We start from the raw sequence: 133,118 nt of genomic DNA on the forward strand, positions 1-133,118 counted from the left end.
ACTGGTCCGGGAAGGGGGGGACTCCTCTTCTGACCCCCTGGAGCCTGGCTTACAGGTACAGCACAAGCCGCACTTGTAACGCAGGAGAGGCCAGGCCGGGGCTCCTGGGGAGCAGAGCCCGCACACCCCAGCCCCCGGTGCTCACTGCCCCACCAGCCATAGAAAACAGGATGGTGCTGGTGCCCATCTGGGCCTCGGCAGCGTCATCCCCCCCCCCGGTATTGCCCTTGCGGGCAATGAACTCTAGACATGGAGGGAGCAAGGGGCCCTGAGTGGCAGGACAAGGCGGGTCCAGGCCCAGCTCTGCCCTCCTCTCCTATGTGGTGTCTGGAGCCACAGGGGTCAGAGGCGGCACAGGATCCCCGCCATCCCCCCCACGATTCCCTCCGGGCTGCTGCTGGCTTGGAGGCCAGAAAGATTTGCCCCCCTGCACAACACCAGCCCATACTAGGAACCAGCGCCTGGGAGTGGTGGGGCGGGGGCTGGGCCCAGTCAAGGTGCCACAGGGCAGGGTCAGGTTGGCGCATGTGTTTTGGGGGGTCATGGTTGGCCTTGCAGGGGGTATGTGATGGGGGTTGGGTCATGGTTGGCCTCTGTGTGTGGGGGGGGAGTGGGGGGGAAGGGTCCCAGGGCAGGGTCACGGTTGGCCCGTGTGTGTGTGTGTGTGTGGGCAGGGGGGGGGTTCCCAGGGCAGGACGCTTGGCTCGGGGGCGCGGCGGGGGGGGCGGTCCCAGGGCAGGAGGCGGTTGGCCGGGGGGGGGGCGGTCCCAGGGCAGGATGGGGTTGGCCCGTGGGGGGGGGGCGGTCCCAGGGCAGGAGGCGGTTGGCCGGGGGGGGGGCGGTCCCAGGGCAGGAGGTGGTTGGCCGGGGGGGGGCGGTCCCAGGGCAGGACGGTCCCAGGGCAGGAGGCGGTTGGCCGGGGGGGGGGCGGTCCCAGGGCAGGACGGGGTTGGCCCGTGGGGGGGTCGGTCCCAGGGCAGGACGGGGTTGGCCCGTGGGGGGGGGCGGTCCCAGGGCAGGACGGGGTTGGCCCGTGGGGGAGGGGGCGGTCCCAGGGCAGGAGGCGGTTGGCCGGGGGGGGGGCGGTCCCAGGGCAGGATGGGGTTGGCCCGTGGGGGGGGCGGTCCCAGGGCAGGAGGCGGTTGGCCGGGGGGGGGCGGTCCCAGGGCAGGAGGTGGTTGGCCGGGGGGGCGCGGTCCCAGGGCAGGACGGTCCCAGGGCAGGAGGCGGTTGGCCGGGGGGGGGGCGGTCCCAGGGCAGGACGGGGTTGGCCCGTGGGGGGGTCGGTCCCAGGGCAGGACGGGGTTGGCCCGTGGGGGGGGGGCGGTCCCAGGGCAGGACGGGGTTGGCCCGTGGGGGAGGGGGCGGTCCCAGGGCAGGAGGTGGTTGGCCGGGGGGGGCGGTCCCAGGGCAGGACGGGGTTGGCCCGTGGGGGGGGGCGGTCCCAGGGCAGGAGCCGGTTGGCGGGGGGGGGAGGGGCGGTCCCAGGGCAGGACGGGGTTGGCCCGTGGGGGGGGGGCGGTCCCAGGGCAGGAGGCGGTTGGCGGGGGGGGGAGGGGCGGTCCCAGGGCAGGACGGGGTTGGCCCGTGGGGGGGGGGCGGTCCCAGGGCAGGAGGGGGTTGGCCCGTGGGGGGGGGCGGTCCCAGGGCAGGAGGCGGTTGGCCGGGGGGGGGGCATAGGGAGGGGGCGGGGTTGCCGTGTCTCCTTTGCTTGTCCTGCTGCAGAGCGCGGGGCGGGGGATGGAGTCCGGGGGCCCCCAGGCGGGGCTGAGAGGTGGGGGGGGGAGTCTCTGGTGCCCCCCCCCCGCCCTGCAAAGCGCTAGTGAGGAGCCGAGCTCAGATCATGGCGTTTGCACTGGTGCTAGTGCCGGGCATGGGGTGTGATGTGCCCCCCGGCACGGAGAGGGCGGGGGTGGGGTGGGGTGTGTGCCCCCCACACTGATAGGGGCTGGTGATGGCTCCCACGCAGCGAAGGGGGCTGAGGGAGGTGGTGGGGGGATGCTCCCTGCACAGGGTGGGGTGGGGTGTGATGTGTGCCCCCCACACTGATAGGGGCTGGTGATGGCTCCCACGCAGCGAAGGGGGCTGAGGGAGGTGGTGGGGGGATGCTCCCTGCACAGGGTGGGGTGGGGTGTGATGTGTGCCCCCCACACTGATAGGGGCTGGTGATGGCTCCCACGCAGCGAAGGGGGCTGAGGGAGGTGGTGGGGGGATGCTCCCTGCACAGGGTGGGGTGGGGTGTGATGTGTGCCCCCCACACTGATAGGGGCTGGTGATGGCTCCCACGCAGCGAAGGGGGCTGAGGGAGGTGGTGGGGGGATGCTCCCTGCACAGGGTGGGGTGGGGTGTGATGTGTGCCCCCCACACTGATAGGGGCTGGTGATGGCTCCCACGCAGCGAAGGGGGCTGAGGGAGGTGGTGGGGGGTTCCCTTCTCGCTCCGAAGCAATTCTGACCTGTCTCTTGCAGGCTTTGAAGAGGCCGTGGCCGAGCTGTCCCAGGAGCTGGGAAGACTGGCCCAGAACCTGCAGGCGCTGACCCATTACCAGGCCACCCTCCTCAGCGTCAACAAGAGCCTGGTGAGGAGCTTCCTGCTGCTTCCCTTCCCTTCCCTTCCCTCAGATGAGGGTAGCCTGTGCAAACCCCACCTCCTCAGATCAGCTGTGGGCCCACTAAGTATCCCATGTAGTTTAACTTCCTAACATGAGCCTCCCAAGAGCAGGCTCTGCACAGGTGCCCTGGTCCGGGGCACGACGCCAGCAGGCACCCACCCAGTGCAGGGATGGAATTATCTGTCCTGCTGCCCACCCCGACCCTGGTGGGTGAATGGTGAATCGCTCCATTTGTTAAACTAAGGGCATAGCTACACTTGCAGCTGTAGAGCGCTTTCCGTTAAACCCGCATTCCGAGAGCGCAGCCGTGAAAGCCCTGGAGTCTGTCCACACGGGTGCTGCGGCGCTCCGGCGGGGGTGCACAAACGTTATTCCACTCGCCCAGGTGGAGTACCAGGAGCACTCTAGCTGCAGAGCCAGAGCACTCTACGTGCCTTGCCAGTGTGGACGGGGAGTGAGCTAGGGCGCCCGGGGCTCCTTTAATGGGCTGTAACTCGCAAGTGTAGCCAAGCCCTGAGTACCTTGCTAGGTAGCATTTTTATCTCCAAAGAACCCTACCAACTAATTCCAGAGTCCCCTTGCTGGCAGGGCAGGATCAGTGACGTAGGCTGAGTCTGTATGGGTACTGGAGTGTTCACATCGGTTTGTGAGCCTTTGTGGTACAAATGGGTTGTTCTCGCAGTGTTAGCTTAGCATTTTGTTAGGCAGACTAAGCTCTGTGTCTCTAACCTCCTTCCTTTCCCACCATAGTGCTCATGGATGGAGAACATCAATGAATTATCCAAGCATCGGAAACGTCTTCCCACATTTGCAGCTCCTGGAAAGTGAGCTAGGAATTGTCTGGTAGATTGCACAGTGCCCATAGCAGAGAATGTCTGAACTTATTTTGGTCCCTGTGATAAGGGAAGGGAGCAAATCCCTCTCTGAGTCTTCAGTGAGCCCCCTGGAAACTGTGTTATTGGCTGAGGAATAAACAGAATACCCCATTAAACTAGATTGGTTCCTTTTTTAAAAAAACAGTAATGTGAGAATTCCCAGCTGTGGCTGAATGCTGACTATAGCGGGTGAGCTGGGCCTTGTTTCCTCTGACTCAAAGTCCCTGTAGCTTCCACTGTTTCTAAGGAATCTCAGCTATTAACCTGGCTGGCTCAGAATGGTGCCCGGTGCCCCCTCCACAGGCAGAAGCAGCCACTGTGGGAAGGTGACAGCCCTGAATGCTCTTCCTCCCCCTTTGTCTTTATTTACAATCTGGTTTGCTTCTTCCCTCAAAGAGGGCGGGTTCCTGAGGGAGAAGCTCAGTCGGGGAGGACTCAATGGCAATACCTGGCTCTCCTTGCTTTTCGATGGGAAGTCTATGCTCATTTCTCATCATTTGGATTAGTTTTTTTTCTGTCTGGATACCAGTGTAGGCCACGTCTCAATATCAATTCTGTTGTACAGATTTCTTACTGGCTCCTTGTGGGGCTTCTTCTGGGCCCCAGCTCTGGATTGTGAACTGCAGGTATTTGGGGGGGGGGGTGTCAGTGTAGGGGATATAAGTAGAAGAGAGACTGGAGTCGGGGGGGGGCTGGAAGAGTAGTGTACATGTGAAGAACTTGGAACAGGAGAGAGAGTAGAAGCTGTGTGGAGTGTAGGGGCTCTAGTGGGGTGGGGGATTTGGGGGAAGTAGCAGTGGGGAGCTGGCTCTGGGGGACCATGAGGAGGGTAGATGTGAGAGTAGAGGGGCTGTAGTGATGGTAGGTGGAGGGACTGTACCTGGGGAGGCAGTATGTACGGAGGTGGGGGAGGTCTGTAGGGAGGAAGATAGAGGGAGGTGGAGTTGGAACTGGGACTGTCTGTAGGGAGGGGGGCTGTAGGGACACAGGGAAGTAGGGGTGGAGGGACACATGGGGGTGGGGTGGGGGACTGAAGGAACAGGGAAGTGAGGGTGGGGGTTATTGGGGGCTGTAGGGACACAGGGAAGTGGGCCTGGGGCCATAGAGGCAGGGGGCTGCAGGGACACAGGGAAGTGGGGGAGGGGTTACAGGGGTGGGGGCTGCAGGGACACAGGGAAGTGGGGGGGATATAGGGGTGGGGGGCTGCAGGGACACAGGGAAGTGGGGGAAGGATTATAGGGGTGGGGGGCTGTAGGGGACACACGGAAGTGTGGGTGAGGGCTGTAGGGGACACGGGGTGTGGGGCTATAGAGGTGGGGGGCTGCAGGTAAGTGGGGGACGAATTATAGTGGGGTGCTGCAGGGGACACACAAGTGTGGGTGAGGGCTGTAGGGGACGCAGGGAAGTGTGGGAGGGCTTATAGGGGTGGGGAGCTGCAGAGAACTGGGGGAAGGGTTATGGGGTGGGGGGCTGCAGGGGACACACGGAAGTGTGGGGGAGGGCTGCAGGGGACACAGGGAAGTGGGGGAGGGGTTATAGGGGTGGGGGGCTGCAGGGGACACAGAAGTGTGGGGGAGGGCTGTAGGGGACACAGGGAAGTGTGGGAGGGGTTATAGGGGTGGGGGACTGTAGGGGACACAGGGAAGTGGGGGAGGGGTTATAGGGGTGGGGGGCTGCAGGGGACACACGGAAGTGTGGGGGAGGGCTGCAGGGGACACAGGGAAGTGGGGGAGGGGCTATGGGGTGGGGAGGCTGCAGGGGACACAGGGAAGTGGGGGAGGGGTTATAGGGGTGGGGGGCTGTAGGGGACACAGGGAAGTGGGGGAGGGGTTATAGGGGTGGGGGGCTGCAGGGGACACACGGAAGTGTGGGGGAGGGCTGCAGGGGACACAGGGAAGTGGGGGAGGGGTTATAGGGGTGGGGAGCTGCAGGGGACACACGGAAGTGTGGGGGAGGGCTGCAGGGGACACAGGGAAGTGGGGGAGGGGCTATGGGGTGGGGAGGCTGCAGGGGACACAGGGAAGTGGGGGAGGGGTTATAGGGGTGGGGGGCTGTAGGGGACACAGGGAAGTGGGGGAGGGGTTATAGGGGTGGGGGGCTGCAGGGGACACACGGAAGTGTGGGGGAGGGCTGCAGGGGACACAGGGAAGTGGGGGAGGGGTTATAGGGGTGGGGGGCTGCAGGGGACACAGGGAAGTGGGGGAGGGGTTATAGGGGTGGGGGGCTGCAGGGGACACACGGAAGTGTGGGGGAGGGCTGCAGGGGACACAGGGAAGTGGGGGAGGGGTTATAGGGGTGGGGGGCTGCAGGGGACACAGGGAAGTGGGGAAGGGTTATGGGGTGGGGGGCTGCAGGGGACACACGGAAGTGTGGGGGAGGGCTGCAGGGGACACAGGGAAGTGGGGGAGGGGTTATAGGGGTGGGGGGCTGCAGGGGACACAGGGAAGTGGGGGAGGGGTTATAGGGGTGGGGGGCTGCAGGGGACACACGGAAGTGTGGGGGAGGGCTGCAGGGGACACAGGGAAGTGGGGGAAGGGCCATGGGGGGGCTGTAGGGGACACAGGGAAGTGAGGGAGGGGTTATAGAAGTGGGGGGCTCTAGAGCGGGGGGGGCGCCGCAGGGCGAGCCATAGGCCCAGCGCAGCCTCCCGCAGGAACGCAGATCAAGCCGATCACGTGTGCCATGGGCGGGGCCACCTGTGTGACGTACTGAGGCCGTGCCACGTAGGGGCGGGGCTCCGTGTCTGTCGCCGTGCGCGCGCACCCCTCCCCGCGGACTCGGGAGCGCGCGCGGCCTGCTCGGAGGGGCCCCGAGCTGGAGGGAGCGGAGGCGGGCGCGGGCCCAGCGCGGGGCCCGGCGGGGAGCGCAGCCCGAGGAGCCGGAGCGGGGCCCGGATCCCCGGGGGCCCACGGCCGCCAACACGGACTTCCTGTGGGACAAGCGCACCGGGCTGGCGGCGAGGAGGGTGCGGGCCGGGCCTGGGCTCGCTGTGGGGGAGGGGCCGGGCGGGATATGGGGGGGCTGGGGTCTGATGGTTGGGGGCTCTGGCAGTTGGGGGGGTGTCAGGCCGGCGCGGGTCTGAGAGCTGAGGGGGGGCTGGCAGTTAAGGGGGTGCGGGAAGGAGGGTGGCTGGTAGTTTGGGGGGTGTCTAGCAGCCCGGGGGGGTCTGACAGTTGAGGGGGTGCGGGAAGGAGGAGGGGTCTAGCAGCCCGGGGGGGGTCTGACAGTTGAGGGGGTGCGGGAAGGAGGGGGGGTCTAGCAGCCCGAGGGGGGTCTGACAGCTGAGGGGGTGCGGGAAGGAGGGGGGGTCTAGCAGCCCGAGGGGGGTCTGACAGCTGAGGGGGTGCGGGAAGGAGGGGGGGTCTAGCAGCCCGGGGGGGTCTGACAGTTGAGGGGGTGCGGGAAGGAGGGGGGGGTCTAGCAGCCCGGGGGGGTCTGACAGTTGAGGGGGTGCGGGAAGGAGGGGGGTCTAGCAGCCCGGGGGGGTCTGACAGTTGAGGGGGTGCGGGAAGGAGGGGGGGGTCTAGCAGCCCGGGGGGGTCTGACAGTTGAGGGGGTGCGGGAAGGAGGGGGGGTCTAGCAGCCCGGGGGGGGTCTGACAGTTGAGGGGGTGCGGGAAGGAGGGGGGGTCTAGCAGCCCGGGGGGGTCTGACAGTTGAGGGGGTGCGGGAAGGAGGGGGGGGTCTAGCAGCCCGGGGGGGTCTGACAGTTGAGGGGGTGCGGGAAGATGGGGGGGGGTCTAGCAGCCCAGGGGGGTCTGACAGTTGAGGGGGTGCGGGAAGGAGGGGGGGGTCTAGCAGCCCGGGGGGGTCTGACAGTTGAGGGGGTGCGGGAAGATGGGGGGGGTCTAGCAGCCCGGGGGGGGTCTGACAGTTGAGGGGGTGCGGGAAGGAGGGGGGGTCTAGCAGCCCGGGGGGGTCTGACAGTTGAGGGGGTGCGGGAAGGAGGGGGGGTCTAGCAGCCCGGGGGGGGTCTGACAGTTGAGGGGGTGCGGGAAGATGGGGGGGGGTCTAGCAGCCCGGGGGGGTCTGACAGTTGAGGGGGTGCGGGAAGGAGGGGGGGTCTAGCAGCCCGGGGGGGTCTGACAGTTGAGGGGGTGCGGGAAGATGGGGGGGGTCTAGCAGCCCGGGGGGGGTCTGACAGTTGAGGGGGTGCGGGAAGGAGGGGGGGGTCTAGCAGCCTGGGGGGGTCTGACAGTTGAGGGGGTGCGGGAAGGAGGGGGGGTCTAGCAGCCCGGGGGGGGTCTGACAGATGAAGGGGGGTCTAGCAGCCCAGGGGGTGTCTGACAGTTGAGGGGGTGCAGGAAGATGCGGGGGGAGTCTGGCAGCTCTGCAGGGAGACTTGGGTGGTCGCCTCTAGCAGGCATTGCTGCTGTCGTCTTGCTGTCCCCAGATAGGAGTAGGTGCCTGTGTGGGTGATCGCTGGTGGGGAGAAGATGCTGGGGCCACATTTCTCCTTCTCCAGTGCCAGTGCTGAAAATATTGGGATCCCAGTGCTGGTGTCTCTAGGAGCAGCCCCCCTCCCCTGCTTGCTGCTCAGAGTTCATATGATCTGGGTCGCTCTGCAGCCTGATCCAGTGAAGGGCTTCCAGGACCAGGTGGAGCACTGAGCAGAGCTCACTGGTGCCGGGGAGCAGGGCTCGGGGGTGGGATCAGAGCAGAGGTCTGGGAGCCAGGAGTGGAGGGTTCTAGTTCTAGCTCTCACTTGTTTTGTGCCCTAGGCAATCTCCTTCCCTTGTACCTCAGTTTCTCTGTCTAGATGGGAATCATGACATTTTCCTGTCTTCCAGGGTATCTGGATTAATTCAGTGGTGTCTGGAAAGTCCAGTATAAATGCTCACACTGGTGGCCTTGATCCCTGGAGGGACCACGATCAGCAGCAGCTGGTTGCTGTTTCCATTTCAGTCTCTGGTGGTTTTTATAACTGGACAGTGAGTGGGAATATGATGTGCTAGCTCAGAATTGGTATTGGTTCCTGAGAGTGGCACCCCTTTTACAGCTTCTGCTGGCTGCTGCCCAGTTAAGACATTTCATCCCTTCCCCCCTCCTCTCCCATGCTCCAGTTTCCCTATCTGTGAAATGGAGATGATTATTGCCTGCATTTGAGGGGTGGGGGACATGTGAGATTGAATTAGCAAATATTTGTGAGGTACTTTGAGAGCCAGTGAGCAAAGAAGGCATCAGGGAAGCGCACACTGTTAGCATTTTAATTGGCCTACCCTGGGAATGTGTCTGCATGCCCAAAGGGGCATGTGATTGCCTTGCAGTGCAAGTCCTATGGGAACTGTTCACAAGACCTGCTTGCTGCTGTATTGCACACCAATATCCCGAGAAGTTCCCCTTAGAGTTTGCCTGCTTCCACTAGGCATTTGGGCCAGATGCCAGCAGCACCCGGAGCTCTGATTCGCCTGCCTCCTTCCTCTCCCAGGTGGAGACTGCTTTCCTGGGTCTTGGAAGGGGCAGGGCTCCAGAGTATGCTGGCTGTCAATGTGCTCATTAGGAAATGAAGGACTGATTGGGGGTGGAACGTACAGATGCTGCCACTGGAATTGCAGTGGCCAAAACCTCTTCCCTTGGGGATGGGGAGTAGTACAGACCCTTCTGTTGGGAAAAGGCACTCTGCTAAGGAGAGAGCAGCATGGATCCTGCCACCAGAGGGTCTATGTGTACCAGCCTAGGGGTCTGCTCCAGCACAGAGGTCCTTTGATACACTTGGGTAGTCGTCTTCCCCCCCATCCAGTTCAGAGACATGAGTGAGCAGCCCAGGCATCCTCACCTTTCCTTGTTTGGAAAGTTTCCTTCTACTGTTGAATTCAGCTGATAGAATCAAGCTCACTTGATGGGAGCAAAGTGTTTGGCCATGTTGGTATGGAGCTGGCTAGTCCTGGCCCTGCTCCTCTGAGGACATGACTGTGATCTTGCCCTGGGTGACCAGAACTTCACACCCTCTGCCCAGAACCAAGAAAAACCTGTGAGTCCCAGACTTGCTTGTATTCTTCAACTGTTCCAGCCTGCAGCACCTGGACCCCTCAGTGACATGTCCCTGGGGCTTTGTCCCTTCCACAGAACACTGAGGGGCTCAGTGAGTTCCTGTAACTTTTGCAACCCATCCCTGTGCAGGCCGAATTTGAGAGAGCCCCCTCCAGCTGCACCATGAAGCTCACCCTGAGCTGCCTTTACTCAGAGAGGCTCTGACTGGAGATAGTAGGAGAGGCTGGGGGTGTTTTTGATGAACTCTCCATTGATGTAGAGCTGAGACCAGAGGCTGGGCTTAACTTCCTGGGGCTGCTGGTGCCATGTGCTGGATAAATGGGTGTAGGCCCAGAATGGAAACTGTTGGAATCTGAGAGGGAGAGGCCTGTACATTGTGTGTTTCTCTGAATTCTGCTGGACAAAAGCAATGTCCTCTTCCCTGCATGGCATTTAATTGAGCCCTGCTGTCAGCATCTGTTCTTGGGGGGGGGGGGGGTGAGATGGAAGGGAAATGTAAATGAGGAAACAAATGGACCAAAGTGAAAACAGATCTAGGGGGATGTTCATGTCCCATATAGAGTGAACCTTCTCCATCCTTGCTCCCCCACATCTTGCGCTGGGCCAAGTTCATCTCTGCCCTTGACCCGCTGCAGTAACACCCTGCAGTCTGCCTCTCCCATGTAGCATGCTCAGAACACTGTTGACAGTTTTGCCTTCCCCTGTCGCTGCTCCATCGGTGTATCACCCAACTGAGTCTGCACTGGCTTCTCTTCAGAGCTCTCTATTGCTGCCCTTGTCCTTGTCCCCTCTGCCCAGTGCTGCTCTGCAGTCTCCCATAGCCATGTGAAGTGGTGTCCCCATGTGCACACACGGCACAATCCGCCCCTCAGAGCTGGTCAGAAAAACAAGATTTCAGTACAAAATGGGTTGCAGGGTGAATTGAGATGTTTTCAGAGACCAGCCAGCTTCTTTCCTGCCTCTCTCTCTCCTGGGGCCCTGCTGGCCCTGTAATGCATTCAGATCACACTCTGTGTCATACTTACCCAGGAGCCCTTTAGGGCAGAGAGCTCTCTGGCAACTAAGTCTGGAGCTGGAGTCTTCATCCCAGTTCAGCGTGTGGTCCAACAGCCCTTAGCACAGTCCAGACATAGCCCCAGTCAGGCAGGGCTTGTGCTTGTGTTCGCAGCAGCTGGTGTTGCTGTCTTCGGGCTGGATGGGTCTCTGGGAGGTGTCCTGTGGCAGCAGCTAGCCTGGTGAAATGGTAGCTCCTGTACTGCTTACTGAGATGGGCCTGCCTGGGGGGGTCCTGTCGCCTCTTCCAAAAGGGCATGTGGGGAGGTTGGTTTCTGACCCATTGCTCTTTTGGACAATTTCTCATTCTTGCTGCTCCGTGTGATGCTCGTTTGGGGTCGGTTCCACTTGGGCTTTCTCTGCTGCCAGGCACCCTGGGGGTCACCTGCTGGTTCTGCCCTCTCATCTAGATGCCTCACTCCAGAAGGTACCGCTCGTCGGAGCGCAGCAGCCGAGGCAGCTATCACGAGCGCTACAGAAGTCGCAAGCACAAGAGACGGCGGACGCGGTCCCGGTCAAGCAGCAGTGAGCGTGACCGGCGGCACCGGCGGGAAGACAGTTACCACGTTCGCTCAAGGAGGTGAGTGCTGGGGCCAGGCTGGGACCTGGCTGCATCCCTGTAACTGCACTGAAGGCAGCTGCAGTCAGCTCAGTTTCTGCCAGCCAGGTGGCCTGGCAAGTTGGCAAGACTGCCCTGGTACCCCAGTTTGGAGGAAAGACTGACCAGCTGTCCCCTGCCAGTCACTCGGGGGGGAAGTGCACTGAAGCCAGGAAGGATAGGATGGTGTCTGGAGGATTATTGCCAATGGGGCTGTGGGGAGAGCTGCTTTAGTCCTTCCTGGGGGAGCATGTGAGCAGTCACTAAAGCCTGAACTCAGGAAAGCTCCAAACCCTTCATCTGCTCAGACAGAGCTGGGGCTTGCTGCTGCCGCTGCTTTCCAACTGGGCCCCAATCATGTTCCAATTACTCTGCTTCCCCACCCCAGCTACGACGACCACTCTTCAGACAGGAGAGCCTATGACAGGCGCTACTGTGAAAGCTACAGGCGGAATGACTACAGCCGTGAACGCGGGGAAGCCTACTACGAAGCTGAGTACCGCCACTCTTATGAGTACCGGCGCTCCCGGGACCATGACGGCAGCTACCGGAGCTGCAAAAGCAGCCGGCGTAATAAGCACAGGCGGAGACGGCGCCGCAGCCGGTCCTTTAGCCGCTCCTCATCGGTGAGTACCCTGCCACTCCAGATCTTTCCCTGTAACCTTTCTCTCCCAGGTTGTGCGCTTGGTAAGTAGGACACTCACTTACTTTTTTACGCAGTCTCAGACTCAGCTTGTGAAATGCATAGAAAAACCTAGTGCAGGCAGCTGCTCCCGTCCGCCGTCCTGATGCGCCAGTGCAGTGGCTGCCCTGAGCCTGATGGGCCCAGGCAGCTTTCAAGCACCTCCTGGGTTACTCACCCTCTAGTAGGAGAAGCCAGGAGAGGGGCTGTGTGCCCCACGGGGCCCAGCGCACCCCATGTGGGTCTGTGCAGCCCCCACCTCTTGTTTCCCTGGTGGTGACGCTGTGACTGTCGTTCCCAACTCCTGTACCCCCAGTAGGGTGCTGCTGCTGTTGTTGTTGTGTGTGGTGTTTGTATCACAGTACTGCTTAGGGGCCACAACTAAGCAGCGGGGTCTCTGTGCTGGGCAGCATGGAAGTGATAAAATGGTCCCTGCCTCACAGAGCTCAGTATCGCTGTGACTGAAGGACTGGCCCCTGCAGCCCCCAGTGCCTGGCATCCCCACTGGCGTGGTGCTGTGGCAGGAGGCCTGGTCCCTGGGGGGGCTCAGCTCTTGTGTCTGCAAAGAGCTGTCCCTTGGCTTCTGTTGGGTGGGCCCTGGCTATTTAAGATGTTGTGCAAGGGGCTCTGGCAAAACAGTTTGGCATGTGGACCAATCAGTTCAGATGGAGGCAGCAGGCTCTTTCCAGCGTAGGGTCCCCAGCCTTCTTCCTCTTGCCTACGCTGCTGCTTGCATTCCGTTTTCTTTAGGCCCAAGATACTCTGTCTCCACTTGGTGTCCTGGCTGCATGTTCAGGGCTGTTCCAGGACTAGGATGGGAGTCCTGGGCTGGAGATGGGGCCCCCAGGCTGCTGGCTCTTTACTCCCAAGTGTGGGGTTACTTAGCTGAAGAAGAACTGAAACCAGGAACTCTCTCTCCTCTGGTGCAAGTTTCTCATCTGACCTCGTCCCAGGCTGTGCCCATTCCACTTTGTGCTCCTTTTCTCTGTGGGTTAGCCCCTCCAGGACCAGTTCTGTGAGGGAAGGGCAGATGAAGAGGTCTGTGATCTGCCTCTGGGGCTGTTACTCACAAAGGTCTGTGTGTGGTTCTGGATGCAGCGTTGTGCTGTGTAAACCTCTTAATTCTTCCTTCTGTGTTGGGGTGGGGAAGGCTGTTCTGGGGGGCTGTTGGAAAAGGGTGGGGATGTCTGTGCAGGGGCAGCTTGGCCCTTTGCTTGTGATGGATTTCCTAGCACGCTGTCTGCCACTGCCTTTCCTTGGTGGCTGATGTGGGGCTGTTGTGAGCCCCTCCTTGTGGTCACTGAACACTTGGGTGGCAACCGTGTGCTCTCTTGGCATTGATCCAGGACCTGAATATCAGCATTGCTCCCCTCCAAAGCCCCAGAAGAGTGAGAGCAGCTGGCCCCCTCACACTACCCCTTTCCCTCCGCTAGCCCCTGTTCTGGTCTTCGCTCTTGCACTGGTTCGGGTGGGGCTGTTTGTAGGTTTTTTCTTTTTTTCTTTTTTTTTCCTTTTTTTGCTACAAAGAAAAGCAAACTGTTTTTTTCTTTTCTGAGCTAGTGTGTTGTATCTTGACATGTTCCCTTGCAATATCCCTATCGTTATATATTCCTCTGTGCCGTATGAATTGGCTGGGAATCTCCTCCTGCAACCCCTCCTCAAACAACCATGTGAATTTCCAAACCAACCAATGCGTGACGCTGGCTGCTGCGCTGGTTTGAAAATCTGATTGGCTGGTGAATGATGAATTCCCTGTCTGCCTGGGCCAGCAGCGGAGTCGACAGAGCAGCAGAAGGGCCAAGAGTGTGGAGGACGACGACGAGGGGCATCTGATCTATCGCGTCGGCGACTGGCTACAGGAAAGATGTACAGCCGAATCGTAACATAATTTAGCTCTCTAGTTAAGCTCCCATCGCAGTCGCAGATCTGTCTTATCTTTCTGTTCTGTTTTATTTTCATTGTTTTTAAAGAGAAACCCCCTTCCCTCCCTCCTCCCCTTTCGTTAAAGATATTAATTTTCTATTTTACATTGTTACCAAAATACCAGGGAACTAGGGAAGTTGCCTTGTGCAGCCGGTGTCAGCATTCTGCTGCACTGGTGTCTCAAGCTGTGTGCAGGCTAGGTGTTGCAATGCATTCTCCTCTGCCTTGTGTATGCGCTGCACCCAGGTCCTGCTCACTCCCTCATGTCGCCTTCTCTCTCTCTCTCCCTCTCAGATGAGATTATTAGCACCTTAGGGGAAGGCACGTTTGGCAGAGTGGTGCAGTGTGTGGATCACCGGAGGTAAGTGTGCTGACTGGGCTCGCGTGGTGGGCGGGTAACCAGTTGAACTTGTGTGTAAAGGCTGGAGCTTTTGCGGGGAGATGAGCCCTCTCCCTCCTGGATTCCAGTTCAAATCCAGTATGGATCAGTAGGGACCTAGTGCTGATCCCATATGGTATGGGATATAATGGTGGGTCTTATAAACCCACCATCTCAGCCTGCACTGTCCAGCCAACCAAAGTCTCTGCTGGACCTGGCTAATCCATGACACCCCTTCCACCAGGCGCGGGCTCAGCTCTGCAGTGACCTTGCTTTCTTCCTGCCTCTCCCCAGGGGGGGTGCACGCGTTGCCCTAAAAATCATAAAAAACGTGGAGAAGTATAAAGAGGCTGCTCGGCTGGAGATCAACGTGTTGGAGAAAGTCAATGAGAAGGATCCAGAGAATAAGAAGTGAGTGTCCTACTGTGGTGGAGCCAGGGAGGCAGTGTCATCCTAGCTCCTATGCCTTCCAGCTGCTAGGGAGCCGCCTGGCAGCCCATGGCAGGGTGTGGGGAGGCAGTGCCATCCCAGCCTGCCACACTGGGGTCCTGAGTCCATTGTTCAAAGTATGGTAGGGTTGGGGTCAGTCTTGGCTGCTCTGTGGAGACGCCCAGCCCTGTCGGGGGGTGGGGAATGGCCAGGGAGGACTAGGACTGTCTCTAACAGAAGTGTCTCCTCTCAGCCTATGTGTGCAGATGTTTGACTGGTTCGATTACCATGGCCACATGTGCATCTCCTTTGAGCTGCTGGGGCTCAGCACCTTTGACTTTCTGAAGGACAACAACTATTTGCCCTATCCCATCCACCAAGTGCGGCATATGGCCTACCAGGTGTGCCAGGCTGTGAAATGTGAGTGGCAGCCGCTCCTCTCCCTGACAGGATGGGGCGGGAGGATCTTTGGGCCCCACCAGTGCCAGCTTTGCATCTGATAGGCCCAGGGCACTCCATCACTGAAAGGGGCTCCCTTTTGCAGATTCCAAGGCCAAGCCCTTCCTGCCTATTAGGAGAAGGAAAATGGTGTATTGGGGTGAACCCACACTCCTTTACCCGTCTCTGCAAGAGTAGTAATCATGTGGGATAGGGACAGACGGGTGCCACAGATCTGGGTACCCTCTCCTCCTGTGTCCCACAGCTCTGTGTGGAGCCCATCAGCTCCAGTCCCCCCATCCTAAGCTGGAGCAGCGTCTGACAACGTAAACCACATTCACTGACCACTGCAAACTGGTGTCGGTGTCAGCTGGGTTTAATGGACTCTGACTCTGATCATGTTTTCCTCCCCAGTTTTGCATGACAATAAACTCACTCACACGGACCTCAAACCCGAGAACATCCTCTTCGTGAACTCGGATTATGAACTCACCTATAACCTGGAAAAGGTAAAGGAGCTGCCCTCGCCTTAAGGGCCTCCTGTGAGGTGTTCTGGTGTTCCGGATAAGAAAGGGTAGGGGGGACCTGTTTTCCTGGTGGGAGCACTTGGAGCTGGATTGGGAGGAGCACTAGTGAATTGTGCTGTAGAGATAACATGATTTTGGTAATTAATTGATCTTTAAATATTCATGGTAAATAGGCCTAATGGCCTGTGATGGGATGTTAGATGGGGTTGGATCTGAGTTACCCAGGAAAGAATTTTCTGTAGTATCTGGCTGGTGAATCTTGCCCATATGCTCAGGGTTTAGCTGATCGCCATATTTGGGGTTGGGAAGGAATTTTCCTCCAGGGCAGACTGGCAGAGGCCCTGGAGGTTTTTTGCCTTCCTCTGTAGCATGGGGCACGGGTCACTTGCTGGAGGATTCTCTGCTCCTTGAAGTCTTTAAACCACGATTTGAGGACTTCAATAGCTCAGACATAGGTGAGAGATTTTTCGCAGGAGAGGGTAGGTGAGATTCTGTGGCCTGCGTTGTGCAGGAGGTCAGACAAGATGATCATAATGGTCCCTTCTGACCTTAGAATCTATGAACGATTCTGCAGTGGTGTTCTCCTGCCCCGGGAGGTGGATGTGATGGGACTGATAGGGTTCCTGTGTCTGTTCAGGGCCTAGTTATCACATGAGTTGCCTGCATCTTCTGTAAACAGACAGCAGTGGCCTCAGGGTGCTCCAAGAGCTGGTGAGAGCAGCCTTGGCACTTGTGGGTGGGCAGGAGTGGAAGGACAAGTGCCAGGCCTAACAATGCTCCTCCAGAGCGATCCATTTCTGTGATGCCCTGCTGTGCAAGGGGCTGAGGCCGCTTGGTGAAACTCCTGTGTAACTGGTGCTTTCTCTGTCCCTCTCTCCAAGAAGCGAGATGAGCGGAGTGTGAAGAACACGGCCATCAGGGTGGTTGATTTTGGCAGTGCAACGTTTGATCATGAGCATCACAGCACCATTGTCTCCACCAGGCACTACCGAGCCCCAGAGGTCATACTGGGTAGGTACTGCTGGCTCTGCACGCTGGGCTGCAGGATGCTGGCCCCTGAGTTTCCAGGGATCACACTGAGTAGGCACCATGGGCTCTGCCTGCTGAGCTGGGGGCTGTTTGCCCCCCTGCCATGCCATTTTTCTGGAAATGCCAGCAGATGCACAGCTCAGAGCACTGGCTTCAGTACAGGCTGTGAGCATGCCGAGTGTCAGTCAAGGCAAAAATTTCCTTTGGCAGCAGCTTATAGAACAGGATGTTTGCAGATCTTGTGCAGTGACTGATCTTTCCCTCTGGTAATAACCCCTCTGTTTCTTAGAACTCGGCTGGACCCAGCCCTGTGATGTGTGGAGCATCGGCTGCATTGTCTTCGAGTACTATGTGGGCTTCACCCTGTTCCAGGTGAGACTCACGTCCTTGCTCCACAGCCAGCTTCAAGCTGATGGAGGCAAATCCTGGTAGTCTCCCACTATTGTTTTGGGACATCCAAGCCTGGGAGTGGGTTCTCCCTATCATTGGTGTCTTCTGGCGCTGTAGTCAGCGATGCGCTGGGCACTGGCTGGCAGGCAGGAACCACACTCATTCTGTGGCTGCAGCAAGAGGTTGAGACATCCTAACATCAGTGAGCTGGACAATCCGCAGAGCTGTGCAGGAGTCCGAGTCTGCTTCATGCCATCCCTTTTTGAGCTGGGCCAATCTGTCTCTCTTTCAGACTCATGACAACCGGGAGCATCTGGCCATGATGGAGAGGATCCTGGGTCCGATTCCTTCCCGGATGATCCGAAAGACCAGGTGAGAGAGACTGGTGGGATGCTGCAGGACCTGCCATTTGCTCTCCTTGCCTCGTTTCCCTGTGGTGGTTCCTGATGATGCAGGGCTCGGGCTCAGGGGTTGCTTACTGAATCGATTCTGTTTACAGTGCTGTTCCAGAGTAGAGTGGCCGAGCGTGCTTGTGACCCCCGCCCCATAGAATCTGGGTGGCTGAGTCTCTATGGAGGCAGGGGGTCTCCACACCAGCTCCACCATTGCTCAGTCCCTTCTGCTGTAACCTCCTATGTCACCTCTTACTCTGGCAGAAAGCAGAAATATTTCTACCATGGTCGTCTGGACTGGGATGAGAACACCTCTGCTGGCCGCTATGTCCGTGAGAACTGCAAACCACTGCGGGTAAGGCAGGTGCTCCCAGCTGGGGCACCCCTCCCTTCCCGTGAGAACTCTTAATGCCTGCCACAGCTCCTGAGAATTTGGACTCTGTGTAGCCAGCAGAGCTGTGAACATGGCCTGCTGGGAGCCACTGAAAGGCTCTGTCCACATGGCTTCTTGATGGAACCTGGAACTGAGTTAGAGACTGAGACTGGAAATGGAAAAGGCAGTGATGGGAGCTTAGCCAGAAGACTGGGAAGGGAGGTTGGGACTAAGAAGCCCTGGGGGAGGTGCCTGTGAAGGAGAAATGAGAACTGGACAACATATGCTCATTAGAATGCTCCACAACTTTGGAGCCTTCTAGGTCCCGAGCCCTAACTGGGCTCTTTGCCCCGGAAGTGTATTGGGAGCTCCCAGTTGCGTTGCAGCGAGAGTGGCGGGCCATGCTTTGTCTTCCCCCTGACTTCTCCCCCTCATCTCCCCAGAGATACCTGACCTCTGAGGCTGAGGACCACCACCATCTCTTCGACCTCATCGAGAGCATGCTGGAGTATGAACCGTCAAAGCGCATCACTCTGGCCGAGGCACTGAAACACCCATTCTTTGACATGCTGAAAACAGAGCCAAGCACAAAAGTGTGGGACTCTAGCCGAGACATCAGCCGGTGACGCTGCTGGTGCCCAGTCTTTCCTCAGATTCTAGCCCCCGTGGAGGCCTGTGTTATTTCTATTCGGACACTTGGTGCTTTTTTTATACAAAAAACCCCCCCAAACAAAATCCCCTAAATCTTTTTGTTACCATGTAAAGCTGTTAATATGTGAGATAGTGTAAATACCTGAATCTATATCTGCCTTTGAGCTCCATGGACCCAAGCCCCTGCTGCTGTCATTACTCCTAGGGAAGGGGCCTCCTACGTCCATGCTGTGAATACCATTGTTCATGTGTTGCTTTGTCTCCTGTTCTCTCTCCCTGCCCTCCCCAGGGCTCCTGGCTGTCTGTAGCTCATCCATTTCCTTGTAAGTTATGAAGCTGGTGGGGTCGCATGGGAATTATTTTTTGGATCAATGTCATAGCCCATCCCCGCACCAGAGTTTTATATGAATTTTGTACAGTCTTTGTGAAAATAAATATGAAGTCAGTTAAACTTCCTGGCCTTTCTCCCGGTCTGTGTCCAGACTATTGGGGCCCATCTTAGCATTTTCTGGTGCCCTGGGATTGAGGCGCTGCTTCCCCATCCCAGGAGATGGGGCATGTGGTGCATGTGACATTAGCCTAAATATGAACGTTAACCCCCAGATCTTTACTAATTCCCTGGAAATGGAGGCTCAGCTTCTGTCTTGTATTGGGTAGTAAATGTACCCTTGGTGGTTCTTTTGGGCACTGCTGCTGCAGAGGATGGAAGGGAGTCTTTGTCCCAGCAAGAAGATACTTGAGGGGACTGGATCCCTGTATTGGTATCTGCTCTGCTCGACCCATCTCCAGCTGTGAAACTCATTCCAATCTTGAATGCTTGACTGGTGCCCAAAAATGCACCTGCCAAGGGTTCCTCTTGGTGTGAGGGCTGCAGCAGGATCTGAGCTATAAGCCCTGATGCCTCAGTCCTGTTTCAGAGTTACTGCTGTGTAACTCTGATTCAATTAGAGGGTGAAGACCGGGCTGGGTACAGGGACAGCTCTACAGTTTTGCAGCCAGAACTCCTTCCTGAGGGTGAGCCGTTCCAAGCAGTGGGGCCATCTCCTGTCTGCATTCCTCTGATGGACTTCCTTTGCTCTTGTGCCTTCTGTAGCTGCCCTGTGTTACCTAGTAGCCTTGGCACCTCTGCAGAGGTCACTTCAGCAGGGCTCCTGGTCTTCCAGCCTGGCTTGTTGGCTGTAAGAGGATTGGAGAGGTCAGTTGATGTTCCAGGGGGCAGCAGACCATGTGCTGGCTCCTCTCTGGAAAAGCCTTATTATTTCAGGATTAGTGTTCTGTGGTGGGAAGGTGCTAAATATGAAATGCAGCCTGCTCTGGGGTGGGGCTGGCAGCCCGTTCCTTCTAAAACAGGAAGGACAGAGCGGACTTTAAGCCCGGGTTGCTTTGACAAATCCAGATTTTTAAAGTGTCCCAGGCTCATTAATGTCTGTGCCAAGTGAGCCTGAGTGTTTGAAGTCTTGCCAGAGCGTGTCACTCGCCCACAGGATGTATTGGTATTGACTGTATTAGTGATGGCTGTCAGGAAAACTCTTTAGGTGCACTGTAGCTATCCCTTTGCAGGCGGCCATCCCATCAGGAGCTTTTCTTACCCAAACTCAGTGTAGCCACCTCTTCTCGCTGTTTCTCTCTGCTCTTTTACCAGCTGCACAGCAGGGACTGTTGTCTGAACTGGGCTATCTCCCACTGGAGCCTGCAGGGAAGTCACAAACATAGTGGAATCTTCATGTTAGTTCTTGGTTAAATGTTTGGCAGGGAAAGTCTCCTAGGGGGCTGGGGAGAGAGACAGAACAGATGCGTGAGGAGCCCTCATGTAGGGTGCTTTGCTAATGTACCATCTGGCTATGACAGACTGTGTCCTAGCCTAGCGCCCTGTCATCACTCAGAAGGATAAAGGAAAAGCTCAGTTTCACCTGGAGTTAGTGAGACCTGAGACTTGGGTGAGGGATGAGGTGACATTGAGTCATCTTTGTGTCCTGATTCAAATTTAAGGCGCTTGGGCTGGGAGCATTAATCTGCCTCAAGCTGCTGGCTGAGCAGCACTGTTGATCACATTGCAGTGACACAGTGAGCATCCAGGATTGAGCACAGGAAAGCCTGACACCACTGTGCCGGTCGTCAGTGTCCAGCTGAGGGCAAGCAGGAGCTGGATCTGAGTGAGTAACCTGTCCCCTGTACCCAGCTTAGGTCTGGGAGAGAATCCCCATTTCCAGCCTGACCACCAGCCCTCAGCCTCCCGGGTAGCATCACAGCTAACTCCCTTTGCAGCTTGAGAGAGAAAGGACCAGAGTTCTGCTCTGGACATTATGCACTAAGCTACCAAGCCCTGTGCTATCAGTCTGGCAACCTGGAGGTTAGGTGGGGAGTGGCTGCATTTGGGCCACACAGTCCTTATAGCTCCTCTCTTGCTCTCCTAGAGGATGGATGATAATCTGTGGCCACAAGGCAGGTGCAACTGCTGCCCAGGTACTGAATTCCTGGACCTGTGTCTGGCTCGGCATGCATGCCCTTTGTGCCCCATACAGCTGGCTCCCAGGATGCTGAGCAATCCCCTTGGCATATCAGGGCAGTTTAGTCACTCCACTTGCTGCTGTGTGTCTCCAGGTGATGTCTGAATGTGAAATGTTAGTGGAACCAGCTGCACTGAGGGTCCCTGTATCCTGATCTGAGCTGGCCAGGAGGTGCAAAGCCTCTGGAATTTGCCTATCTGTCCGTCTCTGTCATGCCAGAGATTCCCCCCAGACCAGCTTGGGACTGGGACATCCCTACAAATAGGGAGAATCCCTCCCCATTCCCTACATGGATTCATAGATTCCAAGACCAGAAGGAACCAATGTGATCATCTAGTCTAACCTCCTGAATAACACAGGCTGGAGAAATGCCCTCAAATAATTCCTAGAGCAGCTCTTTTCAAAAAAATCCAATCTTGATTTAAAAATTCAGTGATGGAAAATCTATCATGACTTGTTAAATTGTTCCAGTGGTTAATTACCCTCACGGTCAAACATTTACACCTCATTTCCAGTCTGAATTTGTCTAACTTCTACTTCCAGCCATTGGATCGTGTTATACCTTTCTCAGCAAGACTGAGGAATCCATTATCAAATATTTGTTCCGCATGTAGATACAACTGTAATCAAGTTGCCCCTTAACTTTCTTAGGCTAAACAGAATGAGCTCTTTAAGTCTATCACTATGTCATGTTTTCTAATCCTTATTCTTATGGCTCTTCTCTGAGCCCTCTCCAATTTATCAACATCCTTCTTGAATTGTGGGCACCAGAATTGGACACAGTATTCCATCAGCAGTCGCACCAATGCCAAAGAGAAGTTATTTTACCTCTCTCTTCCAACTTGAGAGTCCTCTGTTTATGTATCCCAGGCTTGCATTAGGTCTTTTGGCCACGGTGTCACATTAGGATTTCAAGTTCAACTAATTATCCCCCGGAACCCCCATGTTTTTTCAGAGTCACTGCTTTCCAGGATAGAGTTTTCCAATCTGTAAGTATAGACTAAGTTTTTTACTAGATGTATACATTTACATTTATCCGTATTAAAACACATACTGTTCGCACCCTGTTTACCAAGCAATCCAGATGGCTCTGAATCACTTGTACTTAAGCTACTGTTAATTAATTAATTCCTCTATTTGTTAGGACAAGATCTAATAAAGAATTCCTCCATATTGACTGCAACACTTTTTGAGATAGGAAATTATAGATAATATTTACAAATTTCAAGTTTGTTTTAGTATTGCCAGCATGAGATCTCCAGCATATTTCACTCAAATTTAAGTCCCCCATGATCCGTTTTTTTCCCTACACATCCTAGGAAGGTACATAAGGAGATGGTCATCCTGTTCTCTGGAATTGAGTGGTCTGTAGCAGACATCAACTAATACCCAATGTTGTGCTTTATCTGTTAGGACACTGAGCCATAAACATTCAAGATAATTTTCTTCTGAGTTATCAGAGAATCAGAAACAGGCAGTGCAATTTTTGGCATAGAGTGCCACTCTCTCTCTCCGTTTGCCCACTTGATCCTTCCTAAATAGTTTACAACCATTGATTTTAACATTCCAATCACACAAATGCAAATCATAAATGCAATTCCAATTATATCATTTGTTACCCAGGCTTCTAGGCAACTGTATAGGCAATTTAAGAATTTCCTCTCCCCATGTCCTTAGCTTCCTTGATTAATGTTGTTCTCAACATCTCGATTTCGTGCTGAGTGCTCATATCTTCCTTCTTTTTACCCTCCCCTTTTACTATTAGTTTACACCCTGCTTGAGGTGTCTGCCCAGCCTGTCCTTGAGGGGATTGGTACCCCTTCTGCCGAGGCGAAGGCCATCCAAACTATACATTGCCCTCTCCCCAGAAAAGGTGGACCAATGTTCCACGAAACTAAAATCCTTTACTCCATGCTACTTACTTAGCCTGCAATTCACTTCCAGAATCTTCTGCTTCCTGTTTTCCTTTGCTCGTGAGATAGGAACAATCTCAGAGAAAATTGCTGGATGATGTTCTTCCTTTTCAGCACGGGAGGACTGTCTCTGCACCTTTCACAGCACTGACTGCTGCTGTCCTTGCTGCCTCTGCTCCAGCCTCTCTGCTCACCTCTTCTCTCCAACTCGCACCTATGGAATCTGTGGTGAAGTCTGCTTTCAGGGCCCCAGTGAAACAGCTGCAGTGCTGCATCTCTGCTGACTTCCCCGAGGATAAGGACTGCCAAGCGTTGGTAGGCTGCGTAAAGAGTCCAGCAGAACAGAACCAGAGGATCCAGGGCAAGAAGTAAGAGCAAATGCCCACCTCACCATACCCAGCTCAAAGAGATGTTTTAGGTCCTGCTTGGATCTGATGGGGGTCCCCCCACATGTTGAGGGAACCCCTTTAATGACAGGCCTGTCTGTATATCGTTATCTTCTGAGGGAGATGTCCCTGGGTGAGCACAGAGCATGGCCCAGACTCAGAGGGCTGCATAGGATGGTCAGTCCATGAGACAGTGTAGCTCTCTGTCCCAAGGTTCCTCCACCCCAGTGAAACCCATTATACCTACTACCCTGTTCCGATTGGGAGAAGCAGCTTGTTGACATAGTTCTTTCTAACTCAGAAGCAAATGGGACGTGGACTATGCTCAGAGAAAGGCTGAGCGTGCAGCCATCAGAACCCACATCAGAGAGAAGTACCAGCTTCCCAAGGTAAGGGGGAGCCAATTCAACAGGGCTGGGGAAGAGGAGACGTAGCTCCTCAGGGAAGCTTAGAGTTGGAGTCTGATTTTGCCTGCTGGGTTGCATCCATTGGTCAGGTTCTAGCCCATATGCTGCTGGGCAGACCCTGCTCCCAGCTCTGGGGCTGCTCACTTGCCCATGGACTGCAGATAACTGCAAAATGCCCTACTTAATTTAGGAAGAGGAAAAACCTGTTTATATGGTAAGGCTGTGATGCTTCCTTAGGATCAAGTGACCTGTGATCCTGGATGGACAGTTGTGTTAGGGCAGGGCCCTGCTCATGGTACCGGCTGGGTGGCTCTACTTATGACTCCTCACACTTAACATCTTTCTCCTTTCCGTTTCCTCCTCAGAACAAGGTGGATAAGCAGCAGCTGGAGGCCATGGGGGGGAAGGTGAAAATGCTGCAGGCCCATGTGGCTGTGGTGAGGCCTCAGGGCACCCCTGACTCTGACTCATGCATCTCTGGCCTCAGCGCTATGGATCTCAGCTCCCTGAAAAAAACAAGAGAGCACGATGCCGTCCCTGTGGCTGGGGCTGCGCTGTCCTATCATGTGAACAAACCAGCAGCTGGGGCCCAATAGCCCAGTTTCTCTGCTCTGCTCCCTGCCCCTGTGGCTGTAAGAATTGCTGTTCTCACCCTCTTGGGATAACTATGGGTTGGTGGAGTTCAGGTGGGAGCTGGGTTGCTCCTCTGATGCAACCCTTGCTTCTATTCCATGAACCATCTCTTCCTTACTGTATGTTTTTGGAATCACTAGTGTGGAAGTGGGATCACTCTGGAAGTTGCAGGGTAAAGCCCTGAACTTCTTACTGCTTTGGCTCCTCTGAAAGGATTCACGAGCTTGTACCAACCATGGTGAATTACAAGATACGGCACTTTGTGTTTGCACACACTCGTGAGCAGGGATTCTTGGGGCGTATTCAGGTCACTTGCACCAGGGCTGAACATTTTATAGCCCCTTTGTAGCTGTGTAAGATTTCAGCCTGCAGGCCAGGGGCTTGTGCTGGGTGCTTTCAGGAGGCAAGGCAAATCGCTGAGTCACACAATGCCTAATGAATCTGAGTCCAAGGCCCTGGTGTGCTCACCTAGGCTGGCTTGTGGGAACCACCCACCCTGGGGCAGCCAGGAAAGGGCGAAAGGCCGAGCACCAGTCCTGCCCTTAGTCCGTCGGCCACTGGAAGTTTACTCTGAGGTTACGTTCCTTGCTCTCCCGCTGCTGTAAATTCCTCTGGACCGCTCTGAATTAAGCGCACGCGCCTTCCCTTCGCAAATCCAGTGTCGTTTCCTGGCCCCCTCTTCAGGCTGTTGCTCGGCCTAGGGGGCCCAGCGGCCCCGGCCGGACCGAGCCCCGCGCTGGGGGAAGCCCTCCAAGGCCCCCTCCCGTAACGATGGGTCTGGGCTGGCCAGGCGCGGACTGGGCCCAGGCTGGGCGGCTTGACGGGCTGGGGCGCTGGCTGAAGCTGCCCCGGCCCTGCTCCGCGCCGGCCGCGACCGGCTGGGGGCAGGCGGGGCCCGGCTCACTGAGGGGGAAGGAAGACAAAATGGCACCGGCCGCCTGTCCTCCCCGCGGCCGGGTGTGTCACCCTGGAAACTACAGCTCCCAGCGTGCCTTGCGGACCAGGCGGGCCCGTGTGTCCCAGCATGCACAGAGACCCAGGATGACGGCGCCCTGGAGACGTTCCGGTCAGGCCGCGCGAGCTCAGGGGCTGGAGAAACTCCACATCCCAGCATGCAGCGCGGCGCTGGGAGGCTCCAGCCCTGCGCATGCGCACACGCAGCCGCCGCGCGTGATTATGCCTCACAGCCCTCTGGTGCGGGGCTCCCGCCCCGCAACGTGGGCAGCGCTGGTGACGTAGGTGGGCGGGCAGCCAATAAGCGTCGGTCGGGCAGGGGCCACGGACGCCGCCGAGTCGGACGGGGCCGGGGTCGCGGTCGCGCGGCCGGAGCCCGGCATGGCCCAGCACGGGGCGGGTGGCGCGGGGAACCCCTTCGGGGAGCCCGACAACCCCTTCCAGGTGCGCGGCGCGGGCTTGGGCCGGGGGGGCCGCAGGCTGGCCCCGGCCTGGCTGTGGCGGGGGCGGCAGCCGCGGGGCTTTCCTCCGGCAGCGCTTCCTGTCCCAATCTACGTCATCGGGCCCCGGGGGCAGCTTCCCGGGTCCGCCCTGAGCCCCGGGGAGCGGGCAGGCTCCCCGCAGCGGGCCGGGCCGGGCGGTGGCTCCCGGCCCCGGGGGCTGGACGCGCCGGAGAAGGACTTGCCCGGGTTCGCGGGGCGGGAGGCCGCACGGCCCGGTTCCCGGTGCGCCCCGGCCCTGAGGTTGCCCCCGCTGCCCCCGCTCCGGCGCCCCGCAAGAGAGCGGGCGTCGGCCGTCTCGGGCCGCTGCGCTGTCTTCCTGCCTCCTGCCAGCAAAGCCCTTGGCGGCCGGTCGAGCCCTCCTGGGAATTCTGCTTCCGCGGCCGTCTGGGGAGCCCGTCTGGGGAGCCCGTCTGGCGCTGGGTGCCGTCCCCCCGTTTGTCTCCTGAAAACACTAGCTGAGCGAATTGTACCTCTCGTTCAGCCCTTCTGACTCCCGGACGGTCCCTTAGTGGGGTCCTGGGAGACCTGCCCCATGTGCTCGGTTGTGGGGTTTGCTCCCTCCTGCATGGGGGTGCCGTCGGACCAGCACTGCCCGCGCTGGCCTGAGCAGTTCTGTCTGTGCCCCAGTTCCTGGCTTCCGGAGCGTCCCCTTGGCTTGACTGCAGAGTAACAGCCGTGTTAGCCTGAGTAAACTTATGAGCAGCGCTGGCTGCAAGGGGCTGCGGAGAGCTGTAGGCGAGAGAGTGCCCTCCACATAGGGAGCGGCACGGCCTACAGGACGACGCTGCCCTGAGTCTTGGGAGCGGGATGGCGTCTGTGGGAGCTGGGTGGGTTGCCGCAGGGCCTGGGGCATAGCGGGTGAATGGGAGCGCTGTTTGGTCATGGTGACTGCAAATTCATGCTCCGTTTCAGGATCCTGCTGTGGTGCAGCACAAGCCCAGCACGGAGTATGCAACGCTGGATGTGTACAACCCCTTTGATAACCGAGGGGTAAGGAAGCTTCTGGGCGCCCAGGGCAGTGCATTGGGGAGGAGCCTGCACTGGCCACAGGGTTCTAGTCCTCTGCATTGTTCTGGCTGTCCGTGGACATGCTCATTTTCTCCTGGGTTACATCCCAGACACCAGTCTGTGGCCTGTCCCTCTCAGCTGGGGCTTGTTTGGCACCTGGCCAGCTCATGTGGGTTTCTTGGGAACAGGGGGCTCTGGGGGCTCTTACTTTGGTGGGAGGATAGTGTTGGGTTTCTCACACTTACTGTGAGCTGAGTCCTCCTGCTCCCTACAGAGTCTCATGCTGGGCTGGTTCGGTACATATGCATGGAGAAGGATCTTGTGTGTGGGTTAACTGCTGATAGAGCAGCAGTCTCTGATGCCCAGCTGTCATGCTGGCAGGCCAGATGCCAGCTCATGTTAAGGCCCCTAGCTCTCAAGTGAACACTGACAGATGCACAGCTGGAAACCCATCTGGCCCACCTGTGTGTTAGCACTGTTAAAATCTTACATTTACAAGAATGTTTTGTGTTTAGACTTTATGGAATAGTTGTAAGTTGCTGCATGTATTAATATCGCTTAGAACATCTGTATCCCATGTTTTGAAGTGGTATTAAGTATCTCATCCTCTATAATTGTGTAAGTCAGGGGTTCTCAAACTGGGAGTCCGGACCCCTCAGGGGGTCGTGAGGTTATTACATGGGGGGGGTCACAAGCTGTCATCCTCCACCCCAAACCCCACTTTGCTTCCAGCATTTATAATGGTGCTAAATATATAAAAAAGCATTTTTAATTCATAAAGGGGGTCGCACTCAGAGGCTGGCTGTGTGAAAGGGGTCACCAGTACAAAAGTTTGAGAACCACTGGTGTAAGTCATCGAACAGGAAAGGAGCATTAATTAATGTAAAATGGTGGCTTCCTACAGAAGGTGTTAGGTCCTTCCCTCCAAAAAGGTCCACTGAAACATAAAAGAACAAATACTTTAATTGCATTCTACACACACCCCTGCTCATGAAGTGGAGACTTGCATGGGAACTCATCTCATCACCTTGAACTCTTGGGGGGGAACACATAAAAATCTCTAACAAGAAACTGTCTCACTATGCTGCTTGGACTTTGAGAGGGCAAGATTTCTAAGCATAAGCAAAGAATCCCCAGCTGCTTAGCCTGGGCTGACCCTAAAGGATGCACAGAGCTTGCATATTACAGCAGCGTCTACCTACCACCTTTTGGAACCTAAGACCCTATCTCATTTGTGTGTGTATCCTTGTAAATAACTCTCATTTCTATTTTTAACTAATAAACCTTTAGTTAATTATAGGACTGGCTACAAGTGTTGTCTTTAGTGGGAGATCTGAAGTACAGTTGAGCTAGGATAAGTGACTAGTCCTTCAGGGCTGGGATTAACCTGAATATTGTTGTGATTTTTTTGGTGTAAGGGGCCTTCTGTTACAAAGGCAAGCTTGCCTAGGTGGCAAGATAGAGGGAGCAGAGTGCCCAAAGGGACTGTCTGTGACAGTGCTTGAGGAGTTGACACTTGGCTGGTGAAATCTAAGTGTAGAACTGACAGCCAGTTTGGGGTTTCTGCCATGCTTCTTAACAATCTGCCCTGAGGTTGGTGCTCATGAGCCACTCCAGAAAGCTTGACACCAACTCTGGGCATTTGACTGTCAGTAGCTCCTATCTTACACACTCCAGGCCTGTACCGTCTCTTCCCCTGCTCCCTGCCCATTGCCTCCTAGATATAAGCAGAAGACTGTGAGCAGTGTCCATGTCTAATTATTCTCTTATGTCTCCAATAGCCACCCCCTCCCTACCAGCCGCAGCCAGGGGCTCAGCCGACTCCACCAGTCACCAAAGTGCCCCAGCCGCCGGCCTCTGCCATGCAGCCCCACAAGAAGCCAAGCCCCCCAGAGTCCAAAAACTATGGCTCCTATGGAACTCAGGTGATGGGTGCAGGGCAGGGAAGCCAGCACACTGGCAATGGGGTTGGTTGACACCTGTGCTATCTCAGTGGGGACTGGTGGAATTGAGTCACAGTTTGGAGAGGGTTGGGAGCAGCTGGTTTCTGGAACCCGTGAGCTGAGTTGTCCCCCCTTCTCTCCCTCTCTGTTAGGAGTCAACAGCAGCAGCTGCCACAGCTGAGCTGCTCAAGCGGCAGGAGGAGCTCAACCGGAAGGCGGAGGAGCTGGACAGGCGGGAGCGGGAGCTGCAGAACGCAGCTTTGGGCAATGCTGCAAGTAAGTGCTAGAGCCACTCCTGGGGGGAAGGTCAGCAGCCCAGGCTCCCTGGCCCAGTGCAGCTGGGAAATGACCTCTGCCCGGGCAAGGGGAACGTGGACTTCCCCTCCTCCGGGGAACTGCTGCATGGTCCCACTCTGGCCTCATGCTTTCTGCTTTGCTTGACAGTCAGACAAAACAACTGGCCTCCGCTGCCCTCCTTCTGCCCCGTAAAGCCCTGCTTCTACCAGGACATCCCTGTGGAGATCCCCACGGAGTTCCAGAAAACTGTCTCCTCCATGTACTACCTCTGGATGGGTGAGCATCTGGAGAAGGGCGCCAGGGTGCAGATCCCCAAGTATGAGGAGGGGGTTTGGAGGGGTGTGATTATCCCTGCATGTTGGGGGGTGGGGATGAAAGAGATCCTGCTGGGAGGGGGCAGGGGGAGGCACAGGCTTCGCAATATTCAGAGGGATGGGGCCCGGGACTGTGAATACCCTACGTATGGGAGTGGTCCAGGAGGTGTACTCACATGCCCCCTTAAGAGCAGCAGGATTCCTGACTCCCAGTGCTGGGACCAAAGCGGGTGGATCTTGTTGCTGTGGGCGGGGGTGACACACAGAGGGTTAGGGCTCTGCTGCCCCAGGGGTTTCCTAACCTGCTGTTTCTCTTAGCCAGCACCGTGACTCTCTTCCTGAACTTCTTGGCCTCCCTGGCCTGGTTCTGCGTGGATACCACAGCTGGTTCGGGCTTTGGCCTCTCTATCCTCTGGGTTCTCCTCTTCACACCCTGCTCCTTCCTGTGTTGGTACAGGCCAATGTACAAAGCTTTCCGGTGCGTCCCTGCTGGGAGTTCTGGGGCTGGCAAATCAATAGAGCCTCTGATTCTTGGGCAGCTCCATTCATTTACCAGGGCACCACAGATGTCCTGTAGCTGCAGTCGGTCTGCCTGGCTGTAGGCCTTGGTGACACCTCAGATCTTCCGTGGCTTCCCAAGGGCTTCTGAGCTGTAGACCCTGCAGCTAAACTCCTACGGGAGAAAGGGGTAATGATCTGAGTGTACCAGATCTCCGCGCTCCCCCATTAGCATTGGCCCCTGCCCTGGAGGAGGTGACTCGAGCGGCCCCGTATTGTGTCTGCCTTGGGGAATTAGGGAGGAGCACCCCCCCCCCGAGAGTCAAGTGCCCAAGTTGTGGGTGACTGAACTGTGCGCTTCCTGGGGGGGTAAAGCAACAGGCCTGGCTGAACCTCCTGGGTCTGGCTGTTGCTTCTCAGGCCTGTGTTCACTGGCCCTGCTGGAGGAGGGAGGGGGAGGGAGATTCTAACTAACCCGGCCTCTCTCTCTGTCCCCCCCCTCAGGAGTGACAGCTCGTTCAACTTCTTTGTGTTCTTTTTCATCTTCTTCGTCCAGGACATTGTATACGTGCTACAGGCCATTGGCATCCCAGGCTCGGGATTCAGGTAGGGGCCGTGGACGGGCCCTTGGGGCCGCCTGGTGCTAGGCTCAGGGGAGCTGGCTCTCCTTTCTCTGGCCTTGCCCTGTGTTGCTTATGCAGAGGCCCTATTGTGCCGGCTAGTCCATCCCAGCAGGAGTGGTTGTTGGGCAAGGTTGCTGGGTGCTCCTGTCCTGGTGGGGAGGGGCTGGGAGTCTGTGCGCGTGGGCAGCCCACTCTCTCTCATTGCAGCGGCTGGATAGCGAGTCTGACTGTGCTGAGGAAAAACCAGGCTGCTGCTGTGATCATGATCCTGGTGGCCGTGTTCTTCACAGTGGTGGCCGTGCTGGGGATCATCATGCTGAAGAGGGTGAGTACCAAGTGGGGCCTCAGCCTTCTAGCAGGATCCCAGCCAGTGCTTTCCTGCCCCTGTGGTGCAGAGAGTTGGCTTCAAGCACATGCTGGAGTCCTGTGGGTCCTGCTGGGCTCTTCAGGGCTTGGCTAAGCCTGCCCTGATTCTGGGGGATCGCACTCTAGCTAGGGTGCCCCCTCTCCTCCACTGTGTGGCCCCCTCAGAGTCTGTAGTAGTGCTGGGGTCCCAGTTTGGGTGCTGGGCCCAAGTACAGCATCCCTTGACCCTGGCCTTTTCTTCTAGATCCACTCCATGTACCGCCGGACAGGTGCCAGTTTCCAGAAGGCACAGGAGGAGTTTGCTGCAGGTGTCTTCTCAAACCAGGCGGTGCGCACAGCAGCAGCCAATGTCGCGACGGGGGCAGCGGGCAGTGCCTTCCGGGCGCAGTAGGGGCAGGCCAAGCCCCTGGCCCCATCACTCTCACATGGGCTATTTTTAAAGAAAAGGAAATCAAGTTGCACTTTTCATTGGGTCCCTTTGTGTCTGCCTCAGCCAGTCAGAGGCTGCCTCATCCCAGCTTGGAAGCACAGATGCCCAAATACTCTGCTGCTCTAACCTCCTCCCTCTTGGATGGGTGCTGCTCAGGTTTGTGCCATCCCTGTGGACAGAGGGTGTGGGGGAAGATGGGGTTTCCCTTGCGCTCAGGAAGGGGCTCTTTCCCGTTTCAGTTCAGCTGCTTGGGTGGGGTGGGAATTGTGCATGTTGCATTTCCTGGCTCTTCCTGGCCACAGCTGCACTGTTGGCCTGAGATCCCCAGACCCCTCCTGACCCATGGAATTGCTTCCTGCTTAACCCAGAGAGCCTGCTGCTTCTGTGCAGAGGGGGCTGACTTGTGTCTTAACTTCAGCCTCCCCTCTGTCCATTCAGGGGTAAGGCCATGAGGGCGGAGCTGGCTCTGGGCCAGGCATAGGTGGAGGTTTCTCACTGTACTGCCTTTGAAGTGGGACCTCCTTATCTGTCAAGGACACTTCCTCCAGTGACGACTGCTGCTGTGACCTCCCCATGGGGGTGGGGCTGGCTTGCTGGTTGGCTGTTGGCCCAGTGTGATAGTGAGGTGAGAATGGGGAGCAGCTTTGGGGCTGCTACCCAGCACATGTTGCGTGCAGTGAAGGGTAACTTTGATGCCAAGGAAATAACCTGGGCCTGGGTCCCCTGCCCTGCAGCTGCCCACCCAGTGCTGTGGCTACAGCCTTTGGCCAGCACTTGCCTTGGGGCCCTATGGTGAACTCCTTCCTTGCATGATTAACAGGTGAGATGCCTGAGCTACTGCTCTGGGTGTTGAGGCTCCTTGTGCCTCTGAGCTGCCTGCCCAGTAGTACCAGTAGGCTGAGCCGAGCCTGGGGATCTAGGGTTACTCTGTCACTGGGGAAGTCGCAGAGCAGGTGCCATAGCCCTGGCTTCCCTGTCCCCCCTTGTGGGGGAGACGCTATGGACCTTGCACACCCTGGCTTAGCCGATGTAGCATGATCATTCTTTGTGTGATTTATCAGTGTCCCTGGGCATCAGCCCCAGGGATACCCCAAATCTCTGCTCCATGGTGCCCAGTGCCCTACTCTACTGGCTCTGTGTTCTCTCCCAGCACCCACCTAGTGCCTCCTGCCTCCCCTCCCCCATGCTCCGGGGTCAACAATGTATAGGGTCATTCCTGTCCTGGCAGCACTCTATCACAGGCTGCCCCAGGGAAGCCAAACAGTGGAGAGGGAGGTGGGGGCAGAGCCCACAGCATGTTGGCTTGTGGATGGGACAGGTGTAGCTCTCCCTTCCCACTCTGGGAGCTGGGTTTTGTTGGCTTGAAACAGCTCTAATGTTCTGGCCGCTCCCTAGTGCTATTTCTCCAGGCTGGTGGGGGGGCTGGGTGCAGAGTAGGTTGCACTGTTGGTTTGAATTCTTGCCTTGCCTGGGGCTGAGGATGACCAGTATGGCAGGAGCAATGAGCTTAATCTGCAGTCAGGGAGATTTAGGAAAACCTTTTTAGTGTCTAATCAAACTGGAAGGGTGGTTGAGTTCTTGACTAGGCTCTCAAGGGAGGTGGGGGAATCCCTATCACTAGAGGTTTTTAGGAACAGGTTGGACAAACACCTGTCAGGGGGATCTAGGTTTACTTGGCCCTGCCTCAGGGCAGGGGAGAGATGGACGGGACTTGCCCTCAGGTGGTGTCTTCCAGCACTACATTTGTGATTCCCTGCACTGCAGCAGCCTGCCCTCAGCACTTCCTGGGTTCCCTGGAGTTGTGAGGACAGCTGTAGGAGGGGCAGGGATATGTTTCCTTTTGCTATCCTTCTGTCTCTGGAGTGGTGGGGCTGGGTGCCTAGGGACCTGTGCTGTCAGGGCATGTAAGAGGCAGAGAGCGACTGCTGGCATGGAGACTTTCCACACTACAGGTCACAATTCACCTGCCCCAGAACTGTGGTGCATTTTTTTTTTCTGTGCCAAATGCAAAGCCAGCTTTGATTTTATTTAAAATAAAGTTTAACTCCTTGTTCTCCAGGGCTGTGTGTGTTGTCTGCATGTCTGTCTAGCCTCTCCTGGGCCCAGGCCGGCAGCTAGCTGGGGAGTCATAAGTTTCTATGAGCTGCCCTTTGTGCACCTGAGAGTATCTTCTGGGCAGAGGGTGGGGAAATGGGGGTGGAACCTCCAGGCTATGGGCAAGGTTTGATTGGCCGTGAGGGGTGCTCTGGAAGACCCATCCTGGACCCACCTTCGCAGGAGAGTGCACTGGGAAGGGGGACCTTATCTCCCCTTTGTTGGCAGCCTTCAGCCCATCTCCCTCTGCTGCTCCCTTCTTTGGGTGAAGGCCTATCCCGTGTTACCCCTCGCTGGGGGAGAGCGCCTGCCGTGCACTGTCTGAACAGCCTCCCTGGCCCCTGCTGCCCTGCAGTGCAGGCCGCAGTGCTAGGCGGGGTAGGGGCAGGGCTGCGGTTGCTGGTAGGAAAGCATTTCCATTAGGCCGGGAGCCCCAGGGGAGCTGCTGGCGTTAGGGCTGCAAGTGGGGGGAGGGTTTAATGGCAGAAGTAGCAGATGGTCTCACAGCTCCTTCCTTTCCCTGGCGACCCAGCCCCCATCAGCCTGAAATGCACTGGCCAGCCCTAGCATCTGCCTCCTCCCCCCCCCCCCCCCCCCGAGAGCCCAGGGGCCGCTCCAGCTGCGGGGGGGGCACAGCTGGGGCAGGCCCCACTCCCAGCCAGGGGGTAGGTGCTGGCACAGCTGGGGCAGGCCCCACTCCCAGCCAGGGGGTAGGTGCTGGCACAGCTGGGGCAGGGCCCCCCCCCAGCCCCCGGCGAGGCAGCTGCAGCGGTCCCGCGGGCGCTCGCTAGCTCGAGCGGGGCCCCAGCCGGGTCACGTGGCTCCCAGCTGGGCGCCCCTGGCGCGCCCGGCCCCGCCCTCCCCGAGACTACAACTCCCAAGGTGCAGCGCGGGGGGCGTGTCCCCTGGCCCCGCCCCGCCCCGGGCTGAGCGTCCCGGGGCGGCGCGCGGCGGAGCTGCCCTGCGGCGGAGACACCCCGACTCCGCCCGGCGCCCGCCGCAGCTCGGGGCGAGGCCAGAAGCGGGCTCCAGCTCCCGCCGCGCCCCGCAGCCTCGCCGGGACCCGGGCCCCGCCTCGCCGCAGCCTCGGGGGCCGCTCGGGGCCGGCCTGGGCAGCGCCCTGGGCCCAGGCTGCGGGGCAGAGCCGTCCCCGTCCCCCCAGCCCGCGCCCGCTGCCAGCCCCGCGCCCGAGAGCCTGGCGCGGTCCGGCCAAGCTGAGCCCGCCCGGGGCTGCCTCCCGCTCGGGCTTCGGGTGGATTCTCTCCGTTCGTTCGTCTCCGGGACCCCCGGAGTTTTGTCTGCCTGGCGCCTGAGCATCCCGCCTGCCGGAGACGGGTCGCTGCGGGAATCGCCGCGGGGCAAGCGGCCTGTCCCGCCCTGCGAGCCGCCCGGGACTAGGGGCGCCGTGTGGCCGGCGGTGACCGGGAGTCTCGAACCCCTCACTCGGCTGCACCCCAGGCTTTTATGGATAACGTTTAATTGACTCCACGCTCAGATCTGCCTGGCAGGATTCCTGCTTGTTGGGCTTCCCCCTTCCCCCCACCTCTTTTGTTCGGCTGCTGCAGAGGTGTCAGCCTAAGGGCGTTTGCGGGATGGAAACCCCATCCCAGCCTTCAAGTCAAGTGAGCCCCAGTCCCTAGGTCTGAGGGAGTGGGGATGGTAGCAGGGCAAGGCTGTCTGGTGAGTGTGGAGCCGGAGCTCGCAGCTGGGGAACGCTGGTCTGTTCTTAGTCTGTTCTAGGTAGCGGAAGCTGGGAGCACGTGAATGCTGCCTGAGAACCCCGCACTGGGAGAGGGGTGAACGGCTCTTTCCTCACCCAGTGCTCCCCAGCCGGTCTGTGACCCTCACGTCAAACTCCCTGGGGAGAGTTGGATTTGAGTATGCTCCTAAACCCAATTGGGAAGGTGGATGAGACTTCTTTCCCATCGAGCCTGGCTGCTCCGGTTTCAGAGGCCTGGCCTGGAGAGGGCCGTTCCTATCATGTCTCTGTGTCTTTATGGAGCAAAACATTCACCTGCAGATCTGCCCCTGGGTGCCTCTAGCCTTAGCTCCGTGCAGTCCTTGGAGCCGCTTTCAGGGATGGCGGAAGGCAGTGGGACACTCAGCTCCTGGGAAGCTGTTCCGTGTCTGGTGAGGCGTATTGAGCTGGGTGTTCCCCCCAGGGCAGGATGCTGAGACCGAGGGATCCCAGGGCAGCTTGTTCTGTGACTGAGAAGAGGTGGCTCTAGACTGGCCTTGCAAAGCACTTGGGGCTGGTACAGCGAACCCCAAACTCAGAGAGCAGGGTCCCCAATCCTGCCTGACCTAGAATCCCCCTCCCAGCTCCAGGGTGGATGGGGCAGCACATGGCCAGCTCAAAGCAGTAGGGACAGAGAGAGCAGAACAAAAACTGAACAGATAGCCAGAAAAGCAAGCATCACTTGGTCTGGTCCTGGCTGCTGTTCTGGGCAGGCCAGCCAGCCCCGCGTCCTGACTGTTGCTTCCTTTGGCATCAGTTCCGTTAACTGCACCAGGCTTCCCCTGCACCACCTGGGCCAGGACTACGTCTTTTCCTGACCTGGAAACGAGTCATGCCATCTCCCAGTGACTCCAGCCATTCCCTGACTGGCCGCTCCTCCCGCAGCCTCACCCATCTCCGAGTGCAGAGGACCTGGCTGCAGATCCTGCTGGTGCTGGGCTTCATTCAGGTCATCCTGGGTATCCTCGTCATCACCTTCAGCCTTGTGGCAGCTACCATCACGCCCTCCACCAAGGTCCGGCACTCCTGCCCCTCCTGGGCCGGCTTCTTGGTGAGTCTCCTGGTTCTCACAGACAAGGAGCTGCCGTCCCCAGGGAAAGTGGGGAGTCCCTAGGCAGCTCCAAGGTGCTGGACCAGGCCTTGGGTGGCCAATTGTGTGTGCTGCTGGCCTTTCCGGGAGCTGGTTGGGGACTTGGGTGGGAGCCAGCTGCTGTGTGGTTGGGGGAAAGGGTCGGGGGGAACTCCTCCCTTCTGGCTTTTGTTGGCTAGGAGAATTTCCAGAATAACTCTCAGCAATGCATTCCCCCCCATGCCCCTCCCGCCCTTCTTGGTCCAAGGCACCAAGACTGGTTAGTGACAGGGCTGGGAATTTGGCCTAGGGGCAAATTCCCCTGAACTGGCTTCCTGTTGAACTTCCTCCAGGCCAGCTCCTACTCCCCCATCTCCCAGGCCATCAGCCCTAGCCCTCCCTCGCCCGGGGAGAGGGTGTGCAACAGACCTTAATGCCCCCTTACAGCTCCAGGGATTCAGGATGGTCCCTGGTTTACCAATGGGGCTGCAGGCCTACGGGAGCTGGGAGAGGCCCTCAGCAGCTCCTGGATCCCTGCCCTGTGTTTCAGACACTTGACACCCCCCCTCTCCCCAGCTCACCTTGGACCCACCTCTCCTGCCTGCTCCATCAGCACAGACCCCTGCTGGGGGATGCCTGACTACGGTCTTGCTGGCTGGCTCAGAGCTGCCTGCAGGCCCTGGGCTCTCCAGAGTGCCCTGAATCAGCACTTTCCTCAAGCTGTCTCAGCTCCCTTGGCCTCTGGTTCCTGCCTGTTGGCCTTGCTGCCGCCGCCCGGGATGGGCCCCACTCCCGAGGCTAGGCCTTGGCCCCAATCCCTCTGGGACCAGCTTTGTGGGCTGCAGGGCTCGGAGGAGGGTTCGTGGCCTGTGGGGGTCTCAGGCCTCCTGCCCCTCCTCTCTCCTTCCCACTGTAATTCCTGTTCTTCTGTCCCACCTAGTTGGCGCTGTCCGGGCTCATCGGCATCGTCTCCTGGAAACGTCCCTTCACCCTGGTGGTAGGTGTCTCCTGTGTGTGGGCTGTGGGTGTCCTCACTGACCCAGGCTAGGGCCCAGCCCCTCACCCAGCTTCTGTCATGGGCCACCACAGGCACCTGCTTCTCCCCCGCCCTGCACCAGGACGGGAAGGGCAGAGTGAAAAGGCAATCTCTTGTGCACGCATGTGTGTATCACGTGTGCTGGCTTCTAATATGCATGCTGGCCTGTTGCCTCTCACTTCCCCGACATGCCTGCCCAGCTCATGGCCTCTGTCTGTCCTGGCTGCAGATCACCTTCTTCACGCTGCTTTCCGTGCTGGGTGTCATGCTGAGCCTCGCCGGCTCCATCCTCTCCTGCCAGAACGCTCAGCTGGTGAAGTCCTTGGAGGCCTGCACAAGGGTAAGGCCCGGCCCAGCCCTTCGAGGGACTCTGCCTCCTGGGGCTGGGTGACAGCCCCTCTGAGAAGTGGGCACGCCTGGGGAGGTTGCACGTCAATGCCTGTGGATAAGCGGAGTGGGCTTAGCCTCTGTGCCTGGGGCAGGGCAGTGGGCCCATGGGAGGGAGGGGCTAGTATCCCAGCTGCTCGAACGGAGGCTAGGCTGGGACAGTTCTTGGGGCTGGTTCTTGTGGAAGGGACCTACTGGCTGGGTCTCCCTGGGACCTACTGGCAGGGCAGATGGTGCAGTTGCAGGATTCCTTGTGTCTGGGCCCAGGGGGCTTGGCTATCCCTTACTCTTAGGATTGTCCTGGAGCCTCCAGGAATTGAAGATTAATCTTAATTAAAGATTATGCCATGTGACAAAACCTTCAGGAATACATCCAACCAAAATTGGCAACCCTACTCACTCTGGGTCTCTCCTCCCTTCAGGAGAAAGACTCCTGTGTCTGCTGCCAGGCCCGCTCCGAGTACCCGTCCATGGGCCCCGCCTGCAGCAGGCAGGGCGAGATACTGACCATGTTCCCCAACCCTGACTGCTGGAGCGTCCGCATGGCTCTGAAGGTAACTGGGCCAGCTGCACTGGGCAGGTGGGGAGGCTTGCTCTCTGCAGGGGTTCTCTGTGGGAGAGACGGGGGGCCTTGGAGCCTGACCGGGGCTCTCTCCACTGGGGTGGGGGGTGCTGGTGTCTGGGGGGCTGGCTGTGTCTGGGGGGCGGTCCTTTCTATGCTCTCTGCATAATGGGGTAGCTTGGTGTCTGGGGGGGCTCCCTATGCTCTTTGCACTGGGATGGGGGGCTCGGTGTCTGGCGGGTGCTCTCTATGCTTTCTGCACAGAGCCTGTGCACGCTCTGAGCAGCATCTCTGGGGCTCATTCCCATCTCCCCTGCATCCCAGGATCTTCTATTCAGTGTTTGTGGCCTGACCATCTTCTCCACCATTGTCTGCACACTCTCCGCTGTCACGTGCTGCATCCAGATCTTCTCCCTGGACATTATCCATGCGGTGAGTCCTGGCCCGGCCTGCGGCTCCTCTCCCAGAGGATTCCCGCTCCACAGGAACCTGGGGTCGGAGGGTCAGGCCCTGGGGATGCTGGAGAGAACCTGGAGGGGACTGGATCCTGCCCTCAAATCTCCTTGCACCCAGGGGGTCCCCTGCCCATGGTCCCCATGCTTTGCCTGTTCCTCAGGGACACAAGCAGGAGCTCCTTGGCATTTGCAGTGGTGCAATATGCAGGGACGGGGACTGTTGGGCACTGGAGCTGTTCCCTGGTACCTCTCTGGGTGAGTAGGGCCAACAGCAGGGGAAAGGGATGTGTCCCATCCCCCACCTAGGCACCTGGCCCGGGGTGCTGACAGGCTCCCCTCTCACTCCCCTCTCCCTGCAGCTGGCCCCTCAGCGCTCCAGTTCGGTGACCCTGGAGTGTACGTCGCCCCCAGACCCCTTCCTGCAGAACATGATGGACTTCGAGGAGTTTGTGCCCCCGGTGCCGCCGCCCCCGTACTATCCGCCGGAGTACACCTGCAGCTCTGAGACAGACGCCCAGAGGTACAAACACACTGGAGGAGAGTGCAGTGCCGGGGGGGAGGGCAGTGGGGTGGGCTCTGGGGCAGGGGGGAAGCCCATTGCTGAGTTGTGCGTGCGGGGACCTCAGGGACACACAGGATCAGCAAGAAAACAGGGCGGGGAGGGAGTGAGGGGAGAGCCTGAGGTGGGACTGGGGGACACCCAGCTGGGGTTGGGGGCAGAGGTAGGGAGGGGGAGGCCAGGGCAGGGCTTGTGGGGGACCCAGGGGTTGCTCTGGGCAGGTTTCAGCCTGGACCCCACTAGGCTGCTTCTATGGGAGGTTTGGCGCCCCATTGTGGCTGATGCCCCTTTCCTGTGTGGACCCACAGCATCACCTATAACGGTTCCATGGACAGCCCTGTGCCTCTCTACCCCACCGACTTCCCCCCATCCTACGAGACTGTCATGGGACTCCGGGCAGGCAGCCAGGTAAGGAGCCCAGGGGCTCTCGGCTTGGCCAGGCCCGGAGCTGGGCGGTTGTTCAGAGAGGTGGGCCTGGCAAGGAGCAGGCGGTGCCTGGCCCAGTCCTTTCACCAGAGGCTCAGGGTACCCCCGGTAAAACCACAGAGTGACGCGTGAGGGAGAAGCTGGGCTGGGTGAGGGGATGGAGGAGCTGTAATGGACTCCAGGCGGGCCCAGGGGGTGAGCAGCACATCCTTGCTGCTGTCTCCTCAGCCTATCACTGACGGCACTGTGGTGGTAGAGGGACGGGGGGAGGTAGCGGTTTACCCCACCTGCCCTGTCTCTGTAACATCGAGGGGCCAACCCAGCTACAGCACACTGCATACACTGTGCTAAATCTACCAGAGCGACTCCAGCCCCAGCCTCTCCCAGCAGGAGGTGCTGTAGGGGCTCAGGGCAGGAGCCCCAGCTGTGCGGGAGCTCCCGGCTATGTCAGTGCCAGCAAGGGGTGTTGTGGGCTTGGCGGGCAGGAGCCCTGGCTGGGGGGAGAGCTTAGCATGCAGCCTCTCCCTGCCCGCACGCCCTGCGTATGGTTCTGTGATGTGCCCACCCTGCAGGCCACACTGTTCGATTCGCAGCTCACGGATCCGTCACATGGCTGCACCTGTGACCACGTCCCCTCCATGGTGCTCAGCGGGGAAGGTAACAGGGCCCTTGGCAGCAGCTGGGGGCAGGGCCCAGGGAGGAGGGAGCAGCCTGTGTCCAACTCTGCCCATGACTGGGCTGGCGATGGGGGCTGGGCAAAGTCCTGGTGAGCACCATATGGGTGCCTGTGGGCTGGGTGGGAGGACAGTGGCATGTGCCCAGTAGGGGTGGAGCTGGGAGTCCCGTGCCTGTGAGCTGGTCCCCCAGCAGGGCTGGGATAGGTGCTCCCAAGACAGGTACCCTGGGAATGTGCTCCGATCCCTCCCAGAGAGCCCTGTGCATCCCGCCTTGCCTGCGTGCCTTGCAGTGTCCATGGACAGCGGCTCCCTGGTCATGTCCGAGATCATCGACGTCCCCGGAGACAGCAGTCCCTCAGAGGACTCCTGCCTGCTGGAGCTGCAGGGCTCCATGCGCTCGGTGGACTACGTCCTCTTCCGCTCCATCCAGCGCAGCCGCGCGGACTACTGCCTGAGCGTGGACTGCATGCAGTGCGGCCACCACCCCCGCAGCCCCACGCTGGGCCTGCAGGGCCCCTTCGAGGATATACCCCGGCCCCGGGTGCGGGGGGAGCGCTCTTACTCCTGCTCCACCCCTGGCCCCAGTTACGAGAGGCTCTTGGAGACAGGCGGGGCCGTGACCCACAGCTGCAATCGTCTGGAAGGGCTGGCTCGCTGCGCTGGGCCTTGCTTCCCTGAGGTGCGACTCAAGGGCAAGAGCTCGCTGCCAGAGCACCAGGGCATCAGCTACACCAGCTCCCTGTATCCGGAGCACGGTCACCGCCACCATCAGCGACGCAACAGTGAGACATCCTGCCGGCTGGCCCCCGCCCGGGGCCTGAGCCGACGGCCGCTCATGCGGTCGCACAGCGACCCCGGCATTGCTGTTGCCAGTGATCCTGGTAGGTCGGAATGGCCAGGGGGAGCCGGGCTGGCGTTGGTGCCCATGTCAGTCTGTTCTCACTAATGCACTTGGGGGTGGGGGGTGGACCATTCACGCTCCTCCAGGGGTGTTCCAGGGGTTGCTGGTCAGTGGTCACTGATCGGTTGGGTGGGTGCAGTTTGCAGGCACCGAGTGGAATTGGTGCACGATGGATATGCAGCTCCTGTCAGGGGACTTGTGCCGGCCTGGCAGTGGGTGCGCACGCATGGCCCCTGCAGGGGCTGGGGTGTGCGCGATGGCATGCCCATGCACACTGCTTCCTTGAGGGAACGGGTGCGTGCAACTGATGGGTTGATGCATGGTCATGTGATGGGATCTGGGGCAGGAGGAGGGCAGAGCCTGAGTATCTACCCCTTGCCTTCTTTCTCCTTCCAGCCGACTTCCGGGATCTGCTTTATACCAAAGCGCTGGAGGATGATGCATCCAACTCTTCTGCAGACACAGGTCAGGGCAGAGTCAGGTTCAGGATGAGTGTCTGACACGCGACCTGGGGGATGGGCTGGAAATCACTGGGGGGCTGATGAGTGACCCCTTTACTTGGGAGTGCCTGGCAGCGTGCTGTAGTGGGATCGGCAGTCTTTGGCATGCCGCCCATCAGGGAAAGCCGCTGGTGGGCCGGGCTGGCTTGTTTACCTACAGTACAGTGTCCGCAGGTTTGGCCAGCACGTTCCTTGGTCTGCACCGCTTTCCGCAGGCCCCATTGGCCTGGGATGGGGCACCGTGGCCAGTGGGAGCTGCAATCAGCCGAATTTGCGGATGCCGCAAGTAAACAAAGCGGCCCGGCCAGCCTATGGCTTTCCCTGACAGGCCATGTGCCAAAGGTTGCTGATCCCTGCCCTAGAGCATCCCCTGCTGGGAGAGGCTGGCTCGATAGGGAGGCCCTTCACCCCCCCCCCCCCCCCAGAGTGCATAGCAGCCCTAGGCCTCTTGGCCACAGCCTCTGGGGCCCCATGCGGCCTGTGCTTTCTCCCATCCCCACTGCGTTCCCCTGAGGTCGCGGTTCTCACGAGCCAGTCTCCTTACAGGACTGTGCTCTGAAGCCTGCCTACTCCGGCTCTCGCACTGCGACTCACCCCCGCTCCTCCGGGCCGCCTCTGCCAGGAAGAACAAGGTCCCAGTGCCCAAGAAGGTGACACAGCGGCTGTCGAAGGCAGCGACGCGCTCCCTGGGGGATCTGAAGGTTTGTCGTGGTACCCGGGGGCTGGTGGCCAGGTTCCTGCAGAGATCCAAGCGCAGCCTGGTGTCTGGCGTGGAGATGGCTGGGCACAGCTCCCAGGGCCACAAACAGGTAGGGGCTCTATGTTGGCCACGCTCTGCGTGCAGGGCAGCTGAGAAGCGCTGGCAGGCCCCATGCTGCCCATCTCTCTGGGCCTGGGCCTGGATTGTCCCCTACAGGCATTTCCAGGCCCAGTCCTGTCTAGCTCGGCCTCCCCTGCACCTGTCCTACCCTGGGGAGATTGCCTGACTGGGAGCTCCCAGTTTCCTTCTTGCTGGGCGATGGCATCCTGGAGCCACTTGCTGCAGAGTCAGCCTATTAACCCTTCCCAGCCTCTCTCTATGGTTGCCTGGCTGGGTGCCCAGCAGTGAGCTCATGAGAGAGACGTGATCCTCCGTACGTTCTCCCCCAGGCCACACTGGCCCTTGGGCTGCCATAGCCACAGCAAACACCTGCCCACTGCCTTGGCGCTCTCAGCTGCCCCTCCCTTTTCTCTGAGCAGGGTCTCTCGGGGGCTCCCTGCATGCCCTGGGCTTTGGGAGCGTTTGCCCCTTGTTCCACTGGGCTGGAGGAGCTGGGGGCTTGCCTTTTTCTCTCTGTTGGTTCTTGCCTGGGATGGGCCCCCCCATCAGTGAGATGTGTAGGGCCGGGATGTGGCTCTGCACTCTGGAGCTCTGTGTCACTATGGTCCCGGGCCAGGCTGGGAGCAGGGGACTCCTGAGTCCTACAGTGCTCCTGGCTCTGCCACTGACTCACCTCAGTTTAGCCACTTGTAAAAAAGGGCCCATGACCCTTCCCTGCTCCCAGGTTAGTGAAGGTCGGTGAGTGCTGCCTGCATTGCTCCGTGTGGGAGGCTCTGGAAGGACCCAGCCTGCGTTGGGTAACGGTCCCCAGGAACTCTAGGATTTGGCTGGTCTGTAATTGCAGCTTGTTGGCCCAGTACATGCCTTTGCTGCATGTGACCAGCCCTCTTCCCCTGCAGTCTCCTTTCCAGGCCATCCGTGCTGACGTTCCTCCTCCAGCAGCCATCTCCCCAACCTGCAATTAGGCTCCCTTCTCTGATGAAGTCTTTAGGTCACGATCCTGGCATCTGAGCTGAGACTTTAGTGCACTGACCTTCCCCTCCTAGTCCAGGGCGGCTCTGTCCCTTGGATGATGCTAAGTCACAGCTTGCCCCTTTTGGCAGCTTAAAGCTGCCATGCGAGACCTGATGGGCCTGAGCCCAGGAGACTGTTCACTGGTCCTGGAGAGCTCTGTTCCCTCCCTGGCTTCCTGAAGCTGTTCCTCACTTTGTGCACTGGGAACTGCTCTGGGGAGTTCTGAGGCTACTCTGCCTTCCTGGCCGGGACAGCAAACAACACCTCTGCTTGCTGCCTCACCGAGTCACAGGCTGTCACCCGAGGGCTGTCACTCGTGCTGTCACCCGCCAGGGCCAGCTGCCTCCTTGCCCTCAGTCCCTGGCTGTGGCCTCCATCTGCTCAGGGGTGACTGGGGGGGAAGGTGCCTGCTCCCTGGGCTCTCAGGGCTCCTCTATGGGGTGTCCCCACCCCTCCAGTCTGCATCTTGGCACTTGCTGAGGGCTGTTCTGCCTGGCAGGACTTCTCCTGGATGTGCCCTTGTGGCAAGGTTCCTACCCTCACACGGAGCACTCCAGACACCTTCCCCCATCCCCCCGAGCCCTTTGCCCATTACAGCTACTAGCCAGAGGCGCAGTAGCAGGAGAGAAGCCAGGCCATGGGCTCTCCAAACACTGGCCTCTCCCTGGTGCATGAAGCGCAGTGTCCGGGCTGCAGCTCTGGGGCAGTCCTGCTCCAGTTCCAGCCTGGAGAAGGCGAGGGGCAGGTGTTGCACACGCAGCACGCAGTGCCCTGCTGTCCTCACCTCTGCCCTTGTTGCTGTGGCTTGCCAGGTGCCTCGGAGTCTGTGGCAGGCAGCAGAGCACGCGCTGCCTGAGGGGATTCACTTGCAGAGCTGCGGGGACCTGAGCTCCACCTCCTCGCTGCGTCGCCTCCTGTCTGCCCGCCAGCTGGAGTGCAGCCGTCCGCGCAGCCTCAATGGGGTCTACAAGGAGAGCATCCTCTGAGGGAAGCCGCCACCTTGCCCTCCGCCTTGCCTCTCATACCCCAGCCCAGCTGGGAGTCTCCACCAGCATCAGGCTCTCTCTGCCTGGGGTCCACAGCAAGAACTTTCCCTTGGGTGCTGGGGAAGGGCCACGGGCTGGCTCATTCCCAGCAGACATTCCTCGCTGCTAGGTGACAGTGGGAGAAAGCACAAGCTGAGGACCCACACAGACCGCCAAGGGCAGAGCACTGTGGCCTGGTTCGGTGGGTCTCTGCTCAGGACTCTGGGAAGGAGGAAGTGCTGCAGTCTGCACACTGCAGTGGAAACTGGTGAGCGTGGACACAGCCTGCTTTGTGCCGACAGGCAGTGCGTGCCCCCGTGCTCACTCCGAGGAGCCAGCAAGCTTTGGAGCGTCGCCTGTGGGGGTGACACGGGGTGTTCCTGGGGCCAAGCCCTTGCTGTATATCGGACAGGGCTATTTCAGTGTGCATCCACACAGGCCCTCCTTGTATTAATAACCCAAGAGAAGGGGCGGAGCCTGGTCCCGCTGCCTTCACTGCAGTCTGCTGGTCCAGACGCTAACATGGTTCCCAGGGCGAGGAAGCTGGGCTCAATGTGCACGGTGATGTCCTCCCATGACAGGCCTGGGTCTCGCTTGGCCCCTGCATTCACGGAATGCTCGCTGGCTGGCCAGGTTGCCTCACAGGGCTGTCTGTGTCAGGGAGATTGTAGGCTTGAGCCCAGCTCAGCCCTGCTCTCCTGAGATGCTGTGCAACCCTTTCTAGAGTGGGGGAAGGAGGGGCACGGTAGGCCAGGCTATGCTGGGCTTCCCCACAACTGCCCTTCTCTTCAGGCAGGTCCACAGCCCCCAAGCAGAGGCTGCAGCCCCTTCCCATAGAGACTGACCTTCCCTTTTGTCCCCTTCTCCAGCTCATCCCATCTCCCCAGCCCTTCCCCATCCTGGGCTGGCCTGGGCTGTGGGCCTGGATCTTATGGTGGAACTCTGGCTTGAGAGTGCGGCCATGACCAGTGGAAGGCCTAGGCCCTGGAGAAGGGCTTCAGGAAGCTGGGGTCAATCTGCTCCACAAGGTTTAGGGGCAGAACTAAACCCCTCTGTGCACTAAGTGCCCACCCCCCACCTCCCCAAGCCCTAGCCAGGCTCTTCCCATCCCTGGGCTCTGGCAGCCTCTCCCTCCTCCTCCCCGCCAGCTGATGCCTTTGCTTGTATGCTGCATGTGCGACGCAGCTCTCCCCTCTCTGGGACGGTGGGGGGTGCACTCTTTTTACCTCGGGAAGCATGTTGGGAACTCCTGCAGGGAGTCTCCACTGCAGGCTCTTTAAGCTGCACTGACACTTGTACAAGAAACCAAATAAAGTTATACACCCCCAGGAGCCAGCTTGGGCTGCCTCATGTCCTGCCGGCCTGCAGTGGACCTGCACCAGCTGCCTCCATGCTACAGCTGGGAAGAGCTCTGGCTCAGTCCAGGAGAGTGGGGAAAGGAGCCCTGGGGCTCTTGCTAACCTGTCATGGGAAAGAAGACAAGCCTCTCTTTGGGTCAGTGACAATGGCCCCCTTCAGGCATTGCCTGTGTGGGGCGTATCTGTTCATTGCAGGTGTCTGGGGGGGCGCATCTGTGCATGGAGGCGTGCACGTGTTCACAGGGGGTGAGGGCCGTGCGGATAGAGGCACACGTCTGGTCACAGGGTGAGAGGGCCGTGCGTCTGGACACAGGGTCTGAGGACCGTGCGGCTGGAGGCATATGTCCGAACACAGGGTGAGAGGGCTGTGCGGCTGGAGGTGTGTGCGTTGAGTCAAACACTGGAACAAATGACCTAGGGAGGTTGTGGAATTGTGGTCACTGGAGGTTTTGAAGAACAGGTTAGACAAACCTGTCAGGGCTGGGTTAGATAATACACTCCCGCCTCGGGGCAGGGGACTGGACTAGGTGACTTCTGAAGGTCCTAGCCTGTCCTGCATTCTATGAGCCTGCGCTCTGTAGGTCGATCTGTTTGGTGCACACGTGCATAGGGGGAGGCCAGTCCCTCCCAGCTCCAGCCCCACTCTAGCATTTGGGTGGAGGCTTGAGCTGCCTCTTAGGAGCCTTGTTCCTAGGCTCTGCTTCCCCAGCTGCGAGTGGGCAGGAGCTGCTATCACGAGCCAGCAGAGAGGGTGCTTCCCTCCCTGTGCACCTGAGAGGCCCCCGGGCCTGGGCTACCACCAGCAGCTTCTATGCTCCCTGGGGAAACTTCGCAGCTGAGGAGGGGCAGTGTAGGTTGCTGGGCCAAGCTGTGGGGAAGAGGCATCTGAGAGGAACTGCAGGTGCAGGAAGTGGGCTGAGTGCATGCGCCAGAGAGAATATCCATGTCAGGGGAGTTGGACATGAGGATGGGAGAGTTGGATAGTGAGGGCCATGCCAACTTGAGATGGTATCTGGTCCTGGGGGCGCAGGGGCTGATTTGCTTCAGCTGAAGGTTAGAGGGCAGCTGGTGGAGTTATAAGGAACCTTTACGTAGCTCTCCAGGGTGCACACCGGGACAGGTGCAGACTGGGGCTAGGGCGGGGAACCTGTGCTGTCTCTGATGGCAGCCTGGGGTTGTTTGGCCGAGGGCAACCGAGGCACCTCTCGCTGCCTTTCTAAGGGGATCTCTCAGCTGTAGGGAGGAGCCGCTCCCGGAACTGAGGGTCCTGGGTGTAGGTGAAGAGGCGTTTTGCAGGCAGGGCCCTGCCAGCTCCCCCATCGTACCAACCTCTCCCACCAGTGCCTAGGCCAGCTTGTTAGCACTAACCCGCTGGGGGGACTGGGTGCCAGCACCAAGTGGGGGCGGGGGGGCACGGGCTGCTGGCCTCCCCAATTGCTCCTGGGGCACTGCACTTCCGCAGCCAGCACTGTGGCTCAGCTCCGCAGCCCAGGCTCCATGTCTTCTGTGCCCCGGGGACACGCTCTGCCTTCCCTGCATGCCTGCCCTGCTGCGGGCTGGACAGCAGCAGGGTGCAACGAGCCCCCACGCCCCTGGAACTCGGGTGTGATGGGCTGGCGGAGCCCCCAGGCCAGGCTGTCTGGTCCAGCCCCAGGCTCCCTCCGTGGCCAGGCGATTCTGGCTTGGCCCGGCTTGGCTCAACTCAGCCCACTCTGCGGCTAGGTGATTCTGGCTCGGCTCAGCCCGGCCCCAGGCTCCCTCTGCGGCCAGGCAACGCCGGCTCGGCCCGGCTCAGCTCAGCCCGGCTCGGCCCCAGGCTCCCTTCGCGGCCAGGCAGTTCCGGCTCAGCCCGGCCCGGCTCAGCCTGACTCGGCCCCAGGCTCCCTCCGTGGCCAGGCAGTTCCGGCTCGGCTCGGCCCGGCTCAGCTCAGCCTGACTCGGCCCCAGGCTCCCTCCGTGGCCAGGCAGTTCCGGCTCGGCTCGGCTCGGCCCGGCCCGGCCCGGCTCAGCCCACTCTGCGGCTAGGTGATTCTGGCTCGGCTCAGCCCGGCCCCAGGCTCCCTCTGCAGCCAGGCAACGCCGGCTCGGCCCAGCTCAGCCCGGCTCGGCCCCAGGCTCCCTTCGCGGCCAGGCAGTTCCGGCTCGGCTCGGCCCGGCTCAGCTCAGCCTGACTCGGCCCCAGGCTCCCTCCGTGGCCAGGCAGTTCCGGCTCGGCTCGGCTTGGCTCGGCCCGGCTCAGCCCACTCTGCGGCTAGGTGATTCTGGCTCGGCTCAGCCCGGCCCCAGGCTCCCTCTGCGGCCAGGCAACGCCGGCTCGGCCTGGCTCAGCTCAGCCCGGCTCGGCCCCAGGCTCCCTTCGCGGCCAGGCAGTTCCGGCTCGGCCCGGCCCGGCTCAGCCTGACTCGGCCCCAGGCTCCCTCCGTGGCCAGGCAGTTCCGGCTCGGCTCGGCTCGGCCCGGCCCGGCTCAGCCCACTCTGCGGCTAGGTGATTCTGGCTCGGCTCAGCCCGGCCCCAGGCTCCCTCTGCGGCCAGGCAACGCCGGCTCGGCCCGGCTCAGCCCGGCTCGGCCCCAGGCTCCCTCTGCGGCCAGGCAACGCCGGCTCGGCCCGGCTCAGCTCAGGCTGGCTCGGCCCCAGGCTCCTTCCGTGGCCAGGCGGTTCCGGCTCGGCCCAGTCCGGCTCCGCCCCAGGAGATCCCGGCCCGGCCCGGCCCGGCCCGGCTCCGCCCCGCCCCGCCCCGGGCGATCCCCGCTAGGCTCGGGGGGCCCAGCGGCTCCGGGCGCAGGCGCGGGGGCCGGGTCAGGTGACCGCGCCGTCACGTGACTCTCGGTCCACGCCCGTCCGCGGAGCCGCCGCCGCCCGGTGAGTGGCCGCAGGAGCCTGTGGGCGGGCCCCGGACGCCTGGGTTCCCCGCGGGCCTGGGGCGGCGGCTTCTGGCCCGGGATCCGCTGCGCCGCGCCCCGGTGAGCCCCCTGCCAGGCGGGGCCGCCCATTGCCCGGCCCGGTGCTGGGCGCCCGGCCCGGCCCGGCCCGGGGGCAGCTGCCGCCCCCGCTTGCCGTGGTTCCGCGCTGTGCTGGTCGGGGCCTGGAGCCTCTCCGCGGGGTCTGCAGCGCCGCCCGCCCCGCGTGGACTGCGTGGGTGGGGGCCCGTCCAGCCGGCTCCGGGGGAGCTGCCTGGCGCAGCCGGTCGGGCTGGTGTCGGGGCTTTTTCTGAGCCCCTCCCCTCATCCTCCCTGTGCCAGGGCATGTGTCTGGGCCCTGAACTAGGGGCTGGGGCCAGCCAGGTTCTGGTTTTTTAGCCCAGTCTCTGTTTCGCACCCCGGGCCCTTTATGGCATTAGAAGGAGACCCGGCCCCGGCCCTGCCCCAAGGACCTGTGGAGACAAGAGCAGGGGCCATGCAGTCAATCGGGGCTAGGGCCGGAGCTTTGATCTAGGCTTTCAAATTCATAATTTTCATCCTGAGGTGGAATCCACAGGAAAGATAATCACAGTAAAGGTGAGTTAATTCCATGGCCTCGTCCTCTCAAAATCCGTCTCCTGGGGAAAAGGGAATTCTCAGCAGCCTAAACCAGAGTGAGTCTTGGGCCATGATAAATGACCATGCACGTTCTCAGGGGTGGGGGTCATTTCCAGGCAAGAGACGAATGTTGCATTCCTAGTTGCCCCGATTTTAAGTAACTTTTCTTCTCCATGTGGCCTGAACTAACCTACAGCCGGCAGGGTCAAAGAATTCTTCGTTGGTTTTATTTTCAGTGTGTTGTCCCACAGTGCTTTTCAGCTGGAGGCATCGCCAAGCACTTGGCATATTCTCAACACAGTGAGTACTTACTATTGAAATGCACCCAGCTCCAGGGTGGAACGCAGCAGTCATTGTGTACCAGGAGAAACTGCGCAACAAGTGTCACAGAAAGTGACTAATAATTTCATCCCCTGAAATTGCAGGGCAATTCTAGTTTGGCATAGTATTGCCCAAGTGGGACTTGGCCAGGGTACCAGGGTTAATGCAGGTTAATCCGTGAGAAGTCATGTGGCAGCAGATGTAGCTTGGCATGACTGGGCATTTGCTAATCCCTCATTAAGACTGCCATTGTAATCGAGGTCAGGTGGAACTGAGCCATTGCAAAAGATGCCTGTGTTACTGGCTAGGCAAGATGGATGAGGTCCTTATGCCAGCACCCAGCTCCTCTCTCGCCTTCCTCCCCTCGTCTCGCCCACCCATTGCTGTTCGCTCTGTGTCCTCACAGGGTGAGTCCCATGTTGTCATAGTCTCCTGCCCAGGTGTCTGATGGCCTCAGGGCCTCCTGATTCTCTCTGGCTGGGGCTGGCACCAAAGAACAGGTCAGTGTTATGCGGGAATGATATGTACCTGCTCTCTGCTCCCTTGCTCTGATCATTAATGAAGTTGGTAAATATAGGACCGGATCGCTGAGGTGCCCACTACAACCCCTTAAGCGCTGGGTCAGGTAAGCCTTGGAGGCTGGAGGGGTTCAGGGTGAGGGGAAGGAGCAGCTGGTATCCCAGGAGCAGGGGCTGCTAGGTAAGAAGGGACAAAGTCAGGGTGGCTGAAGGAGACTAGGGGAGTAGTTGGGAAGAGACTGGGAAAGAGCATGGGGTGGGACAAGACTTGAGAAGATGAGATCAGGTGTGGGAGGGACTGGAGCCAAGGCTCCCTTTAAAAGAGAGGCTGGGGCTGGCTGTGGAGGTGGATGTCTTGGTGAGTTGAGGGAATTGCAGCTTGTTGTGGCCCTGGGGTTCAGCTGAGCGGAAGGGCACGGAGGAGAGATCAGGACAGGAGTTACCAGAGCGGCTCAGCTCCCTGACACCCTCCACCACCAGGCTGGGCTGAGCTGGGCAGGCGGCCTCCTCTCTTTGTGCTGTTCCAGGAGTCCCTGTGGTCCTGGGCTTGCCCGGCTGCTCCTGAGGCTGGAGCCACTGAAGGCGCAGTGAGTGGGGAGTGGGTGTCCCAGCGGCCCCGACACTCACAGCCTCCATCCTGCTTTCAGGCCCAGGTGCCCAGTGCTGTGCTCGCTGGGACTGGCTGCGGGGTCACACCGGGCAGGAAAGGCGCCATGTGGGCCGGATGCGCCAGCATTGTGGGCTGGTTCCTTTTCATCCAGACAGCGCCCGGGGCGGCAGGTAAGCGCTTGTGACGTGTCGTGTGTGTGACCTGCGGGGAGGGTCCCTCCTGGGTGCCGCTCAGCCTCTGCACTTCTCCTCGGCGTGGGGGGAAGTAGCAGGGTATTGGCTGGTGCAGGAGTCTTGGGGTTTGAGAGACCAAACGGGTGTGCTGAGAACCCTGCTGCTCCTGAGATGGGTGCCTGGGACCGTGTGGGAGGGACCTCGCTCAGGGGCATCCCCAGAGCTCAGAGGAATGGGATTGACGGGGGGTGGGAATCCTCTCCCAGGAGGGTGGGGAAGCCCCAAACTATACCCGGAGCCCTGCACTCACCCAGTCTGTCTCTCTCTTCCTAGGCAGCCGTCCCTGCAGCCCCCAGTATTTTGGCCATGACTTGATGGCGTGTGAATGCAATGCCACCTATTGTGACACGCTGGACCCCATTGTCGTCCCGGCCGTGGGCACATACGCCAAGTATGAGAGCAGCAAGGCGGGCAAGCGGCTGGAGCGCAGCGAGGGGAGGTTCCAGAGCGACTCCACGGCCCCAGGTATCTGCTTGGGCACTAGGGATGCCGAGGGCAGGGCTGGCCGCTGGCCCTGGCCCTTGCTCCTAGCTGCAGGGCTCTGAGCCAAGCTGCTCTCTGCCCCGCAGATCTTGTGCTGAAGCTGGACACCGCGCAGCAGTACCAGAAAGTGAAGGGCTTTGGCGGCTCCGTCACAGATTCGGCTGCGATGAACATCCTGTCCCTGTCCAAGGAGACCCAACGCCACCTGCTCGCGTCCTACTTCACGGAGGAAGGTGAGCGCTGGGGGCCGATTCGGGGCAGTGATGTATGGCGTTGACTTGCTGGCTGTCCTGGTGGGGGGCAGGCCCTGGCTCTGGGCTTATGGCTCTCAGGAGCTACACGTCACGTCCTGCAGCCTGAGGCCCTCTGTCCCCACGTGTAGTCACTGGGACCTGCTGTTTTGGCTCCTGTGACACTGGGTCCTGGGTCACCTCCTTCCTGTCCCACAGGGATCGAGTACAACCTGGTCCGCATTCCCATGGCCAGCTGTGACTTCTCCACCCACCCCTACAGCTACGACGACACCCCCTACGACTACCAGCTCCTCAACTTTGACCTGACGGATGAGGATACAAAGCTGAAAGTGAGCCGCACTGGAGTGGGGAGGGGGCCGCAGGGAGCGGCCAGTCCCAATTTGCTCAGGTTTTCTACACTCTGACCAAGCTCCCAGGCCCCACCTCATCTGGGGTATTTTCTGTGGCCATCATGGGCTGGGGCTGGGGCTGATCCCCCACCCCCTGATGGCACTCACCCCTCAGCCATTGCTCTGGGTCTCCATCAGACGCTCCTTGGCCTCCCTGACCGCCCTGCAGGCGTCTCCCAGCCCCTCCTGCGTGACGAGTTGTGACGTTGTGAGGGGAAAGTCCCATCTATGCAGTTGCTGGGCACCACGGCAAAGGGGAGCTCCCCTGTCCTGCAGCCTTTCTAGGCTCCCTTCTGCGTCTGCAGCCCTTGAGCTGCCACTGCTGCCCTCCTGAGAGGGAGTAGCCCCCAGGGGACCGGTGTGTCTAGGCACGTTCCTTCCTGAGACCCCTGTGGCACACAGTGAGCTGGTCCTGCTGCTCTGTCCCTTCAGATCCCCATTCTCCACCGAGCCATGGCCTTGTCCAAGAAGCCGCTGTCCCTGGTCGCCAGTCCCTGGTCATCCCCGGTCTGGATGAAAACCAGCGGGGAGATGAAAGGGAAGGGAAGCCTGAAGGGGAAGCCGGGGGACAAGTATCACAAGACCTGGGCCAACTACTTCATCAGGTAAAGGGCAGTGCGGGGCAGGGGCTCTCCTGTGGAGAGGAGCCGGCAGGATGGGGCGGGTCTCGGTGAGTACAGCTGGCCCTAGGGCTGTGCGAGGGAAGGGGCTGGACAGGTGTTAGGGACGGGGCGTTGGAGAAGTCGGTGTGAGCTCTCTGAGCCGGCAAAACAACAGACTGTGGGCGAGGTCTGTACAGTCCATGCGGGTGGGGGGCAGGGGGACTGGTCTCTGCACCCCAGGCCGGGCGCTGGGGGGCACGGCTGGGGCTGCTAATGTTTCTCATCCCCGGCCCCCAGGTTCCTGGATGAATACGCCAAGCACAACTTGACGTTCTGGGCGGTGACGGCACAGAACGAGCCCACGGCTGGGCTGATAAACAACTACCCCTTCCAGTGCCTGGGCTTCACCGCCGAGCACCAGCGGGACTTCGTCGCCCAGGACCTGGGCCCGGCACTGGCCAACAGCTCGCACAAGGGCGTCCGGCTCATCATGCTGGACGACAACAGGGTGCTGCTCCCCCACTGGGCCAAAGTGGTGAGTCTGCATGCCGGGGCCCATTGCTCCTTTGCCTGTTCTGCTGGGACTGGCTGTGCATGAGCTCCGCTCTGCGGGGAGATGCCGGGTGTTGGGATTGGCCTGTGGTCCGAGCGTACTCAACGGGCACATGCCTGGCATGTGCCCTGCTGGGCGGGAGGAGCGGTTCCCGCCAGGCTGAGCAGGGTGCTCCCTCTTCTAAGGGCTGGGCCCTGGCAGGACATCCAGGAAGACTCCAGCCCTGCCAAAGCCAGTTCCCATGACCCCTGGATGACTATGAGGCTGCTGGGGGCAGAGAGCACACTCTGGCCCCCAGGGACAGCTGCCCTGCTCCTTCCTCAAGGGAGCTGCTGCGGCAGCAGGGTTCCATCTAGCTGCCTCTAATTTCCTAGCCCTTTCGGTCTGGCTATAAGCATGAGTATGGCTGTGCTGGCCACCTGGCTTGGCAATCTGCTGCTCCCAGGAGAGCTGCCAGCCCTCCCATTCATGTTGTTTATCACAGCAGTGCCTGGAGGCTGTGCCCTGCCTCGCAGCCTGCGGGAGACTCCAGACAATGGGTGGCTGCCTTAGGTGGGCAGGAGCTGAGCTGAGGAGGTGACGCTGGCGGTGACCAGCCATGGCTGCAGCAGAGCAGCCCCTGGCCCAAGGGGAGGTTTGCTTGCACAGGAGGGTTTGATGAAGAATGACGAGCCCAGCATGGGGCTCCCCCCAGATCCCACGGTCTGCCCAACTTGGGACTCCCAAACACACATCCAGTGGTCTCAGCTGATCTGCGTGGGTGTGATGGTGCCTGGGGTCTGTGGCAGCCAGGACCCAGCTGCCCAGGGCGCTGAGCTCCCAGCTCTCCTTGGCTCCTTTCCTTCGTGGGGCCCATTTGCTCTCCCCTTGGGCTGCAGAGTCTTCTCAATGCTGGGGGTGCTTGGCCCAATCTGCCTGCTCTCTGCTTTCAAGGATGAAGCCTCTGGGTTTCCCAGGGACCAGCTGTGGTTGGGACCTGGCTGCGAACCAAGTGCCTGATGCCCAGCCTGGATGAAGCTAGGGTAAAGTTGGCTAGCCCGGGAGCAGCAGGGGCTCCTGCCCTGGCTGTTCCCTTGGGACTCTTGGGCCCCGAGTGATCTCGGCTTCCTGGGAAGCAGCAGTGGCTTGTCCTGCATTTTGTTTTCCACCCAGGAAACCCTGGCCTTCCCTCGCAATGTCTGGGTGGGCCAGCACAGAGCAGAGTGCCAAGAGACAGTCTTGCCAGCACCCCGCTCTGCCCTGGCCTCTGGACTTGTTCCCAGCTGCAGAGCCATGAACAATGTGTCCTGGCGGGCGTAAGGCCTGATCCCTAGGCACCTGCAGTGTCACTCAGGGCAGCAGAGTGGCTGGACCTGTGCTGTGAGGGAGAGCCCGTCTGGGGTGTGCTCTCAAAGGGGTGTGTCGCTGGGTCCTTCTTTCTGCTGCTGTCTTGAAGGCCCGGGCCAATAAGTGACTGCTCCTCCTCTCTCCTTCCTTCCTAGGTACTGGGTGACCCAAACGCTGCTCGCTATGTCCATGGCATTGGCGTCCATTGGTACCTGGATTTCATTGCTCCCATAGAGGACACTGTGTTACCGACCCATGACCTCTTCCCTGATTACTTCATCTTGGCCACAGAGGCTTGCACTGGGTCCCATTTCTGGGAGAGGGACGTTATCCTGGGCTGCTGGGATCGGGGGAACCAGTATAGCCACAGCATCCTGACGGTAAGGCCCGCTCGGGTCCCCCACGCAGGCTGCCTCGGGAGCATCACCCACCCTGTCCCCTGCCTCCAGCTGAGCATCTCTGCCATCCCCTCACAGAACCTGAACAACTTCGTCTCCGGCTGGATCGACTGGAACCTGGCCCTGGACCTGGAGGGGGGGCCCAACTGGGTCCAGAACTTGGTGGACAGCCCGGTCATCGTGGACAGGAAAAAGGATCTCTTCTACAAGCAGCCCATGTTCTACCACATTGGGCATTTCAGGTGAGCTGGGGCATTCCCAGTCAGCTGGTTTGGACTGCAGAGATTGTGCCCACAGCTGGCTCAGTACACGTGTGCTGGTGAGTTAATGCCCAGGGTCAAAAGAGTCACAGGTGTGTTAAACGCTTTTCCTGACCAGCCCAGAAAGTGAGATGCCAAGAGGTCTGGGTTTTCTCTGGGGGACCTTGGATTGCTTGATTTCTTGGCCAACACCTAAACTCTTCGTTCTAAAGTTGAAAGTTTGTTGATTAAACACAAGGAAGAACAAGAAGTTAAAAGAAGCATTTATATGGAAACTGAAATTGGGAGATTATGTGAAACAAACTCAATTAAAACCTTGAAAGGTTTTCTCCTTTTGGAGGCAAAATCTTATTTTTTTTTATTTTTAGAACAACCTTTCTTTGAGGGAAAGGAAAGGGTTAATGCTATTTTGCAAGGGGTATTCACTTCTCCTGATTCTAACAGACAGCTTGCACAAGGTGGAGGGGGAGAGGGTAGAAGGGGGTGGGGAATGAGTCTTTTGCTGATGTCTTGGAATGCTGGATGGCTGGTCCGTCTCCAGTGGATGCTTTGGCTGCCATGTTGACCGTGGCACCTGTTTGCTTGGACCCTGTCCTACATTCTGGGCAGGGACATTACTGGGTTGGGTCTTTTCTCCTTGGGCAGGGCTGGGCCCCTCTCATCTGGCTGTGCTGATGCAGCACATTGATTTCAGGATTGGCGAAAAGCTGAGAGAGACAGACATAGGATAGTGGGGCAGAAAGTAACAACAGGAAAGGGAGACAGAATGTGCCTCTGCGATGCTGGGAATTGGGGTCCCCACAGAGCTGAGGATTCGCAGGTGAAAAACAAAGGGCCTTTAACAAGAGTGAGGCCTTCAGTCTGGTCTGCTCCTTTGGTCTCAGGCTCAAGGGAAGATGAGCTCAGCAGCCTGCTGGGCGACTGTAAGCTGAGCCCCCCCTCCCCCCCAAGTTTATTTTTAAGACACCCCTTCCTCCCCCCCTCCCCCGAGGGGAAAACATGGATGTCTTGGCCTGGTTTATTCCCGCATTATTTTGCCCACCAATTAGGCCTAACATTTGACACATCAATTTTGATTTATTCATTTTCAGCTCCACATTTCCTGTTCTTTAACCTGCATCATTTTAACATGGCTTTTGGATGATGCTAGTAGGCCCGTTGCTTTTGGGCTTTATTACTTTGTGTCTTTTGGGTTTTGTGCACCCATTGATTCAATTTAATTATTGAAAACAACATGACCTATTTCCTGGTTCACGTCCAAGCCTGCAGGGTTCTAGGTTACTCTGACACCTTGTGAAGTGGTGCAGCCTTTTTGCACTTGAGCTCACAACTGGGGTAAATTTTAGGTCCAATAATTACAGCAGTGCCTAGTGAGCCAGGCTCTGCTCCCTACCACCCCAGGCTGCAGCCTCTCTGTTTGTTGGCCCAGCGTTGTCTCTGGGGGCCGTCACTTTCCTTCCCCCTGTGCTCACCGCTCCCTCTTATCTGTGCAGCAAGTTCATCCCTGAGGGCTCCCAGCATGTCGGGCTGGTTGTCTCCAAGAAGAGCTGCAAGTGCAACATGGAGTATGCAGCCTTCTTGCGCCCGGATGGCGCCGCCGTGCTCGTGGTCCTGAACAGGTATGTGGCTGGGCCTGGAGTGTGAGAGCCTCGTCCAGACTGGGAGCGGGGCAGGGGCTTAGGGAGTCGGTGCCGGGATGGGAGTTCATAGAATCATAAAATATCAGGGTTGGAAGGGACCTCAGGAGGTCATCTAGTCCAACCCCCTGCTCAAAGCGGGACCAATCCCCAACTAGTTGGGAGCCCAGAGCTGGCCTTTGGGGCAGGGAGGAGGAAAGAGACTTGGAGATAACCAGGCTACTCACTGAGCACTGTAAGAACAGCGCTGATGGGGGCAGAGGAGGGCCACGCCGCTGGCCTGAGCATCAGCAGGTGCCCCCAAACTGGCAGGAGGCACGCACCCTGCCCCCAGGAGCTCACAGTACAATCCAGGGGGCTGGGGAACCCTGGAAACAGCTGGTTGTGGGGCAGGGGAGAGGCACTGAACACATGGTGGGTGAGAACTCTGCTGGTCACATTCACTGATCCTCGTCTAGAGAGGGGCCTGCGAGCAGGGGAGGCGAGTGTGGTCCCTTCACCTTGCTCCTGCAGCCTGCATGGCACTGCTCTCTTCATCTGGAGGTGTGGTGCAGCCCCCTCGATTCATTGCCAGGCAGTCAGCTGGATCTGCTGGGCAGTCATGCAGTCAGACTGACTCTGCCCCTCGCCCTCCTCAGGTACTCCGCGGATGTGCCATTCGGGATCTCAGACCCAGGTGTTGGCTTCATTGAGGCTCTGGCTCCAGCTGACTCCATCCAGACCTACCTGTGGAGACGGCAGTGAGAAGGCTCGGGGGGGCCTGGGGTGGGGGGAAGGACTCTGCGTGCTGCTCTGGAGAATTGCTCTGTGGGGACGTTCCAGGCAGCACAGACAGGGCTGGGTGGGGCCCTCAGGGAGACAGGGAGGCCAGCACCCACCTAGATCTGCCCCTTGCAAAGCACAGCACCTGGGCAGGGGCAGAGCTGACAAGCTGAGCCCCAAGCCTGCAGCATGACTAGAGCCAGCTGGGCCCTACTGGACCCGGGCACAGAGGGAGCAGGGCTCCCTTTGCCTCACAGGAGTGGAGATCCATGTGCTGTAAACACAATCGCTGCTGCTCTGCCAAACAGCTGCCGTCTCTGGCTCTCTTTGGGCCCCACCCCAGCCTGGTCTCCGGCAGAGCCTAGCACATGGGCATGTCTGTCAGAGCGGCATGGGTGCCTGTCTGGAGCTTTACATCAACTGGGAGTTAAAATCCCGCCACCTCTCCCCTCCCATGCACTGCGCCCCAGGCTGCTCCCACCCCAGTGACACTTCCTTGGGTGCCTTGAACCAAGGAGACCAGAACAGCTGGTTCTGGAGGGGAAAGACCCCTGAGCATGCTGGGAAATAATCTCCTTTATAAACCCCTGCTGGAGGCTCAGTCTGCAGGGTGGTAAGCGAAGCCCCTGGGCAAGGACGGTAGCTTCATGCTGAGATCCAATGGGCAGGCATTGCACTGGTACCAGGAGCCATTACCCCTGGGCTGAGCGCTGCTCACCTTAATCTGCCCCAGGGAGGTCCGCATTTGGGGCGGGTGCCCTGGCTGGCTCCCCGTCTCCCCATGGCTTGCTGGGCTGCCTGTTCTGCTGCCATCTGTCGGCATCTCTGGCCTTCCCCTGTTGGGCTGCAAGAGATGGAATCACAGGGAGCTCCTTGAGGTTGGACCCTCACCTCAGACAGTGGCTGATAACTAAAGCAGGGGGTCACAGATGAGGGCCCAGGCTCGTTCTGGGCTCTGTGTTCCTTGTTGCTCTGTGACAGAATCGGGCTCCAGTGGGGCATGCCGGATGCTGTTCCACCCCCTACAGGCTCTCCCCGCCTGGGAGCCCTTGGGCCAGGAACTTTGCCTGGCAGAGTTCATGCTGCGGATGGTGCTGTATACATTGAATAATTGTTGACTAGCAAGGGGCGCAGCGGCCCAGGGAACATGCTGCTCTGACAGTGCCTTTCCCTGCATCACCTGCCCCAGGGCTGGCAGGCCTGAGGGAGAGGAAATAGGGAATGGGTGAGAGAGCTTCTTTACCTTTTCTGCGAATAGCAGAGCAAGGGCCCAGCAGATGAAATTGTAAGGAAATAAATGTTTAAAGTACATAAAAAGAAATTATTTCTAACAGGGTGCATAATTTACCTGTGGAACTCACTGCCACAAGATTTCACTGAGGCCAAGAGCTGATAGGATTCCAAAAAAGCATTAGTCATTTATATGGATACTGATTAACACCCATAGTTACATTTTGAAAGGATAAAACCAAAGCTTGGACAAAATCTAAACCCTCCCGCTTCCGAGCGTGACCCAGTGACTCACTGCTCTAGGAGGAACGAGCAGACCAGTGGCCCCGTTACTGAAGCGGAGTTGTTTTGCATGTAAAGCAGGTATTCCACCACTGGTTTATGTATGAGGAACACAGCATACTTTCCTCCACGTTCCAGCTCTTACTTTTTGAGCACAGAATGAAATTTCGGAACATTTCCAAGAAATTTGTTTACTTATTTTGAATAAAAATTAATTTAAAATGGTTCCTTTAAGAAGTTTAGCACCTGGTGTCAGACTGTTTTGTGTGTCCTGAATGATCTTATTAATGGGATAACAGAGATGCTTCAAACTGCCCACTTCAGACTCACTAAAACCTGGTGCACTGGCTACAGTTGAAGACTTTTTTTCTTTCTTTTTTTTTAAGAGGATTAATCTTTATTTTTTGGCAGTGGTCTTGGTAACTGCAAGTTTCTTCAGCAGGGACTGACAACTAATCTTCTTCTGCAGAGAGTTCTGCACACAACGGCTGGCTGCCGTCTCCTGTTGGCTCAGTGGCAGCGAAGCTGAAAGTGCCCTCAGCAAGGATGCCATCTTTCAAAATGACCCATGGTAACGAAGCCAACCTGCCCTTAGGGACGCTGGCGGGGCTTGGCAGCAGAGAGACTCCGTCCTAAAGAAACAAATGGCTTTGAAAAGCTCCTTGTTTCACCTGCCCTGCTCACCGAGGGTGCGGGGGAGAGCAGGGGGAAGCTTCAGTGTGGATATCGGCTTGCACGCACCCAGAGGAGTGTGAGGGGATGTGAGCAAGGGACTGGGGACTGCGTGCTCTGCCTACTTTGCACTGCTCCAGAGTGGGTGCACCGCCAAAGTGCTGTGGTGAAGCTGCCCCTATAAATGAAACGTTTAAGGTTGACACTCCTCAGGATCACTAGTAATGTTTGCTTTGGGTTTCTCCTTTAGTTCCCATGTTGAGTTTGTAATAATAACAGAAAGCCGGGAAATTGCCAGCTGCAGTCTGTGTTGAAATGACGTTCAGTCTGAGTGTGTATCGGAACCTGCAAATATTACAGGGATGTTGCAATTATCGCCAAGCCGGGCATTATAAACCCAGGAAATGCTGAGGTGAAGAAAGTTTAAAAGCAAGCCCCACATGTTCCTTAAGGCTTGGGAATGCAGAATTTAAGGTTTGGAAACATCTCTAACTCCAGCCTTCTGCAACAGGATGAAAGAAAGGAAGAAAATCTAATATTGTCTATAAATCCGTTTAACCTAAGCGGGAACTGCAAGCATTGTGATGGAGGGATCAGTGTCTGGCTACTGCATGATGTTGCTACAGGGCAGGCCGTACCCTTGTTTGGGTGCCGTAAACTGGGCATTTCCAGCCCCTAATAACCATCTCTGGATTGTGTTTGTGTTTAACCTTCACTTGCCTTTCCTGGGTTGGTGACGATTGTGTCCCCTGTAATGGTTTTACCCTTGAGACACTACACGCACTCAACCTCACCTCCACGTTCAGCTGGGATTCCTGGAATATATGGTCTGGGTGATTTTACCTCATCCTCTGACGTGGTCCGAGACCGGCTGTAAGACTGGACCATGTGTCTGGCCAGGTCTGCAGGAGGGTTTCTAGGGAATGATCCACCCCAAGCCCCAAACGGCTGGAAGGAGGAGTCTCATCCTCGTGCCCTGCTCCCTGCCCAGTGCTCGGGGTCTCCCCTGCACTGGGAATGGGTGAAAAGCCAAAGGTTGGCAAGCACAGCCGGCGGATTTGAACGTTACATTGGAGCAAATGTTGAAAAATCCTCCCTGGATTCCCCTAAATGCAAAGCCAGGGCCTTGCCTTGTCCCCAGGATGGTCACCAGGATGATCACCGAGCAGTGCGGCCTGCAAGGCAGGTGTCCCCGTATCCCTGTCAGCTCTGTGGAGCAAGACGACTCCTGTCAGTTCCTGTTTCCTTGGCAGCCGGCTGCACAAGCGCCCCTGGCTTTGCTGGCAGTGCTGTGGGCTCAATCGCCAGGTGAGCAGGGCTGGTCCTGGGAGACCTGAAGCCATGGTGGCTCTGGGGGGTGCCAGGGCCCCAGGGGCTGGGATGGCCTCAGAGGAGCAGGCGAGGTGTGTGCACAGACGCTGAGCGTGGGCTGTTTTCTGAGCACCACAGCAGCCCTCTCGGGGGTGAGTTGGGGAAATAGGGCACAGAGAAATGAGAGCCCATGGCCAGGCAGGGGCCTTGGGGCCTGGAGCGCGGACGGTCTAAGCCCAGGGGGCTGGATCAGGCCACCTCTCTGAGCAGTGCTGTAGGCGGGGAGGGGGGTGCTTTGACCTTCCCACCCCTGGTGTGTTTCTGTGGTTCCGTCAGTGGCATGCCGCCTGCCTGCCTCTGGACTGGGGAACAGGGCCTTGCACTGAGCCGCTCCTGAAGCTTTGCTGCAAGTCACGGGTTTGGATCCATTATTAAAGTCGTTTTCCTAAAGCAGAATTGCTGCTGTGGGAATGGGCTGGGCCCCAAGCCCCCACCCAGCTTCAGGGAAAAGCAAGAGCCATTCTCCCTGACTATTCTATCCCTGGCTGAGCTCCCCAGCCGTGAGGCAGGCAGATGAAAAGACAAACTGAGGGGCTGATCACAATGAGTATCTGAGATGGGGCTTGGCTGAGGGGTTCCCCTTGGCCAGGCATCTCCACGCGGGCTGTGGGGGGTCGGGACAAGGGGCTTCTCTCTAGTTGGTCACATTCCATACTAACAGGTTTCAGAGTAACAGCTGTGTTAGTCTGTATTCGCAAAAAGAAAAGGAGGACTTGTGGCACCTTAGAGACTAACCAATTTATTTGAGCATAAGCTTTCATGAGTGCATCCGATGAAGTGAGCTGTAGCTCACGAAAGCTCATGCTCAAATAAATTGGTTAGTCTCTAAGGTGCCACAAGTACTCCTTTTCTTTTATTCCATACTAAGCCTCCCTGGAGATTTCCCAGCTTCTGTCCCCACTTCCTGGGATGCATTGACCTGGCTGCAGCCTGTCAGTCGGATGCATCCTGTGTGCTGGCCTCCCTGAGGGTCCCTGCAGCTGTGTGTGGCCCATCCCTGCTCTGTGCCTAGCAGGGCAGATGTGGCTGGTGGCACCAGAGGAAAGTGGTTTAATTGCCCTGCCCCATAAAGATAGCTGATACCACAGAGAAGCAGTTAGGCACTTGTCACGGAGTCCCTGGGCGATGCTCTGGAACTGCTCCCCCTGAAGCCAGGCAGGACTCTGGGGCAGTCGCCTTCCTGTGAGCAGCCTGTCTTCAGGACATACAGCTTCCACCTTCCTGGGTCTGACCTCGGAGCATTCAGCATCCTCTGCCCCTCCGTGTGCTTCCCACAGCGAGTCCACTCAGGTGGGGCTCCTGGGGAAGCAAGAGGGTCCTGCACCCCAACTTTGCAGTCAGACGTGACTCCCAGCCAGCCAGTAAAACAGAAGGTTTATTAGATGACAGGAACATGGTCTAACACAGAGCTTGCAGGTGCAGAGAACAGGACCCCTCAGCTGGGTCCATTTTGGGGGGCAGTGAGCCAGACAACCACCTCTGTACTTCACTCCATGCCTCCAGCCAGCCCCAAACTGAAACTCCCTCCAGCCCCTCCTCCTCTGGGCTTTGTCCCTTTCCGGGCCAGGAGGTCACTGGATTCCTTTGTTCTCCAACCCTTTAGCTCTCACCTTGCAGGGGGAAGGGCCAGGCCATCAGTTGCCAGGAAACAGGGTGTTGGCCATTCTCTGTGTCCAGACCCCTGCACACATCTGCCCTCTAGGGCTCTGCAATGCTCATACACCCTTATCCCACCCCCTAGATACTTAAGAACTGCCTAGGGGAAACTGAGGCACCCCCACACTATTCAGAGGAAACATTAAGAACAGTCCCACTTCGTCACATTTCTCCCCCCTTCAAGATCGAACTGAGCGGGGTCACTTTAGCCCGTGACCTGGGGAAGTTCGAACCCACCAACGTTCCCATGGATGCCCCAGCATCTCTCCCATTCCTTGGTGGGAGTTACACCAGGCCCTTCCAGTTTCAGGCCCTCCCTTAGGTCGGGGGTGGTTGATAGCACTCGCAGGCCGCATAAATCTTCCCACATGCGGCCTTTGCCCTTTGGCCACCCCAAAACCCCAGGGGATCAAACTGGGATTGGGTCTTCTCCGAGTGCTCCAGTCTGGAGGGCTGCAATTCGGGCTCTCTTGGTTAAGGGCCCCCATCTTGACCTGGGCCACATACTGTTTATTTACAGAACTAGCATGGAGACATCCCTTTCTCAACAATCTTGTCTCCCCCACAAGCTGGCCAAACACAGCCACTTGGTTATAGGACGGTTTACCTTTCTTAACAGCTTTCACTCCATCTGAGACCTTCTCAAAGCTATCCACACTGGATCTTTCAACAGGAAAGTCAGTGGATCCATTCACAACAGAAAATTTCTGGCCTTTAGCAACTGAAACTTTCTTGATTAAATCACTTTCACACCCTTCAGTGGCAGTAAACTGCTTGCAAAGACTCCATGAGGATTCCTTTCCCTAGGGCTTTTCTATGCAACAATTCACCCCTCACAGAAATTCTGCTCTTACTCTCTTTACCTAGGGCTTGCTCTAGAGGAACACTTTCCTGAGCAACAACAGACTCTTTCTGGGTCTCACTTACATTCAGAATTACCTCTGGCCCATCAGGCGGATTTCTACACAATCCCCTTTCAGGCAAACTGACAGACTTCCTAGATAAAAGGTCAGAAGCATTCTCCTTCCCTTTGCCACACACTAGCAACAGGCAAAATACAAGCACCAGAATTGTCTGGTCTCTGGGATTTTACATAGACACTAACTGGATGAGACCTAGTTACAGGGCCATTCTCCCGAGCAGACACAGACTTAGGACCATTCCCTTCCTGGGCTTTAGCTGAATCCAGAATCAACTCTGAGACAACTGCACTATCCTCAACCGTCACAGGCTGCAAGGCCCCTTCTGTCTGCTCCACAAAGAAGAGCCGGACACACTTTCTCCTTTCCCAGACACACAGCTTGGGATCTCTTTCCCCTTGTCCCAGCACACAAGGCTGGTCACAGACAGCTGCTTGGAGATCAGGGTAGCTCCCTCCATAGGCAAGTCAATACCCCTGACAGACGCAGGCACGTTTCCTTCACTGTCACAATTCTCCACCCAGCTAACAGGTAAGGTCCAGGGACACTCGTCTTCCACCCTCCTCGCCTTCCCCCACTGCTGACTAGACACAGCCATCAGCTCACAAGGCTGCCTAGGCTCATCCAAACTTTCATTACCAAGCACCTTGCCACTCCCAACAGATCCCCTGCCCTGCCTGTGGGTCCCCCTGCTCAGCTGGGGTCTCAGCTCCCACTGTGCTCAGCGCTGCCCTTGCTGTCCAAGTCGGGGTAGGCAGTGAGCTCGCTGCTTTCCTCACTGCATCAGCACCAGCCTGAGCCCCCTGAGCCCCCCTCTCCGGTGTGCAAGGGGGCGGGGAGCATCTCTCTGTCCCACCCAGCCCCAGGGGTCTGGTTACAGGCAGGCAGGTAGCCTGAGCCTAGCCGCTCCTCCCTGCTGCCAGACAGGTCATCTGCATTTTCACTGACCATTTTCCTCTCCACCGATTGGTTCCCTGGATTCAAATTCAAACCCTTGGCTGTTACCGGAGCAGGGTCTGGATTCTGTCCCAAAGAGACACAGTCACCCCACAACAGGGTCTTGCAGCTGGTATCCTGGAGAACCCCAACAACCAGCCAGCCCCACCCCTCCTGGGTCTGCACAGGGATCTGGGCCATAGAGAGGGTGAGGGGCTTCTTCCCTGGGACCCTCACCCAGCTCACACAGCCCCTCAGCATCTGAGGCTGCACCACCCGGGGCCTGACAACAGTTCTCTCTGTCCCAGGATCTCGCCACCCCAGAAATGTCTCCGCATTGACCATCACCTTCCACTCCCACTGGAGGTCCGAGAGGCCTGGCCCCAGGAAACTCCACACAGACATATAGGTTGGGGTCAGGAGTGGGAGCCTGTCCACCTCCCCACCCATCTGGCTGACGGAGTCTATGGCCTTGGGACCCAGCAAGGGAGCTAGACACTGGGGCTTTTCCGCAGGGTCCCCCTGGTTCAAATCGCCAGCCTGCTCAAAGGCAGTGAGGGGGGCATCCACATCCCCCCCTCCTTAACCAGAGGCAGCAATTTAGTCTCGAGGTTCCCTGCGGAACTGGCCCCCCGGGGTCTAACCCCACTCGCCCCTGGGAGGTCCCCTCGGCCTCTCCGCTCCCCCACCGCCAGTTCATGCTGCTGCTGCTTCTGCAGCTCTTTCTCGGGCTCTCGCTGTCTCCCACAGTCCTCTTGCTCTCTTGGACTCAGCTCCAATCCCGTCCGTCTCGATCCCCCGATGGGGAACCCGATCGTGAAGACCCGCGTCTGGTCGGGGACAGGAGTCTTGGGGGTGCCTGGCTCCCACTCCAGCTGCTCCCAGATCCTGCTATAGCCCCATTTGGGGTCAGGAATCTGTTCCTTAGAGCAGTCATCCTCCTCCAGCTGCACAATTAACTCTGCTTTGGTGAACTTTCCAATGCGCGACCCTCTCTTTCTGCACAGGGTTACAATGTCCTTCTTAAGGAGACGGTGACAGGCCATCACTCCGCTCTTCCCAAGTTGTTGTGGACTCACAGGCCTGTGTACTCTCAGCTCCCCACGGTTTCCAGGGAGAACCCCTAGTGTGCCAGCCCTTCTCGAGGTCACCACCTCTTTGCCAGGGTCGAGCTGCAGACTCCTCTGCCCCTGAGACTGCTCACCGCAGTCCCTGGGGGTCCCCATTACTGCACAGTCCTTCTCGCTGGTCACACACTCCCAGGGGTTAACCGCTCTCCGAAACCGATCCTCTCTGAGCCTTCAGCACACCTGGTCCTCATCAATCCCCCTTTGTGCTACTGCTCCCCAGTCACTTACTGCAGGAAGTGCCACCCATGGGGTGCAGTACATCCCACCGCTCCCACCAGTTCTCACGGAGTCCCTGGGCGATGCTCTGGAACTGCTCCCCATGAAGCCAGTCAGGACTCTGGGGTAGTCGCCTTTCTGTGAGCAGCCTGTCTTCAGGACACACAGCTCACACAGCTTCCACCTTCCTGGGTCTGACCTCGGAGCATTCAGCATCCTCTGCCCCTCCGTGCGCTTCCCACAGTGAGTCCACTCAGGTGGGGCTCCTGGGGAAGCCAGAGGGTCCTGCACCCCAACTTTGCAGTCAGATGTGACTCTCAGCCAGCCAGTAAAACAGAAGGTTTATTAGACGACAGGAACATGGTCTAACACAGAGCTTGTAGGTGCAGAGAACAGGACCCCTCAGCTGGGTCAATTTTGGGGGGCAGTGAGCCAGACAACCCCGTCTGCACTTCACTCCATGTCCCAGCCAGCCCCAAACTGAAACTCCCTCCAGCCCCTCCTCCCCTGGGCTTTGTTCCTTTCCGGGCCAGGAGGTCACCTGATTCCTTTGTTCTCCAACCCTTTAGCTCTCACCTTGCAGGGGGAAGGGCCCAGGCCATCAGTTGCCAGGAAACAGGGTGTCGGCCATTCTCTGTGTCCAGATCCCTGCCCACATCTGCTCTCTAGGGCTCTGCAATGATCATACACCCTTATCCCACCACCTAGATACTTAAGAACTGCATAGGGGAAACTGAGGCACCCCCACACTATTCAGAGGAAATATTAAGAACAGTCCCACTTTGTCACAGCACTCCCGCCCTGGGAGCCAAGACGCTGATGCTCAGCGGTGCAGCGCATGGCTCTGGGACGGGTTTTGCAGTTGAGCCGGTGCCTAGTTCTGAAGGAGCCTGCAGCCTTCGTGTTTGTTTTACTGGGGGTGTTTAGCCCCAGGTGACCAGAGCGTTGTGTGACGTTGGGTGTGTGGCCCAGGAAATGGGGTGGGGGGGCTTAGGGGTTGTAGTAAGCAGTGGAGAGGGGCGTTTGGGGGATGCTCCAGGAATAGCGGGTGGCAAGTCAGGAGTGGGTGAGAAGGCCACCATGGTCACAGGGGAATTGTGCAGCACTTGGCAGCTGAGGGTGCCCCAGCAGCAAGGTGTTCGGGGGGGACAGGCAGCTGTGAGCAGCTGGGCGAGCCCAGAGACGGATGCAGTGCCACTTCCTACGGAATGGGGTTCAGCGAGAGCAGCTGGGGGAAGATGGAGGTGACCAGGGTTGGGCGGGGGGAGCCAGTGCAAGGCACTGCCCAGGAGGGACCAGGCTGAGTGCTGGGGGATGGATGGACAGGGGGGGTCACGCTGACCAATAAACTTGCAATGCTGAAAACAAGCCAAAGCACAGCCCCTCCCCTGGTCAGGGACGAGGCCCGAGGCTAGGTCCACACTTGCCATGACAGTGCTAAGGTGTGGCCCTCAGCTGGTCCCTGCAGCACCTCTAGGCCACAGGGACCACATGCCCCACCCTGAGCCCCCAAGGCTGCTGCCAAGCCTGCGGCTTTGGAGAGGCTTTCCCGGCTTCTACAGCTCCCCAGGGTCCCTGAGGGACCCACAGGCCGGCATTGGCAAGCACAGGCCGTTGCTATGAAGGCTATGGGTCCCCACTGCCGTCTGGGGTGGAAAGGGTCCTGCCACCCCTCTGGCTCTCGGCTCTTTGTCTCCTGTCCAATGGGCTCCCAGTTTGGCCAGCCTTGGGGGTTAGCCCTGCTGTGCCCCATGGCGGGCAGCAAGGATGTGCGCAGCATCTCCGGGTGGGAGACGCGAACGCTGGTGGGTCCGGCTGCCATCGCTGTCCGAGCGGGTGACTCAGCCGGCTGCAGCTGGGCGGGCAGATGAAGGCCCTTTATAGGAACGCCTGGCCCCAAAGGAGCCTCAGGGACCTTTTTGGGCAGCCCCAGACTGGGGGAGCTGGCGTGAAGTAGCCAGGAGTTCCTGGAGCCAGGACACGAGCCTTCGCTGCTGGGGCAGAGAGGCAGGAAAGGCTGGAAACGTGACACGAGGGCAAAATGGTGAGACTGGGCCGGCCCCTGGCTGTGGGGACGGGGCGGGCGGAGGGCAGGGCTGGCCCCTGGCTGTGGGGACGGGGCGGGCGGAGGGCCAGGCTGGCCCCTGGCTGTGGGGACGGGGCGGGCGGAGGGCCAGGGTGGGCCCTAGCTGTGGGGCCGGAGGGGTGGCCGGAGGGCCCTGGCTGTGGGGCCGGAGGGGGCGCGGGGGGCCGGGCCGGGCCCTGGCTGTGGGGCCGGAGGGGCAGGCGGAGGGCCGGGCCGGGCCCTGGCTGTGGGGCCGGAGGGGCAGGCGGAGGGCCGGGCCGGGCCCTGGCTGTGGGGCTGGAGGGGCGGGCGGAGGGCTGGGCCGGGCCGGGCCGGGCCCTGGCTGTGGGGCCGGAGGGGCAGGCGGAGGGCCGGGCCGGGCCCTGGCTGTGGGGCCGGAGGGGCGGGCGGAGGGGCGGGCCGGGGCCGTGGGCCTGGGTGCCATGGTGCAGCCCCCGGCAGTGGCAGAAGAGCCAAGGAGAGGTGATGGCCTCAGCCCAAGCCCTGCTGAGTGCCGGGTGCTGGCAGCAAGGACTCAGCTGGCTGGTCCAGTTCCACTCCCTGACCCCCCCCATCACTGGGCTGGGGCAGGCAGCTTGGCCCCCTGCCCATGTTCTGCTCCAGAAGTCCCTGTGGTGCTGGGCTTGCCCAGCTGCTGCTGAGGCTGGTGCTGCTGAGGGGACACTGAGCGGGGAGTGGGTGACCCAGCGGCCCCGACACTCACAGCCTCCATCCTGCTTTCAGGCCCAGGTGCCCAGCGCCGCACTTGCTGGGACTGGCGGTGGGGATGGCACTGGGCAGGAAAGGTGCCATGTGGGCCGGGTGCACCAGCATCGTGGGCTGGTTCCTTTTCATCCAGACAGCGCCCGGGGTGGCAGGTAAGTGCTTGTGACACGTCGTGTGTGTGATCCGGGTGGAGGGTCCCTCCTGGGGGCAGGTCAGCCTCTGCGCTTCGTCCCCAGGACCTGTGTGCTCCCATGGAGCTGCCCTGTCAGTCCCCATTCCCCACCCGCAATGCCCACGCTGCAGGCATCCACAACATTCGTGCTTTCAGTTTCCCAAACGCTTGGGCTTGCTGCCTTTGGAATCTGCATCCCCTCCCCACTGGCCCTGTATCTGGCCCTGCCGAACATCCGCTCGCGTGCACAGACACCCCCAAGGGGCCCTGCCTGGGCGCCCCTTGGGCGGGGCAGTTTGCGGGCAGAGTTCACCGGCGCAGAGGTGGCATGCACTAGTCATGCTAGAAAGCAGTGATCCAGCAGGGGGTGCAGCGTCCCAGGGAGTGAGCGGTGTGGTTCCCAGGCTGCAGTGCGCGGCCCAGCCCCTCCTGGCTTGGCTCCCTGCCTGGGGCAGGCGGGTGCCTGGTGGGCACAGTGTGCAGATGGGCAGGAGCGGGGTGGGACGAGGTGCATTGGAGGGAGAACGGGGAGGAAAAAAGGGCCTAAGCTGCAAAATCAAATCCAGAATCTCCCGCAGCCCGCCATGTGGGTGTCCGTGTCACAGGGGGCTGGGCCCTCTCTCATGGGGGGACCCTGGGCAGGTTTCTGCTTGGAGACTTTGGGGCTTGCCCATGGCTGGAGGTCATTAGAAAATCCAGCTTTCCCAGCCCCGCCCAGCTGCTGGGGGGTGGAATGACCCAGTGAGGCCCCTGGGGGAGTGGAACCCTGGCCACAGTGAGCTGCTGCCAGTAGGGCTGGGCTACTGCAAAGGGCCAGAGAGAGCAGCCTGCACTCCAGCACACTCGATGGGGATCACGTAATACTATGGGGCTGGACTCTGCCCTGCCCGGCTGGGGGCAAAGGGGGCACGGACTGGGGAGTGGGTAGGTTTAAGATCTGGGATCGTTTGGGGGGGATGTAGAGAGCACCCCCCACCCCTGTGATCGATGAACCCGCTGCAGCGATCACCAGCCGTGGCAAGTGCTGCGGCTGGCACCAAGCTGCCCGCAGTTCTGGGCCTCAGGGCATCTCCCCTCGCTGTGTGTCCACTGGCACCAGTTCAGCCAGAGCCTCCTTTCTCCAGCTGCTCCTGTGATCCTGCTCCATGAAGAGCCTGTGGGACAGAGAAGCAGCTGGAAGCAAGGAGGCGCCAGCCGGTTACCTAAAAACCTATGGCCAGGGCAGCCCCAGGCTGGATGGTGGCTCTGCTAAGCTAGGCACTGGACACACTTTGAAAGCCTTTGAAAGCCTCCAAAACGTGCCCCCAGCATCAGTGAGGCAGCAACATCTGGATTAGCAGAATTGGGAACACTAGCTATGCCAAGCATGTCCTGCCCCTTCCACCCATGGGGCTCACACTGGTACCCAGTGCCAGTGTGTAGCCGATTGCCTATTTGGGCGGCTCACTGGAGCACATGGGGAGGAGCATGGTGTGAACATCGGCACGGCTGCAGTGCATGACGGCTTATTGCTGCATCAAAAGTGAGTGGGCATGTTAGAGCCACCCCTACCCACCCAAGAAGGAGCCTAGCCAAGCCATATTTTGCACGAGTGTCTGAGAGTGGTGTTTCGTGGGTGGAGCTCATTCTGTGGGTAGAGCTTGGAAGAGTACCACCCCCATCATCTGGTGCCCAAGTGACACCCAGGCAGAACCTCATGCCATCCCATGCACTTGGAGCAGCCTCCCGATGGAGGCTGCCAGTGCCCAGCTGTTCTGGGAAGTGTTCCATGCCCAGTGGCATTGTCCTGCCCTCCATTGCCTCCAGCTACTCACCTATGTGGCTAATGCTCTCTGAGGAGCCACAGAGGGAAGAGTCACAGTGACCCTACAGAGGAGCTGGGTGCGGAGGCCCCTGTGACGAAGTGGGACTGTTCTTAATGTATCCTCTGAATACCGTAGGGGTGCCTCAGTTTCCCCTAGGCATTTCTTAAGTCTCTAGGGGGTGGGATAAGGTGGTGTAATTGTTGCAGAGCAAAGGGTCAGTGTACATAAATGGCCGACACTCTGTCTCCTGGCAACTGATGGCCTGGGCCCTTCTCCCCTGCAAGGTGAGAGCTAAAGGGTTGGAGAACAAAGGAATCCAGTGACCTCCTGGCCCGGGAAAGGGACAAAGCCCAGAGGAGAGGGGGCTGGAGAGAGTTTCAGTTTGGGGCTGGCTGGGGACGAGGAGTGAAGTGCAGACGTGGTTGTCTGGCTCACTGCCCCCCAAAATGGACCCAGCTGAGGGGTCCTGTTCTCTGCACCTACAAGCTCTGGTTTAGACCATGTTCCTGTCATCTAATAAACCGTCTGTTTTACTGGCTAGCTGAGAGTCACGTCTGACTGCGGAGTTGGGGTGCAGGACCCTCTGGCTTCCCCAGGAGCCTGCCTGGCTGTGGGAAGCACACGGAGGGGCAGAGGATGCTGAATGCTCTGAGGTCAGACCCAGGAAGGTGGAAGCTGTGTGAGCAGCTTTGTGTCCTGCAGACAGGCTGCTCACAGAAAGGAGACTTCACCAGAGTCCTGCCTGGCTTTGCAGGGAGCAGTTCCAGAGCATCTCCTAGGGAGTTCGTGACAGGGTGTCAGGTAAGGTGAGCTATTACCAGCAGGAGAGCACCTTCAGCCCCCAACTAAAACCTCTCCAACGCATCATGAAGGATCTACAACCTATCCTGAAGGACGACCCATCACTCTCACTGATCTTGGGAGACAGGCCAGTCCTTGCTTACAGACAGCCCCCCAACCTGAAGCAAATACTCACCAGCAACCACATACAACACAACAGAACCACTAACCCAGGAACCTATCCTTGCTACAAAGCCCAAAGCCAACTGTGTCCACATATCTATTCAGGGGACACCATCATAGGACCTAATCACATCAGCCACACTATCAGAGGCTCGTTCACCTGCACATCTACCAATGTGATCTATGCCATCATGGGCCAGCAATGCCCCTCTGCCATGTACATTGGCAAACTTGACAGTCTCTACGTAAAAAAATAAATGGACCCAAATCAGACGTCAAGAATTATAACATTCAAAAACCAGTTAGAGAACACTTCAATCTCTCTGGTCACTCAATTACAGACGTAAAAGTGGCAATTCTTCAACAAAAAAACTTCAGAAACAGACTCCAACGAGAGACTGCTGAATTGGAATTAATTTGCAAACTGGATACAATTAACTTAGGCTTGAATAAAGACTGGGAGTGGATGGGTCATTACACAAAGTAAAACTGTTTCCCCTTGTTTATTCCCCCCCCTCACTGTTCCTCAGACGTTCTTGTCAACTGCTGGAAATGGCCCACCTTGATTATCACTATAAAAGGTCCCCCCTACCCCCGCACGCTCCTGCTGGTAATAGCTCACCTTAAGTGATCATTCTGGTTACAGTGTGTATGGTAACACCCATTGTTTCATGTTCTCTATGTATATAAATCTCCCCACTGTATTTTCCACTGAATGCATCCGATGAAGTGAGCTGTAGCTCACAAAAGCTTATGCTCAAATAAATTTGTTAGTCTCTAAGGTGCCACAAGTCCTCCTTTTCTTTTTGCGAATACAGACTAACACGGCTGCTACTCTGAAACCTTTCTGTGAGCAGACTGTCTTCAGGACACACAGCTCACACAACTCACCTTCTTGGGTCTGACCTCAGAGCATTCAGCATCCTCTGCCCCTCTGTGCGCTTCCCGACCAGGGGGGTCCTGGGGAAGCCAGAGGGTCCTGCCCCACAACTTCGCAGTCAGACGTGACTCTCAGCCAGCCAGTAAAACAGGAGGTTTATTAGACGACAGGAACATGGTCTAAAGCAGAACTTGTAGGTGCAGAGAACAGGACCCCTCAGCTGGGTCCATTTTGGGGGGCAGTGAGCCAGACAACCACGTCTGCCCTTCACTCCATGTCCCCAGCCAGCCCCAAACTGACTCCCTCTCCAGCCCCTCCTCCTCTGGGCTTTGTCCCTTTCTGGGCCAGGAGGTCACCTGATTCCTTTGTTCTCCAACCCCTTAAGCTCTCACTTTGCAGGGGGGAAGGGCCAGGCCATCAGTTACCAGGAAACAGGGTGTCAGCCATTCTCTGTGCCCAGACCCCTGCACACACCTGCCCTCTAGGGCTCTGGAATGATCATACACCCTTACCCCACCCCCTAGATACTTAAGAACTGCCAAGGGGAAACTGAGGCACCCCCACACTATTCAGAGGAAACATTAAGAACAGTCCCACTTCGTCACAGTGGGAACCACCAGGCTAAGGGCACAGGAAGCTCTTGGGGTCTCCTGTCCTGCTGAATAACACAAACAGTCTGAGCTGTCCCCTGCCACCTGGTGCAGAGCTTGACAGGAGCCTGGGGCTGGCATCTGCTTCACACGCCAGGAGAGGTGTCAGGAAGCTGAGTGTTTGGCTGCCTGCTCACAGGTGTGGCAAAGGCTACAGGGGAAACCTTAGATGTTCTCACCCTTTCTCTGTGCTAGGAAACAAGCTACTGCGCAAGAACAGCGCTGCCTGCTCCAGGCAGGAAAGGAGGTGTTTACATCCCAGAACTTGCACTTTGGTGCTGGCCTGGAAGGGCTGGTTCTGCTGCAGTCCATGGCAGGTATGCTAGCCAAGGCAGCTGAGACAGAGCAGGGAATGGGCCAGTGCTGACCAGATCCTGGCTCTAAAGCAACCAAAAACACAAGACCTGTTTGTTGTGGCCTGTTTAACTCTTAGGAGCGGGGGGGGGGGGGAATCCGACTCACCCTCTGCGAAAAGCAGCCCTGGAAAGTGGAGGGGGGGCTCTTATAAACAGCTGTTTTAACAAGGTTGTAAGGCCTCTGCCTCCTGGGAAGCCCAGGGTAATTACTGCTCCTAGCACAGGGCTTTTTAGGGCTCTCCAGATGAGCCTGTGGATAGGTTCTTGAGGAGGGAGCTGCTCTCAGGGGTTTTCTGGGAGGCCAGGGCACCTGCCACTGCGCATTCCTACTTTCAAAGACCGCGAAAGGTATCCCATCGGCACGTGAGTGCTGGGGTGACTGACGCAGATGTGCCCGGGAAGGTGTCTTACCCTGTGGCCGACCATCTCCTCGCTATTCACCGAGGGGGTCGTGTGGGGTTTCTGCCAAAAGCTGAGAATTAGCTGATTGGTGGAGTTAGCGGAAGACGTCAGTGTGGGAGATGGCTGGAGAAATGAAAAGGAGGACTTGTGGCACCTTAGAGACTAACCAATTTATTAGAGCATAAGCTTTCGTGAGCTACAGCTCACTTCATCAGATGCAGAAATGTAAACCAAAGATTATTAGGTTGCAGAGCTGTTGCCGTGAGACTTGTGGCTAGAGGCAAGGTGGGGTGTTGGGGTGACTCAGGCAATGCTGAGAACCGGAGACATCTGCAGAGACAGCACTTGGTTTGCTGTCTGGACTGGTGGAGACTTGAGCATTTACAGAGACCCACAGGAGAGCTCAGGGGACCCTGAGACAACAGCCTGAAAAGAGATGAGAGCAGAAGTGGCACAAACACATTACAGAGGAGAAACTCTGAACTGTCCCCAGGTTTCTGGACTGGGGGTGGGGCTGATCCTGTGCATCAGGGAAAGTCCATAGAAGGAATTCAGGGGAAAGATGGAGAGGCAGGTAGGGGGTTCCCCTGAGGGTCCTCTCCCTCTGCCCCAGACCAGCACTTGGGGCCTTCCCTGCTCCTGGGTCGTGTTGTGTGACCAGAGGTTTGCAAATGCTGCTGGGAGGGTCGGAGCAAAAGTTGCAAAATCCTCCCCAGATTCCCTTTAGAATTCAGTCAGTGCCAGGGAACCTCCCTCTCCCCATGACAGACTCTTCTGGCTGAGCAGGTTGGCTCATCGCCTCCCACAGAGCTCCTGCCCCACCAGGCAGGTGCCACTGCATCCCAGTCTCTTGGGGATTGGGGAGAGAGGCAGAGCAGGACCTGTGGTCTCAGCAGCAGGGGTCTCTGCTTTGCTGGCTCACCAGGTGAGTGGGGCTAGTCTGGTTTGTTCGGTGCTGGGCATGGGGGCTGACTGAGGTCGTTCAGGGAAGTGGAAAGCTGCCCACGGGGAATACAGAGCGTGTTATTAGTTAACCCGCACTGGCCTATGGAAGGCAGGGTGGAGCTGCCCCGTTCCACACATGGGCAAACCGGGGCTCTGTGAGAGGCAGAGTCTTGCCCAGAGACCTAGGAGTAGCAGAGTCAGGGCTAGACCTAGTGAATCCCGGGTCCATGCATGACGCACTGGGACTGTGGGAAGGGGGGGCGTTTGCACTGCCAGTTCATCACTGTGCTACACCACCTGCCGGACATGGCAGTGGCTTTGCACCTAGGCACAGCCAGTCCCAGTGAAAGGCCGTTGTGGTCGCTCAGCTGACTCATTGCTTGGTCCCTTATTTAAGTTATGTTCCCAATGCCAAGCGAGTTCTCTAGGGTGGGCAGGGCCCAGCTGGGCTCCCCGTACTGCCAGCTGGAGAAATGCCGCACTTGGCAACGCCCAGAGAACATACTGGGCACAGCTCAACTGGAGCCTGGACACGCTTTAGTTGCGGGTGCAATTATGCAGAGCAGAGCTCAGAAACTGAGGTTAAAAGCACCCAACAGCCCCTCTCCCTGGAGCTGAGGGCTCTTCTGCAGCCACCACTTGGGAGCCCTTGTGCACGGCATCTCACAAGGGGCCCTGAATGGCTGAGCCATACGTGGCTGCTGAGCCCCCATGGGGAATGCTGCCTGTCCCATGGAGGCACACAGTGTTCCCGCCTGAAGACCTGTGCAGGGGATGGCTGCAGGGGTGTGTGGGGATGGGGGCAATGGGAAGAGCTGGGGGGCTGAGTGGGAAGGTTCACTTTCAGAAGTGGGCGAGGGAAAGGGAGCAGCTCTGGCAAGCAGCTGGGTGGAGCCGGAGAAGCCAGGGTGGAGCAGGTGTAGGAGTGGGGAGACGCTGCTGGAGCCAGGAGTGGAGCTGGGTGGTGCTTTGAAGGTGAGGGAGAGGCTGGAGCAGGCTGTATGGGAGGAGATGGGGCCGCGTTAGGAAAGGGGGAATCCTGGCCAGAGTCCTAAGGGAAGCAGCTCCTCTTGGCCCTGGCATTGAGACGGGCAGAAGGGGAGAGAGCTGAGATGGGGGGAGATGCCACCCCAGTGCAGGGACAGGAGCCTTTGCTGCGGGGGCAGAGCTGGAGGAAAGTCTGGGTGCACAAAAGGGAAAGCAGCAGGACCAGGTCAAGCCCTGGCTGCAAGGGGAACTGGGCAGGGCAGCCAGAGATTAGCCTGGGGCCACAGAGCTGAGGGCAGGTGACAGACTCAGCCCAAGCCACGCCAAGGGTGCACAGGTGAAAAGGACTCTTCTGGGCCGCCAGTTCTGTTCCAGGACACAGCCTGTTGCAGGGCAGCTTGCCCCACCCTTCCCCCCATGTGCTGCTCCAGGAGCCCCCGCAGTGCTGGGCTCGCCACCTGGTTGTTCCTGAGGCTGAAGCCAGCAAGGGGGCAGTGAGTGGGGAGTGGGTGACCCAGCAGCCCCGACACTTACAGCTTCCATCTTGCTTTCAGGCCCAGGTGCCCAGCGCCGTGCTCGCTGGGACTGGCTGCGGGGTCACACTGGGCAGGAAAGGCGCCATGTGGGCCGGGTGCGCCAGCATCCTGGGCTGGTTCCTTTTCATCCAGATAGCGCCTGGGGCGGCAGGTAAGCGCTTGTGACGTGTCGTGTGTGTGACCTGCGGGAAGGGTCCCTCCTGGGTGACGCTCAGCCTCTGCACTTCTCCTCGGGGTGGGGTGGGGCATTGTGGGGTATCAGCTGGTGCAGGAGTCTTGGGCTTTGAGGGACCAAACGGGTGTGCTGAGACCCTGCTGCTCCTGGGATGGGTGTCTGGGACCGTGTGGTAGGGACCTTGCTCAGGGGCATCCCCAGAGCTCAGAGGAATGGGATCGATGGGTGGGTATCCTCTCCCAGGATGGGTGGGGAAGCCTCAAACTATACCCAGAGCCCGGCCCCAGCCCTGTCTGTCTCCCCATCCTTAGGCGGCTATCCCTGCAATGCCAAGAACTTTGGCCACGACTCTCTGGTGTGTGAATGCAACGCCTCGTATTGTGACACGCTGGACCCCGTTGTCGTCCCGGCCATGGGCACGTACGCCAAGTATGAGAGCAGCAAGGCAGGCAAGCGGCTGGAGCGCAGCGAGGGGAGGTTCCAGAGCGACTCCATGGCCCCAGGTATCTGCTTGGGCACTAGGGATGCAAAGGGCAGGGCTGGCCCTGGCCCTTGCTCCCAGCTGCAGGGCTCTGAGCCGAGCTGCTCTCTGCCCCGCAGATCTGTTGCTGAAGCTGGACACGGCGCAGCAGTACCAGAAAGTGAAGGGCTTTGGCGGGGCTCTCACAGACTCTGCCGCCATGAACATCATGGCCCTGTCCCCGGGCACCCAGACCAACCTACTCAAGTCGTACTTCTCAGAGGAAGGTGAGTTGTGGGGCTGGGCCCTGGAGATACAGGCATGGTGGGGCAAGCGGGACTGCTGACCCCCAGGGCACAGCAAGGCCCTTGGGCCTGGTTCCCTCCTACTGTCCACTCAGCTGGACAAGGGCCCGGCTCTGGGTCCCGGGTCACCTCCTTCCTGTCCCACAGGGATCGAGTACAACCTGGTCCGCGTCCCCATGGCTAGCTGTGACTTCTCTGTCCGTCTCTACACCTATGACGACTCTGAGGGGGACTTCGAGCTGAGGAACTTTAGCCTGACCGAGGAGGACACAAAGCTGAAAGTGAGCAGTTCCTGCGGCGAGTGAGGGCCCTGGGTGGGTAGGAGCTGTGGTGGGGAAGGGGGACGGGCTGCGGGGGGTGTTGGAAGCGGGGAAAGGGGACGGGCTGTGGGGGGGTTGCTGGAAGTGGGGAAGGGGGACTGCCTGGGGGAACAGTGCTGGAAGCGGGGAAGGGGGACTGGCTGGGGCTGCAGTGTTGGAAGCGGGGAAGAGGGACAGGCTGGGGGAACAGTGCTGGAAGCAGGGAAGGGGGACGGGCTGGGGGGGACGGCACTGGAGGCAGGGAAGGGGAGCCAGGATGCGGCAGGAAACGACCAGTCTCAGTTTGCTCCTTGGCCAAGCTCCCGGGCCTTGCCTGATGCTGGGTGTTTCCTGTGGCCATCACAGGCTGGGACTGAGCCCCGCCCTTGGCACTTGCCCCTCCACGATCATCCTAGTCTCTCCATCCGACACTGGTTTGGCCGCCCCTGACATCCCCCTGGGCAGGCATCTCCCAGCCCCTTCTGGGGGGCACTGGGGCCCCTGGGCCTGTCAAAGCCAGGCTGGCCACTTGGGTCAGGGCCATGAGGTGCCATTTCCCATGTGTCCCTGGGCCCTGCTCTCGCTTGGGGGGTGGGTTTCTGTACAGTGTTCGAATTCTGCTCAGCCCCCGCCCCAAGGCAGCCTGACATGGGGGCTCCATTTCACAGGGGAGGCTGCGGGTGGAGGGAGGCTTCCGCAGGGCAGGTGGTCTGGGGAGCTTCGCTCACGGGGCCACTGCAGCACATGATCCCCTGCCTCCCCCTGCCCCTCAGATCCCCATTCTCCAGCATGCCCAGGCTGTGGCCAGGACGCCGCTCTCCCTGTACGCCAGTCCCTGGACGTCCCCCATCTGGCTGAAAACTAACGGAGCCATGACAGGAAGGGGCACGCTGAAAGGGAAGCCGGGGGACAAGTATCACAAGACCTGGGCCAACTACTTCATCAGGTAAAGGGCAGCGCGGGGCAGGGGCTCTCCTGGGGAGAGAAGCTGGCAGGATGGGGCGGGTCTCTGTGGGTACAGCTAGCCCTGGTGCTGTGCAAGGGAACGGGCTGGATGGGTGTTAGGGATGGGGCGTTGGAGGAGTCCATGTGAGCTCCCTGAGTCAGCAGAGCGACAATCACAGAAGGGCCCATTGTGAGCATCAGTCTGACCCCCAGTATTGCCCAGCCCAGAGAACTGCCCCCAAACAATCTTATTGCGGGTGAGGTCTCTACAGACTATGCGGGTGGGGGGCAGAGGGTCTAGTCTCTGCACCCCAGGAGGGGCGCTGCGGGGCGGGGCTGCTAATGTTTCTTGTCTTTCTGGCCCCAAGGTTCCTGGACGAATACGCCAAGCACAACTTGACGTTCTGGGCGGTGACAGCTGGGAACGAGCCCACGGCTGGAGAGATCGTCTTCTACCCCTTCCAGTGCCTGGGCTTCTCTCCTGAGCACCAACGGGACTTCATCGCCCAGGACCTGGGCCCGGCACTGGCCAACAGCTCGCACAAGGGCATCCAGCTCATCATGCTGGACGACCAGCGAGTGATGCTGCCCTACTGGGCGGAAGTGGTGAGTCCACGTGCCTGGGCCTTGCCCGGCTCCGAGCAGGCAGCGTGGCTTGGTGGAGGGGTTGCACCAGCCAGGCCCCCCACCCCTGGTGGTGGCCTTGGCAGCAGGTGACCTCCTCCTTCCTCCTCTCAGGTCCTGAATGACCCTGTGGCCGCCAGCTTCATCAACGGCATCGGCATTCACTGGTACCTGGACTTCCTGGCGCCCATCGACCTCACACTGTCCATCACCCACCACCTCTTCCCCAGCTACTACCTGCTCTCCACAGAGGCCTCCACAGGGTCCTACTTCTGGGAGCCCAGGGTGGTTCTGGGTGGCTGGGACCGAGGGAGCAAGTACAGCCACAGCATCCTGACAGTAAGACCCCCTCAGTGCTCCGGGGGGCAGGAGCCAGGGCCTTGGCCCCCAAGAGCCTCCAGCTGAGCGTCTCCATCTCCCCTTCACAGAACCTGAACAACTACGTCACGGGCTGGACAGACTGGAACCTGGCCCTGGACATGGACGGGGGGCCCAACTGGAGCAAAAACTATGTGGACAGCCCGGTCATTGTGGACAGCAGCAAGGATCTCTTTTACAAGCAGCCCATGTTCTACCACATGGGCCATTTCAGGTGAGCTGGGCCCTGCCAAAGGCTTGGAGAGGGCTGAGCTGCCTGGTGCAGCTGGCATTGTATGTCCTGTGCACGTGAACAGGAGGGTGGGTGCAGCTTGTCGTGTGTACATATCCCTGCACACACCAGGCAGAATGTGCCCTTGTCACGGAGTCCCTGGGTGATGCTCTGGAACTGCTCCCTATGAAGCCAGTCAGGACTCTGGGGAAGTCTCCTTTCTGTGAGCAGCCTGTCCCCAGGGCAAGCAGCTCACCCGGCTTCCACCTTCCTGGGTCTGACCTCGGAGCATTCAGCATCCTCTGCCCCTCCGTGCACTTTCCACAGCCAGTCCGCCCAGGTGGAGTCTTGGGGAAGCCAGAGGGTCCTACCCCCCAACTTCGCAGTCAGACGTGACTCTCAGCCAGCCAGTAAAACAGAGGTTTCTTAGATGACAGGAACATGGTCTAAAACAGAGCTTGTAGGTGCAGAGAACTGGACCCTCAGCTGGGTCCATTTTGGGGGGCAGTGAGCCAGACAACCACATCTGCCCTTCACTCCATGTCTCCAGCCAGTCCCAAACTGAAACTCCCTCCAGCCCCTCCTCCTCTGGGCTTTGTCCCTTTCCTGGGCCAGGAGGTCACCGGATTCCTTTGTTCTCCTTTAGCTTTAGCTATCATCTTGGGGGTGGGGGGAGGGGGGCGGGAGGGTGTGAAGGGCCCAGGCCATCAGTTGCCAGAAGACAGTGTGTCGGCCATTTATGTACACTGGCCCTTTGCTCTGCAACAATTACACCCCCATATCCCACCACCTAGAGACGTAAGAAATGCATAGGGAAACTGAGGCACCCCTACAGTATTCAGAGGAAACATTAAGAACAGTCCCACTTCATCACAGCCCCTTTGGCCTGACTGTGCATTTCTGACCCTAGCTGACTTGCAGCAGTGCTGTGACAGGACCCTGCTGCTCCCAGCAGCCGTCCGTGTGCTGGTTTGCAGCGTGCAGCTGGCTGTGCACTAGATCCCGGCAGCCTGGGGAAAGGCACATCTAAATTTAGTCTTTAATGCAGCTGGGGCTGGAGTGGCGCTCTAGTGGTTCTCAAACTTTTTTTTTCATGGACCACTTGAAAATTGCTGAGGGTCTCGGCAGTCCACTTAATGATCTTTCCATATGCTGTTTGTACCGTGCACTCACTGCTCCCGCTTTTGTCTGTGCAGCAAGTTCGTCTCCGAGGGCTCCCAGCGCGTGCGGCTGCTCATCTCCAAGAAATGCTACAAGTGCAACCTGGAGTACGCGGCCTTCCTGCGCCCAGACCGGGCTGCCGCGCTCGTGGTTCTGAACAGGTGAGTGCCTGGCCGGGCCATGAGGGCCGCCTCCTTGTCCAGACCAGGCGCTGCCTTTCTCCGAGTGGGGCAGGAGCTCGGAGGGTGGGTGCCCAGGATGGGGGTGCTGCAGAAAGGAAACCTCCTGGGGGAAAGAGCCCCAAAGCCCTTCCCAGCCCCCCCTCTAGTTGCCTCCGATTCCGTCGGACCGACCTCCCCCTCTCCCATGTGCATCACCACCCCACCTCACTCTCCCCAGGTACCCCACGGATGTGCCGTTCGGGATCTCAGACCCAGGCGTTGGCTTCATTGAGGCTGTGGCTCCGGCTGACTCCATCCAGACCTACCTGTGGAGACGCTAAGGAGTAGGCCAGGGCAGGCGGGATCGCAACTGGGGGCTGTCGGGGGAGGAAGGACGTGCCCCCCTGCATTGATACCTCCCCATTTAACACAGAAACCCCCCCATCCCTCCAGGGAGGGACTTGCGGATGGGTCCTATCTCACCCAGTCAGCTGCCTTGCTGAGTGCAGGGGACCTGAAGGATCCAAGGGAGGGGGAGGCTGGGGTTGGGCGGGGTCACATTGAGAGACTTTGTTGTGCTAGGATGCACCAACCTGCTTGTAAATGACAGACCCAGGACTGAGCAAATGCTGAGTACCAACCCACCTGGGTACCTGCCTTCCAGCCCAGGGCTCCCCCACCCCTCTGCCTTCCCCAGCCCAACGGGCCTCTTCCCAGAGCACCGGGTCCCACTGTTTCCTAGCTGTTTTAATACAAGAAACAGGTTTTCTACACCTTCTCCTGGTGTTTTTTCTTCCACCTGTCCTTGGTTGGTTGGATGTTGGCCAGAGCTGTGGGCTGGGGAGGGGTCAGGTGAGGCGGGGAAGGGCCTGGGTGAGGAGAAGCGTGGAGGGGAGGAAGCTTCAGGGCTCGCTGCCCAAGAGTAGCTGAATGTTCCCTCTGAGCAGGCCCAGAGCCTGGAGCGCTGGCCCATCAATGGCTGGGGGTAGCAGCAAAGCCAAGGGCCCGGCCTGTCGCTCTGTCCAGGTGTGACATGAAGGCCGGTGTCTCCATGGGGAGCAGGAGTGTTCGGAGCAGGCCCCAGGTCAGGCTGGGACCAGGTGGTGCCAGGAAATTCCCACTCCTGCTAGCTCAGCAGTGCCGTCTTAGCACACAGCCCAGTGCCAGCCTGCTAATCAGCTGGCGTCTGTGCTGGAAGGTGATGCGGAGTGAGGCAGACGGGAATGTAATCAGAGTGCTGACGTCAGCCAAGCTTGCGGTTCCTTTCCAAAGGGAGCGGGAGCCCATCCATTGCGGTTTCCTACTGGGGCGGTAATTCCAGTGGCAGGGAGCTCGGGGGCCAGAGGCAGCAGCAATGCCCCCCGCCCCCATCCTCCCCTCGCTACTTGGCAGTGGGAGAATGCAGCACATACTTCCAAAGTGATGTTATCCAGGGCGGCAGGGGTGGGGTGGCCTGACATGGGGTGGAAGCAGAAGCCTGAGAAGGGGGGGGAAGATGAGTCATTCTCCCCTCAGGGTGAGGGGCAGGGCCCCTGCCAGCTGGGCTAGCAGCTGGGAGGCCCCAGAAGCAGCTGTCCTGCCTGCTGGGGTTGTGTGCGAGGAGGGGCATGCCCTGCTCCAAGTACAGACTCACAGTGGAGAAGCTGAGGGGCTCTGCTTGCCTTCAGCCTGGCCCACAGCCCTGCGTCACTCCCTGAATGGTCACTCCCAAGCTGGCTGCAAAGGCGGGAGCGCAGGGTAAGCTGCGGCACGGCGCAGCGGGGGACCCACCTGGGTGGGGTGCTGAGCTGTAGGGTCACCACATGGCCGGGGGGGGGGGGGCAAGTAGCACCAAGCGAGTTGGGTGAATGTCATGCCCTGGGAAAGTGCCCGTTACAGGTGCCCCCAGACCTCTTGGCCTTGCAAAGCGGAGCACAGGGTAGCGCGTTGGAACCTCAGCCCTCTGGTGCTGGGGGCTGTAGCCGTGCCTGCGAGCATGCCATGCTAGTGCCAGGCCATTCATGGTTCCCCAGCAGGTGCTCCCCACGCCCAGGGGGCTGCACTGTAGAAACGGGTATGGGCGCTGGCTGACATCAGGCTGTCGAGTGCACAGCAGAGGAGCTTCTGTCCTGTGAGCAGTGCCAGGACCTTGTGCCAGAGCTGCAGCCTGGTTGGCTAAATCGGAGGGAAACAGGCCCTGGCGTTCTCCTTGGGGCAGCCACAGCGCTGCCTCCAGGCATCCTGGGAGAGGTGCCACAGGGCAGAACAGGCAAGGGCTGCGTAATGCAAACAGCCTCCCCTGCCAGCTGTCACCCAGGAGCTGCTTTGCCATATGGAGCCTAGGAATGTAAGAGCAGCTGGAAGAAGCCCTCGCATGGCCCCGCGAGCCAAGCCCCGGATAAGGCGGGTGCAGGAGGTGCAGCACGGGGGTTACAGGTAACATGAAGCTAGGGCTCTCCATTAGCACCCCCACACACTCAGCAGCACTGCGTTTTGTCACCCCGGCCCTCCTGCCAGCACCCGTGGTCAAGGCCCGGAGGAGCCTGGGTGCAGCTCCCCAGGAGCGGGCGAGGGGCAGGGAGTCCTGTATGTACTGTAGGTGCAGCACCATGCACTAACTGCCTGCCCTCCCCATCTCACGGTGTCCCTGCCTCAGACGAGTGCTTCCAGCCCCTCATGCTGTGCTCTGCTGTCCTCAGGGCCTTGGCTGCTCGCTCTGGAGCTACGCGTTCTTGGCAGCACCAGCGCCAAGGAAAGCCCCCGTCCTGGCCGGCGTGCAGGCAGGAATGCAAACAAAGCTGTCAGCACTGGAGGAATTTCTAACGTGAACAGGCCAGCAACTCCCTGCTGGCCCCTCTCAAACCACAGCAGCGAGACAGGGTAAGGGGGCTTCCCTCAGCTCCCACTGCCCGGGGAGCCAGCACTTCTTCCCTCCCGCTCAGAGAGCAAAGCCAGCCCAGGCCGCCTGCCACCAATAGTCAGTCCCAGCTGCTGGTCTTTCAGTAGCCACTGTGGGAAAGCATTAGTGGGGCTCAGGTACCTCCTCGTCCCCCTCAGCCCAGGTCCCTCTCCTCCCTGCAGAGGTGAGGCACAAGGGCCAGGGTGGTGGGGATAAACCCTGCGGCTGCCTGGCAGAGACACTTCTCCAGCCAGTCTGTGCCTCTCCAGGTGCAGCCTGCAGCTCTGGCTAGATGTTACAAACCAGTCAGCAGGGCTTCCCCAGGTCACCAGTCAGGCCCCTGGGCATGGCTGTGGCTCTTGGGGAGCGGGTGGTGCTGTCAGGGCTCTGGCAGCGGGGGCCTGAGGCCTATGCTGCTGTCCTTGGAGGTGTCACAGCAACGCAGGGTGAGGCGAGACCATGCGAGGTCAGAGTCCAGCGGCCTGGGCTGAGGCAGTGTTAAGAATTCCTGCACCATCCCTGACAGGTGTTTGTCTATTACCCAGGTCTATTCCTGCAGCTCCTCCTGGCACCTGGGGGCAGAGGCTGCTGTTAGTGACCAGGTAAAGGTCCTGTGTGTGAGCGCTGGCCTGGCATTCTGGGTCTATTGTATTTGGGGCACCAGTATCCTAAAGCTGACAGCTTTGCAGTGGAACTGGACCTAGCTGGAAGTGTGTGGGGTGGGCGTAGAGGCCGGTCAGTCACTGGGCTGGGCTGGTTGCCCCATGCCCAGCAGCAAGGGCTGGAGACCTTCCAGGAAGCAGCATTCTGAGCCGTGCTGTAGCGCTGGGCACAGCTGTGCGCAGCTGGACTTCAGCACATCTCCCCTGCCTGCCCCTTGGCTCTGCGCACCAGCTGAGTAACAGGGGAGAGGACTGGAGCCCTGGCAGTCTTTGGGTCTGGCACCAAAAGGTGGTATTCATTTGGACTGTCAAATGTAGGAAGTAGGAAACTAGTTCCAGTTCCACACAAAGCATAGGACTAATGGAATTTTCAGCATGGCATGTGGCTAACGGTGGGTGCCACAGGGCTCCAGGCTGTGACCAGGGAGGGGACATTTGCAGCTGACACAGACCGATTAGCTAGCTAAGGAGTAGCTAAGCTGCGCTGTCAAGAAGTGCCAGGATAATGCACACTGGAGAGAACCACATGAACCCCTCATAAACCTGACCGGGGGCACTGTGAGTGAAGCGTTTGGGGAAGGCCCGGAGCATTACCATGGCCAGCTCAGAGCGGCTGGTCTGTGCTCAGCACAGCCACAGCAAACCAAGCCTTGGGCTGGCTAGAGAACAAGATGGAAACATCCATGAAAAGACTGTCAGGCAAAGCACTGAGCTGCCCTTCCCTGGGTGCTCTTCCTCAACGGATACAGAGGGACAGATGGGGCCCAGAGACGAGCCGGGGAAGCAATCAGTGTCCTGGAGAGATTGAAACAACTGGAACCACTGGGTTGGGAGAGGCCGTGACTGAGGGAGAACAAACAATGAATAGGTGAGAGAAGGCAAATGGAGTCTCCTAGTTCCTGCCCTACAATACAAGACCCAGGTTCCTTCCATGGGCAGTTAACCCCAGGCACACCATGCTACGGGGAGGATCCGAGGTCTGACTGGACAGCGAAAGCAGCCGGCTGCAGATACCAAGTGCCCTGCTTCAGGACAGGTGCTACCCAGTAAGTGACGTGGATTGGGGAAATATTCCCCCATGGACAGGTTGTGCCCCAATGGCCACTGCTCTCCCTGAGCCCTGCTGCTCTGACCTGGGCTGGCAATCTCAGGGCAGCTCCCTGAGGGGCTGGTTCTGGCTGCTGGCCCGGGCTAGAGCTGCCGGCAGGGCCAGGTCAAAAGCCAAGCAGTGTCACTGTGAATCTCTAGGCCAGGCCGCTCCACTTGTGGCTTCCCCGCCCTGGAAAGGGGCAGGTTCTTGCGTCCAACACAGCCCTCAGGGACAGAGGGATGCAATTGGAGCTGGATGTGAAGTCAAAAGGATTCTTCCCGCTGTCTTGGGGGTAGCCAGGGAACTGTGGGGCAGAGCTCAGCAGGGACAGCTTCAAGCCAAGGTTTCCTTTCCATGCTGCTTTGTCCTGCATGCCCCCTGTGGGGAAGGTCTGCCCTGGGTAGAGATGGAGGGCCCAGCGCATTGGTCCACGAGGGCTGAGCAGCCCAGCACTATGCAGGCTCTGTGCCCAGGGCTGCAGAGGGCAGAGACAGAGAGCACAGACAGATGCCCTTCAGGGGGCGCTCCGGGTTTATTAGTGGGGGGCAGACTGCTTGCGACACGGTCTAGAAATCTGGGCTGGTGTTTGCAGCAGCGCCGGGATCCGGACTGAACAAGGCTCCTGGGTCCTGCCGGGACACGGGGCAGTGTGCAGAAATCAGAGTAGGCCATACCCAGCACTGTAAAAAAAAAACTGAGTTCAAGTGATACTGAGACGAGTGAGAATCAAAGCTCTGAGACCAGTGCCTCACTCCTCCTCCTCTTCTTCCTCCTCCATGGCTATTGGCCGGGGGCCGGCAGCCCCAGGAGGGCCCCGCTGGATGGAGATGATCCCGCTGAGGAAGGCGTAGCCAATCATCGCCACCAGTCCCACCAGCACCGACAAGATCTGATTGCGCCGTTTGTAGGGCTCCTCCTCGGACTCAGTCCCTTCAGAGGCAGACGTCTTGGGGGTGCTGGATGGGGCGTCCCCTTGCAAGGAAATGACACGTCAGAAACCAGACCCAGCTGGCGAACTGTACCCCAGCCCAGAGGGCAGAGAGTGGGGGCAGCCTGGAAGAGCATAGGCATGTTACCCTTGTTCGGGGTAGGGAGGGGCACTGCTGCTGGGGAACGGGTGAACACAGCGAGCCCAGGGAAGGGTTGGAGCAGGGGTCCGAAAGCAGCAGGGGAAGAAAAAAGGGAGAAGCTGCCCCTCCTTTTCCAAGAGCCAGACAGGTGGTGCTCCCCACCCTCACCAGGCCCCAGGTACAGCCAGCAGGGTGTCAGGAGACGCCCACACCACAGCTGACACAGAGTGGTCCCTGTGTTACACCTGGTGGGAAGTCCAGTCTCCCCCCCCATCCCCTGGCAGCCAGGAGTGGAGCAGTCCAGGTGAGCTGAGCTCCTCCCCAAGGCACTGGCCCACTTCTCCTGATCTGCCACGGACTAGCAAGCCTCAGCCTGTGGCTAGTGGGGTCTGAGGCACGGTTCAAGCCTGTTCGCATCCCCCCCCCCATCTTTGTGACCTTGCTTCAGTGACTCCAGCTGACCCCCAGCTGCCCAGGGCCGAAGGAGAGGCTGGAGGCCTGGCTCCTCACCTCCATCCCAGGGGAAGTAGAGGCTGAGGATGGAGGAGCAGTAGTCACAGAGGTTCTGCAGGGACTTCAGGTGCTGCTGCAGTTTCCCGTTGGGCAGCTTGGCTTTCAGGAGAGGTGCCAGATGACTGAAGACGAACGCGTCCAGGGAAGCGGGGCTGCGGCACAGAGAGCTTGTGCTAGTGGCTCCTGGCCTCTGCTAGTGCCAGGGGCCCAGGACCCCAGGCTTTGGAACAGGCTGGCCCAAATTCACACCGTCACTAGGGTACAACTGTTGCGTGCACTGGGCATGACCAAAATTACCTAGAGCCCTTGAGGCTGCTCCTCTCCCTGCTACTGCAGTCCCAGTGTGCAGGGAGCAGACAGGAGTGTGGGCTGTGGGGGGTGAGCCCAGCTACGCTCATCTTGGCCTGTCCCAGCAGACGGTGCTGCCAGGAGCTGGGCCGGGCTGCTGGCTGCAGGAGCTCACAACCCCTCTTGCAGGCAATCTTGGAGGTGCCTGAATGCCAGAGGTGCTGGGTCACCAAAGGCAGGAGACGGCTTCTCTGCAAGCGCTTGAATAAGTGTCTGTCTCCTCTGATTCCTACTCACCGCAGCTGGCTCTTTGGAAGTGAATAAGCAGCATATTCAGCCATTACCGTTTACAGCTTCATAAATTATGGGCCCATTAAATATGAAGCAAACAAGGCATCCGTCTAATGGGCTAAAACTTCCTACGCAGGCCGTGGCTGAAGTGCTGGAACATCTGGTCCTGGCTCACAGGTTTATGGGAGAGGAAGGGGAACTGTCAGGACAGCAGTGGGAACGGATGGAGCCTAATGGGACGCAAGTAACTGCCCGCTCCCCAAGGCCCTGCCTTCCATTAGAGAGACACTGTTCAGCCCAGCTTGCGGCCCCCCTTTCGCTTTAACTGCCTCCGAGGTTTCTCTATAATACTCAGAGCTCTTTCAAAGAGCTGCTGAGGCCGGTGTCCTGCAGCACGCCGGGGAGCTGCAAGGAGATCTGAGACTTAACACCACGAACCCCTCTGCTTGGACATTCTGCTCCCAGCCACAAGTGCTGGGCAGGGGCGTGAGAGCCATGTGTGGGCAGGTGAGGAAAGAGCCCTCACTTCCCCCACAAAGAACGTTCCTCCAAGAGCCACTTACGAGTCTCCAAAGAAGAATTTCTGGTCCCCGAGGCGTTGAGACAGGAGCGTCAGGCACTCCCGGGCTTCGCGGTACATCTATGGGATCAGGAGAGAAGCAGCCCCGGTGTCACATCTCCTCAGCACACGAGGTGCAGGAGGCAGAGACCCCACCTCCCCTGGCAAAGGCCATGTCCCAGGACTGAGCTATCTCCAATCCAAGAACACCAGCAAAGAGAGCGAATATCATCCTTATTGGGAGCAAAGCCACTGGCTGACCTGCCCATGCCAGGGACCGACTCTGGCTTCTGCATCACAGCCAGCGACCACAGAGCATTCTGGGGCTGGGCACAAAAGGGTTAAACTCAATACAGAGACTGAGCCCTCAAGCACTAACCACCCCATGGGAGCTGGCTTTGTTCTAACCTAGCGGGAACCAGGAGTATGCTCAGCAGCTGGGAACAGGGTGACCCCTCATGGTGCTTCCATGTAGGGGCAGGATGATGGATTCCCAGAGGAGCCCCAGGCAGCCCTCCCAGCTGCCACAAGGGTAGCAAGCCCACTCACTTCCTTCTCCAGCTCCTCCTCGTCCTCCAAACAGCTGTCCCCCCAGATCAGCTGCAGCCGCTCCAGATGCTGCTTGTGCATGCGGTTGGGCAGGAAGAAGTTGAGCGGGAAGGGGATGGCTTCCGCATACCATTTCCGCGTGTGCTCCACATAGTTCTTTGCATCCACCCAGAACATGTGAATCTAGGGCACGAGGACAGCGGTGACCCATGAGAACTAGTGCAGGGCTGCTTTCTGCAGCCCCAGCGCAGCCAGGGGCGTGGCTCACGCTCCACAGGCTGCTTTCGTCTCTCTCTGAGGCCCTGGGGAACGGAGGCCACCACAGGGCCTGGCTTGCAGAGTTGGCCTGCAGCTGTGCTACAGGGTTCATGGACCTGCACAGGCAGGTGCTGCATGACTGAATCCTGCTGTGCTGGAGGGCACGTTCCCCAGAGACAGGGAGACACTAAAGGGCTGAAGGGGCATTAGAGGCTACAGTGACAGGGCTGGGAGCCGCCCCAGGCTGGGGACCCAAATGCAGCCCTGGCAGTGCCCTGTAAGACACTCTGCTACCCCAGACCCTCCCATAGCTGTCACTGCACCATAGTTCCAACCCGCAGCTTCCACCCTGTGGTTCTGGGATCTGCCAATACGCCTCAGTCCCTCGCTGTGAGGGCCCGTCCCGTTGGGCTGGACCCAGAATCCATCTGAACTGCGAACTAGCTAGCTCCTCCCATAGCAGCGTTCCGGGAACCCTTCCACTGGCCCACGCGAGCACTCACCAACACGGGTAGCAGCTTTTCCTCTAGCAGAGACACAAAGGCTAGCGTATCTGCCCCTTGCCTCGCAGAGAGATCATAGTCAGCGTTGTATTTCTACAGAGTAAAGGGAACAGTGTGAGGCCTGGGCTGGAAGTGGTGAATGAGCCCGTCCTGTGCTCCAGCCACCTCTCCATAAGCTGCAGAGACAGACACAGCAATGCAGCCCCCATCGGGGTGCCGGGCGTGACACGGGCCCCAGGCAAGTTCCCTTCACAGACAACACTTTTCCAGGCACTAAGTGCCATGCCTGGGTTTTTCCTAAAATGCACACGCTGATGCGCAGCCGACTCCAAGAGCCCAGGGGTCAGAGCTCGTCCGCCCGGCTGTTTGCTCTGAGGAGATGTGTTCCCTTTCGAGACCCAACTCTGCCAAAGCTGAACCGTGCTCACATGAGCCTGGACTTCCAGAGGCGCCCCAGGAAGCAGTATCGACGGGCTGGGGGGAGGTGCGTGGACAGGCGCCCAATGCACAGGCCTGCTGCCCTTGCAGCTTTCAAGGGGAGACTCTGGCCAGCCCTGCAGTGAGCGCTGCCTGGTGTATTTAACCTGGCTGGAAGCCTGCTCCATTTCAGAACACGCTGGCTGTGGCTGTGCTCGTCTGTGCGGCTGCATGACACAGAACAGGAAAGCTGGGGCCAAGGCGGAGTCTGGGATGAAGGGTGCAAGCAGTGAAGGGGAGCGTCTCCAGCCTTTCCAAGGAAAGTTGGCACCAGGCATGCCTAGTTCCACAGAGCCGGGAGCAGCCTGAATAGTGGTGTGGCTGGCACACACCCTGGCGTCTGAGAGCCGCCCGAGTCCACAGACTGACACCTCCCTCAGGCCTCAAAGGAGCCACTTGTGCTCCTCCCACAGCTAGCCAGCCTCAGGCAAACCATCCACAGAGCTGGTACCCTACTTGCCTCAGCACTTGGGGCCAGGGAAGACAGGAGGGGAAGAACTGAATCTTCAGACACAAGTTCCAGAGAAAGAGCAACTTCAAAGGGTGAAACTAGCACACAGGGACAGAGGGGCTTCTCTGGCGGGGACCCTTGCATCTTCTGCCCTCTCCTCCATGGCCACACAAGGGCCCTCGGGACAGGGCCAGTACAGAGTGCTGCTCAGGGGAGATGGGTCAGGATCTGGGGAGCTGAGCTGGGCTGTGGCAGTTCTCAGCCCTCTCCTAGTCCAGACTGACTGCAGGACCAGACAGATTTCGCTGCATAGGTCCATTGGCAAGGCTCTGTGGCAACTGGAGACTTAGCTGCGTAACACAATGCTTCCACTGGCAGGGTTTTGCAGACCTTGCTGAGCCACCTCCCCCAGGGATGCTTCCTACAGGCTCTCGGCTCCCCACCCACTGCAGCAAAGCCCTCACAGTTATTTCCATCCGTGGTTCTACTCTCAGCTTTCCCCAGCTCCCACCCCCCATAGGCCTGAGCCGCAGGTGAGAAGTGACTGTCTCCTCTCGCTCTGGGGCAGCAGGGCCTGAGTCAGTGTCCCCATCCCATACCTGTTTCCTGAGATGAGTGATAATCTGGTGCATCTGGGAGAGGACACCTTCCTCCTTTGTCTTCAGAGCAGGTAAACACCCTGAAAGCAGAGAAAGAGAATAGAGGGGAGACCCTGCCCAGAGCTGCCCCTTCACAGGCCTCCTGCATGCAGTGAGCACCCCCAACCCCGTCTGCTCTCATCGGGGATCCTGGCGCAGGTGCCAGCATCACACGTAGATTGCAAGAGATCCCTTTGTTTTCATGTGCCCCAGTGGTGCTGAGGGTTTCCGTGGTTGGTCTCAGTCCATGCAGTGACTTCCTTTTGGAAGCCTGAACTGGTTTGGTGTTGAACAATGTGAGAGACTCATTCCAGGGTGAAATGGATTTTGCACATGGACAGCTCTTAACTGGCTGGACTTCACACATGAATTTTCCACGTGCCTAGTCCCTGCTGAGGAGTCTCCAGGCTATGTGTGGCAGACAGGATTCAGAAGTAACAAACACCATGTTGGGCCATCTGGTCGCAGAGCTCTGCAGAGCTGTCAGCTCTGGCATGGGTTCTGGGCTGCTCTGACAGCTGAGTTCCAAAAGGGAGAATGTCTCTTCACCCCAGGGCAGGGCAGGGCAGGGCCGTGGAGTCAGGAGAGAGGAGCTGTTTGTTTGTCTGCCTCCTTAAACGAAATGGGGAAATTAAATGCAAGGCTTTGTTTAAAGGCAGTGCTGCCCAGTTCTGATGTTGGCTGTCCCATCAGTTTGCCTTGGGCACCTCACCATGCCTCAGTTTCCCCATCTGTAAAAGGGAGATAATCTCTGCCTATTTTCTGGTGGCTTGTGATGGCTCCAATAGTCGTGTGTGCACCTCATGTTTGTTTATTTCTATCCCCACATGCCCCTCCCCCTTTCTCATAGGCCCCTTTACCTGAGGGACTTCGCCATGGGTTAGTGACCTTGTGAACTTTGAGCGGCGCACCTGTGAATCTGGCATAGGTCTGGAAGAGAAGTGGAAGAAAGACTCAGATGGACATCTGTGTATAAATATTTAACTGTGCACTGGCTCAGAGTGAGAATGACTCCCGTGGCCAGGGCGCTCAGCTGGGACGTGAGACCCAGGTTCCAGTCATGGTGGAACAGCCCCAGAACACCCCACAGACCAGTGGTTAGGGACCTCACCTGCCAGATGGGCAGACCCAAGTTCAAATCCCTTCTCCATGTCAGGGGGACTGAACCCTGGTCTCCTACATCCTGGGTGACTCGGCTAAAGATTATAGGGTGACATCTCCTCCTCCTGTTTCTTGCAAGAAGCAGTGTAGGTCCATGGCTCCAGGATAGGGGAGTCCCCAGCAGAGACAAGTGCCTCTCTATGACCCAGATTTAGGTTCCAAATTCTCTTTGAGGGCTGGGCTTAGGCCAAACCCCTCTCCATGGCTTTGACTGCCTAGGTTAGGTGGCTTGGCATGTGGATCTGGACGCCAGGCCTCAGAAAGGAAACCTGGGGTGCAAAACCTGTGTCATAAGAACGGCCAGACTGGGTCAGACCAAAGGTCCATCCAGCCCAGTATCCTGTCTACCGAGAGTGGCCAATGCCAGGTGCCCCAGAGGGCACTGAACCTAACTGGTAATGATCAAATGATCTCTCTCCTGCCATCCATCTCCACCCTCTGACAAACAGAGGCTAGGGACACCATTCCTTACTTATCCTGGCTAATTGCCATTAATGGACTTAACCTCCATGAATTTATCCAGTTCTCTTTTAAACCCTGTTATAGTCCTAGCCTTCACAACCTCCTCAGGCAAGGAGTTCCACAGGTTGACTGTGCGCTGAGTGAAGAATAATTTTTTTTTATTTGTTTTAAACCTGCTACCCATTAATTTCATTTGGTGGCCCCTAATTCTTATATTATGGGAACAAGTAAATAACTTTTCCTTCTTCACTTTCTCCACACCACTCATGAGTTTATAGACCTCTATCCTATCCCCCCTTAGTCTCCTCTTTTCCAAACTGAAAAGCCCTAGCCTCTTTAATCTCTCCTCATATAGGACCCATTCCAAACCCCTAATCATTTTAGTTGCCCTTTTCTAATTCCAGTATATCTTTTTTGAGACGAGGGGACCACATCTGTACGCAGTATTCAAGATGTGGGCGTACCATGGATTTATATAAGGGCAATAAGATATTCTCCGTCTTATTTTCTATCCCTTTTTTAATGATTCTTAACATCCCGTTTGCTTTTTTGACTGCCGCTGCACACTGCGTGGACGACTTCAGAGAACTATCTGCTATGACTCCAAGATCTTTCTCCTGATTAGTTATAGCTAAATTAGCCCCCAACATATTGTATGTATAATTGGGGTTATTTTCTCCAATGTGCATTACTTTACATTTATCCACATTAAATTTCATTTGCCATTTTGTTGCCCAGTCACTTAGTTTTGTGAGATCTTTTTGAAGTTCTTCACAGTCTGCTTTGGTCTTAACTATCTTGAGCAGTTTAGTATCATCTGCAAACTTTGCCACCTCCCTGTTTACCCCTTTCTCCAGATTATTTATGAATAAGCTGAATAGGATTGGTCCTAGGACTGACCCTTGGGGAACACCGCTAGTTATCCCTCTCCATTCTGAAAATTTACCATTTATTCCTAACCTTTGTTCCCTGTCTTTTAACCAGTTCTCAATCTATGAAAGGAACTGCCCTCTTATCCCATGACAACTTAATTTACATAAGAGCCTTTGGTGAGGGTCCTTGTCAAAGGCTTTCTGGACATCTAAGGACACTATGTCCACTGGATCCCCCTGGTCCACATGGCTGTTGACCCCCTCGAAGAACTCTAATAGAGTAGTAAGACATGATCTCCCCCATGGCTTTCGGTGCTTCACCCCCCACCCCGCCTGCCCCCCCCTTGGGGAGCCGTTCCTTCTCCCCTCTCCCCACCCTACCTGCCCCCGGGGGGGCCGGTCCTTCTCCCCCATCCCCCCCCACGCATGCCCCCGTGGGCTCCCTGCTGGGCCGCCGAGGACCAGCCCCCCCCGGGGGCAGGCAGAGGCGGGGGGGGGGGGAGAGGGACCGGCCCCCCCCGGGGGCAGGCAGAGGCGGGGGGTCCGGGGCCCGCTCACCAGCACGGCCAGACAGTCCGGGTCCACCGAGGGCAGCCCCCAGCCGCCGGCCCAGCAGAACAGCTCCATGGGCGCCGCCATCTTCCCGCGCGCCCGCCCCGGAACCGCACGGCCCGGGCCGCCCCTCAGCCCCGCCCCGGGCCACAGGCCCCGCCCCTCAGCCCCGCCCCCGGGCCACCAGACCCCGCCCCTCAGCCCCAGACCCCGCCCCTCAGCCCCACCCCCGTGCCCCCAGACCCCGCCCCCTGCGATGCCCCCTGAGCCTGCCCCCTGTGCCCCAATACCTCGCTGTGCCCCCTTCCCCCTGTGCCTCCGTCCCCCTACCCTCCTGTGCCCCCTCCAGCCCCTGCGATGCCCCCTGAGCCCTGGCCCCCAATCCCCCAATCCCCCTGTGCCCTCATAATCCCCCATGCCCCTACCCTCCCTGTACCCCCATACCCCAACCCCCCATACCCCCCTGTGTCCCAATACCCTGACCTTCCTGTGCCCCCATAATCCCCCATGCCCCTATACCCCACTGTACCGCCATACCCCTATCCCCCACACCTCCATACCCCCTGTGCCCCAACCCTCCTGTACCCCCATACCCCAAGTGCCCCAATACCCCGACCCTCCTGTACCTCCATAATCCCCCATGCCCTTACTCCCCTGTGCCCCCATACCCCGACCCCCTGTGTCCCAATACCCCCAAGCCTGATACCCCTGCACCTTCCCTGTGCCCTGCCATCCTGGAGACCGAATCCCCACCATCACCCCCTTGCAGAGGCCTGGTCTTTCTCTCTCCCCAGCGGACCCTGCAACTCTTTCTCAGCCCCCATATCTCCACAGGGCCTGCCTGTATCTCCCCACGGACTTCTTCTCTCAGCGTTGCAAATTCCAAGGATGAATTATTTGTCACATTGGTTTTCTGTAGCAGCTAAACTGGGAATCTGCGCAGAATGGTTTGAATGTGCAGCAAGTCATAAAAGAGTTGGAACATTTTAGCTTAGTCCCCACATCGTAAACCTGCCACCCCGCCCTGTATGGGACAGCTGGTCAGAGCTGCTGGGGGGGTGTTTGCAGTAGGATAGCTGGTTGGGGGATTGTTTTTCTCTTGGCTCTGTGACTGATTCCTTGTGTGATCTTGTGCCATATAAATCTCCGGGGGAGGAGGGGAGAGCTGGTCTCTGCCTCAGTTTCCCCTATGTGGAACAGTGATAATGATCCTCTCCCAAAATGACAGGTTTCAGAGTAGCAGCCGTGTTAGTCTGTAACCGCAAAAAGAACAGGAGGACTTGTGGCACCTTAGAGACTAACAAATGTATTTGAGCATTGTGACGATGTGACTCAGCAGGGAGAGGGGAGTGTTGACCTGGGAATGTGCCCTGGGGATGGGAGACCTGAGAGCCTGTCACCTGAGCCAGGAGGGGGAGGGGGAGGTGACACCTCTGCCCAGGAATGTGAACAGAGGCTGCAGCAGGGAACCTGCTGGGTGGGTTTAGTTCAGTTTGGGGCTGGGGAGAGGAACACAGGGAACCCCAGGGCTGGGGTCTAAGCTCCCTGCTCCCCCAGAAGGACGTGACTGAGTGGTCCTGGTTGTACCCACAAGCTCTGTTGTGGACTGTGTTCCTGTTGTCCAATAAACCTTCTGTTTTACTGGCTGGCTGAGAGTCTCAGTGGATCCCAGGAAGAGGGGTGCAGGGCCTGGACTCCCCCACACTCCGTGACAAGCATAAGCTCACTTCATCGGACGCGTTCAGTGCCACAAGTCCTCCTTTTCTCTCCCAAAATGGGGCTGCTGTGGCTGGTAAGGCTCTTAGTGATCCTCAAGTGAGCAGGGAATTGACAGCCGTTTAGCACCAATTGCTGCAGCTTCGACAGGCCCCCGGGAATGGTCACAGCTTTGTGACAGATGCTCTGGACTGTGCTATGTCTGGTTACAGGCTTGGCTCAGCTGCAGCAGTCTTTGTGTTTACAATGCACTCATCATCATGGTATGAGGTATCCTGCGTGCAAAACTACTATAGAGTTAGGAGGCATTGAAGAAGGCTCCCCCTGTCTCAGGGACACCATGTTTGTCTCTCACCCCTGGCTGCTTATCCTGTGAAGGCTCCAGAGGCAGCATATTGAGGCCTTGTACTGCTCCCCGAGCAGCTCTACTGGCTACTGTGGGTGAAAGAGCCTCTCCTTCAGCTTTTCCTGCAAGGAAGAGTCTCCCTGTATCTCTCCCTGCCCCATCTCAACTCCCAGCTGAAAACCTCTTTCTCATGCCTAGCCCACACCTCTGAATTTCTCAGTCCTTCAGCCACTGTTCTGCTGTGCACACCATTCTGGGGACCGAGGGTTTACAAGAGAGGCCGTAACGCTTGAAGCCTGTTGCACTGAAAAGTACTACCTGAAAACTGCAAACATGAAATAGAAGGAACTAATACCCTGACATGCATCTGCAACTGGGGCTCATCCCTGGTGCCAACAAAAGGCAGAGTGGGTGCTGGATTTGCCACACTAAGCCTTGGTCTTTGCTGGAGAGGCAGCCTCGCCCCCCTCAGAGAACACGTGCAAGGAAAGTAAGTCAGCTGCGGCTGAACAGAAGTGAAGCAGTCCCCGAATCAAGGCCCAGGGCTCCCTGGGGATGTTGTTGTTAGAGAGGGAGATTGCAGGATTGCTAACAGGCCTGTTAATACCTGCGGGTCTCCCCTCCCCATGCATGACAGGCCGTGGGCTGAGTGGTGACACAACCCTCCTGCCTGCTCTTCCTAGCTCTCATTCCTGGAGAGAGGGGTGCTTACATCACAAGGAGCATAGCTGTGTGCCTCTCCCTTTCCCATCATTTGTGGGTCCTCTGGGGCTGCAGCTGCCTGGAGCAGACTTTCAGCTGGGGAAAAACCCTAGAACAAGCTGCAGTTTTACCATGTTCTCTCTGGATCTAGTCCCCTGGGGTGTCCGTGTCAAGAGCTCCTGCCTCTGCCTCTCTAGCCAGCGGCACATCTGAGTCCCGCTCCTGTTCTTAGCGAGGAGGGTGGTGTGGGCCTGTCCAGACATTGGATGTTTTCAGGAGGTCGTGATGCTTGGATCCAAAACCACCCAGCAGCGCGCAGCCTGCGTTCCAGAGTGCATGTTGCCATGGAAAGAAAACAGGGGTGGGGGAGCAGCACACGCAAAGGGATGGAAAATCTCTGCTCTCTGTAATTTGGGAGAATCCAAGCAGGAATTCTAACTCCCCCTCTCTCTTTGGAGTCCCTGTTAATTAGGACTCAATTTAGTCTCTTGCCGCAGTAGATCCAGCCGAGCCACTGGCATTGGCCTGCCTGGCTGAGAGCAGGAGGAAGGGCCAGGGCTGGAGGGAGCCCACCTGGGCACAGCTCATCTTGTTGTTATGACGGCAATGGAAACAAAGAGTAAACACGGCTGACGCTGCACTCAGCGAGCCTTGGTGCGGCAGAGGGCTTGGCTGTGGTTCAGGAACGACCTTCCCGGCCAGCTGCGTGAATTCACCAGGGAGCTCCTTGTGTCCCATGGGCCCCAGTCAGATATGGACACATCCAAACAGCTGGGGAACACTCCCCACATGCCGACAGGCAGGCATGGAGAGTCGCAGCTCTCGCCCTGCCAGGGTCCAGCCCCACTGCCGCATCCCCCCAGCAGGGCAGAGGGAGGGTACCAGGATGGCAGAGCAGGATTCGGGAGATCTGACAGGCTCCGCAGACAGTGAGGTGCAGAGATGGTGCAGGGCATGATGCTGTGGGAGTGAATGGGACACTGGAGTGAGGACCCTGCCCTCTCCCTCGGCGGGCTGGGGGCTCCAATCCATTGTGGCAACAACAGGAAATCAGACCAGTCACTTGTCTTTACTCTCTGTAAACCGACCCTCCCACACACTGCCTCCAGAGTCTGTGTCCTGCAAACCTCTGCCATCCCCAGATGCCCTGATCATCCGGAGCCTCACTGGAAAGGACCTGTGTCATTGCAGGCCGCTCAGCGAGGATGCGCAGCCAGCCCCAGCTAGAGAAAGGCATGGAACTATGGGTTTGTGACTCAATCCACGGCATATCCCATTGGCCATCACCAGAAGCTGGGCCCTGGAGCACATGGATCAACGGCCTGGCCTTGTTCTGCGACCCTCGCATGTGTGCTGCTGCCCTGGCCCTGTGGGATGCCGGCTGAGTGCCCTGACCAATGGTGCCTCCCCATCCCCTGATCTGTGGGTCCCTGCCTGCCCCACTCTGCATTTCCCTGCTAGCAGAGTTCAGAGGTGAAGGAGCTTCCTTGATGACCTCGTTTGTTTTGTTCTGGAGCCTAGGTCGGGTCCTGAGAGCTGATTTATGCAGCTGTGCAGCTGCTAGGTGGCCTGGCTTTGCTGCCTCACCTCCAGCGAGGTCTGAGAACAACCTGTCTTGGGATTTCGGCTTCCCATGGGGAGAGGAGAGGGGACCCCCCCCCACACCCACCATGGCAGACTCTCAAATGCGTGGCTGGAGTTAAATATCCTGAGTATCTGGCAGGCCCTGTGGGATGGGGGGGTGACCCCTTGTCTCTGGCAGGCCCTGTGGGATGGGGGGGGTGACCCCCTGTCTCTGGCAGGCCCTGTGGGATGGGGGGGTGACCCCTTGTCTCTGGCAGGCCCTGTGGGATGGGGGGGTGACCCCCTGTCTCTGGCAGGCCCTGGGGGATGGGGGGGTGACCCCCTGTCTCTGGCAGGCCCTGGGGGATGGGAGGGGGTGACCCCCTGTCTCTGGCAGGCCCTGTGGAATGGGGGGGTGACCCCCTGTCTCTGGCAGGCCCTGTGGGATGGGAGGGGGTGACCTTTCAGGCTCTGGAGCTGCCCCAGTCACACACATCCCTTTTTCTCCCCTTTGGTCTATGGCATCTGCTCATGGGGCCCCTGGTTTCTGCTGCCTTCCCTGGAGCATGACCCCTCCCCCCCTTGAAGCTAATGGAGCAGTTTCTCCCTGCCTAGCAGCCTCTTCCCCATAGCCTTGCCCCGGACCTTTCCCGCGCCAACATTCCCTCTGCTTCTTGCGAGTGCTGGGCCCACAGAACCTCCCCAGGCCCAGGGAGGAGGGCAGGTTGTCCCGTTTGCAGGTGGGGCAGGTCGGCAGGATGGTTGGTGTCAAGTGTTGGCTGGGTGACGGCGTATCATGGGCCGTATGCTGCACTGCACACTCCCTTCAGGAAACCTCTCCCAGGGGTGCTCATGCAAAGCCCAGTGTTTGGCTGCTCATGCAAAGAGGTGCACAGGGTCACTTGTGCAACGTGTTGCACTCAGCTTTCCAGCCCACAGTGGCTAGGAGCTGGAAGAGCGTGTCCGTCCTTCGTTCCAAGTTCCCATCCTCCTTCTGGGGGCTGACACTGGGGCAGGGTACATGCATGTCTTCTGCACTCGTGGGCGCACAAGCATACACCAGGGCTGGCTCCAGACTGACTGACCTCCCCATGACCCTGCAGCTGCCAGCAGGATCTGAATGGAGGGCGTCAGGTTTAATTTTTGTGAGTGAGGAGTTGGGCCTGGGAAGGCGGCTGGTGGCAGCCGTCTGGTCCGGCTGTCTCACCAAGGCAGGGCTGCCTGGCTAATCAGAGCTCTGGTGAGGCTGGGCCATTGGAAAGTGAGTCACTGATGCCATGTGGGTGCTGGCTGGGAGTCACCTCCTCTGCCATCTGGGGCCATTACCCTTCCTGCACAGATTTACCTGGTGGTACAGTACTGGCCCACGAGCCCTGCTGTCTGTCTGCAGGCCTAATGGCGACTAATAGCCCCGCTGCCTGCCTCCAGCCCCTTCCCGGGCAGGCCAGGGGACTGGCTGGCTGCAGCTACCCCAGGGCAGGGAGAGAGCCTTGCCAGCCCTCAGTGGTGTGCCTCTCTGGGGCCTGAACCCCCGCCTCCATCAGAGGCCAGGGGACCCTGAGTCTCCCTGCTAAAGCCCAGCCTGCTCCGGGGCAGGGCAGCCCCCGGGCGCTGCAAGCAGAGACCCAGCGCGCCCCAGCCCCCCCGGTGTCCCCAGCAGAGACCCAGCGCAACCTGACCCGTGCCGCTGCGCGCCGCTGACAGCCGAGGGCCGGGCTCCCCGCGGCGTGGGAGGGAAGAGGCCTGCGAGCCAGCTGGCCTGGCGGCGGCTCAAACCTCCGAAGCCGGGCTGCGCGCTCGGGTCCCCGCGAGGAGCGCCCCTGATTGGCGGCTCTTTGTTTCCCCCCGCCGCAGAGCAGCGGCGCTCGGGGCTCCGGCGCTTCGCCCGGGCTTCCCCCGCGCGCAGGGGCTGGGGAGCAGCATGGAGAAGGGGGCGCTCCGCGGGCTGCTGGCGCTGCTCTTGCTCGGCGCGGCCAGCTCCGCCAGGCAGGAGCTGCAAGGTAAGAGGGGCCCCGCCGTGCCCCAGCCAGGGGAGGTGCGGGCTGGGACTGCCCCGTGCTGCAGCCGGCTGCGCTCCAGGGCGCGCTGCGACCCCGAGGGGATGATCCCCGAGTGTGTTTCGGCTTCAGCCTGTCTGGCGCGGAGCCGGGCGCTGCGCCCTGGGGTAAGGGAGAGGCAGCCCCCAAGATCTAGTAGGGGGAAGCCTCGGCTGCCCTTGTCCTGGGGGGACCTGCCAGCTCGGGCTGGGGCCCTGTGGAGCCTGGAGCTGCAGGATGGTGCCAGGGATGCTGCAGTGAATGGATGGGGTGCGAGGTGGTGAGGAACTGCAAGGGCTGGGGGTGCCGGCATGAGGGGCTGGCGCAAGGGGAAGCGAGACGGACTTTCTGGGAGCTGCAGGCTGGGGAAGTTGGAAATCCTGGGTATAGGGGGATGGGGTCACTGAGGTGTCTGGGAGCCCTGGGAACTGGCTGGGATTTGGGGAGCAGAGGGACTGGAAAAGGGCAGATACCAGCAGCATGTTGCCCCACACCCCCGCCCGGCCTCTCTTCAGTATCCCCTTCCTGTGACCTGAGCAGTGGAGGAGAAGCCCCACCATCCCAGCCAGTGGCTTCCAACTCTGCAGCAGAAGGAACTTGCAAGTGCTCCTGGACCGCTCCTTCCCCAGCTGGGACAGCCCGTCTGTGCTCAGCTCCACGGCATCAGGCTGGTGGGGGGCAGCGTGCCGGCTGGGACCTGGGAGCTGGATTCCTGACCTCCCTGGGAGGTCTGGCAGTAGGGACTGTGGACAGCTACAAGTGTCTGGGTCTCTGTGCTGCAGTACAGAAGGACATTCTTCCCCCAAGCCTGGGAAACCACAGAGCAGCCTGCAGAGTGGTGTTGCTGGAGGAACTGGGGGTCCATCCAGGACGGGGTGTTGCCCACAGCACTCTGCAGGGACTCGCGGTGATGAACCAGACCAAGGGCTGTGTATAAACCGATCAATCTAAATATTCAGCCAGCAGCCGAGAGCAAAGCCAATGCCTCTGGTTCCGGACCAGACGCTCCTTCCAGCACACTGGTGGGTGCAACCAAGCGCTAGCAAAGGGGCTGGCTGGTTCCGGAGCAGCGCATGGTCAGAGTTCAGAGGCGCTTTCAGGGTAGGTCATATTCAGGGGTGCTCATTGGCCAGGAGAAACCCATAGGTCAAAGGTCAGAGGTGCTGACTGGCCGGAGCTGGCCTGGGGTCACAGTTCAGGGATGCTCAAAGGGTCAAGGCGCTAGATGTCTAGGATATAGCCTGAGGTCAGAGTTCAAAGGGCTGGGTCACAGTTTATTCTGGCTTTGGTCAGATTCATGTCAGAAAGCAGGCCGCAGACCCCTCTGTTGGTGACCCAGAGTGCCAGCCTGAGCCAGCTGGGACATTCGGGCAGCTCCCTGTTCAGGGCTGGATTTGAGGGGCTGCTGGCTGAGCTCACCTAATGCAGGGAAATTCGTTGGGGGCACATACTACACCCTGCTGCCCCGGATTCCCTTGCAGAAGGAGCAGGCGGCATCTCAGGGTGCATTGGGGGGTCTCTGTGCCCCGCGTTCACGTTGTTAAAGATTCTGTGGGGCTTTCCAGGGTCCGACGGCTGCCCCAGAGGTAGCTGAATCAGCTGAGGGATCCCTGTACTCAGCATCCAGCACTTCCTATCTCCAGCGTGCTTTTCAGACCAGAACTGGTGACCCTCCTGGCTCCAGTGGGTGGGGGGCAAGTATCATTCTCACCCCTTTCACAGGCCCCTCACCTCGCTGCAGTGGAGAGGTGGAGTGAGGGAGACAGTAGCAGGGACGGGATCTGGAATCTGGAGTACCAGGCTCCCGGTCGCTCTGGAGCAGGCTCTTCATAGTCTTGTGGATGAGTCAGCGGTGTGTCCTCGTTGCCAAGAAGGCCAACGGCATATTGGGCTGCATTAGTAGGAGCATTGCCAGCAGATCGAGGGAGGTGATTATTCCCCTCTATTCGACACTGGTGTGGCCACATCTGGAGTACTGCGTCCAGTTTTGGTCCCCCCACTACAGAAGGGATGTGAACAAATTGGAAAGAGTCCAGTGGAGGGCAATGAAAATGATTAGGGGCACATGATTTACGAGGAGAAGCTGAGGGAACTGGGGTTATTTAGTCTGCACAAGAGAAGAGTGAGGGGGGATTTGATAGCAGCCTTCAACTACCTGACGGGGGGGGTTCCAAAGAGGATGGAGCTCAGCTGTTCTCAGTGGTAGCTGATGACAGAACAAGGATCAATGCTCTCAAGTTGCAGTGGGGGAGGTTTAGGTTGGATATTCGGAAACACAAGTTCACTAGGAGGGTGGTGAAGCACTGGAATGGGTTGCCTAGGGAGGTGGTGGAATCTCCATCCTTAGAGGTTTTTAAGGCCTGGCTTGACAAAGCCCTGGCTGGGATGATTTAGTTGGGGTTGGTCCTGCCTTGAGCAGGGGGTTGGACTAGAGGACCGCCTGAGGTCTCTTCAACCCTGATCTTCTATGATTCTAAGGGAGTGGGCAGCTGCTGCGGTTTTCACAGAGGCAGGTACTATGGCCACTGAACCTTTAGTCCAGGTGAGTGCATTGCTGGTGGAGACAAGCCAGTCAGTAGGACAGACAGAGGTAACCTCCCCTCCCGCATGCTCCTTTTCAGCATCTCTGTGGCTTGGCCTCCCTGCTGCCTGTTTGTGAGGGGCACCCAGGACCGGACCCTGCTGTTTCCAGAGGTGGCAGAGACGTGGCTGGGCCTGTGCCCCAGGGCCGACTGGTCTGGGACAGGGCTAAACGGTTTTAGGGTGGCCACAGCCACCAGCCCCCCGCTCTGCCAAGCCTGCACCTTTCCACGGGGCTACCACCTCCCCAGGCTTGGACTCCCTGTGGCCAGTGCTCCATGCTCCCATGCGAGAGACCTGTGGGCTCAGCTCCCAGGAGAGGTTTGTCCCTCCTTGTGCTGGGTGCTGCAGAGGCCAGGCCCCATGGGGTGCGGTTCCCGCCCTGGGTTCAGTTCCAGGCCCCTGGGGCTCTACAGCAATTTCTCCTGCACTGATGCCAGGGAAGAAGAGTGACATGGGCAGGGAAGATGCGGGGTGATCCTGGGGGCTCTGACGAGCTGGAGAGGAGGTCCTGATCCTTGCTCAGGCAGAATGGAAAGGATGCCAGCCCCCCAGGGCAGGAACTGCAGTCTCTGAGCTCTTCTCTGCCAGTCAGTCACTGCCCTGGAGGTAGAGTGGTTTGCTCTGTTTGCATCCGTCCATCTCTGGTGTTTCCAGCATGTCCTTTGCTGCCCTCTTCGACCAGCCTGCCCCTTGCAGGGGAAGCTTTGCAAAGTCTCCCCAAGCGCTGTGATCCCTCGCCTGGGGGTGGTGGGCGGGTCCTGGGTTAGGATCTCTGCAGGTACCTCTGGCTGTCGGTGCGATTGCCTGTTCTCTCCTCCCTGCAGTCCTGGACCTGCTGACGGTGACCGAGGCCCGGCATATGGCCAGTGTGGCAGACAAGATCAGGACACAGCTACTGGCAGTCAATGACATTTACCTCCTCTCCACCTTCCGCCTGCCCCCCAAGCAGGGCGGGCTGCTCTTCGGCCTGTACTCCAAAAAGGACAACACCAGGTGGCTGGAGGCCTCTGTCATTGGGAAAATCAACAAAGGTATGGGGTGTGCCGGAACAGGGGTGCCCATCGGGAGATGGGAGGCCTCTGGGCTTGTGCCTGCCTCAAGCCCTGAAGAGAAGTGGAAAGGTGGGGTGTATGGGGGCAGTGCACGCAGGGAGCTGGCAGTACAGGCGGGGCTCTCATCCCAGCCATGAGAGTGGTCTCAGCAAGGCAGGGTGGGCTCTGTGGGGAGGGGAAGCCCAGGAGGCTGCATCAGTGGACCTGGCTGTTGAGACGGGTCGTCTGCTGGGTAGGGTACGTTGGCTGGCATGGGCGTGCCGGGCAGAGCATGCCCGTCCCCTGGGGGTCCCCACCGTGTGGAGAAACCCTCATGGCCAGTCCTTTGCTCGGCAGTGCTCATGCGCTACATGCGGGAAGATGGCAAGCTGCACTCCGTCAACCTGCAGCACGCCAGCGTGGCAGACGGGCGGAGCCACGCGGTGATCGTGCGGCTGAGCGGCCTGCGTGGGGACACCCTGTCCATGGAGCTTTACGTGGACTGCAAGCAGGTGGACTCCAGCATGGGGCTGCCTGAGCTGATGATCCTGCCCCAGGCCGAGGTGGAGGCAGTCGAGGTGCGCACAGGGCAGAAGGCCTATCAGAGGATGCAGGTGAGTGAAAGCTGGGAACTGTGGGGCTGCAGGAGCCCAGCACTGGAGGTGGCCGGGTCCCACCCTGTCCCACAGATACCATGGTCACAGGACCCCAGAGGCTGATCCGTTTTCTCTTTGTGGATCAGGGGTTTGTGGAGTCAATGAAGCTGATTCTAGGAGGGTCCATGAGCCGAGTTGGGGCCCTGAGTGAATGTCCCTTCCAAGGGGATGAATCCATCCAGAATGCAGGTAACTTCAGCGGGCACTGTGTGGGCGCACATGGGTCAGACACATGTATGTCATATACCCAACACGGGCACTGCAGAGACACACGTGGGACAGACACACATATGTTATTCACCCAACACAGGCATCACACGGGAGCACATAGGCCGCACACACGTATGTCATACACCCAACACGGGCACCGCAGAGACGCACGTGGGCCGGACACACGTATGTAATACACCCCACACGGGCACCGCATGGACACACATGGGCTGGACACACATATGTCATACACCCAACACAGACACACGTGTTACATACTGAACACGGGCACCATACCAGCACATATGAGGCATCCACGTACACATACATGTGTGTGTCACATACTGCACAGGGAAACTGCAGGGACATGGACAGAATCCGAGTCATGCATGTTACACATGGAAAGGAGGTGACCCAGATGTATGTGTCACGTAAGGAACACAGGTTGGCCACAAGCTCACGCACACACAGGTTACTGAGAGTGTCCGTCAGGCCAAGCACAGCTGGGTGGTACCACCTCCTTCTCCTCCAGCACTGATGACACCCGGGCAGGCTGTCCCCAGCAGCCTCCTCCTGGAGGGTGCAAAGCCTCGAGCCACCTGGAAGCTTTCCTGTGGGGCATTCGTCATCTCCGGTCCCTTGGCATTTGAGGGAGGGGTGATGCTGCAGCCTGGGAGGCTGCTCTTGGCTTCCCTCTGCAGCAGCCCTGAGCCGTGGCCTCCTGCCCCAGGAAGGCCGGTGATGCGCTATCCGGACTAACTTCTCCTCCTGTCTCTTCCCTTGCAGTGACCGGGGTGCTAAACTCCATCCTGGGTGAGTTGCTGGCTGCTCGTCACCCTCCCACCCCTTTGGGTCTGGGGAGCCGCTTGTGGGCAGCTGGAGGCCTCAGGGATGCCGGCGGGGATGGGGAGTCGTGCAGCTGTCTAATGACCTCAACTTTTGCCCAGCCATACCTGAGTGCAAACACTGCCAGGGCCACAAATGCAATGGGTTTGGTGGTCTCCGCCTGCTCCCTTGTCCACCGCACAAGGCCACTGAACAGGAGTGTCATCCTGTGCTCAGAAGACTCAGGGTTGGGATAGCAGGACACTAGCTGGACTGTGCGATGGGACTCAGCCCTGGTCTGCGTTGCTTGGCCCTGTCCCTGTCTGTCTCAGCAGGTCTGGTGACCAGGGGAAGAACCAGGAACCCAGGGTTGACTCGGGGTTTGTCCCCAGTGGGCTCGGCTCCTACTGGCCACTAGGTGGTGGCATCTGCCCTTCCCCGTGAGCTCAGGGTGGCCGTGGGCAGAGTGGTCCCCAGCCAGCAGCCCCCGGAGCCTTTGGCCTGGGGCCTGACCTTGTCCTTTCTGTGTGGGCAGGTGAGCAGGCCAAGGCCCTGGTGACTCAGCTGACCCTCTTCAACCGGATCCTGGGGCAGCTGCGAGAGGACATCCATGACCAGGTGAGTCAGCTTTGGGGGCCGGTGCTCCCCGGCTCCAGGGTGGCCCCCTTGCTGTGGCAGGATCGGCACAGTCTGGATGTGTCCGTTAGCCCAACTCTCACCTTGGCCCTGCGCATTGGCAGGCTGGTGGTTGGGTGCCTTCAGGTGAGATGGACAGGTGCTGGGGTGGAGTCTGGGGTGGGGTGGGGCAGGCACAGGTGGGGTCACCGAATGTAACCGCAGCCGAGAGACAGGCGTCACAGGTGACTTCCCACTGCTCCTCCTGCCTCCCATTTCCCAGATTGATTCCCGTGGCCCCACCCCCGCCTAGACTGACCCGCCTGCCCCCTTCCCCTCTCTCTGTGGCGTGAAGAAGGTTCTTGTGTCCTTAAGTGGGCCCTGTAGTGACATTTGGGGGCACAGCGTCTCCCCCACGTGCTGCCCTGCCTGGCACCCAGGTCCCTGGCTCTGACACCCTGCATTCGGCTGCCTTGCAGGTGAAGGAGATGTCTCTGATCCGAAACACCATCATGGAATGCCAGGTCTGCGGTGAGTGCTTGGGCCCTGGGGGAGCTGGCGCCTGCCTCAGGGGTCCCCTTCCCTGTGCTGGGCCGGCCAGCTGACCTGCCCTCCCCCCCCGGCTCTGTCTGCAGGGTTCCATGAGCACCGCTCTCGCTGCAGTCCCAACCCCTGCTTCAGCAGCGTCGACTGTATGGAGACGTACGAGTACCCCGGGTACCGCTGCGGGCCCTGCCCGCCCGGCTTTGAGGGCAATGGCACCCACTGTGCCGACATCAACGAGGTGAGAGTGCTCCCCCACCGCACCCCTGGGGCCTGCGTCTCCATAGAGCCCCCACCGCCGCACCCCTGGGGCCAGCATCTCTGCACGGACCCCACCACCGCATCCCTGGGGCCAGCGTCTCCACGGAGCCCCCTGCCATGCCCCTGGGGCCAGCGTCTCCACGGAGCCCCCCTGCCATGCCCCTGGGGCCAGCGTCTCCACGGAGCCCCCCTGCCATGCTCCTGGGGCCAGCGTCTCCACGGAGCCCCCCTGCCATGCTCCTGGGGCCAGCGTCTCCACGGAGCCCCCCTGCCATGCTCCTGGGGCCAGCGTCTCCACGGAGCCCTCCTGCCATGCTCCTGGGGCCAGCGTCTCCACGGAGCCCCCCTGCCATGCTCCTGGGGCCAGCGTCTCCACGGAGCCCCCCTGCCATGCCCCTGGGGCCAGCGTCTCCACGGAGCCCCCCTGCCATGCTCCTGGGGCCAGCGTCTCTGCACAGCTTGCAGCTGGGGCTCATGCGGGCCTGGGAGACAGCGCCCCATCCATCCCCAGCACACAATGGGGTTCCATTACCTTCTGGCTCCAGGCTCAGGGAGCAGCTCCATGCCACTTCTGCCCCTTAGAGTCCCAGCATCCCCCAGGGCCTGCCTGCAGCCTGTGCCCTCTAGGGAGGGTGCCGGGACCCCACTGCTCACCAGCTCCCATCTGGCAAGGGCTGGTGATCCCTGGCTCTCACAGCAGGAGAGTCTCAGCTTTTGGTTAAAACAGAATTTCTAGCCATGGTGTCTGAGAGAAACGCTGGGGAAAGTCACCCAAACGATCCCCGCTCCCCATGGGCCTGATGTCAGGGGGCCAAGGAACAGACCCAAAGGGAGCCTTGGCCTTGCTTCTGGTACTGGGGACCTGGCTCATCACGTGGGACCCTCCCTCTGTCTCACAGTGCGGTTATGCAGACCCCTGCTTCCCGGGCTCCAAGTGCATTAACACTGTGCCTGGCTTCCGCTGCGAGCCCTGCCCACACGGGTACAAGGGGAACCTCATCTCTGGCGTGGGCGCAGACTATGCCAAGGCCAGCAAGCAGGTGAGTGCAGCACCTCCACGGCCCTGCTGCCGGCTGCTCCGTGCAGCTGGGGGCCTCTGGAGAGCGCAGGCGGCAGGAGGCTGGGGGTGGGTTCCTCGAACAGGCTCTGTGCCCAGCCTGTGGCAATGGGTGCTCTGGGGATACGTAGGCTTTGGGGGCGGGGGGTCTGGGGTGGGTGATGTTGCTGCAGGACAGTACGAGGCAATGGGCTGAGTGATGGTCTCCACCTGCTGGGCCTGGTCTTCCCCTGGCAATTCCAGGGTGGTGCCTGCAGGGAACACTCAGCTGGGGCGGGGCAGATTCCCTCTGGGGAGAGAGTATTGCAGGGTAACTGGGGGGAGTTATGCTCTCGAGGGGCCCTGGCCGGTCCCAGCTCAGGGACCCCATCCCTGCGTCATAGGTGCCAGCTTCTGCTGGCGCCAGTGGGTGCTTGACCCCCCTCTGCCCCGCCCCTGCCCTGCCCTGCCCTGCCCTTATTCCAACCCCTTCCCCAAAGTCCCTGTCCCAGCTCTGCCCCCTCCCTGCCCCTATTCCAACCCCTTCCCCAAATCCCCACCCCGACCCCGCCTCTTCCCCTGAGTGCACCTTGTTGCTGCTCCTCCTCCCTCCCTCCCGGTGCTTGTTACGCCATGAAACAGCTGTTTTGTGGCGGCAAGCGGTGGGAGGAGAAGCGGGGACGTGGAGCGCTCGGGGGGGCGGGGAGGGGAGCTTGGCTGTCAGTGGATGCAGAGAACCCACCAATTTTTTCCCGTGGGTGCTCCAGCCCCGGAGCACCCACAGAGTCGGCGCCTATGCCCTGTGTGCTCAGAAGCACCTGTAGGAGCTGCAGGCAGAGAGAAGCTAATGAGTGCCTGAGTTGAGGCCCATGGGTGCAGGGTGAGGCCTATAGCTACGTGCCCTGGGACCCCTGAGAGCAGGGAGGGTTGGGGGCCTGCAGAAGCCAGGAAGGGCGTGGGGTCCCTGTGGTATCAGGGCACGGGATTCCTGGGGTGCCAGGAATGGCTTGGGGTCCCTGGGGTGGTGGGAATGGTGTGGGGGGGTCCGTGTGCATGCCAAGGCTAGCGCAGGGTCCCTGTGGTACCAGGAATGGCAAGGGTTCCCTGTTGTACTGGGGGGTGTCCCAGTGGTGCCGGGGAGGGCACGGGTTCCCTGTGGGGCTGGGGGGGTGTCACGGAGTCCCTGGGCGATGCTTGGGAACTGCTCCCTATGAAGGCAAGCAGGACTCTGGGGAAGTCTCCTTTCTGTGAGCAGCCTGTCTGCAGGACACACAGCTCACACAGCTTCCACCTTCCTGGGTCTGACCTCGGAGCATTCAGCCTCCTCTGCCCCTCCGTGCGCTTCCCACAACCAGTCTGCCCAGGCGGGGTCCTGGGGAAGCCAGAGGGTCCTGCCCCCCAACTCCGCAGTCAGACGTGACTCTCAGCCAGCCAGTAACACAGAGGTTTATTAGACGACAGGAACATGGTCTAACACAGAGCTTGTAGGTGCAGAGAACAGGACCTCTCAGCTGGGTCCATTTTGGGGGGCAGTGAGCCAGACAACCAGGTCTGCCCTTCACTCCATGTCCTCAGCCAGCCCCAAACTGAAACTCCCTCCAGCCCCTCCTCCTCTGGGCTTTGTCCCTTTCCCGGGCCAGGAGGTCACCTGATTCCTTTGTTTTCCAACCCTTTAGCTCTCACCTTGCAGGGGGGAAGGGCCCAGGCCATCAGTTGCCAGAAAACAGAGTGTCGGCCATTCTCTGTGTCCAGACCCCTGCAATCGCCTGCCCTCTAGGGCTCTGCAATGATCCTACACCTTATCCCACCCCCTAGATACTTAAGAACTGCCTAGGGGAAACTGAGGCACCCCCACACTATTCAGAGGAAACATTAAGAACAGTCCCGCTTCATCACAGGGGGCATGTCCCTGTGGTCTGTGGGGGGTGTCCCCATGGTGCGTCCTATGCTGGGGATGGCACAGAGTCCCCAGGGGCCCATGCCACGGAGTGACTGTCTCTCTGGGCTGCTGCAGGTTTGTACAGATATTGATGAATGTAACGATGGGAACAATGGTGGCTGCGACCCGAACTCCATCTGCACCAACACAGTGGTGAGTAGCACCTGCCCCCTTACCCGCACTGTGCGGCCTGGGCCAGGGCTGCCTGGACATGGCTCACCCGCTCCTCCCCGTCTCCCTGCAGGGCTCCTACAGGTGTGGGCCGTGTAAGACTGGGTTCCTGGGGAACCAGACGCTGGGCTGCGTCCCACAGAAATCCTGCAGCAGCCCCACCCACAACCCCTGTGATATCAACGGCTACTGCATGTTCGAGCGGAACGGCGACGTCTCCTGTGCGGTGAGCGCGGGGGGGGGGGGGGGGGCAGTGACCACTGTGGGGCGGGAGCAGAGCCGGGGCAGGGCCCAGTGAGCATAGGGGGGCAGACATGGCTGGTTGCTCCCTGTGGGCCTCTTCCGCCCATGACGGCTCCTGCTTCCCCCACCTCTCCTTCCAGTGCAACGTGGGCTGGGCCGGGAACGGGAATGTGTGTGGGCGGGACACGGACATCGATGGCTACCCGGATGAGCCGCTGCCCTGCATCGACAATGACAAGCACTGCCAGCAGGTGGGGGTCTGGGATGAGGGGGGCTGGTGGGGGAGGATCCAGCCCCGGGGTGGGTGGGGCTGGTGGGGGAGGATCCAGCCCTGGGGCGAAGGGAGTCGGGGGGGACCCAGCCCTGGGGTCCGGAGGCTGGCCATGGGACCCTGTCCCTGGGAGGGGTGCAGCACAGAGAGCAATGGGGGTTCCCAGTTCCAGAGCTGGAGTGGGGAGGTGTCTGCCTAGTGACAGGATTGCTGCCCCCGGCTCTAACACGGGTTCCCGGCTCCAGGATAACTGCCGGCTCACGCCGAACTCCGGGCAGGAGGACGCTGACAATGACGGTGTCGGGGACCAGTGTGACGACGACGCGGACGGGGACGGCATCAAGAATGTGGAGGTGCCCTGGTGCTGGGGGCTTCCTGCTTGTGGTGGGCTCTCAGCTGAGAGCCCCCACTGATGGCACCTATGACGGTGTCCCCGGCTGTGATGGAGGTCTCTCCCCATTCCCCCCTCCCAGTGATGGGGGTCTCTCTCCCTGTCAACCCCCCCCACCCCCCACGGCTGTGAGGGGGGTCTCTCTCCCTGGCTGGGATGCGGGTCTCTCCATGCCTCCCCAGAGCGGAGATGAAGGGGTCTTTCTTCATCTCCCCCCAGTGATGGGGGTTTCTCTCTCTCTCACAGGACAACTGCCGACTCTTCCCCAACAAAGACCAGCAGAACTCAGACACGGACTCCTTCGGGGATGCCTGTGACAACTGCCCCAATGTACCCAACAACGACCAGCGGGACACGGACAGCAATGGTGAGGGGGATGCCTGCGACAATGACATCGATGGGGATGGTGAGTGAGGGGAGCTAGGGGCTGGGCTGGGAGGGGGTTGGGCTCGTGGGAGACCTGGGAGCTGGGCCAGGGGTGTGGGGCTGGGAACTGGGATGGGGGGGGTTGGGCTGGTGGTAGGCCTGGGGGCTGGGCTTGGGAGTTGGCGGGGCCGGCGGGAGGCCTGGGGGCTGGGCTGGGGGTGGGGTCTCGGGATTGGGCTGGGAGGGGGTTGGGCTGGCAGGAGGCCTGGGGGCTGGGCTGGGGGCTATGTGGGGCAGGGGCTCGTGGGCAGTGCCCATTCACACACACACTGTGCTGTCCCTCAACAGGGATCCCCAATGTTCTCGATAACTGCCCCAAGGTGCCCAACCCGCTGCAGACGGACCGGGATGAGGACGGGGTTGGGGATGCCTGTGACAGCTGCCCTGAAATGAGCAACCCCACTCAGGTATGGGGCCGGGTGCCACTGACCCTGCCATGCCCGCCCCTGGCTGCCGGGGCCACAGGCCACGTCGACTGCTGCTCCCAGCTGGAGGGGACCACAGACTGTCTAGTCTGGTCTCCCGCACACCGACCTGGGCCGTGGGAGTGCGCAGAGCCGGCCGGGCTGGGGGTAGGAGTCTCTTCACCTGCCTCCATTACCAATTCACAGGGGTGTGCTGCCCGGTCCTTGTACAGAGCCTCCGGGGAGGAGCCACAGGTTTCTGCCAAGCCCACAGCTCAGGCTTTCCCGCGGGCGAGCTCTGCAGTCCCTGGCTCTGAGACTGGGCTGTTGGGCTGCAGCCCCCACCCCTGGTTTTCTCCATGAGCTCCCGACAGGAGTCCAGCCGAGCTCAGACTCCTGCTTAGAGGTTTTCTCTCCTGGAGGGGGCAGCGCACCCAGCGAGTAGCCTCGTTAGAGCAAGCCAGTGTTGATGAGTCACCTGGAATCCAGTGTGGGGAAGCCAGGCTGCACACAGAGACAGAGCTGGGCAAGGAAACTACCCCAATACCCCAGGCTCTTCTGGGATCCGTTCTGGGGCTCCCCCGCCCCGTCCTCAGTATCAACCTTAACAGACCCCTGTCACGGAGTCCCTGGGCGATGCTCTGGAACTGCTCCCCATGAAGCCAGGCAGGACTCTGGGGCAGTCTCCTTTCTGTGAGCAGCCTGTCTTCAGGACACACAGCTCACCCAGCTTCCACCTTCCTGGGCCTGACCTCAGAGCATTCAGTGTCCTCTGCCCCTCCGTGCGCTTCCCACAGCGAGTTCGCTCAGGCGGGGTTCCTGGGGAAGCCAGAGGGTCCTGCCCCCCAACTCCGCAGTCAGACGGGACTCTCAGCCAGCCAGTAAAACAGAAGGTTTATTAGACGACAGGAACATGGTCTAAAACAGAGCTTGTAGGTGCAGAGAACGGGACCCCTCAGCTGGGTCCATTTTGGGGGGCAGTGAGCCAGTCTGCCCTTCACTCCATGTCCCCAGCCATCCCCAAACTGAAACTCCCTCAGGACCCTCCTCCTCTGGGCTTTGTTCCTTTCCGGGGCCAGGTGGTCACCTGATTCCTTTGTTCTCCAACCCTTTAGCTCTCACCTTGCAGGGGGGAAGGGCCCAGGCCATCAGTTGCCAGGAAACAGGGTGTCGGCCATCCTCTGTGTCCAGACTCCTGCACACACATGCCCTCTAGGGCTCTGCAGTGATTATACACCCTTACCCCACCCCCTAGATACTTAAGAACTGCCTAGGGGAAACTGAGGCACCCCCACACTATTCAGAGGAAACATTAAGAACAGTCCCACTTCGTCACAACCCCTCACACCTCCTCCCTGGTTCCTTGTTGCAGCCCTGCTGTGTCCACCTCTTCTCCTGCCTCGGCTGCAGGTGTTCACAGCTAATGTCCCAGTCGGTTGCTGAGGTTTCAGTTCTCTCCATTCATACATGGACAGTCCTTGGTAGTTCATTCACACCCACCTAGGGTCTGCACATGTCCCGACTCCTACTCCTTTGTCCCACTGAGTGGGCAAACTGAGTCACGCATATTGTTCATTACGTTACCAAAACTTTACATGTTTTCTACACCCCAACTACTGGGATACCTGGGTGCCCCCCCTCCCTCAGTAGCTGGGGGTGGCTGGGGCAGGAAGCCCCCCCTCCCTCAGTAGCTGGGGTCCCATTGGGGTGGCTGGGGCAGGGAGCCCCTTCACTGCCCATTGGGGCTGTCCCTCGGAGGTTCCTTGCTGAACTGGGGCTCTGGTCTCTTTCAGACAGATGTGGACAGCGACCTGGTGGGAGACGTCTGTGACACCAATGAGGACAGGTGGGTGCCCATGTCCTTGCCCTGCCCAGCAGAGAATGGCTGGAGGGGGCAGCTATTGGCTTTCCTGCCTCTGTCCCTCCCTGGCAGCTCTGTGCTCCCGCAGGAGGAAAGCGTGGGTCCCTGTGGGGCAGCAGGGCTCTCTAGAGGGCAGTGGGAGTCCCTCAGGAGTTGGGGTAGTGAGATCCTAGGGGAGATGGGTGTGGCGGAGGCTCTGGAGGGAGTCCTTCGGGGAAATTTGGGGTCCTGGGGGGAGTTGAGCATCGCTGGGGGGCACCAGGGGCTTAGAGGAGGTCACGGGAGGGTCTCTGGGGAGCTGTGGGTCCCTGTGTTGTGCCCCACATGCACTCATCCCGCTCTCGGGCCGCTCAGTGATGGGGATGGGCACCAGGACACCAAGGACAACTGCGCCGAGATCCCGAACAGCTCCCAGCTGGACTCGGACAATGACGGGCTGGGGGACGAGTGTGACAACGATGATGACAACGACGGCATCCCCGATTACATGGCGCCCGGCCCCGACAACTGCCGCCTCATCCCCAACCCCAACCAGAAGGACTCGGACGGTGAGTGGCCTGGCCCGGCATGGTGCGGGGACCAGCGCGGCTCAGGCCTGGGCAACTCCAAGGAGCCAGCCATCCCTGCAATGCAGACATGGCTCACGCCGGCTGCACAGGGCTGCTGACATACAGACTGTACCGCTTTGGCCCAGGAAACGGGCCCTGCTGGGACAGGCATTTCCTGGCCACTGGAATCGCGTCTGCCCAAGGCACGGAAATGTCACCCAGAGTCAGGCCCCCAACCGGCAGCTACAGCACCAAGTGCCAGGCTGGCCAGAAGCTCTGCAGCTCCCAGGCCCTAGAGCCCAGTGAGTTGGAGGCTGAGCCCCCACTGCTCTGCCCCACGCACTGCCCTGCCCTGCCCTCTCCTCCCCTCCCCTGGCGCTGTGGGTTTTGCACTGCGCCCTCCCCTCCCCTCCCCTGGCGCCGTGGGCTCTGCCCCATGCCCTCCCCTCCCCTGGCACCATGGGCTCTGCACTGCGCCCTCCCCTCCCCTGGCGCCGTGGGCTCTGCCCCGTGCCCTCCCCTCCCCTGGCACCATGGGCTCTGCACTGCGCCCTCCCCTCCCCTCCCCTGGCGCCGTGGGCTCTGCCCCGTGCCCTCCCCTCCCCTGGCACCGTGGGCTCTGCCCCGTGCCCTCCCCTCCCCTGGCACCATGCGCACTCTTCCCTGCGCCTTCCCCCCACTTTGCACGTGTGGGTCCCTGCCCATGGCCTGTACCGTGACCAGCTGCCTGCTGTGTGCTCAGGGAACGGTGTGGGCGATGTCTGTGAGGAGGATTTTGACAACGACACTGTGGTGGACCAGCTGGACGTGTGTCCGGAGAGCGCTGAGGTGACGCTGACCGACTTCCGGGCCTACCAGACCGTCATCCTCGATCCTGAAGGGGATGCCCAGATCGACCCCAACTGGGTTGTTCTCAATCAGGTACAGCTGCGCCAGGTGCCCCCTCGTGGGGCAGGGGTACGTGGCCTGTGTGAGCTGCATGGGAGACCCAGCCCCATCTCCTGTTCCCCGGCTGGTGCCCGGGGTGCATAGCACTGGGGAGGGTGAAAGCAGGGAACAGCGTGGGGAGCTCCTCCCTGCAAACAGAAAGGACCATGGCTGGGGAAGTGTGTGGTGCCGGGGCAGTGCTGGCCTTGGGGCAGGGCTCTCAGAGCTGTACTTACGGAGACTAAAAGTCACATCCAAATTCTCTCCTTCCAGGGCATGGAGATTGTGCAGACCATGAACAGTGACCCAGGCCTGGCAGTAGGTAGGTGGGTTTTCCTGGCCTTTGCCCAGAGTTCGCGTGCCCCTGCTGGTCTCTGCCGCAAGTTACACCTCCCCCTCTTCTCTCCCCCTTTCCCTCATCAGCTGAGATTTAAGGTCGACTAGCGTGACCTCTGGAGACAGGAGACGAAGGCAGGAGGCTGCTGGGGTGATGCTGGACAGGGCCTTGACTTGCCATGGCCAGTCCCCCAGCTGGAGCACTGGGGTCCCTTCCCTGATTGCCCAGGCAGCCCTTGCTCCTTGCTAACTCTCCACTCTGCCCTTGTGCACACAGGCTACACGGCCTTCAATGGGGTGGACTTTGAGGGCACCTTTCATGTTAACACCATCACGGACGACGACTACGCCGGCTTCATCTTCAGCTACCAGGACAGCGCCAGTTTCTACGTGGTGATGTGGAAGCAGACAGAGCAGACGTACTGGCAGGCGACGCCCTTCCGGGCAGTGGCCGAGCCAGGTCTACAGCTCAAGGTCAGTGCTGGGCAGCCGTGGAGCTGCACGGGAACCGCCGGGCCTGGACACCGCATCAGGCAGCCAGCTGAGTCCGGCAGACGCTGTCCCTGCCCCACGGCGGGCACCCGAGTCCCCATCCTCCACCCCGGGATTCCTCTCCACTAACTCTCCTGCCCGCTTCCCACAGGCCGTGAAGTCCAAGAACGGCCCCGGGGAGCACCTGCGCAATGCCCTGTGGCACACGGGCCACACCCCAGACCAGGTCCAGCTCCTCTGGAAAGACCCCCGCAATGTGGGCTGGAAAGACAAGACCTCCTATCGATGGCAGCTCACACACAGGCCCCAGGTGGGCTACATCAGGTGAGGAGGGGCAGGCCCAGAGCTCGGCAGTAAGAGTGGGGAGGGCATGGAAAGCACACACCCCAGTGGGGATAGCGCGGCTGGCGGGGGTGTCCCAGCACCCCATGGGCTTAGTGGAGCCCCAATGGGGCTGGCAGGAGGACCCCAGAGCCCTGCAGGTTTCGTAGGCCCCCAGTGAGTATAGGGGGGCTGGCAGGTGGGTCCCAGCACCCCATGGGTTTGGCGGGGCCCCAGTGGGGATAATGGGGCTTGTGGGGGCAACTTGGAGCCCTGTGGGCTTGGTGGACCCCCAGTGGGACTGGCGGGGGGACCTCAGAGCCCTGTGGGTTTGGTGGAGCCCCAGTGGGTATACAGGGGCTGGCAGGGAGGGTCCAAGCACCCTGTTGGTTTGGTGGGCCCCCAGTGGGGATAGTGGGGCTGATGGGGGGACCCTGGAGGCCTGCAGGTTTGGTGGGGCCCTCAGTGGGAACATTGGGGCTGGCAGAGGGACCCCAGCACACTGCAGTTTTGGTGGGACCCCCAGTGGGGATAGTGGGGCTGCTGGGGGGGACCCCAGAGCCCTGTGGGTTTGATGGGGCCCCCAGTGGAGATAGTGGGGCTGGCAGGGGGACCCCGGACCCCATTCTCAGGGTGGGGGGCCCCACTGGAAGCTGGGCCCAGGAGGACGGCCGTGCAAGGCAGTTTCCTTTTTAATGTGGCCACCGCGCTGGCTGGCAGCTCCTGGGGGGTGGGTGGGGGACGTGTTTGTGCAGCTCAGCGCCTGGGAACCGGCCCCCACAGCCCAGCGCTGACTCCATTCACAAGCTGGGCCTCAGCGGCCATTGTCCCTGTCGCCATAGCAACCCAATCCCTGCTCGGCATGCTCCAGCCCAGCAAAGGCCTTTCACATGCAAACAGGCCGAACAATGGGGCCTGGAGAGGCCAGGTGCTGGGGCCTGAGAATGTCCCCTCCTGAGCCCTGCGGGGCAGCCTGGGAGCTGGCCGTCCCCCAAGGGGTGCCCCCCCCATCCATGGCCCCCCAGGTCTCGCCGGCCAGCGCCCTCACTCCCTGGCACTGTGTTCATTGGGCCCGGCCCATCTCTCCCCAGGGTACGGCTCTATGAGGGACCCCGTCTGGTGGCCGACTCTGGGGTGATCATTGACACCACCATGCGGGGCGGGCGGCTGGGTGTCTTCTGCTTTTCCCAAGAGAACATTATTTGGTCCAATCTGCAGTATCGGTGCAATGGTGAGCGCGGCGGGGCGGGGGATAAATCTGCATCCTCAGCTCCAGGATTCAGCTCTGAGCCAGTCTGCCCTGCTGTGTGACCTGCCTGGGCAGGGAGGGTTTGGGTGGGGGTAGGGTCCCCCCACACCTGGGCTGCACTAGGGGTTGTGCCAGGCAGCGGTGCCCACGCAGCCGTGGTGTCAAGAACTCGACAAGGCTTTTCTCAGTGTAGAACTTTCGGATTTTATTGATGTTCTGCCAGCGCCGGGGGCTCGGACGCGGGCCCCTCCACTGGGGCTGCCCAGGGCACCGGTGCAGGTGCTGATCTCTGTGACGTGGGGAGCTGCAGCCCGCTTAGTGGTCGCTAAAGGGCATTCACTCACTGCTGACCCAGAGTCAGACCAGAGGCAGCGCCTCAGAGAAGGGAAGGTCTGTGTCCCATTCCCCACCCCCACGCTCTGGGCCTGCATCAGACCTGGCACCACTTAGAGGGGAAAACCCCTGTGTCCCACTGCCCACCTCTCTGAGACAGAGGGAGGCATGAGCCCAGACGATCAGGGTGTAGGAGCCCCTATGGGGAAAAGTGCCAAGCGATCCCTGTTCCCGGGGGCCCCCTGCATTTGCCTTCATCCTCTTTCTCTCTCCTCCCTGTCAGACACGATCCCAGGAGACTTTGAGCCTTTCCGCCGATTCCTGCTGGAGGGCCGTGAGTGAGCCAGTCTCCTTCCCCAGCCACACCCAGGACCTCTCCAAGTCATCACCAAGGGACTTCTTGTGGCCTCTACAGCCTCCTCCCTGAGCTGGGCCCCGGCCTCTCCCTGCCTGTGGTCCACAGGCCTCCACGCTGTCCAGACCCGGGTACTGGAACCCATTGGACCGTGCGTTGCAGCTAACTGAAACTAAAGTGCCTGCCCAGCCCAGCTGGGCCTGTCTCCCCCTCAGCAGGATAACCAAAGCACACAGCCTTGCCAGGACCCAGCCATATGTGTCTCTGTAGCTGGGCATTGAGCAAAGGACCACAAGGCAACTGGTGTGTCTGCCAGTGGATTGGGGCCATCAGGCAAGCTTCTCCAGTTGGTACGGCTAAAGCCCAAAGCACCCGCCCCTCAGCCCTGGCGCTCCTTCTCCTGCTGGAACCTTCACCCTGAATCTGGCCATAAAGTTCTGATTGTTTTCTACCCTGTGCGCCTTGTTTCTGAGTGGGGTGGGACCAGGGTGAGGAGACAGAGGGAAGATCAACTCCAGCACTCGGAGCTGCTTGCCCTGTAGATCCCAGTATCCCCTGGGTTCAGCTGGGGCCCTATTTCCCATTTGAATCTTGTCCAGGGCTGGTGGGAATGCCGGGATCTCTCTGGGATGCTGCTGTCTGGAGAGAGGAACCCAGACTATGTCCTCTTTGCTGACATGCACTTCCAGTCTTACTGTGGTTTCTAGCCTGTACTGGCAGGGCACTGTTGGGAAGAAGCTCGCAGCACTGAGGTCTCAGCTAGGCACTGAGAGGGCGCTGTTGGGAGGAAGTTTGCAGCACTGGGGATCTTGACATGGCACAGCTGGAAGAAGCTCACATGCATGGTAGGTCAGCCCTGGCAAGAGGGGTAACTAATCCCTCGCCAAGGAAGCTGTTCCAGGGCGGGGTGCCCAGAGCTCTCCCACCCCTCTCCTTGCTGAGTGGCTCAAATCCCTTCTGACTCCGGCCGGGACGAGTGCAATGCCTCTGAAAAATAGTCATGCCAATTACAGCTCTCCCAACCTTAGAACGAAAGGGACCAGCTCCCCCCCCGCGGGGCTGGGGAGCAGCGAGTGAGGCCGGGCAGGAGGGTGCGGCTCTGGAGCCTCGCATGCCTGGGTGCGGAGGAGCCCAGGGAGGCAGGAGGCCGGGACGAGTGCAATATTGGTTGGTGATAGAACAACACTGCACAGCATCCCGTCCCTCCTGCTGCCCTGGAAGGAGGTGCCAGCCGCAGCCCTTCGCCCGAGCGACATCTCACCTCCGCTGGGCTCATCCTTTCGGGCTCCCCCTACTCCAGGGGGTAACGCCTGGCTCCACGACTTCTCCTGGCCCCGGGGTCGAGGCTGGGCCCCGGCTGAGCACTCCTGGGAAAGTTCAGGAATTACTGATCCCCTCGGCACAGGCCCCGGGCTCTCTGAGGATCCAGGCGGGCCAGAACCACCCCAGCCAGGGGGGAGACCTGCCTGGAGCCAGTGGGTCCCGGTGCAGCCGGGTTCTGCAGCCCCGTCCGGACCCACTGGGTCCCTGCGCTCCAACGCGCCCTGGCTCTGTGGGAATTCGGTTAAATAATCAGAGTTACTGTTGCCATGGAGACAAGTGTCCCAGCAACAGGGCTGAATGCAGGTCACAATGAGCAGCTGAGCCCCTGCCTCCCCTCCCCCTGGGCAGCCCAGCCTCAAGCCCAGGTCCCTGGGCAGCTGCAGCCCCGTCCCTGGGAAAGGGCCCCCCTTACCTGCCTTGCGCCCCCGGACAGGCAGAGGAGCAGGGCACCCAGCCCTCCTGTGCCAGACCCGGGCTGCTCCCTGCGCCCCTTCCTGGCTGCGGCCACCTGCCTGGGCCGGGTCCTGCCTCCTTCCCCTCCAAACGCTGCAGCACCGAGTGCGAGGAGCGCCCGACAATGGAAATGCCAAGTCGCCTGAGTTCACTGAGGCATGGAGAGTCCCCTCTTAAAAGGGCAATGCACTCCCACTGGCCTGGGACTGAGCCGACCCACTGAGGACAGCCTGGCCTCCCAGCCTGGCAGTGAGTCCTGACTGGGCCTGCGGGCTACTCCCCGGGGCTCTGCTCAGGCCAGCTTTCAACAGTGCAAGCCAGGGGGCTTCCAGCCCTTGTCCTGGGTGGGGTGGGGGCAGTCCTTCCCCACCATGCCCTGGTGCAAGCAACTGGGATACAGTGAGCTGGTTATGCCCCCACTCCACACCCCCAATGCACAGGGGCTGCCATGTCCCTGTCCGGTCTAGGCGGCAGGGTGCACAGGTGGGTGTCACCTGTACTCGAGAAGCGGGGGGTTGTCACCATTTCGAGCTCCTGCCAAACCACACTGATGGGGGGATGGAGCGGCTCATCGCCACCTGTAGTCAAGGTTGTCTGATGCTTTCTGTGATAAGACTATTTTCAATTGCTTGTAACTTTACCAAACTTAGGCTGTTTTGGCTGAAATTTCCCAGGCTGAGCATCTGCTTTAGGCTGAATTTTTCTGGAAATTTTCAGCAAAAACAGTTTAGTCATTTCTGAGAAAGAGGTTATGGGAAAATACATCACCCATGTTTCAAATTTCTTATAACTGCTTCAGTGAGAAGCTCTAGCGCCCCCATGCTTTGGTGCAGGGACTTGTCATTTGGTCTTTGTGTCAGGGAGGGGCCTTTTTCTGTCCCCATGAAAGTCGGCCCAAATCTGCCCATCTGACAATATGCACACGTTTAGTGAAGGCTCATCAGAGGCTGGGAGCTACGTTCTCCAGACATTCCACCTGCACTGAGTGCGCCCCACGCCCCAGCTCCTACATGGCAACTGGCCTGAGCATGCCCCGGCCCCAGGCTGCTAGGTCGGAACCGGACTTTCTCTGCAATTGCTCCTTCCAAACCCCAGAGCCACAGAGTACCGCAACCGAGGGCAGAGAGACTGTCTCTCCTGTGCTCTCTTTGCCCTTCCCCCACCCGCCTGAGCACTCGGGCAGCATGGAGAAGAGGAGACAGACATGGAGCCCTGTTGTGAGATAAGTGTCTGCAAACAGGAGACAACACTCACCTGCAGAACCTGGCATGGAAGCAAGGATTCCTGAGGCTCAGGCTTGGTGTCCACTAGAGCTTACTTCCATATGACTTATGGTGCTCAGGGCTGTGAATAATCCACCCCCTGCATGATGTAAATTACACAAATCTAAGTGCCAGTGTGGATGTTCTATGTCGGTGTGAGACCTGCTCCCGCCGCTCACAGAGGTGGATTTATTATGCCAATGGGAGAGCTCTCTCCTGTCAGCACAGAGCGTCTTCTCCAGACACCACTGTAGCACTTCTAGTGTAGACGAGCGCTAAGTGTTCCTCTCCTGTCAGCAAACACCTGTGAAACCCACCGGCAAACTATGTGTCTCATCCCCCTCTGATGGTGTGTCCTCTCACAGAATGACAACCTACTACTGCTACAAGTTACCTCTCTTAGCTCTGTGCTGTCGATCGAAAGGTTCCAGCCCTGATGGCGATTTGTATGTTGGTCAGTGTGAGGCCACAGGATGGAATTTCTATTTTTTCAGTTGTCTTTTTGAAAAACCTGCGAAACTGCATTAAAAACCCCTACGTTACAAGACCAGTGAGGCTGCAAAGGCATGCACTAGGAAATGCCTGAATGAACTCTGCCCATGCAAACTTAATTTGGCCACCTTGTGTGTATGCATTATGATTAGGCTTGGTAGAATTAGATTTTTATTTTTCTAATAATTTTAATGTGTAATAGCAATCTTTATCTCTAAGCATCCCCCTCTTCCAGTTTTTAATCAGTGTAAATGTTCACACTTGCACAAAGTTATGGGTTTTAAGTATTTTTTTTTTCAGTTTAAATTTTGACAGTTGTGGGGAAGCCAGACAATAATTGTTTAATGACAACAGACCTTGAGATTCAAAAAGTTAAAGCTTTATACCCATTAAAACACAAATGATCAACATCACATGTCAAAATATACAAAGTAAATATCCTTAAATCAACCAGCATTTTTTGTAATTTGCCTAGTTGTAAATTCCACTCATTATCGAGGGAAATAGTTGTCATTGGTTTGTGTGTGTACTATGACATAGATAAGGAGTACTTGTGGCACCTTAGAGACTATTTGAGCATAAGCGAATTTATTTGAGCAGAAGCGAATACAGACTAACACGGCTGTTACTCTGAAATATGACATAGATGTTTACCAACATTTACCAATTTTAAAAAACCTATACCTTCCAAGCCTAATTATTAGACAGTTTTTAACTAAACAATCACATACTAGTTTTTGCACAATACACGAGCCAGCCCTGGGTTGCACTGTGTGTATTTCACTGTCAATACATGCTTCCAAGCTGCCCCTCCCTCACAGGTGGATCCTTCTGGTAAGAAGCACAAACACACTCATGTTTTGCAAGGGTTGGTGTTGACTTGAGCTTGACTGAGGTGGGCGTGGAGTCGGGCTCAGTGGCTTAAGGGCTTTTGGGAAGCCACTCCAAGGGCAAGGGCAGAGGAGTCACACCCCTCCCCCCAGTGGATGAAGAACAGCTCATGTGACTTGTTGAAAGCATGTTCCTAGAACACACAGGGCCCAATCCTGCCAGGCACTGCCCCAGCACCTGCTGATCTTGGAGGGCTCAGTGCTGGGCAGGGTGGAGGCACACTTCAGGGTGCCTAAACCCAGCCAAGCAGCTTGGGCTGGCAAGCTGGAAGCCAGCTTCTGTTCCCGAAGGTTTGAGAAATCCAGGTGCATCCCATCTTACTGCAGGTCTCTCTGTTATAGTAACCGGGAGACTGAAGTCTCCTCTGACCCCCAGGAGAGTGGGTGGCTCCAGGCCCAAAACAGGGTCCATTCTTAGGAAGTGAGAGAAAACAGCAGGCTAGCTGGAGAAAAACTGCAACATGTAGATCTGAGACTAGGCCCACTGGTGCGTGCTAGTGTGCAGAGATGGGCTAGCCCCACCAGAGGGCGCTGTGGAGCTGCCAGTGGGCAGTGCTGGGGGCTGGGCCCACCAGAGGGCGCTGTGGAGCTGCCAGTGGGCAGTGCTGGGGGCTAGGCCCACCAGAGGGCGCTGTGGAGCTGCCAGTGGGCAGTGCTGGGGGCTGGGCCCACCAGAGGGCACTGTGGAGCTGCCAGGGGCAGTGCTGGGGGCTGGGACAACCAGAGGATGCTGTGGAGCTGCCAGTGGGCAGTGTTGGGGGCTGGGTCCATCAGAGGGTGCTGTGGAGCTGCCAGTGGGCAGTGTTGGGGGCTGGGTCCATCAGAGGGTGCTGTGGAGCTGCCAGGGGCAGTGCTGGGGGCTGGGTCCATCAGAGGGTGCTGTGGAGCTGCCAGTGGGCAGTGCTGGGGGCTGGGCCCACCAGAGGCCGCTGTGGAGCTGCCAGTGGGCAGTGTTGGGGGCTGGGCCCACCAGAGGGCGCTGTGGAGCTGCCAGTGGGCAGTGCTGGGGCTGAGCCCACCAGAGGGCGCTGTGGAGCTGCCAGTGGGCAGTGCTGGGAGCTGGGTCCACCAGAGGGCGCTGTGGAGCTGCCAGGGGCAGTGCTGGGGGCTGGGCCCACCAGAGGGCGCTGTAGAGCTGCCAGTGAGCAGTGCTGGGGGCTGGGCCCACCAGAGGGCGCTGTAGAGCTGCCAGGGGCAGTGCTGGGGGCTGGGCCCACCAGAGGGCGCTGTGGAGCTGCCAGGGGCAGTGTTAAGGTCTGGGCCCACCAGAGGCTGCTGTGGAGCTGCCAGGGGCAGTGCTGGGGGCTGGGACCACCAGAGGGCGCTGTGGAGCTGCCAGGGGCAGTGCTGGGGGCTGGGCCCACCAGAGGGCGCTGTGGAGCTGCCAGGGGCAGTGCTGGGGGCTGGGCCCACCAGAGGGCGCTGTGGAGCTGCCAGTGGCAGTGTTAAGGTCTGGGCCCACCAGAGGCCGCTGTGGAGCTGCCAGTGGGCTGTGCTGGGGGCTGGGCCCACCAGAGGGCGCTGTGGAGCTGCCGGGGCAGTGCTGGGGGCTGGGCCCACCAGAGGATGCTGTGGAGCTGCCAGTGGAAGTGTTAAGGTCTGGGCCCACCAGAGGGCGATGTGGAGCTGCCAGTGTGATGTGCTGGGGGCTGGGCCCACCAGAGGGCGCTGTGGAGCTGCCAGTGGGCAGTGCTGGGGGCTGGGCCCACCAGAGGGCGCTGTGGAGCTGCCATTGGGCTGTGCTGGGGGCTGGACCCACCAGAGGGCGCTGTGCAGCTGCCAGGGGCAGTGCTGGGGGCTGGGCCCACCAGAGGGCGCTGTGGAGCTGCCAGGGGCAGTGCTGGGGGCTGGGCCACCAGAGGGTGCTGTGGAGCTGCCAGGGGCAGTGCTGTGGGCTGGGCCCACCAGAGGGCGCTGTAGAGCTGCCAGTGAGCAGTGCTGGGGGCTGGGCCCACCAGAGGGCGATGTGGAGCTGCCAGTGTGATGTGCTGGGGGCTGGGTCCATCAGAGGGCGCTGTGGAGCTGCCAGGGGCAGTGCTGGGGGCTGGGCCCACCAGAGGGCGCTGTGGAGCTGCCATTGGGCTGTGCTGGGGGCTGGACCCACCAGAGGGCGCTGTGCAGCTGCCAGGGGCAGTGCTGGGGGCTGGGCCACCAGAGGGTGCTGTGGAGCTGCCAGGGGCAGTGCTGTGGGCTGGGCCACCAGAGGGTGCTGTGGAGCTGCCAGGGGCAGTGCTGTGGGCTGGGCCCACCAGAGGGCGCTGTAGAGCTGCCAGTGAGCAGTGCTGGGGGCTGGGCCCACCAGAGGGCGCTGTGGAGCTGCCAGGGTCAGTGCTGGGGGCTGGGCCCACCAGAGGGCGCTGTGGAGCTGCCAGTGGAAGTGTTGAGGTCTGGGCCCACCAGAGGCTGCTGTGGAGCTGCCAGGGGCAGTGCTGGGGGCTGGGACCACCAGAGGGCGCTGTGGAGCTGCCAGTGGGCAGTGCTGGGGGCTGGGCCCACCAGAGGGCGCTGTGGAGCTGCCAGTGGGCAGTGCTGGGGGCTGGGCCCACCAGAGGGCGCTGTGGAGCTGCCAGTGGGCAGTGCTGGGGGCTGGGCCCACCAGAGGGCGCTGTGGAGCTGCCAGGGGCAGTGCTGGGCGCTGGGACCACCAGAGGGCGCTGTGGAGCTGCCAGTGGAAGTGTTGAGGTCTGGGCCCACCAGAGGGCGCTGTGCAGCTGCCAGGGGCAGTGCTGGGGGCAGTGCCCACCAGAGGGCGCTAGGGAGCTGCCTGTGGCCGGGCTGGAGGTTTGCAATTGATGGCAGGCACATGAAATTTGCAGACACAAAACACCATTTTTAAGAGGCGTCTGTGCCCTGCTTCCTGCCTGGCTCCCTGCAGGGTGTCTCCTCAGCAAGACTGGATCCCATGAGCGCATCACCCTGCCCTCTGCTCCCTACACTGGCCTGCCAAAGAACAGAGCCAAGTTCAAGGTCTCTGTGTCAAGGCGCCTCCTGGCCTGGTCCCAGGGTATCTAAATGAATGAGTGAGACTTTCCGGGGGCGGGAGTAGAGACTCACACATCTGCCTAATGCGAGGTATTTACACCTTCCTATGCAGCATCTGGTGCTGCCCTGTCAAAGAGAGACACTGACGGACCTCAGGTCTGACCCAGTCTGACTGTTCCCAAACACAATCCCCCTGCCCTGGGGAGAGACGTAGAGAGAAAATGAACCACATGGGACACCTGTTAGTCAGTTGCAGGGTCGTAGCAGCGCTGGTCGCAGCAGTTGAGGTGGGTGAGGGAAAAGCTTTCCGTGGACCAGTGTCTGGTGGTGGAAGGTACCAGCTTTCAAGCTACAGAGCGTAAGAAGAGCTCGGTGTAGTTCGGGCATTGGTCCAATACCAGATATTACCCCACCCACCCTGTCTCTCGCCGATGTTAGTCATGGTGTTCGGTGCACAACGGGAAGGAGTTGAGCTAGAGCAGAGAGCAGGGTGAGAATGTATCTCATTCCTTTTTGAACCCAGTTCCAATTTTGGCCTTCACAACATCCCTTGGCAATGAGTTCCACAGGTGGACTGTGCATCATGTGAAGAAATACTTTCTCAGATTTGTTTTAAACTTGTTGCCTATTAATTTCATTGGGTGATCCCTGGTTCTTGTGTTACATGAAGGGGTAAATAATTTTTCCTTATTTGCTTTTTCCACACCACTCAAGATTTATAGCCCTCTATCATAGCCCCCCCTTAGTCGGCTCCTTTCCAAGCTGAAGCTGTCCCAGGTTTAATCTCTCCTCGTACGGAAGCTGTTCCAGCCCCCTGACGGTTTTTGTTGCCCTTCTCTGCCCCTTTTCCAAGGCTAATACGTCTTTCGGAGAGGGGGCAACCAGCCCCGCAGGCCGTGTTCGGGCGGGGGATACCAGGGGTTTACATCGTGCCATTACGATATTTACTGTCTCATTGTCTATCCCCTTCCCTAGCAGGGCCTAGCACCGTGTCCTCTACTTAGCCAGCCGCTGCACGCTGAGCACGTTTCCAGAGAACCAGGCACGATGACGCGGCTGGTGCTCAGCGAGGGGCCGGGCCCCGAACTGTCCTGTCCTGGGGACCCTCGCTCAGGCTCAGACTCAGCTGCACTTCAGAGACCCCAGCGCAGCGTCAGGCGCCTCCTCTGAGCGGCCAGGGGAGCTGCTGCGAACACAGACATGCCCAGCAGGAGGCAGCGTCGCTCGAGCAATGAGCTGCCCTCACCGCCCAACAGGGGCCACAGGGATGTGGGAAGGGCTGGGGCAGGAGGGGAGGAGCCCACTGGATCCCCCCCGCCCACACTTTACAACGTTACACTGCGGGGGGACATGGCCAGGGCAGGGGGGTGCAGAGGGCCCGGGGCAGATAGACACGGCCAGGGCAGGGGGTGTAGAAGGCATGGGAGAGATAGGGAGAGGCACCAGTCTTGGCCCTCCCCTTGCACCCTGTGTCCATCCCCTGCCCGTCTGACCCCCGCTTGCCCCAGTTCCTGGAATGAGGCAGCGAGAAGGGGGGGCTGGTTACAAAGGAGCTCACCCCTCCCTCTGCAGGCCTGGGAACCGCTGCCCCATTGGAGAGATCCCATCTTCCCCCCACCCCACCCCCAGCACATGTCAGTCACCCAGTGCACGGGGCACGGATCATTTTTGCCCCACGGCAGAGGACCGGGACAGTCGATAGTTGCTCCCGCCCAGCCAGCTGCTCAGCGATCTGGGTAGGTTGCTCAGGGCCTTGTAGCTCAGGGGCGAGGGCAGCACCCAAGGGAAGTTGCTTTCCCCCGATCTGCCAGCCACACCCTTGGCTTGTGCCCTGGCTCAGCACCCCGGTGCCTGCCAGTAGCTCCTGAGGGGCAGTGCTCATGGTCCGTCGCGTCCTTGGATCATCTGAATCTGCATAATCTCTTCCCTCGTTTGCTTTTATTACTGCGCCCCCCTGCCAGCCCAGTCAGCTGGCGTCTGAGTTTCCTTTTTCTCCCAGGCTAAGGGGCTTTGGGCAGTTTGCTGCGTAGGTCATGCACCTGCTGGACTATCTGAGTTTGCAGGCCAAGGACACAGGAGGCTTCCAGCGCTGCTACTTCAAACACACTGCGGGGCCTCCGTTCTTATCGGACCAGCTGGTGCAGCCTCACAGCGGGGCTCATTCTGCACCCGCCTAGGGAACCAGGTTTCCATGTGAACCCTGGGCACTCGCTCACCTTGTATGTCGGGGGTCACACCGTGCTCAGCACCTGCCTTTGTGCACCTAGCATGAGACCCAGGCAGACCCTGCTTCTGCCTCGTCTCCGCCAGAGTCCTGGCTGCCCCAGCTGCAGGCGGTCCTGGATTTTGCAGCTCTCTGCAGGGGTAATGTGCTTCTGGCACTGCTGAGTTTCTTGCGTGAGCTGCTCTTGCCCCGTGGGCTCAGCATGGTGTGGTGGTCGCCTCCACATTTCTTGCAGACCCATGGCCTCTGATTAGCCTGACAGCAGTTCTGTCGCCCTGGGCTGCCACGTCCCTTTGGGAAGTGCTGGCCCTGCAAATCTCTGCTGGCCATTGGTCTCCGCTCAGCCCCGCTGGACGCTCTTCAAACCCAGCTGCCCTGGAGTCATTCCACAGCGAAGCCCCACCGGCCCCGGATGTCTTTGCCCAGTTTCCTGAACAGCCCCAGCCCTGCCCTGCTCCTGCCGGACGCTCCCCACATTGTGAGTGCAGTACTCGGCCTCAGCCCGCCCCAGTCCAGCACAAAGACCTCGCACCGCAGCGCTGGGCTTGTCAGGAGCCTGCTGCAGGGCCCGGCCAGACCCGAGCTCCTGGGGTCTCCCTGGGCCTGCCCCTCCCGCTCCTGATCCCTGCAGCTGATTCCCATGGTCGCCTCGCCTCTTGGATCCCTGATGTGGCAGTGGGACACGGCTGGGCAGGATGCCCAGCTCTGGCGGCTGGCCCCAGGCCTGGGGCTCCCATATGGAGACAACCCCCTCTCCGATCATGTCTCCCTGCCCTGCCCCGGCATGGCGTCAGCAGCCCTGGCCTGCTCATGACATGCCTGGGTGAAGCTGTTTTTCCCTTTTTCCTTGTTTCTGTTGGGTAAGCCCTGCTTTCGCTCCCACCCTGTTAGCAAACACGAGCTCCATGTCACTGACTCTCCTGGCAGCATCCAGGGGGCTGGGAGTCTGGGCGGCCATGGCTGGCGCCGTGGTCCGGCAAGGGCGCTGGGCAGAGGACCGTGTTCCCCAGTTCCTGGTGCTGCAGACCAGACCCCGCATCCTCCCTGCCCAGGCACTGGGAACTCCAGCGACACACAAGGCCAAGCCCCCCATGGACTCAGTGCAGGTGGGGCAGGGACTCTGGGGCTCAGCACAGAACTCACTGCTGCCACTGGGCTCCCCTTCCCCAGGGCGCCCTTGGCTTGGGCCTGGGTCACTGACTCAGATGCAAGGGGCATGATGGCAGGTCGTGGGCAGAAGCAGGGAGGGGGCAGAGGCCCTAGTGCCAGCAGAGGGAGAGTCACGGTCACTCCAGTCCCAGAACCATGGCAGGTGGGAGACTGGGGTGGGGAGGGACGGGGGGCGCTGGTGCCCAGCAGAGCGAGGGCTGCTGGCACCCGGCAGGGTGGGCGCCCACCTGGGCATGCCCTGGGGCTTACACCATGTGCATTCTGCATGGGTGAATCTGGGGCAGATGAGGGGAGCCCAGGGCCAGACAATAGCTGGTGCCTGGAATGATTAACCCCACACCGGGCGTGAGCTGGGGAGGGGACTAGGCGGCCAGCCAAGCAGCACCGAGGCCCCAAGGTATCTGAGCCAAGGGGCTGCAGGGACCCGCACCTCACCCCCATCTCTGGGCCTGGTTCCCCTCTCACCCCCTCTGGAGCTGTGGTACAAGGCCAGGACTGTGCTCAGATGGGACGGGGGAATCAGATCCACACGTTCCTCCTGCCTGGGGCTTCTGCCCCATTCTCCACCCAGGGGGGCCTCTCCCCAGCCCCAGTTCGGGGCCCTCCCCTGGCCCTCCCCGAGCCCCTGTGCTGGGGACAATCCAGGGATTTGTTCTGTGACCTTTCCACACCCATCTCCCATCTAGGGAGGGCGTGTGAGGTAGGGCTGGGGGTAGGTTTTGGGGGCATGGCCCCAGGGCTGGGGGTGCCCTGGAGGGCAGGGCCCCAAGACCAGCACAGACCTGGGTGACACGGAGCAAGCTCCTGGGAGTGTCCCCAGCCCGCTGGGTGAGGCCACACCTGCTTGCAGGTGCTGCTATAAAGCTCCAGCCCCAGAGCCGCTGCCAGTTCCTGATTCCTGGACTGTCGAGAGCCCTGCGGGCTAACGGGAGGCGCAGCCCCACCGGGCGAGGCAGAGAGAGACAGAGCCCGGTGCTGGGACACCTGGGGCCAAGCCCCGGCCCCACCAGCCGCCATGAAGCCCAGAAGCCTGAGCACAGATGCCCTGCGGCTGGGTCTAGTCCTGCTGCTGCTGGCCACAGGTGAGCCTTAGTCTCCAGGAGCTGCTGGGAGGGGGCCATCGGGCCTGAGCAGCACTTGTGGGCTCAGACCCACCCCGGGGCTCTGGGCTGCTCAGATGGGGGTGGGGCCATGGCTCAGCAGGTCCGGCAGCCCCAGGGCCCAGCTCTGTTCCGCTGCCTTGATCCGCTGATCTGCCCCTCGACAATGGGCGAGTGGGGCCTGATTGTCCCAGATGCTGCAGTGACCCAGAGAACAATGGGCAGCACCCAGTGTTCTTGGGGTCCCCTCTGTCCAGCTCCCGCACAAGGGCCCAGTGTTACTGGGGTCCCCTCTGCCCAGCCCCACCCAGGGCCCAGTGTTCCTAGGGTGCCCTCTGCGCAGCCCCACCCAGGGCTCTGTGTTCATGGGGTCCCCTCTCCCCTGGGCTGGGTGCTTTGGGGAGCCCCTTCTCCTCCCCCGAGCCCCTTTCTGACGGTGCCCAGGAACTCCCGGGTTGGGACCCAGGAGGGCGTTGGCCGACAGCCATTGGCCGACACTCCCCAGGGGCTGACGCAGGTGTGTCTGGACTGTGTCGGTCTGGCTGAGCCCAGTGCTAACGGCCCAGGACCAGTCAGGGAAGCCCAGCAGGGAACGTCCGGTCCAGGACCCCCGGGGGCAGCATGTGGGTCCCTTCCTGAGAGTGCAGGGAGCCCACGCCCCGAGTGACCTGCCAGGAGGCCGGGACACGCGCCCCAAGAGAAGGGGGGATGTTAGCCCCAGGCTGGTGCTGGCTGCAGGACAGGCCCCAGCTGCGGGCTCAGGTCAAGGGCGTCTTTATCAGTCCCAGGACTGCGTGGCCCATGGGCCGCCTGTGAGCGGGGCAGTGCTGCCCACTGGCCGGCCGGGCTCTGGGCATCGGGGTGGGCTGCTGTGTTAGCGGCAGGAATTGCTCAGCGGGACGCCGCAGCGGGGCGCTGCGAGGCCCAGGAAGGATGGGGTCAGAGCCTCAGCGCTCCAGGGCTGGAGCCCCGGCCGCCCGCACTGCCTGGGGGCACAGGCGTGGAGCTAGGGCAGCTGGGGGCTGCCGCACCCCCTGGCTTGAAGTGGTTTCCATCATACACAGGGTTAAACTTTGCTTCAATGGCTCTCAGCTCCCGCCCTGTACAAATTGTTCCAGCAGCCCTGCCTTGGGGCGTGCCAGCAGGCAGAGGAGAGGCCAGGAGGGGCAGGGAGGGCCCTGCCCCTGGGGCTCAGCCCCATCCATCTGTGAAAAGGAGGGAGGCAGAGCCCAGCCCAGCCCGCCCCACGGCTCGCTCCACATGGGGCACACAGGTCTGGGGAGCTTTCCGGGGAACCCAGGGGTGGGGGCAGCTCCCCGGGGACCCTGCAGGACTTGTCTCTACGGGGGACATCGGGCAGCTCCAGGTGGGACCCCAAGGGCTCCCGACACCCGGCTCCACGCACCGAGTCCGGCCTCCAGACACGGGGCTCGGGGAAGGTGCCTGATCCGCAGCGGGGCTGAGCTGTGCTGGAGCCCAGGGGTCGCTGGGCGGGGCCCACATCAGACCCCACATCAGGGTGTTGGAGCCCCAGCAGCGCAGCCCCTCTCCAAGTTCGGGGGGGGAGGGGGACTCGATGTGTCAGTCTGTGGCCCCAGGCTCTCCAGTCGCTCCCATCCAACCAGCACGGGGATCATCAGCACAGCCCCGGGACCTGTCCCCACAGGCCACCCCCGGCTCCTGCAGGACCCCCAGGCAACAGTGACGTGCCCCCTCCTTGTCTGACCCCTGCCTAGGAGCCACTTCATCCCCTCGGGGTCACCGGCTGCCCCCCTTGTCCCTGTGACAGGCCAGGCCTTGGCTGAGCCCTGGGAGCTTTCGGCCTCGCTGGGACCTTGTGGCAGTGAGTTCCCCAGGCTCATCACGTGCTGTGTAAAATAACTGCCCCTGACTCGTGGGCGCCTGATGCCCCAGCTGCCCCGTCCAGGGGTTTCTGCTTCTCGCCTGCACCTCACGTTTTGTTCTGTTTTCTCCTGAACTGAATGGACCAATTCTCTCCTAGGCGCAGCACAGGGCAGCAGCACCCCCCCACACACTGGCAGCACCGACAGGACCACTTCGCCCCCCAGCCGCACGACCACCCCACTCCCCGGCAGCATGACCACCCTGCCCCCCACCAGCACGAACACCCTGCCCCCCACCAGCACAAACACCCCGCTCCCCGGCAGCATGACCACCCCTCACTCCAGCAACCTAACCACCCTGCTCCCCAGCAGCCCGAACACCCCGCCCCCCAGCCGCACGACCACCCCTCACTCCAGCAACCTGACCACCCCGCCCCCCGGGAACACGACTATCCCGTCCCCCAGCAACCCGACCACCCCGTCCCCCG

The 133,118-nt window shown here is 59.6% G+C and overlaps 8 protein-coding genes, 1 long non-coding RNA gene and 1 pseudogene across 26 annotated transcripts in view; 9 read left to right on the plus strand and 1 right to left on the minus strand.

Moving 5' to 3' along the window:
* Positions 1 to 1,686: 1,686 nt before the first annotated feature.
* On the plus strand, positions 1,687 to 3,602 carry LOC311512564. 3 transcript variants are annotated; one of them, XR_014709474.1, is made up of 3 exons: positions 1,687 to 1,774; positions 2,469 to 2,578; positions 3,362 to 3,602. It is a non-coding gene; the product is annotated as an uncharacterized lncRNA (long non-coding RNA). The 3 variants fall into 3 exon arrangements; XR_014709475.1 differs by having other exon boundaries at positions 1,713 to 1,822; XR_014709476.1 differs by lacking the exon at positions 1,687 to 1,774 and adding an exon at positions 1,777 to 1,858.
* Positions 3,603 to 6,267: 2,665 nt separating this feature from the next.
* Positions 6,268 to 18,791, plus strand: CLK2 (CDC like kinase 2). 3 transcript variants are annotated; one of them, XM_084613449.1, is made up of 13 exons: positions 6,268 to 6,451; positions 10,940 to 11,109; positions 11,516 to 11,753; positions 13,579 to 13,675; positions 14,027 to 14,093; positions 14,406 to 14,522; positions 14,794 to 14,960; positions 15,393 to 15,487; positions 16,387 to 16,516; positions 16,824 to 16,906; positions 17,217 to 17,296; positions 17,581 to 17,671; positions 18,133 to 18,791. In XM_084613449.1, exons 2-13 carry the CDS (start codon positions 10,940 to 10,942, stop codon positions 18,313 to 18,315), a joined length of 1,518 nt encoding a protein of 505 aa, XP_084469575.1. In that variant the 5' UTR covers positions 6,268 to 6,451; the 3' UTR covers positions 18,316 to 18,791. The 3 variants fall into 3 exon arrangements, with proteins under 3 accessions (XP_084469575.1, XP_084469576.1, XP_084469574.1); XM_084613450.1 differs by having other exon boundaries at positions 13,582 to 13,675; XM_084613448.1 differs by having other exon boundaries at positions 6,319 to 6,451; positions 16,390 to 16,516.
* A 4,180-nt stretch (positions 18,792 to 22,971) lies between these two features.
* LOC311512303 (complexin-3-like) lies at positions 22,972 to 25,130 on the plus strand (annotated as a pseudogene). The gene is made up of 3 exons (XR_014714631.1): positions 22,972 to 23,128; positions 23,448 to 23,535; positions 23,919 to 25,130. The product of XR_014714631.1 is annotated as a complexin-3-like (transcript).
* A 301-nt stretch (positions 25,131 to 25,431) lies between these two features.
* On the plus strand, positions 25,432 to 33,180 carry SCAMP3 (secretory carrier membrane protein 3). Its single transcript, XM_084613655.1, has 9 exons — positions 25,432 to 25,584; positions 26,556 to 26,633; positions 28,433 to 28,576; positions 28,747 to 28,870; positions 29,039 to 29,167; positions 29,524 to 29,683; positions 30,208 to 30,309; positions 30,534 to 30,651; positions 30,937 to 33,180. The coding sequence occupies exons 1-9, from the start codon at positions 25,522 to 25,524 to the stop codon at positions 31,081 to 31,083; spliced, it is 1,065 nt and encodes a 354-aa protein (XP_084469781.1). The 5' UTR covers positions 25,432 to 25,521; the 3' UTR covers positions 31,084 to 33,180.
* A 954-nt stretch (positions 33,181 to 34,134) lies between these two features.
* ENTREP3 (endosomal transmembrane epsin interactor 3) lies at positions 34,135 to 45,716 on the plus strand. 5 transcript variants are annotated; one of them, XM_084613770.1, is made up of 13 exons: positions 34,135 to 34,896; positions 35,712 to 36,005; positions 36,964 to 37,020; positions 37,289 to 37,399; positions 37,869 to 38,000; positions 38,333 to 38,440; positions 38,823 to 38,983; positions 39,331 to 39,430; positions 40,021 to 40,105; positions 40,416 to 41,006; positions 41,423 to 41,491; positions 42,073 to 42,335; positions 44,173 to 45,716. In XM_084613770.1, the coding sequence occupies exons 2-13, from the start codon at positions 35,787 to 35,789 to the stop codon at positions 44,344 to 44,346; spliced, it is 2,070 nt and encodes a 689-aa protein (XP_084469896.1). In that variant the 5' UTR covers positions 34,135 to 34,896; positions 35,712 to 35,786; the 3' UTR covers positions 44,347 to 45,716. The 5 variants fall into 5 exon arrangements, with proteins under 5 accessions (XP_084469896.1, XP_084469899.1, XP_084469897.1 ...); XM_084613773.1 differs by having other exon boundaries at positions 35,840 to 36,005; XM_084613771.1 differs by having other exon boundaries at positions 34,135 to 34,838.
* A 2,810-nt stretch (positions 45,717 to 48,526) lies between these two features.
* LOC311512537 (lysosomal acid glucosylceramidase-like) lies at positions 48,527 to 59,361 on the plus strand. 7 transcript variants are annotated; one of them, XM_084613793.1, is made up of 13 exons: positions 48,527 to 48,605; positions 49,498 to 49,561; positions 49,989 to 50,082; positions 50,748 to 50,880; positions 51,217 to 51,408; positions 51,513 to 51,659; positions 51,876 to 52,009; positions 52,502 to 52,674; positions 52,969 to 53,206; positions 54,706 to 54,930; positions 55,027 to 55,190; positions 56,702 to 56,827; positions 57,484 to 59,361. In XM_084613793.1, exons 4-13 carry the CDS (start codon positions 50,814 to 50,816, stop codon positions 57,587 to 57,589), a joined length of 1,572 nt encoding a protein of 523 aa, XP_084469919.1. In that variant the 5' UTR covers positions 48,527 to 48,605; positions 49,498 to 49,561; positions 49,989 to 50,082; positions 50,748 to 50,813; the 3' UTR covers positions 57,590 to 59,361. The 7 variants fall into 7 exon arrangements, with proteins under 7 accessions (XP_084469919.1, XP_084469920.1, XP_084469924.1 ...); XM_084613794.1 differs by having other exon boundaries at positions 49,989 to 50,880; XM_084613798.1 differs by lacking the exon at positions 49,989 to 50,082 and having other exon boundaries at positions 48,530 to 48,605.
* A 15,452-nt stretch (positions 59,362 to 74,813) lies between these two features.
* On the plus strand, positions 74,814 to 81,999 carry LOC311512423 (lysosomal acid glucosylceramidase-like). The gene is made up of 11 exons (XM_084613636.1): positions 74,814 to 74,964; positions 76,526 to 76,658; positions 76,994 to 77,185; positions 77,283 to 77,429; positions 77,595 to 77,728; positions 78,520 to 78,692; positions 79,060 to 79,297; positions 79,430 to 79,654; positions 79,744 to 79,907; positions 81,101 to 81,226; positions 81,465 to 81,999. Exons 2-11 carry the CDS (start codon positions 76,592 to 76,594, stop codon positions 81,565 to 81,567), a joined length of 1,569 nt encoding a protein of 522 aa, XP_084469762.1. The 5' UTR covers positions 74,814 to 74,964; positions 76,526 to 76,591; the 3' UTR covers positions 81,568 to 81,999.
* A 4,175-nt stretch (positions 82,000 to 86,174) lies between these two features.
* Positions 86,175 to 94,625, minus strand: MTX1 (metaxin 1). 2 transcript variants are annotated; one of them, XM_084613774.1, is made up of 8 exons: positions 94,507 to 94,625; positions 92,314 to 92,383; positions 91,415 to 91,494; positions 89,888 to 89,980; positions 89,127 to 89,309; positions 88,582 to 88,658; positions 87,437 to 87,591; positions 86,175 to 86,536 (listed from the first exon to the last, which is right to left on the minus strand). In XM_084613774.1, exons 1-8 carry the CDS (start codon positions 94,585 to 94,587, stop codon positions 86,190 to 86,192), a joined length of 1,086 nt encoding a protein of 361 aa, XP_084469900.1. In that variant the 5' UTR covers positions 94,588 to 94,625; the 3' UTR covers positions 86,175 to 86,189. The 2 variants fall into 2 exon arrangements, with proteins under 2 accessions (XP_084469900.1, XP_084469901.1); XM_084613775.1 differs by having other exon boundaries at positions 86,370 to 86,828.
* Positions 94,626 to 100,584: 5,959 nt separating this feature from the next.
* On the plus strand, positions 100,585 to 119,992 carry THBS3 (thrombospondin 3). 2 transcript variants are annotated; one of them, XM_084613121.1, is made up of 23 exons: positions 100,586 to 100,827; positions 104,271 to 104,477; positions 104,835 to 105,091; positions 105,220 to 105,322; positions 106,130 to 106,156; positions 106,704 to 106,786; positions 107,263 to 107,314; positions 107,419 to 107,567; positions 108,487 to 108,627; positions 110,638 to 110,715; positions 110,807 to 110,959; positions 111,117 to 111,227; positions 111,493 to 111,600; positions 111,885 to 112,044; positions 112,353 to 112,471; positions 114,262 to 114,314; positions 114,684 to 114,877; positions 115,620 to 115,798; positions 116,078 to 116,126; positions 116,418 to 116,614; positions 116,784 to 116,956; positions 118,045 to 118,184; positions 118,819 to 119,990. In XM_084613121.1, the coding sequence occupies exons 1-23, from the start codon at positions 100,749 to 100,751 to the stop codon at positions 118,875 to 118,877; spliced, it is 2,871 nt and encodes a 956-aa protein (XP_084469247.1). In that variant the 5' UTR covers positions 100,586 to 100,748; the 3' UTR covers positions 118,878 to 119,990. The 2 variants fall into 2 exon arrangements, with proteins under 2 accessions (XP_084469248.1, XP_084469247.1); XM_084613122.1 differs by lacking the exon at positions 118,045 to 118,184 and having other exon boundaries at positions 100,585 to 100,827; positions 118,819 to 119,992.
* A 12,963-nt stretch (positions 119,993 to 132,955) lies between these two features.
* The window catches only part of LOC311512292 (uncharacterized protein), a gene marked incomplete at its 5' end in the record, with an annotated part of 10,964 nt that continues 10,801 nt past the window's right edge, over positions 132,956 to 133,118 (plus strand). Inside the window, one exon of the mRNA XM_084613432.1 lies at positions 132,956 to 133,118. This exon is cut by the window's right edge and continues 1,406 nt beyond it. Within this exon, the coding sequence (XP_084469558.1) occupies positions 132,956 to 133,118 (163 nt within the window).

This window comes from Lepidochelys olivacea, assembly GCF_965140295.1.
Source record: "Lepidochelys olivacea isolate rLepOli2 genome assembly, chromosome: 24".
Classification (NCBI taxonomy): Eukaryota; Metazoa; Chordata; order Testudines; family Cheloniidae; genus Lepidochelys; species Lepidochelys olivacea.

What these genes read in the sequence shown, in the direction of transcription:
- CLK2 (XM_084613449.1), top strand. Translation starts at nt 10,940, where the DNA reads ATGCCTCACTCCAGAAGGTACCGCTCGTCGGAGCGCAGCAGCCGAGGC. An exon ending in CGGATGATCCGAAAGACCAG is followed by an intron (nt 17,297 to 17,580) that starts GTGAGAGAGACT and finishes TTACTCTGGCAG; the next exon opens with AAAGCAGAAATATTTCTACC. An exon ending in AGAACTGCAAACCACTGCGG is followed by an intron (nt 17,672 to 18,132) that starts GTAAGGCAGGTG and finishes TCATCTCCCCAG; the next exon opens with AGATACCTGACCTCTGAGGC.
- SCAMP3 (XM_084613655.1), top strand. Translation starts at nt 25,522, where the DNA reads ATGGCCCAGCACGGGGCGGGTGGCGCGGGGAACCCCTTCGGGGAGCCC. An exon ending in ATGGCTCCTATGGAACTCAG is followed by an intron (nt 28,577 to 28,746) that starts GTGATGGGTGCA and finishes CCTCTCTGTTAG; the next exon opens with GAGTCAACAGCAGCAGCTGC. An exon ending in AGCTTTGGGCAATGCTGCAA is followed by an intron (nt 28,871 to 29,038) that starts GTAAGTGCTAGA and finishes TTTGCTTGACAG; the next exon opens with TCAGACAAAACAACTGGCCT.
- ENTREP3 (XM_084613769.1), top strand. Translation starts at nt 35,787, where the DNA reads ATGCCATCTCCCAGTGACTCCAGCCATTCCCTGACTGGCCGCTCCTCC. An exon ending in AACGTCCCTTCACCCTGGTG is followed by an intron (nt 37,021 to 37,288) that starts GTAGGTGTCTCC and finishes TCCTGGCTGCAG; the next exon opens with ATCACCTTCTTCACGCTGCT. An exon ending in CATGGTGCTCAGCGGGGAAG is followed by an intron (nt 40,106 to 40,415) that starts GTAACAGGGCCC and finishes CGTGCCTTGCAG; the next exon opens with TGTCCATGGACAGCGGCTCC.
- LOC311512537 (XM_084613794.1), top strand. Translation starts at nt 50,814, where the DNA reads ATGTGGGCCGGATGCGCCAGCATTGTGGGCTGGTTCCTTTTCATCCAG. An exon ending in GTCCTACTTCACGGAGGAAG is followed by an intron (nt 51,660 to 51,875) that starts GTGAGCGCTGGG and finishes CCTGTCCCACAG; the next exon opens with GGATCGAGTACAACCTGGTC. An exon ending in TGGGCCAACTACTTCATCAG is followed by an intron (nt 52,675 to 52,968) that starts GTAAAGGGCAGT and finishes CCCGGCCCCCAG; the next exon opens with GTTCCTGGATGAATACGCCA.
- LOC311512423 (XM_084613636.1), top strand. Translation starts at nt 76,592, where the DNA reads ATGTGGGCCGGGTGCGCCAGCATCCTGGGCTGGTTCCTTTTCATCCAG. An exon ending in TGCCCTACTGGGCGGAAGTG is followed by an intron (nt 79,298 to 79,429) that starts GTGAGTCCACGT and finishes TCCTCCTCTCAG; the next exon opens with GTCCTGAATGACCCTGTGGC. An exon ending in TACCACATGGGCCATTTCAG is followed by an intron (nt 79,908 to 81,100) that starts GTGAGCTGGGCC and finishes TTGTCTGTGCAG; the next exon opens with CAAGTTCGTCTCCGAGGGCT.
- MTX1 (XM_084613774.1), bottom strand. Translation starts at nt 94,587, where the DNA reads ATGGCGGCGCCCATGGAGCTGTTCTGCTGGGCCGGCGGCTGGGGGCTG. An exon ending in AGGAGGAGCTGGAGAAGGAA is followed by an intron (nt 88,659 to 89,126) that starts GTGAGTGGGCTT and finishes CTGATCCCATAG; the next exon opens with ATGTACCGCGAAGCCCGGGA. An exon ending in AAATTCTTCTTTGGAGACTC is followed by an intron (nt 87,592 to 88,581) that starts GTAAGTGGCTCT and finishes TCTGTGCCGCAG; the next exon opens with CCCCGCTTCCCTGGACGCGT.
- THBS3 (XM_084613121.1), top strand. Translation starts at nt 100,749, where the DNA reads ATGGAGAAGGGGGCGCTCCGCGGGCTGCTGGCGCTGCTCTTGCTCGGC. An exon ending in TGAATCCATCCAGAATGCAG is followed by an intron (nt 105,323 to 106,129) that starts GTAACTTCAGCG and finishes CTTCCCTTGCAG; the next exon opens with TGACCGGGGTGCTAAACTCC. An exon ending in TCTGCAGTATCGGTGCAATG is followed by an intron (nt 118,185 to 118,818) that starts GTGAGCGCGGCG and finishes CCTCCCTGTCAG; the next exon opens with ACACGATCCCAGGAGACTTT.